Genomic DNA, 144,179 nt, shown 5'->3' with positions numbered 1-144,179 from the left:
AAGCTTATATCAGCAAACAAATGTTACATCATACTGCAGAAGTCAGCAAATTATTCCGACTCAGAGACTGAACTGTACGGTGAAGCAGCAGTAGTAAATTTCCTTTAAAAAATTCCTGGATCCAGACGGTGATCAGGATCACTCCCAAAATCAAATCAGTTCTTTCTTGAGCCATTCCTGACATTCCATAATGTTTTGAGTTATGTTGCTAACAAACAAACTAACTAACTAACTAACAAACCCTACCGATCACATAACCTCTTTGGCAGAGGTAACAATACAGAAAATGTTTGAAACTCAGACTGCTTTTGAATCGTAGTTCAACAGAATCATTCTTAAAAAACTGTCCTGGACAAAATGTATGGTACCCCTAGAATAGATGTAAAATAATATGACGATAGGACACATTAAACTAAGGTGTGTCCTTTAATTAGCATCACAGATGTCTTCAAACTTGTATTGAGTCAGTCTGCCTATCTAAAGGGTGAAAAGTCGTCACTGTGCTGTCTGGTATCATGGTGTGTACCACACAGAACACAGACCACAGAAAGCTAAGGAGACAGTTGTCCCAGGAGATTAGTAAGAAAACTATAGATGAACATGTTAAAGGTAAAGGCTATAAGACCATTTTCAAGCAGCTTGATGTTCCTTTGACTACAGTTGCACATATTATTCAGAAGTTTAAGATCTATGGGACTGTAGCCAACCTCCCTGGACGTGGCCGCGAGAGGAAAATTGATGACATTGAAGAGACAAATAATACAATTGGTAACCAAAGAGCCCTGAACAACTTCCAAAGAGATTAGAGGTGAACTCCAAAGTCAGGGTACATCAGTGTCAGAACGCACCATCCATCACTGGTTAAGTTATTTGAGTTGTTTTTTAAATGATTCTGTTGAACTACAATTCAAAAGCAATGTCTGATTTTCATTAGTTAATTTTCAGTACATTTTCTTTTCTTAATACTTTTGTCAGTTTCATTGACCATTTTGGTTTTTTCTTTCTTTAACAGAGGGTACCAACAATTTTGTCAAGTGTGTACTTGGCTTATACCAGTTCTGTTTAAAACAGTTCCCTTTCCATAAATAACAATATCAAGTATTGATAGTTTTTGATATGGGGCTTATACCCTCAATGTGTTCTCAATAAGTCTAACAGAGTCAATAGAAAAGATCAACCCCATCCCTAAATGTGCTATACATCTTACTTTAAATCCTTAATAAACTCTATCTATGATCACAGTTGTCAAATGCAGATTGTTTAAAGAGAAGAAAGAGACATTTTTGAAATGATACTCTTGAAAAATATTATTTGCCGATGTGGCTCCTGCCTTGGAGATTGTGATTACTCTGTAAAGTAGGAGTCTCCATTATGCTTACCTCACTCATCCCAGGTGTAAAATATGTCCCACATATTTTACAGTGAGACTCACACATAAATAATGCATGAATAAATGAATAAAAGCAGGAGAATTTCAAGACTTCTGATTTATGGAAAGGAAATTCTCTTGTACTGCTAAGAAGGAGAGACACCGAAGAAAAAAGAGGAGAGATGAGACAAAGAACAGGAGGACCAACCTTTACTGGGTGGTCAGGAAACAGGAGCTGACAGCTCTCTCACACAGACTCACACCAGAGGCATACACAGTCTCAGCTCGACAGACCAGCCTTCCCATCACCCGGGCGTGAGAGAACATACACGTTCAGGCCTCTGAATCTAACACAGCAAAGAGCTCAACCTCACTGCCTCGGGAAATAATAATGAATATGGAATGATAGTCTGTATTTTGTTGCTGCAAATGCAACCAGATGCAAAAGATGGAGGGAAAAATCAGGAGCAGATGTCTGAAAAACAAGAGGTCCGAGCCGCCTGTTTGCCCTGCAAACATATTGTAACCTTAGCCAGCATGTAGCATGATCACTTATAGTATGTATGTACACATCTACACTTTGTAATGAGGAGAGGTACGGAGGCAGCTGCTCTCTGGGAAAGTTCTGTTGTTAAGGAAGCAGCCAGGCTAGACACAACACCACCCAATTAACATGGAGACCTCAGACAAGGGGGAAACCGCACATGTCTGACACATTTCTATAGCCTACTGTACATGTGCTGCTGGGGGAGCAGTATATCTTCCTCTTCCATAGGCTGAGCTCAGACAGAGCAGAAAAGAGCGGGCAGCTGGTGGATGGTTTAGCAAAGAGAGTTAGGGGTCCTGTGCAGTCCTCATATTATTGATGTAATGCACACATTTCCTGAATATATTCAGCACAGATTAAAACATCAGTTTGCAAACAACAGTAGCAGTAACAGTAGTAGTAAAGAAGTAGACCCTCCTTTCTTACTGTGATCATTTCTCTGTCAAATTTTTAATTGATGCATGTTAACTAACTGTTACGTATCCACTAGAGGATCTTAATGATGTTTAACTATTTTGTCAGGGACTCTTTAATTATCTTCAGTTATTTTATAATCAAAGCTGCCTGTAATGTGAATGCTGTGTTAGTGTTTCTGTTGATGGGTGAGGTTTAGGATCATTTTGGCTACTTCATAAACCGTCTGGTACAATAATGCATTGTGTGATTTTTACACCATCAAACCTTTCTAAAGTTCTCCAATGGTCCAGTATTACAGCCAGTTGTTAAAAAACTACAAGAAGCAGGTTGGACATAGCACCAAGCATGCATTTCATTCAATATTTTTCTGAGTTGTATCTTCATTTATTTAATTTGCACGAGTAAACAGCTATCCATAATAATCAGGTTGTGTTTATTTACAATTATAAAAATTATTATATATTTTTTATTTACTATTTATATTTTTAGAAAGCCTATAGCCTTTATTATTCGTTTTTACTAACACGTTACCTGTAAATTAAATAAATCAACCCGCAAATGATATGCATATTCAGTAATAGTTCTGCCGTTTACTGTGCTTGCTTTGAGGCGCGATTTCTGATGTGTTGTCCTTTCAGAGCCACCGTAGCGTGACGTCACGGTCCAAGATGGCGCTCCCCGTGCGGACAAATTTCAAACATCTCTCCAGGTTCATTCAGAAGTTTAACTCTCCTAAAAGATTACTCTGCGCTGTAACAAGGGCGGAAAACAAGGTAGGTGTTTCGGACTAAAATATTTTGTTATGTTTGATATTTAGGCTCAGCTTTGAATAATACTTTAGTCGGTTTGACTCTGAATACTGACACAGACCGAGACGATGCCAGATATGTCTGAATTTACCTACTTCCTTCTCGGTTTAATCATTAAAGATAGGTTTTTTTCCTCGTTTGAACCTTATACAACATGACTATTAGTAAGTCAGATTCAAATTCTGGCTGTCAGTCCGTGTATGTTACAGAAATGCTGACGGGAAGTCGTCATGTTTGGGTCTGATTAAAAAAACCCCATTTCGAATAGTTTCAGACCTTCGAAGTATTTATCAGGTAGCAAAGGTGCAACAATGTCAGCTTTGAATCCTAGCTTGGTATCATTTACGTAAACGTCATGCTTAGTGTAGAGGTATTGGTGTTTACAGGGCGTAATAATGCTCACTTATTTTACAGCAGGCACTAAAATAAGATGAAACTGTTGATATCGTCTACACGCCTATAACAGTGTGAAATGACTCTTTAAAGACGTATTTGAGGTTAGTATTTTCATACAGTTTTTCAATAACAATAAATTTCATTTAAATATAAGGAACAGCCATCATAAAAACATCTGTATATTAAGTGTTTGGCCTAAATGAAAGGTTATATTTATATTTCTCATCACTAAACAGGTAGATGAAGAGTGAAAAACAGCATTAGGTACTGTTGTTTTCATTTCATAGCATGTCCTCCAAACTGCATTAACTGGTTTGATTGTCAGTACTGCATAACTTGGTTTCATTTCTACCTTAGTTTATAAATTTGGAAATGCACACAATATTAAATCCATAGCAGTGTTAGTTTCAGTGTTTAACAACGTATAAATGTACAAGTAGTGCTGAATAGTACTGGCAAAACATGACACTATGTTATATTTTCCTTCTGCTGTATTGATATGTTGATATGAAATGATACAGGAATTTATTCCATGTAAATACATCATGACTCAATATTAGATTTTCTATAAAATTGAATATGGGCATTTTAAGTCGGAATCTCAGAATCGTCACTGTATTATAGCTTTAGCTGTCTGCAGGTCTGTTCAGTCAGACTTTTATGATGCTTTTATTGTTAAAGCTCATTTTGCAATTCTAACAATACAATCGTGATTTATTGGGCAGCTTTCCTCTTGAAAACCAGACTTAACTGAACAGTTTTATTTTAACATACTTGGTAATCTTTCAAAGTGAAATTTATGATTTCCAGCAAAAATAGCTTGTTTTTTGTGGTAACTACATCTCAGAACAAATCAAACAATACAATACAATAAAAATAATAAAGAGCAAAACAGTGTTGGCCTCCTACATTCAGAGTTTACTGTAGTCATGTTTTATGTATTTCAGTTTGTTGAGGGATCATCAGATTCTACACATCACTGGTTGAAAGATTTTTTTGTTCTGTCAAACCATTACCTGTATTAATAAACTCCAGCACACTATGGCTGTCGTTTGCATTTATTGTAGAAAACTATGAAGTGTCAAGTTGTGGCACTGATGGCATCATCAGTTCTACTGCTTTATATTTATGGGAAGTTGCGGTGTGGTTGCTTTTGTTTAAGCAAAGTTTAGTAGATATTTTTTTACTTCTGTTTAGAATTGTTTAGGATTTACAAAGGTTATGTGTTTTGTGTTTACTATTTTGATAACACTCATGTTGGAACTGATATATTTAAATAATACTGAGTCTTTGATCGGTACTAAGATGTTAATTTTCACCTTTGGGTAAAATGTTTGTGGATAAAAGGTTTTGAGTTTTCTTGTTTCATAGGAGCCAGTCTGGTATGACAGATGTCACTCTGTTTGAAGAATAAGAGGGTTATAATCACAACAGACATACAAGAATATCAGCAGTGAGTAACTAACTACTCATTATATGTTAAAAATTCTGGTTAGGTTCATGGTGCAGTGGTTAGTGCTGTTGCCTCGTGAAAGGTTCCTGGTTCAAATCTCTATCAGACAGGGCCTTCTCTTTCTCCTTGCGCTTACATGGAAGAAAGGGACCCACCCCCCAGACCTACAGATGTGAGTGTGCATAGTTTTTCTTTACAGGTCAGCCTTGTGATTAACTGGGGAACAATCCAGGGTGGATTGGGTAAACCCTGGACAGATCCCCAAAAGCAGTATAGATAGATTGAAAAGATAGACAGTTGGCGAAGTGAGAAGGAGCAAGGGTTAAATGATTTTGAAAAAAACATCTCAAATGCATTAAAATAGTATCAAACTCAGTAAAACAGTATTTTGACAAACATTTCAGGATAAAAAAAATTTCACCTTCGGAGGCTATTTAGTGATTTAATTTAGATTTTGGTTAATTGCTCAGCTGAGACAAAGCTGGAGATCAGAACAGACTGCTCAAAAAAGGGCTGTTTAGTGCAGTGGTTCTCAACTGGTTGGGAATCAGGACCCACCGCCACCTCCTAAAAAACAATCACGCCACAAAAATGTGACAGTTTTGGAACCACTTAAATGTATTCAATGAAACAATTTGCAGTTTGGACCGAAAAAATAGAACAGAACATAAGTAAACATAGAGGACAAAACAAACGCTTAAAAGTGCATCATTACCAAAGAACTTGCATGCATACATCTTATTTATGCCATTTTTCACCAAATTTATCTAATACTGACATTTACTTGTCATCATAGGATAACATAAAAATACATGTGGGAATTGATTGTGTCTACATAGGGCTTTCATACATGGATTTTTGCCAGATTTTTTTTTCTGGCACACATTCGCAACCCACTGGAAAAGGCCTCACAGCCCACTTTTGGGAACCACTGGTTTAGAGCTGGTTGTAATATTTTGACCAAAACAGCACAGGCATTTAATGTACAGGGGACTGTCTTAAATGTGGAATAAGGCTACGATATCTAGCCTCCAACTCACAGGCAACCAAAATGCAGCACACAATCAAATATGCAGTCAGAAACAATATTTTTGGGGGTTGGCTTATTGCTTTCGCATTTTAACAGTCTCCTCAGAGTCATGCCTGTATAGAGCCTGGATGTGTGTGGAATTGTAGCAGGAAGTTTTGAGATTTAGAGCATCTGCGTTTAGTTTGACAGCAGAAAGTGTTTTCAAAGACTTCGAGCCTCAGAATCAAAGAGTGAAGATTTCAGTGTAGATGAAAGCAAACATGGTTATGCCCAATCCCAGGGGGATGGCACTCAGGGAAGTAGAGGAAATAAACTAAAGACAAAGCAAAGTAAAATGCTGTGTTCTGTTAAAAAAGTTAATTCACATCATTTGAATTTAATGTCATCAAACTGTATGATTAAATGTTATTAAATATACTATTTGACTTCTGCTTATGTTTTCTATTTATGATCACTGCATGTTTGCTTTCACCTGAGTCCCTTTCATTTATTAACCTTTATCCGTTTCAGTTTATTTTCCTGATCTGGCGTGTGACATCACATCCTCAGTAGCACTCCTTATATTTGCCTTTTCACTTCAGTGGAGTTAAGAACTGCTCTTTCTGTCCCACAGCTGAGGTTTTCTATCATTGCACGGCTGCTTTACAGGGACAAATGGGGTGTAAAGGCAAACAACGAGTCCCCTGGTAGGCATAAGAATAACCTCTGTGTTTCAGTACAACAAGCATGCTAATTATTGAGCTGTTCTTGCATTACTCTGCAGTTTAAAACCTCAACCATGTGCCCAAAGCTCTGTTCCTGCTTGATGTACGAGCTGTAATACAGTATGTATGTTTGCCGCCGTCCCGTCTGTATTTTGTTAAGGGGAAATCTCTGGAGAGGCTGGAGAGGTGTGCAACCAAAGGGGAGGAAGTAGGGACTCGAAAAGCATCACAGCAGTGCTTCATTACCAGCAATAACATCAGAAATGAAGTGTTGGTTTTCATTTGTTTTAATTTTCTCCAAATGTAGAGGGCCGAGTGCAAACAGCGGCATGCTCACAAAGCCCTGAGGTGTGATGTGCGTCAAACAAGACGCTTGTCAGACGTTTTTCTGCACTGGAAAATGTGTTTAAAAAGTCAGTGAACCTCAGCGGACTGACACAGAGATGAAGTGTGACCCACAGACGATGCTTTGAATTCTGACAGAAATGTTTGTGAGAAAGCTGTGGTCTGATTTCTAAAAAAGACATCACACTAAGAGATTCAGTACAGATTTTTGTTTCATAATGCAATGTATGTTTAAGTTGTTTCACCTTGTATTTGTATTGTTTGCAACCTTTTAACCTCATAAGGTGCATTATGTAGCATTTTTGCATTGAAATTTATAAATTATAAAAAGGCTTAAGCTGAGTGATGTACAGTGCATTCAGAAATGATTCAGACAGAAGCTTCTCTTCAGTGCAACACACATAAAAGCCCGCTTGGCTTTGATGTGGAGGATTTTTGCAAACTCCAAGCAGGTTTTCTATTTTTTCACAGAGTAGAGGCTTCTGTTTAACCACTCCTCCATAAAGCCCTTTAGTGGAGGGATGCAGTGATAGCCATCCTTCTGGAACTTTGTCCCATCTCCACACAGGATCTCTGGAGCTCAGTCAGAGTGACCATCAGGGTTCTTGGTCATCTCTCTTAGTAAGGCCTTTCTCCTCCAATTGCTGCATTTGACTGGGGAACATGCTCTTGGAAGAGTCCTTGGTGTGCCAAATTTTTGGCGTTATGGAGGCCATTTGCTCTTGGGAACCTTCAGTGCTGTTGACATTTTTTGTAGCCTTCCCCAGATGTGATCTTTGCAACAGTCCTGTCTCTGGGCTCTGCAGGCAGTTCCTACCACAGGTGGACTCCAGTCAAGGTGTAGAAACATTTGATCTACAATCCAGAGAATTGGGGGGAACCTAAACTAAATTTAAAGTGTTCTTGCAAACGGTCTGAAGACCGAATGCTGATTGTTGTTTGTCCAACAATCGGTGTCCGCATTTTATTTTCCAGATAATTAGATTGGATTGATGTCACATAAAAACCATCCTATCAACACTGAGGCCCGGGTGACACTGACACTGGGAGAACGTGGCATCATTTCCTGTTTCCTGCTGCTACTTTCTTGCTCTGTGCTTTTTCTCATGCTAACAGAGCTAGTGATAAATTATTTATTATCCTTAATCTTTTAACATGCAGTTTCACTTTTGCTGCATTAGGAACATTTTATTCTTCATAACAAATGCATGTCTGTTCCAAATATTGGTTACTGGCCACATGCACTACCTGAATCTGGTATCCATATCTGCCCTGAAAACAACCACAGTATCTGTCAACCCTTAAATGTGATATGGAGTTTTTTATTTTTAATACATTTGGAAAAAATTAGGAATTCTGTTTTCACTTGTCATACTGGGGTACTGAGTGTTTATTAATGAGAATTAAATTGATTTTTTTGACTGTAGCATCAGGCTACACAATAAAAAAAAAATAAGTGAAAGGGTCTTAATACTTTCTGACTGTGCTAAATTTTAAGTTAAGTACTCTCAAAGTTAGAGAAATTCTTAATTTTAAAAGTTGTAATGGGACATTTTGCTGCTTTGAAACATAAACTGCCACTGAAAGTTGCCCCTCCATTGCTGTACCTCATTCATGTGTTGTGCTGTCTACTCGAGGTGGACCTCGATTATTCTCTGTGGTAAATGGCATGTTCTGTTGCCAAAGACCCCCCTACACACTTTTATGAGACCTATATCTGATTAACATGATCAGTAAATTACTTAAAAACCTTTTGAATAGAATCAGATAATGATAAAATGTATCAGCTGCCAAAAATGCCTAATGTAGCTATCAAATTTGACATTAAAATCTATGTGTATTTAAGGCAATTTTTCTTTTTTGGGGCCTTTGGTAGAAGGTTAAATAAACATTTCAGTTCCAAAAATGAGAATTTTCTGTCTATTATTTGGATTTTCAGGCTTTAAGGTGTTTAGATATTTCTGGGTAAATGTTGATATCACAGGTTTTATAGTTTCTGGCTAGCTAAAACCTTCCACAGAGTCTGCCATCTCTCACATGCACTCTTCCTCCTCAAACTCTGTCACCTTCCATCTTTAATGTCAGCTGTTAGCTTACTTTGCTCTCTGAAGAGCTTTATGTAGGCTTTTATTGCATCATTATCAGCAAGTGTTTCCAGTTTTGGCTGGTTTTGTTTAAACACTGACACATTTTGCTGTAACTGAGTTTAACTAATGCCACCAGTGGTTACCATTTTACATCACAGGTGCATTACAGAGATCTGCAGATCATGTCTAACTATGTCAAATTGTTTAACTTTTTGTACAAAATGATGATAAACTCAATTGAAGGGTAAAGGCCACGGTCTGGTTCAGAGAACGAGATTTATTGGGATGCACAGTAATAAACTTTCTGCTAATATTTGATGTACCAATATTTATAAATTCATTTTGCCCAATACAGATTTATAAATGTAGTTTAAACCTAAAACTTGAGCCCAAAAATCACTCTTTAATGTGCAAGGAACGAGGATGCACATAGTTTAACCCTTGCCAAATTAGAAAATAACACCAGTTTGTAACTAAATACCCCAATATGTTAAAAAAAAAGTCTTTAGGATTAATTTGAATGATATGTTACAGTGATGCTGACTAGCCTCTATGCAGCACCTTGACCGCATAAGTAGCTCAGGACTTTTATTTTTGTTGGCTTATAACCAAATACATATTGATATTGTTTGACTTGTGCTCAGAAGTTTAAGCTCTGGAATCGCGACCACCCTCCTTTCCACCACCCGGCTGCCTCGCCCTGACCTCCAGCCTCATGTCGGCTGTAAACGCTGTGCTCCCCGTCCAACCCGCTCTCGCCTGTGGTCCTGTTATTGACTGATATCAGTCATGTCAGCCGTTGACTCTAGGAAAGAGGAAGTGACTTCTAATTTGCCTTTCTGTTCTTGTCTGCTCTAAATTCACTTACTCGGGTGTCAGTTAAAACCATTAGAGCGGCTGCTGCACCGCATGGGAGAGCCCAGCGAGAGCGAGGAAACACGGCCTCCCCTTTGAGGATGTTCATTAACTGGCCTATTTATTTTCAACTGTCAGAACAGCACACTAATTCTCAGCAGTCTCCTCTGTGTAATTAGGTTTAACGTAGTTGTTCTGCAGCCAGGGCCCTCACTCAGACTCTTTACACATTACCCATTTCTAAAAACCCATATGTCAACATCGTCCTTCTTTACAAATTCATATCTTACTTTGTCGAATTACAGTATTGACCTGTTGCTCTGTGTTCATAGTGCTCTCTGGGCATTTGCAGTACTTTTCCTGCCGTCTTGTCCATGTCCGATCAAGTGTTTTTTGCAGAGAGTCTGACATTCTTAATTAAAATGCATCAAGTATCTAATATTCTGCCATTGAGCTGCTCTTAGGTCAACAGAGACTTTCCTTTTGTAAGGGAAATAACAGAGAGAGACTGCTGGTGGACGTTTGCCCTCAGTGTTTCCATAATTACAGATTGATAAATTTATGAAGTGTGTGCCGGGTATTTTTTGCTGTGTTGTGACTTTTATGGGTTTTTCAGGTATCATTAGCCCTCCTGTCAGTCATTTGTTTCCTGTCAGTGAAGTTAAATTAAACATGTCTATTGTCAACACAGGAGAAGGAAGTGGTATGATGAAACTATTTGAACTAATTTAGACAGACCTGCTGAATGGAAACAAGTAGCTTTGACATGCGGTGTTTATTTAACAGTGAGAAAAGTAACAGAGGAGTCAGGCCTGGCTTTGCTTTTCCAGCTGCACATATACTAAGACAGGGCTGTATGGTAACTTTTTTTGCTCATAGCACTGGTGCTACAGAGGTCGACAAGACATAATGTAAGTGACACTATTTCAGTTTTAAGACCAATTTTAGTCTTTGTCACTGGTTTGAGTCATTTTGGAGAAATTTATTATACTTTATTATAACTTTTTCAGGAATATCTGTTTATTTAATAATAATAATAAGTTTATTTTTATAGCACCTTTAAAGAACAGCGAGGTCACAAAGTGCTTTACAAAAAGGTAAAAGAAACACAAGCAATTAATGCAAAGGTACAATAAGAGAATACACAGTACACAAAACAGATTAAGTAAAGGCCAGACCAAACAAGTAGGTCTTAAGTTGCTTTTTAAAAGAATCAACTGTTTCTGCTGATCTTAAATTCAATGGAAGTGAGTTCCAAAGAGTTGGAGCAATGACCTTGAATGCACAGTCACCTTTAGTTTTTAGTCTGGAGTGTGGAACAACCAGCAGACCCTGATCAGAGGACCGAAGAGTCCTGCTGGGATTGTAAGGTTTTACAATTTACAATCATTTGAGAGTCAGTAGCTACATGGGAAGATTATGAAATTGTTTCAACCAACAAACAAATCTTTGTAATTGCAGAACACCCAGAAGACAAAGAAAACACCGGATTGTCTGCAAAGATTTTTTCCATTTTAAGTTTCAATCAATGCAGGTTAATTTGGGAACTTGTAGTGTGAGTGGTCATTCTCTGCCTCCACAGTAAACTACACTTATGTTTCCTTTTAGGCTGAAAAATCAAACTGTCACCGTTCATCTTAATATGATCACATTTAGGCACAAAACTGCCGTTAGCTCGGACAGACTGATCTGCTGCAGACACAGCAGCCTGCTTGTCACTCAGTCTCTCTGGACGGAGCAGACCAGTCCCTCCACCACACATCCAACATATTTCAAAGAGTCTGATGTTAAATGAACAGTTTTAACAAAGTTCAGGAAATTATCAGGAATTTTGTGCAAGTTTGAATAAAGCTGAAAGTCAAAGTGTGCATTTCTGGGCTTTCTTCAAACCTCCAGCAGCAAACTAAAAACTCTTAATTGGGAATAAACAAGATTTGAAGATTTTGGAAACACTCAGGTTTACTGTTCACTGACATTTTTGAGACTAAACAACTAATAAATTATTGAATAAAATAATTTCTATTTTCTTAAAATATACCAATTATACAGCAGAGTTGATATAATATCGGTTGTGGGTGTTTGTCACTTCCCATAAAGTAGGAAAGCTGTTAAACATTTAGTTCCTAATGAGCCAGATTACAGCTTCCTGTGCCGTGTAGCTCCTCCTGGTTATCTGCCCCCAGGTCACACTGAAGACTGCTTCCTTCAGAAGCTGCAGCCTGTTAGTGCTGCAGGCTCTGACTGCCTCCCCCTGCCTGGTTATTTTTGGAGCACCGTCGGGCCCTGTCTGCGGGGAGTGCTGTTTTTGAAGGGCCTCCAGTCCCATTAATCAGCCCGGGGACCCCACGGCGCGAGCGGGCCCCGAGCCCTGGCCCGCCACACTGCAGCGTTCTGTTCCTGTACCCCCGCTCTCCGCACAGTGTGAAACTCAGAGGAACCTCATCAATCTCACCTGTCCCACACGTCAACCGCAGATTTAATCAAACGCTCCTTTTGGGCCTTCCCCTCTGTGCCCCCTCCGACACGCTCTCAGGGAGGAAAAAGGGAAAAGGCACAAGTCCTGACTTCAGCCCGGCTTTGATTCTTATTTATTTTTCTTTACCACATAGCCTTCTCCATCACTTTTTCCCCCCTTTTTGTCATTTTGTTGCCTGTTTGGATTTAAATGAATTCTTGGATGTTTTCTCTGCGGTCATAAGCACTTTGTTTCAAGCTGTGGTGTGTTCCCATGCGGCCTAAACACGCACACATGCTTTAAGCGATAAAAGGGGGGTTAATACAGAAAAGCCCATTTCCTTTTTGATACCTGACTGAAGTGCAGCTCTGTTGGTCGCCAGCGTTAACAGGTCCCAAAGCGAGAGAAAGACAGAGATGAAGAAAGATACAGAGAAGTTAGGGGGAAGGTGTGTCAAGGTGCATTTCAGCATGATGCTGGTGCTAATGGGGTGCGTGGGGCGTCAATACAGAAGGCGAACACTGGATCCTGTATGTCTGACACCCAGCGGGAGAGTCGTGAAAATCTAACATGTGCAGACCCATCTTAGTGCAGCCAAGGTCGGATCTGGACTTCTTCTCCAGCCGACAAAGAGCTGATGGTGATTCACAGCGGGGCAGGCGGCGATTCTCCAAGAGGCAGTTTGAGATGTGTTGAAATTGGCTCGGTGAGATGTTGGTGACTGTCGGCGCAGCTCATCAGACCTGTGGTGAGAGAGATGTCAGTGGGCCACTCCAGGACTCCCAGGCTCTGATATGATGAATTAGCCCCCAAAAAGCAGCCCAAAACCAATCAGAGAAGAGAAATCGACTGTTTTGTCAGTCCTAGTTCAACCAAAGCTGTGGCTGTGATTAATAACACAGAGTGTAGCGAGACTAAAGACTGGAACATAGTGGAGACTGGAACTACCACATTATTATAATAAAGGAACCTCTCATATAACGTGTTCTGTTTCATAATGTAACATCAGCTGGATGAAACTAAATTACTAAAAGCAGGCAACAATGAAAATCAATTAAAACTAAACTAAAGAGATTATTGGGCCAAACATAAAAGAGGATTGTTTATCTCAGTTGCCAAAGTGAAGTACTCCAGGAGTCATCAAACGATCGGATTGACTGTATCATTTTTTGTTCTACACCAGTTTCCTCTGCTTTAGGTAGAAACTTGAGCTCACAGCCACAGCCGTTCGGTTTCTGTAGAAGATAATTTGAGAATCACAACAGCTTGGTTTTTTTTAAAGCCAACTGTAAAGTTAGGGATGCACAATATTAGCTACAAGATATCAGCAAGGGATGCACAGACACATCAGTTCAACACAGATATTAGCCAATATCAACTCTTTTGACAAACATCCGCCACCTGGGTAGAAACTATAGATGGTCTATAAACTGCTAAGTCACATTTTGTTGCTTTGACACACAAGATGACATCTAGGCATGGTAAAACTATGGGAATCAATCATCCAAGCATACAGCAAAGTGAAAGTTTTATCTGTATGCATGGATTCAAGACAGAACCCCATCTTTGTGTGCATATTGTCTAGGTGCTGCTCATGTTTGTTGCAGATATTTCATCATGAATGTAATTTTCCTAAATCTTTTGCTCATTCAGATAGAAGATGCAACATTTGTCTTTTAGTCTGAGTAATTCAACAGATCCAGAAATACGACAGGCATGGGAAAAGAAGTTTTGTGATATGATGAAGTAGATTTTGTGGGACCCAAGGCTGACTTCTAATTAAGAACACAGTCTATTTATACTCAGGTGAAGTGGATCTGCTGCAGATGACCATTTTCTCTTTTGATTAATCCAGCAGCTTTTGGGAATGCAGCGTAGTGTTTTTCACGTTGCTCTTTAATAGTTTTCCTTCCACCGGTGTTGATCCTTAATGTGAGCTGTCATAATCATATGGACGGACACCTTGGTAGATTTACTGATGTTGATGTAGGCACAGACTATGACACGTGTGGACGCTCTTACGTCTGTGTTTGTACATGAACTTTATCCCTGTGGAGATTACCACACACATACACACACAGACAAATGAACACATATTCCCGGAAAGGTACCGCAAGTGTGAAAACATGGCCTTTTAGTGTATGTAACCTTCTAGCTGTTGGCCTTAATGTCACACACACATGGTGTGTAATGCGTTTAGCTTATGGCAGACGTGGATGAAGAAAGCTTTCGTCACCTTGGCGACGCTTTACTTTAACTGCCCCACGGCTGTCAATTTAAAATATGAGGAAAGAACGAGTGTTTCCAGCGTCTGCTGAGTGTCATCCAGACAGAGATTGAAAGGAGGGGACAGGGAGATGCAATAAAGGACAGCAGATGATCATGCCTACAAGCTCTATTCTTTACAGTGGGGTGGAGTATTGTCAGTTTTGAGCTCAGTGGTCAAAATTTTCACCTATGCTGTTAAATATTTCCATAATCTCAGACTGGGTTGGCACATGGTTTGGCACAGACACTTACGTATACCAGAGAAGGAATCTTTACATTTTTCGTCACTCTTCATATAACTGTATGTGCTATCAGGATGGAATTTACAACCCCAATTCAAAAAAGTTGGGGCGCTGTGTAAAATGTTTCATGTTTTTTGCAGATTTCATGAACAATATTGGCTCATTTTGAATTAGCAGCAACACATCCCAAAAAAGTAGGTACAGGGCAGTGTTACTATTGTGTAGCATCCCCTCTTTTAACAACAGCCTGTAAACACCTGGGAAGTGAAGAGATCATTGTCCCAGTCTTGTCTGAGGTAGGATTCCTTCCGCTCAACATTCCTGCATCTTCTTTGTTATTTTTTTTTGTTTTATAATGGACCAAATATTTTCTGTTAGTGAAAGGTCTGGAATGCAGGCAGGCCATTTCAGCATCAGGACTTTTCCATTGTGAAGCCATGCTGTTGTGATGGCTGCAGTATGTGGTTTAGCCTTCTCTTGCCAATGCCATAGAACCAGTTTCATCAGGATACAATGTTGATGTTTTGGACAATTCAATATTTTCTGATATCACAAAATCCGTCCTTTCAATGCAATTTGATATAGGAGCCCATGATCAATATCAGATGATTTTATGCACAGATTTCACACAGTTATTAAAAAAGTAATTTCAGAATTTTAATTCAACTTAAGGCTTGCATTTCACTACAGAAGGATTTTTTAAATGCAGATGTTTTTGACTACCTAAAATTTGATTGGGATAATAACTATGGTAAAAAAGCTCAACTGTCATTTGTCGATGACACAACCAACTGCCAGTGATTTCTGGAAGTGTTCCTGAGCCCATGCAGTGATCCAGTGGTCCAGGACAGAATCATGTCTGGTTTTAATGCAGTGCCATCTGAGGCCCAAAGATCCTGAGCATCAATTGTCGACCTTCATGCTTGGCCCTTGTGCACAGATTTCTGCAGATTCTCTTAATCTTTTGATGATATTATGGACTGTAGATAGTGAGTTATTCAAAATTCTTTGCAATTTAGGTTGAAGAACATTTTTTCTGAAATTGTTCCACAATTTTTAGACAGTTTTTCGCTGATTAGTGAACCTCCGCTCATCGTTATAGCCAGTCATGTTACTGACCTTTTGCAAATTAATCCAAATAATTGCACATTTCTCCTCCAGCTGTTTTTTTATTAGTAGCACTTACTTTTCCAGCCTTGTGTTGCCTTGTCCCTACTGTTTTGAGACGTGCTGCTGCCATGAAATTCAAAATGAGCTAATATTTTTTCATTAAATAGTAAAATGTCTCAGTTTCAATGATGTGAATAAATTATAGGTTTATGAGATTTGACTATCATTGCATTCTGTTATTTAAATTTTAGTGTCTAAACTTTTTTGCAGCGGGGGTTGTATTTCTTGTGTGCTTGCTGATCAGGAGTCAGTGCAGGTCTAAAAGTTGACCTTAAGACCTGTGCACTTCAAGATGGAGGCAGATTAAGTGAAACAGTTTCACCATAAATGTTTTAACATGAAGCATTTTTATTCTGAAAAAGGCTTTTATTCAGGTTATTTGTGTCCATGTAAGCAGAGGCTGCATCTGCAATAGAAGACACTCAATAACCTCGTAAGTGATGTTGCAGCAGGGTTCCATCTTCACCTGTAAGCGGCCAACACCTGCTGTGACATCACTAAGAAGGTCATGGATAAAAACAACATACTTGTAGCATTTTATCCCTCAGAGATTAGCATGTCAGCAGTTCTGTGCCTCAGAATAAACAACTCCCAGAATTAAAATACAGGTTTGTCTATAACCAGAGTATACTGGATGATAATATTTTATTACCCTTGGCTTTGCAGAGCCATATTCATTACAGACATTAATTGCTTTACAACATTTGCTGTCTCCTCTGTCATCATGCAGTAGTTGATTTAGTTCCTTGAGTAACCTTCCAGGAACCTACAGGCACATGTTTAAAGACACCTTCCCCTGACCAACAGTAACATGGAGGTGTGTGGTGAAGCAGCATAATGCGTGCTGGTGCAATTGCCCAGTGGCTAGTTAGCCGTAGCGTTGACTCTCATTTGACACTCGATTGGCTCAAATGACACCATTACCATGTCTGCATGGCTAATGGCCTCCCCTGGGGGCTGCAGCAGAGGGGGAACATGCGTTTGGCGTGTCAGCTCGAGGTGAGAACACACATGAGCCAGACTCGGGGCCCCGTCCGCACCCAAATCAATCCTGACACCTCTTAAGAGGCTCTCAGCATCAATGGCACTCCAGTGCAATTACCCCGTCGGTAATGACATAAGCACCCAGTTCCTTCCTGCTTCTCTCTTGCAGGGCAGCGACCGGCTCCCTCAGGCCAGTAGATGGAGACTTTGTGGACCACGCTGGTCTCAGAACAGTTGTTATTTGATCCCTCAGGGCCGAGGGATGGGGAAGAGCTCGGCCATTCTGGTGAGTGAGAGGCTGTTATCTGATCTTTAGGCGGTGCCGAGCCTGTCCCTCAGTCAGATTGGATGTGATGTTGCTCAGCTAGCTGTCATGATAACCGCTTTCTCAGCAGTGACTGTAGAGGATTTCCTCTGAAAGCTTCAGATTTTAATGATTAGTTATGATAACCTTGAGGAGTGCTGCCGGGGAACATATAATCGCCAGTCAGATCTGAGGTGATAACACGGAAATCCCTGGGGTTTTCCAGGGGAACGTTTTAAAACGGACTCCTCTGTCCAGCTGGTGTTGTTTACAACCCTTCAACACTTCTCCTGTTTAGCTAAAACAAACTTAACCTCATTCAAGTGCTGGGTCATTTTCTTTCAACATGATGAAATGAAAGGAACAGTATCAGCAAGACTCACTGTATATTTTCACATGTCAGAGAACCAAAAGTTAGTAGCTGATGATAAAACATCACGCACATTGTTGACTATCTGCACTTTTAAGTCTGCCTGATTTGTGTTTTAAGGCAGCATAGATGACCTGCAGACTTAAGCAAAAACAAAGTAAAATAGTTTTCAGGTTGTTTGAATCATTCAAAGGCTTAAAAATAGCACCTAAATCAAACTTGCAAATTGACTCCGTTCTTATTAAGGTATTCAGCAAGCCAAGAACTGCAACTGTTCCCCAATTCTTATCAATGGGGCCATTATTTCGGCTCTGATACACAACTCTTTGATAATTATTTTTTGGGTTACCCAGCTTAAAGTTTGACTTAGCTCAACTTTAGCTACAGTACAGTTCATTTACCAACAAAAAAACAACAAATTTAAACACATGGCTCACTATTGTCACAAAAAACACAAAAACGTGTCACAAAAACATATGGCATAGTGGGCAAGTGCAGCGCTGTAAAGTGAACTTAATACAGTAGATGCTCTTGTTGCTAACTGTTCAGCCCAAAACACCTGCACTGCAGTGTAAAGGGGAAGAACTAAATTTCTCCTTCTGTGTTCTCAAACAGAGCAGCTACTCAACGGCTGAGATGAAGAAAAAAAATCTGTTCTCTCAGAAAAGCACTTCACCTGCAGCAGCCGGTCGTGCTTGTACAAGAGCAGTGGCGCAAATTGCCCACTTCTGGCGTGGGTTTGTACATAGAAAATAACGGAAGATGATCTTTGGACATGTGGGACAGTGCTAGTGTGTTTTGGCTTTGGTGAAGCTAGTTGGTTAGGCTCTAATTTTTTTCTTCTGTGCTTTCAAACTGAACTGCTACTCGACAGTCGAGATGGACAGAAAAGATGTGCTCTCAGGAAACACATCACCTGCCTTAGCTGGCCGTGCTGGAGTGTAAATTGCTATGCCTGCTGCCAGTGTGGCTTTGAACATATAGGCAATCATTTGGACGCATGTTGGACAGTGTCGGTGTGTTTTTAGTTTTTGGTTTTAGTGAAGCCAGTTGGAGAGAGAAACTCACGCTGAAGCTGGTTAAAAAATAGAGCAAAGATATGTTTTCTGACAGTAATGGCTTTTAGTGGGGTTCTTCGATCTTCTTGTCACAAAGAAATGTTATGTTTGCTGCTATACCTACATCCAAGCTTATTGCTACACTGGTCGCTACACTGAGATGTTTACAGGCGCACAGTCCAACTAAACCTCACTCATAGTTACCACCTAGTTTCCTCAAATGAAGCTAATTAGTCTGTCTGTTCTTAAACGGGGGAAAATGATTTCAGATATAGCATTGCAAGATGGATTTGCCTGGTGACGGCCAGTCCATCCATTTTGCGTGGTTGATACACAAGTTGGGAGAATGGAATTGCCCAAAATCTCTTGGTATGCTGAAGTATTCAGAGTTCCTTTCACTGGAACTAAGGGGCCAAGCCCAGCTCCTGAAAAACAACCCCACACCATAATCCCCCCTCCACCAAACTTTACACTTGGCACAATGTTAGCTGAAGTGTCAGCTTCTTGCTTTACATCCATTGGCATGGTTGACTTGTAGAGCAGTAATGATTTAACAAGGTTTAGGGACTTCTTCACGAGTATCTTGTGCTCGCTTCAAATTTGTGTTCCCCAAAATAAAGTTGCCGATCCTTGTACTTGTCATCAAGTCCAAGTGTTGATTCAAAAGGTTGCTTTGTGGAAATGATGGTTTACAGCCAATGTACCTGCATGTTTTGAGCCTATAACATGCTGTCATCAGCAACAATCTGAAATAACACAAAACTCTCTGGAGTAAGTAGCAATTTTCTCCACACTAGCTCTTTTTTATTGTCCAAATCATTGTGAAAACTTGCACCTTTTTCACAGTTACATTATCACATATTTTCAGACAGTCTGCACCTGAAATCTTCCTGTCTTGCCGGTTCAGATGTACACCTCACAGACAAACACTATCCCTTTGGAACCACTGCCTTGGTGGTTGTATCCTTCAATATGTCGTTTAGATACAGTATTGTGCTCAAAAGGAAGAGATGAACATGAGGCCCAGTGACTATGACCTTTGACCAATGACCTCAAAAGTCTAGTCAGTTTATCCCTTAGTCAGTGTGAATATTTGTACTGAGTTTGTAGAAAATCACTGGAAGTGTTCTTTAGATATCTTCACAAGAATGGCCCACACAAAGACTGACAACTCAAAAACACAATACTGCCAGTATGTAGGCATCAACTCCTGTGCACATGGATTTGCATGTTAAAGGTATAACAATACCTCCTGACCTCAGGAAAGACATGATCCCTCTCCACCTTCTCACCTGTGAGTCTTAACACCCTGCCAAGCCACATTAATTCACATCTACCAAGAACTAAACACTGTTCTACATGGCCAGCAGTTCAATTGGCACCAAACACTTCATCTTTCTAACTGCCCAAAACAAACACCAGGTTTCAGTCCTCATTTTGTGTTTTTCTGCTCTGCTAAACTCCAATCTTCTGTGTAACGACTTTGGTAGAGAAGCCCGAGTTTTTGTATGCAGTTGTGGTTTCATGTCTCATGACAGGTGCCGCTCTGCTTGCCTTCTAATTGTATCATGTGGTGTTTGGTGCCACAAGCAGTGGTTGAAGCCGTTTTCTAGTAGGCCCATTTGAAAGCCAAGGTTCAGTGGAGTGGGTCGATGCCAGAAGAAATGAGGCGGTCTGGCCTGGCGAGGCTCTGCAGAAAGAGAAACACAATGTTTGTCCAAAGAGTCAAACACAACTAGTCATCATTCTCTTTCTTTCAGGGGGTGTTAGAGAGTGGCTGGGATTCAGTCCACAGTTCTAATGTTGGGGGTGTAATGGGCGGTTGTATATTTGATCTGCTTTGTGGTTCTGCCCTCCATTCCTCCTGTAGTTTTCTTCTCCGTTACGGTAACACAGGCCTGAGGTCGGTCGGTTGGATGTTAATGGTTATTGTTGGCTGTTGAGGTGATGCATTCTTTGTGCTGGATGTGTTTGGGAGAGAACAGAGGTGCTAGCCATGAAAGTTAGCATCACGGTAACACAAGCATGACGACTGCTGGCCTCCAACCTGCCAAGAGTTTAACACTGACACTTCAGTCCCTGCAGGCTTCTCTCCAGTTATGACTTTCTCACCTTTTCACCTCCACCCTCTGATAGAAAACAAGCTTCTCTTCTCTTCTCTTCTCTTCTCTTCTCTTCTCTTCTCTTCTCTTCTTGGCCCCTCATAAGGTATGTTTTACTTAACAGAAAACCAACTTTTTTTTTCATTCATAAATTAATCATAATGAGGGGGAAATGAACTATAAAAGGCATCATGTTTAATAAAAACATTTCCAAAGCATCTAAAAATGAAGACATTGCAATAGATTTACCCTAAACATTTCCCTCTTCTTCTCCAGGCTCCTCCAGGGGTTGGACGAGTGTTTTCAGGGATCCAGCCGACAGGTGTTCCTCACCTGGGTAACTACCTAGGTGCCTTGGAGAACTGGGTGGCCTTGCAGAACCAGTATCCCTCAGTTCTTTACAGCATCGTGGACCTGCATGCCATCACTCAGCCTCAGGACCCGACCCAACTCAGGAGCAGCATACTGGACATGACAGCCAACCTGCTGGCCTGTGGCATCGACCCGGAGAGAGTGATTCTCTTTCAGCAGTCTCAGGTGAGCAGGAGAGGAGGGCATGAGGGGTTGCCAAGAACAGCTGCTCAAGCTTTTAACATGATCTTGTCTGACTAACCAACTTGTGCCCTGCAACACATTTAACAGTAATTAGATTTTTTATGATGACTTCATTTATTTTGCTATATTATTGAGAAACAAGTCATGCTGATTCGAACATCTTAAAGATGAGGCTAGGTTATTATGATGGTTACTATGTTAGAATAGACAAATACAGGGACACTAATTTGTGCCGTGGCTGAACTGACAGATGTACAGTGCTTAACAAATTTATTGGACCACCACCCAAAGTAAGGTTTATGCCACAGCTGCCCTGAATTAACAGCACTGGTAATTACCAAACTCATTTTTTATGTTTCTGCAATGATTGATACACCAATATGTAGAAGTTCTTTAATCGAAATGATATTTTTAATGCTAAAATATAATTATTATTGTTACCCATGAATTTTCACAATTACTGATTTACAAAAATGAAAAAATAGTAAAACACATTATCATTTCTTGATCAATATGTCAAATTATAGTTATTTACTTGCATTCCTGAAGAGAAAAATGAGTTTTAGTGGTTGATAGTTATGCTTGATTAATTTCTGACTTCTCAGAGAAGCCCAGTGAGCCGGCTCAAACTTGGGTATAAAAAGGTGAATTCAGTTTGAAATCCCTCATTCCTGTTCAAAATGGTAAAACGTGGAGAGCTCACTGAAAATGAAAGAGTCCACATTAAAGCACTTCATGATGCTGGATGGTCTCTGAGACAAATATGACAGGTGGTCTAATAAATTTGCTAAGCACTGTATGTAAATGCTCAGTCACTGGAACTGATGTGATGATGTTGTAAGGAAAAGGAGCTGGACTGGATTACACCTGGAAAGAAGAAAAACAAGCTAAGGATGTTAGAAACAGTTATTTCTCTTGTCGGCTTCACACAATTAAAGTGCTTCTAACTGTCTAAAGTGGAAAAAAATGCTCAAACAACAGTCATCATAGGGTTATTGCATGGGTTTATGATGTGAGACTGGTATGCCAAGTAAAGCATGGCTAAAGTTAGCAGCTAGCTCCACCAGCCCTCGCTCCTCTTTGCAGAGTAATGCTCAATGGGCAACATCATTGACTTCATGAGACAAACCGTAGAAGGGAGGATGAAAGTCAAACGTGCTAGACTTTCTGTCAGGAAGCTGCGAATTGCCACATACATGTCCTTGATTGTCATTCACTGCAACACACTTCACAAGATAAATGATAGTTTTCAAGACCAGCTCAGGCTACAGTAGTGCTGTTGTATCTTCAGTCATTGTGATAGATTACTAAGTGTAATTAGTAGCTGATCCAAGTGAACTCTGATTCTTGGAAAGTATTGGTAGGTATTTTATTCTTTCCCTAATTTTTTTTTTTTTTTTACTGAAAGAGACCAAAAACAGTTTTTAATGGAGAAAATCTTTTATTTACATCAGAAATAATTCTGGAGTACAGATAACTGATTAAAAAGGAAAAAATTTTGCCAGCAGAGGCACTTTTCTATTGAGTAACAAGCTTGTGCGCTCTCATTTTGGACATGTCAGCACATTTTTTCAAACATTTGATGAAGTTGAAATAAAATCAGATCTAAACGTAACCGGAGCTGCAGAGGACAAGTTTGAAATCAAGAATGTGTTATAAATAAATACGTCTTTTCTTCAGAGACGGCTTCTAGACTCTTTCCAAGTTCTCATGGAGACAGTCGGCCATCTTTGACTGTTTATTTTTACTTCTGTCGACTCAGTAATGTTTACCTCCTGACTCGCCAAAACCGCTTATTTGATCGCTCCTGATTCTTATCTGACTGTACGCTCTGCAAATTCACAGGGGCTATAAAAACATTCACAACTGTAAAACCACTATTAAATCTTTGGCTTTTGCCACATGAAGGAGCCTAAGATGAGGAGGAACAGATCATAGATTTCTGAAGGGTTTCTTTAAAATCTTACTGTGAGGATAAGGAGAGAGTCAGAACAGCTGTTTGGTTATCCCGCAATAAAATTTCCTCTTCTTTCTCACAAGTTTGAAGTTGTAACTGGCGTGTGTGTAAGAGTAAAGCTCAGTCCATGTGTATTTCTCTGCCAAACCCCCTCCTCTTTGCTTGCAGTCACTCACAGTCCTATTTTTATTCTCGTTTAACTTCATGCCACATAACTTGGCAGCAAGGCAACTCTCCTGTTGAACACGCCTGCTCCACATGTAAAAATACGACGATTGCCCAAAGAAAATACTCAACTTCATTGAAAAAAGGAGCAGATCTGGTGACAAGGCTGAACTCTGTTGTACAAAAAGTCAGCAAATGAATCAGCAGATCCACAAATCCTCTTGGTTTTATCGAATTATCCTGGAAAAAGGGTGGATTTCCTCTGCAGGAGTTAAATCAATATCAGTGGATCATCCGTAACATTAGCATATCTCTGGCTGTGAAGCATTCTCCTCATGCTGCATGAATAGATTCCTTGTTCTTCCAAAGCTTTTAAATATCAGAATTTTATTGCACTTCAAACCACATCCATCCCTCTCCGCGCTGTCATCAACATCTGTCCCATCTCTCGTCCGCCTGCAGTGTGTAATGAACACCGACCCCCTACGTGTTCGCCAGAAATCCTGCTTTATGTCCCTGCTGTTTGCCGTCCACGTCACGCTCCCCAGAATGCTTTTCAAGCAATGAGAAAAAAAAAGAAAGGATGGCAATATAACCAGTGTCCATAAACTTTAATTTGCTGAGCAGGAGGATATTTCCTGCATCCTCACACACATTTCACTCCATGAAAGCGGATATGTCGAAGTTAATTTACTGCCGCCAGATGCACGAGCACTGCATGAAGATTCATTCATCCACCATTCCACAACATGTTGCTAATATTAATTTATTTTGACCCAGTTGGAAACCAATTTTAATTAATGCAATTCAATTCAATCCCTTTCAGCTGAGCTAGTGTTTGAAAAGTCAGCTGTAAAGATAAAATACAACGTAGACCCTAAAAGGTGGAACAAATGAAGTTCTACATTAAGTAGGAAGGGAAAACGTTCTACTTTTTGAAAAGAAGTTTCAGTAACACTTTATTTGAAGTTTTATTCATAAGACTGATATTATGCTGTCATAATTATGACATGACACCTGTCATTAACATGAATAGGGCTTCATGAATGTTGCCATTAAGTGTCATTTAGTGTCATTTGCTAAATTATGACACCTTTACTGCAAAGTTGACATTTTATAGAAGGCATAATCATGGTAACTTGACAATTGCGGTAAAGCTGTCATAATTTAGCGAGTGACACTTAATGGCAACATTCATGAGGCCCTATTCATGTTAATGACAGGTGTCATGTCATGACTATGACAGCATAATGTCAGTCTTATGAATAAAACTCTCTTTGAAGTTTCTCTTTGTTTCCAAAATGAGTGTTGGTAAAGAAGAAATTAGTCTACAGAGTAGTAAATGTGACCCTGTCCCAACTTTTTTGAAAAGTGTATTTGGTGTGAGTTCAAGACAGGCTTATAGTTTTCCACAAACAATGACAGTTCTTTGTTTCAACATTTGATATGTTGTCTTTGTGCCACTATCATCATTTAAGGATTTTTCAGATCATCACATTCTGTTCTTATTCTCATTCTGTACAATATCATAATTTTTTTAAAGGAATTGAGTCATACACTAGAGTTAAATTAACAGGGAATGTTGACATTTCAGTGCAGCACCAGTTAAATCAGGATGTTTTAATCTTTTGGGCCGTCTTCATTCTAGTGTTTAATTGCCTACTCTTCCAGCCATTACCCCCTTACCATGGCTAATTAAGAGTTTCTTGTCATATTATTCCATACTATCATTTAAAGAGATTTTTAAAATCTTAATGAGAAAGGGCCCTTGTCTTCCTAGTAAGAAGTGGCTAAAATAAGTTATTAGTAGATGTCCTTTTTTGTGTACAAAACGATCCTTTCTTCTAGGGATGCACCAGTGTTGATAACAGTGTTTTGTATTGGTGCTGATACCACACCCAAATACTTTTCTCATTCTCTTAAAATTTGCAGATACCAAACTCAATATAATTTTACAGCCTGATCTTAGCCTCTCAATATTTATTCAGTTTGGCAAATTGGAGCCATGTCTGCTGTTTTGATATTTGAACATAAATAAAGAAAATAAAAGTAAAGCGGCAGAATTCAAACTATGCACTGTTAAGTTATTAAGAGGAGAGAATAAACATCTGATTTAAATGAAATTAACTTTAAAATTATTTAAGAACCGTAAAGGTATAATTGAGTTTTCATATTTGTTTTTGCTATTTGCGGGTATGCTAATATAGGTATCTATACTTTGTTTGACTACAGTGAATACTTGATGAGCTGTATGCTTAGATAAAAAATAATAAATACACACCAATATTACTCATTTTTGATGTTACAGGCTGTTTGTCTTGTCTGTAAAGAGGTGGTTTCAGTTACATGGAATTTTGGGATTCAGCTTTCATAAGACGATCTTTTTACTTTTAAAGTGCTGCTTCACTAGCATACACTTGAGTAAAACCTGACATTTTATGGAAGAAATGACAGAGAGGGAGGCAGAGATCAAGAGAGGTTGCATCCAAGTTAATCTTTATCATAATTATAATCTAAGTCATTTACATGGAGTTAAAATGTATTGGAAATTTAGCATGGATGCAAAGAAAATTGAAGCACCTTTACTAGTTGCTGCACTGACCGAAGAAAAAGTCAACAGAGGTGTACCGGACCAGAAATGAGTTGACATGCAGGTTACAAACACAGTGGTGCAGAGATCTGACTGCAGCTCTCTGTGCAGACAACTCTTAGCATCTGTCATTTTCAGCGGCTTCATACTGAACTATGTTCAAACTTTCGTTAATGTCTTGAAAAATGAACCAATCAGTTCAAAGTTCACAAAAAATATGAGACTGCTCCTGCACGACAGTGCCTGCCACCCGCATGCATTTTTAAAATTTTTACCTATTCCCATAACTGTGAAATTATATAATTTTATTTTCTACCCATAGCTGAACACTTTCATAGGTCATCCGCCAAGTACCCAACCTGGTGCAGGACTCCAGTCTAAGGGGCATGATCATGGGGCGGGAAGTAGAATTGACACAACCCTGGTTGTGCTCTGGATGTCCTTGTGTAATACCAGAGGCATGGGAGTAAGAGGTGGATGTGGCAAGTAAGCATGACCTAGAGTACAGTCTACGCGTGAAGTAGGGTTGCCACAAGCCCCTGCTCGTGCTATGGATGTCCCAAGGGCCCAAAAACTACTGGTTGTCTCAGTAGATTTTCTGTTGGAAAATATACTGTGTTATTAAGACATATCAATATATTCACAAATTAGGTAGAAGGTAAGACAGTATTCTTTATATTAATGTGGTTTGTTTGAAGTAATAACCTTACACATTTCTTTGACTTCATGTTACCATGTTTTTGCGCATTAATGTAAAGGAGTTGATTCAGGACAACAACAAAAAAATAAAATAAATAAAAAAAAATCAACAGATTTCAAGCCTAAAGCTCAGGTAGAAGATTGTCTGTAGTAAGATGAAAGTAATTTCAGCAGCTGGTCCCAGACCCCAGGCTGAGAACCAAAATGTGAAAGGCAATACAGTTAATTTCAGTCCAATTTAAAATGAGTTGAAAACTTCTCACTGGAACTTAAAACAGATCTTCATCTGTATTTATTAGTCTTTTCTAAGATGTACAAAATCAAACAGAAATTAAAGCTATAAAAACAAGATACCTGCTTCATCTACAAATATGATAAACCTGAACAAGGAAATGCATTTTTAATCTTTATTTTAACATTATTTTGTCTATACTGACTGTAAGCAGGACGGGAAACAGGTGCACCAGTCTGTTTATGGAATTAGAGACACAGGCAGAAGCACAGACTTGAACTGCAGTGCTTGTCTCTACCACTTGGAGGCGTTGGGAAGTCACCCTGTTTCTCCAGCACAGCTGTCTAACAACTGCCTCTCCTCTCATCTGTGTTTGTTTAATGTGTCTGTTTAATTGATTTCTTCGATTCATCTCCTCTCTGTGGTCGAGCATTTATCTTTGTATCTGGACTCAATTAAGGACAGGTCTGCTCATTCACATATAGGAGACATGTGTTTTCATATATAGAGATATGCATGTATATATGTATGTTGTGTTGTGTAAAGCTTTTTATTGCCTTTTTATTGCTTTCTGTATGCTATCTCTAATTCAGCCCCACCCAGCCTCCCAACTAGCAAATACAGGGATACATGACCCGACTCGAGTGGCATAAAGAAAAAATACAGGATTACAAACCACAGCAGCAGCAACAATGATTGCTTTATGGTCAAGATGTTGTTTCTTCAACATAAGGGACAAACAATGTTAATGCAAAATAGGTCTCATGAAAGTAACTGCTATCAAAACCTCGCCTAGTGTAGAGACATTTGAAATGATCAGACTTTAAAGAGTCATACTCCAGTTGATGCATGTCAGTCTCTGGATTAATTACTTCAACAAAACATGCCTGTTAGAGGTAAACTGCTCCATAATAGCCGAGCATGGAGGGAAAACACCTACTTAGCTCATCAGCTATTTTTATTTGGGCCCTTGCAACTCTACTGTTGCAGTTTAGCTTTAAATACTAGAAGATGATAGCATGGGTTCAGATTATAATCTGAAAATTCAAAAGTGGTACAGATTAAGTAGAAGTGCATGACTTTATAGTCATTATTACAAATATTTCTTCTCTGGTTGTCTCTACACCTGTCCTCCTCTCTCTTGACCCTGTAGGTGTCAGAGCATGCTGAGCTCCACTGGATCCTTGGTTGCCTGACCAGCATGGCCCGCCTACAGCATCTGCCACAATGGAAGGTGAGACAAAAGCTTTATAAAGGATGAATTCAGCATTTTTTTCTACAAATTTTTTGTTTACTAAATTTTCCTTTTAATGACAGACCCTTTGAGTTTTACAAACTAAACTAGTATAAAAGCAACAAAATCTCACAGCATGGGATTACTGTTTAAAGAAACAAAATGTGAAACAAACCAATAATTTGTCACATTAAAATTCAATATTCAACCAATAAAAATGGATGAAGTCAAGTTGTACTGCTGCTATGAGTATTAGATTGATAGGGGAAACTTGATAGGGGAAATATACCAAGTTTTTTCTAGGGCTGGGAACTTAAGCGAAATTTACTTAAAATCGCCATATGTCTGCTGCTGCTTTAAGCTGGTTTAAGTCAGATCCCTCAGATTGATCTCAGTTTGTACATGCTAATGATAAGTCTTCTTCTTACATCAAAGTTAGCTGTAGAGTTCCTCAAGGTTCTGTGCTTGGACCGATTCTTTTCATTCTGGAAATGCTACCTGTAGGTATAACATTGTGAGGAACGATGCCATAGATTTCCTTCGCTATGCCGATGATACCCAACTGTATGTATCCATAAAGCCTGATGATAAAACTCAGTTATTTAATTTTGGAGTGAAATCGTGAGAGTCTTGCTAAAGTTGCAGCACGCTCCCGTGATCTCAGTCGTTAGGTGGTCATAAACACAATCCGAACAGTTTTAAGGCAGTCTTTCTTCAGTTTTTGTTTTACGACAATATTAAACATGATTTAAACGTCTTTAGTCTGGTTTTATGCAAATTGTGTTTTCAATGACACAACTGTCATCCACCATCAATGGGAGCCAGTGGGAGCTTGGCATGATTTAAATACAGTCAACTGTGTGTTTAATGTTAGCGAACAAATGTTAAATTATGAGTATACACCTAGCACACAAAACAAATATTTAACCCTTACTTAAAACAACAAAACCTACTTTTACATGCAGGTATTTCATTGTGTAATTATGGGCCATCATGTGACAAAAAGCCATAATTATCAAGCTAGGATTTGTGGTCAATGTTGCCCATCCCTGTATGTAGTAATATTCAGGCATTTATAGTGCACTACCAACCACAGTTACTGTTCCTGCAAGGTCACCTATCTTTTTTCCAGCAGTAATTATGGATCACTTCTGTTGTTTTTCAAATGTATATTATGTCTGATTGACTTTGCAGGGCCAGGTATTGCTTAAAATAGCTGATATGACATCAAATAGAGTCAAATCCTTTACTTTATATTACTGACAAGATAAGTGTGAACTGTTATCTCACAGATGCAAATAAGAGAGATGAAGAGATTTACAAGATAAAGTTATAAAAGATTACTGAGGTAGATGCTCAGAGTAGGGGGATCCTGGAGGGAAAAATGTTTATTTACATCATATGATTATATATTTGGCAGAAACAATCCAGAAATACTAGGTGCAAACATCAAAGGCCCAAAATACACCCCGTTGTTAGTTAAGACAAGACTAAGCTCTTTAAATTCTGCGAATTAAGGAACTTAAAGAATAGATATAAGTCAGGAGATGACTCCTTTTATTGATTTTTAGAATCATGCGCCTGTCAGCTTTTCTTTCATACCCTCACTGTCTCATAAACTCAAAGTCTGTGTTAAATTCTGTTAATAGTTGTAAATAACTTTCTTTTTTTCCACTCCCTCTGACTCCCCGGCATCTATCCAGCATCCCTGTTGTCTGTTTTATCATTTTGTTTCTCTTTTTCACCTGCCAGACTTCTCAAACATAAATAATTACGGTTATTTCCCCCTGGCCTCATGCAGTTTTAATACATGCAACAACAGAGTAGGGGAGCCAGAAAGGTTCCCCACTGCTTCATAGGAAACACCTTTTGTTTACCCAACACATGAGTTGATGTTAAACACGGTGGAAAATGTCACGTGAACTCACCCGTGCAACGTTTGGCTGAAAATCTACAGCTTGTATGAGTAAAAATGGCTCCGTCTGAGGGAGGGGAAGTCAACTCAGTCTCTCCTTTTTTGGGTAATTAGAGTGTTTTTGTTTGTTTGTCCCCTCATATGAACTCATGAGTTCTCTTTCCTCTGTTTTTTTCCTCCAGATGAAGAGCAAACAGAAGAGTGAAGGCAGCGTTGGTCTCTACACCTATCCAGTCCTCCAGGCTGCAGACATTCTGCTCTACAAGTGAGATCTCAGGGTCTTTTGTAGCGTTGTTATGTCTGATTTTTAGTCAGGGTTGCACATCCTTGAAATCTTGGAAAACTGCTGACAAATTTTCTGTTCGTTAAAACAATAAGTAAGGCAGACAAAGCAAAATGTCCTGGAAAAATCTTATCTTGTCTTGGAAAATTATTTAAATATTCTTCTTATTCTATATCAAAGTTCCTGATAAAACTGTGGTCTGAAAGGGCTAAATTATGGTAAGGCTTACATAGTTTATGGATAACAGTACTAAGAATAGGCTCAACATCCCCGAGTCAAATAAGACAGTAGCGCCATCAATCATCAAATGTAAAAGTATGACTCACTTCTGGATGATAACTGTAGTGTTTTACTGGATATTTAGATTAAAATTGCCTTTGTATGATCATTTTTTAAACTACTGAATAACGTCAAATTGGTTTACATATCTGGTTCAGTTGCTTTAGCTGACTCTCTAGTTGTCTTGTTTTTGCATCTAAAGACATAAAGTTTGAGATTCAGCTCTTGCTCAGAGTGCTGGTTTAAGATGTGTTTTGGACATTGTTGGGTGAGTTTGATGATGAATGAAGGCCAGTCCAGGTTTACAAGATGCCAGAATTACATTTAAAAATAACAAAAATAGACCAGTGTGCTGTCCAGTGAAAAAGCAAAACAAAAGGGGGCAGAATATTTAGGCCTATAGAAAAAGGAGAATAAAAAAGCCATCTCTCAAACAGAGCCAAAAATCTGCGAGTAAAAGTGTTCGTCTGACTTAAAAACAGGCAGTGTTAGGGACAGTCAAACATCTGGAGGAAAAGCGTTTCAGAGCTTTAGCATTGCTACTGAAAATGCTCTGTTGCTCCTGAGCTTCAGCTTGGATCTAAGGACAGTCTGAAGACACTAATTATATGTTTGAGACTCACAAAATATCAATAAGAAGGGGGGAAGAGTGACTGAAAGGGGGGCGAGAACCGCAGCTTTGTGAAGACAACAGAGGTACGGTCAATGTTTGTACGTCCTGAGGGAGAGAAAGTGAACTGAAGATAACTTGGTCGAAGCTGTATATAACAAACTTTATGTATTAAATCTACATGAAATACAGTCCTTATATTATCAATACATGTGGTTAACAGTGACTAATTAATTACAAAGCATATTATTTTAAAAACTGATTACAGCCATAATTTTAACATTTCAGCAACAAAACCAGCAATACAGGGAGAAAATATGAGTTCCTGACAAAAAGTACGTCACTAAACAAGAAGTAACCAAAAATGCTTCATAAAACTAAAGCATTGAGAAAAATAAGACAAAGAGTATCATAAAGTTACAATCAATATAGCATTTAACAAAAGGTAACAAAACTACTAACAAAGACTAACATTAAGAACAATAAGACTTAAAGAGATGCATTAGTAGTATGCAGTAATGTGTGGTTGCATTTTTTTCACAAATTTTAAAAAGATGACGCTAACAACCAGCAAAGCAGGACAACAGAGTTTTTCAGAGACATACAGCATCATCACATTTAATGGGGGCATCCCAGGACAAGTTACTACTGTGGTTGCAAGGAATGGACATTTGGTTCATCTTACTAAGAAGAAAGTCTTTAACAGAAGAGGTAAGAGAAGCAATGTTGACTTTAGTCAACTGTCGTGCACTTCTTTTATAGCCTATCATTAGCTTTTTTTATTTTCTCTGATTTTTCTTTAAAAATAGTGAAATAGAAGTTAATTTCATGGGGCGCAGGTGGCCTAATCGTTTGAGGTGCGCCCCATGTACGCAGACGTCCCGGGTTTGAATCCGGCCTGAGGCCCTTTACCGCATGTCTCTCCCCTGCTCTTGTCCCTGTTTCTGACTCTATCCACTGTCCTTCCTCTGTCAAAATAAAGGCACAAAAATGCCCAAATTAAATCTTAAAAAAATAAAAGATGTCCCTTCACAGCAAGCAGTACCACACAAATGATTTCATAAAGGAATGAAATACAAAATACATCATTAAGAGGAGCAATGGCAGTATAAATATCACACTGAGCTGTTCAAAAGGCTAATGGTAGTCAGGACAGAGTAATGTTTCAGTCTGTTTGTTCTACATGTCAGAGGGGCAAATCTGCAGCCAGATGGGAGCAGCAAAAGCTCCTTAAAAAGTGGGTGGTAAGGTCATCCAGGATCGACCGGGGCCCTTTTAAGAGTCACAAGTTTAAATAAGTCAGTCAGGCCACTCAGAGTAGTGCCTGCAATTTGCAGCACGCTTTGACTGAACCCTGCAACCTGCTTTTGTTTTTTAAATTATTGATCATGAAAAAGCAAATAAAAGAGAACGTAAGAACCACTTCCGTGACAAAAATTAAACTTTTCATAAAAATCCTGTCCACATCAAAATTATGTAGCTTACCAGTGGAACGCCGTTTTTAAATTCCCTGCCGACAGCAGCCACCTGAAGCTCAAAGCTCAGCTTGTCATTTAGAACAGTCCTTTACTTTTACTGCTTCACTTTCTACTCTTTATTTCAACAAATTTTCAGCAATAATAAAAAATGCACTGAAAAATACCCAAGGGCCTTTTGATGATGTATCCATTGTTATTGTAGTTAACAACAACCAATGAAATAACAAAAAAGAAAATCCTTGTATTCACTGAAACAAAAATAAGAACAAGGATTTACCCAAAAAACGTAAAATTACAATTAAAATAACACTGTTGTTTTCTGTGAGCGGGGATCATTTCCACCATCCACTGTTAAATTATCTCGTGTTTTTAGCGATTTCACCACTCGATATCAGTGTTGTTATTTCTACTGGCTCTAGGTTTAGGCTGTAGGCTTCGCAATACTCACATAGGCAAAATGCCTTGTCATATTTTTCATCCACACTGGATACTGTTTGATGATTAATGGCAGTTAGCAAAAGCTATTTTTAGCCATTAGCATCTGTAGCAAACACAGGGTTAAAAAATGCTTTTCAGTGATTGGTTAAAGTAAGAGAATACGTCATATCTGCGATGATATTTTGGTTAGTTTGGACGTAAATCTCTACTAGTGAAGATCTGAGATCAACCTTACATCTCTGTGGTGCGTAGGGTTTAGTGTGGACTTAACGCCATAACTTAAGGCAGAACTCACAGGGAGGAACATGTGTGGGCATGATGAGCGACTATCAAAGCAGCTTAATTTTCACTGAAAATGTCCAGGAACGTCCTTCAAAGTGATCTTTAGAAAAGAGCTGGAACCCTTGTTGAACTGGGTTATCATTTTGTAGAACTTGGGGGCATCTCAGACAGTGGCTTTTGGACTTCTGCAGGATTGGCATGAAGTTTGTGTGCACACACAAGTGAATAGCTTGTATTTACCCATCTACGGCATATCTCCAATAATTGTATGTACTTCAACATCTAGATCCAGATCCAAACTTTAGTTGTCCCAAAGGACAATTTAGTTTTTGCAGTCTACCCAGACCATATACTTACAAACAACGACAAAAGAGATGCCAGAGAGACAATAATACATAGTCGGTATATAGGTGATCCAGCATTAAAGAAAATATGTTGGGCCACCTAACCCTTTCCTTTAAGCCTGGGGAGAGTTAAACCGTCTGATTTGATTGATCAAGACCTCATACAATGATCATTCTAGGTCATGACTTGTTTTTAAATGTCAAATTTGAATAAATAAAATGAAAAGTGAGGCATAGCCAATATTAATATTTAAAATTGTATGATGTTTTCCTTTTTGAGTAATTTTTCGTCTTGCCCCTGAAAAAATATCCAGGAAATATCCAAAAAAACTAAATCAACACTAAAAATACTACAAAACTTCACTAAAACGAAGGATTTTTGCAAAATTACAAGTAAATTAAACTAACAAACCAACAGGGAAAACTTATCAAAACTAAAATTAAGAACAAAATGTCAGAACAAATTAAAGTAACAGATCCAAAATGATTTTCTTTGGGGTTGGAGCCAGTGCAGTGACTATACTGAACTGTACTGCAGCTCTCTGTGACAAATATATTTGATAGCTGCAGCCTGATGGCTGTTTATTTTTTCAAGGCCTTGTTTTTATTCTAACTGCATTGAGAAAAAGTAGAGAAAGAATAGTCTTCAAATGCCAACATTATTGTAAATGCAAAATACTTGGAGAAATAAAATTAAGTTCTTTACAGCTGAAGATGTAATTGCATTAGTTTATGATCATTAATAACAAGCTAAGAGTTCATGACTAGCCATAGACTGCACATCTTTTGAATCAGACTTCCACAAAGAGGAACATGGTGTACGGGCTTTTTGAGTTCTTTTCACAGCAGCTAAAATTTCACTGAAAATGTCTTGGAAAAGGATCTTTACAAAAGGCCCAGAGCCCTGTTAGTCTTTCTTAAGTTCAAACGGTGGTTTAATTTTTGTGCCTCTGTACTTGAAAGTGAAATATTGAGCTACATAAGTTCCCCGTCTTTATTTTAACCATAAAACAACCCAAACTTAATTTCCTGTGAAAAAGGTCAAAGCAGCAGAGAAAAGCTCATCTCTTTTCTCGCTGGCTTTTATTAAAGCTTAAATTAATGGATCTCTTCCTCCATACTGACAGTTCCATCGTTTCCAAACCTATGCTGAAGACTCGGCTCCAAGTGTCTCCAATTTGTGCTCACATCTTGTTGTGTATTTTATCTCCTGAGCTGTCACCGTGCACAGTTGTTGAGGAAGCGCTCACGCCGTGTTCCCCGTTCGTCTCTCAGGTCCACTCTCGTCCCCGTCGGAGAGGATCAAGTCCAACATTTAGAGCTGACCAAGGATCTTGCTCGAGTTTTCAACCACCGATACGGAGAACTTTTCCCTGAACCCGTCGCCCTGCTAAGTAAGAAAACACACACTGACACACACGTCTAAAGGCCACACTGCACACATGTACGCTCATGGGTTTAATAACTGTAGACATTTAACTCATAGGTACCAAAAATAAACCAGATCTCTGGAAGTAAATGATCAGTGCTTGAATTTTGAAGCCCGTGTTTTTGTTTCTGTGCACAGGAATTATTTAGTATTCTTTGCTAAGGGCATAAAAACTTCTTAAACAGCATAAAAGTCATTTAAATGAGCATTTACCCCCAGAATTTCAAACTGCTTTGCTAGAAATTATACTCCTTCATAATGTTGAATTTTATGCCTCTTTTTGGGATAAAACTTGTTATAGTTGAGCATTGTTTTTAACTTCTCTCTTTGATTCTCTAAAACTCTGTTTTGTTTTGTTTTTTTTACTTTTTACAACCCTATTCCTGAATAGTTGTTTAAAGTTTAAATTAAAACTCAGTTTAATAGTTTGCAAGACATTAAAACTTGTTTTAAATTGAAAAGACAACAGATTAATTTGTGAAACTGAGTAATTTGAATTTTTTTGAAAAAATTAAATGCCAGTTTCAAACATGATGTCACATGAGTGTAAACATGTATGCAAAACTTTATTGTCATTATATTAAAGTGCAATACAACATAAAACATATCTATGAGGGCGCGCCCTGAGTTAAACTATAAATACAGCTAACAAAAACAACATTTTCTGTGCATTGCCCCGCTTCATCCATTTGAACCATCGTAAAAGTCAGGAATGTGCATACTTTATTCAACCTTTACAGTAAATTGTCTTTTTTTACAGCATCTTTTTATTCTGGACAAGAAATTGTGGATGCTTTTAATTTTAATGTTAGGTGTATTTACTTTAACAAGCCCTCAGGGTTTTATTTTATCACGCTAGTTTGTTTTTATATGTTTTCGTCTATTTCTGTTTTATTTCAATCTTTTTTTTGTACAAATAAAGAGCTGAACTGAAGTGAACTGAACTTTGTAACAGAAGCTACAATCATAGTAAAGAGACCACATTTAATACTAAAAATAAAAACATCTGTCACATAAAACTAGTTTTATAATACAGGAAGTGTTTGTACAACAAACTCAAAATTTACACAAAAGCTATGTAGCATTTCTGTTATGAGTCATGAAATATCCAGTGTCAAACTGCCTTGTAATGTCCTAAATTATTAATTTAATTGAATTAGAGTCGCTCAATCGTGATTTTTCTCAAACTGTCTGTAGTTCTTCCCTTGTTGCATTTTGAATTTCCAAACTGATTTAATCATTATTTGAATGATTGGCTAACAAAAGGAAATGCAAAAGGAAATGCAATGATCTTCCGTCATATTTTAATCATATGTGAATATGCAAGGTCTAAATTGCACAAAAACATTGGTAACATTTCATAATGTGGATGGAACTAAGAGGAAGCGAGGGTTTGTCTCTCTCCTTCCAATGTATTTGTTCATTTTAAACAGCATGAAACCTTATCTTCATTATTTGAGCATTAAAACTCAGAAATGACATAATAAAGGGTGTTTAAGTATCAGTATTATTTGATTGTTTTGTAATGATAAAGGCTGTTGAACAATTATTTCTGTTTAAACTTATGTTAATTTTCCTACTGTTTGAATAGCCTGCTTTTATTTGAGAGAACAACCTCAGCTGCAGAGCCTTTACTGTTGCTAGGTCACAGATGTTAATGTATCTTTCTCCTATATTCATAGTTAGGTCTGTTTAATGTTGCTGCATGTGACGTATTGTTTTCCTTTATTCAAGAAAACTTCACCAAGAAAACAAAAAATCAGTGGAAAGGAATCCTGACATTAACATTGTCCCAACAGTGCGCAATGTGAGTGAGCATCTGCAAGAAAATCCGATTGTTTTACGTGTTTCTAGTTAGAAATGTCCTCTCAGTTTGTGAGTGATGCTGCACAAAGCAGCAGGATACGATGCTCCTTTTTTACCCAGATGCCCTGTTTCTGTCTCCTTTTTTTTGTCACTAATGTTGACATGTATGAGGAACAAGGGAAGTAAACAAAGCTGGGAGTGTCATACAGAAAATTTTTCTTGGTTTTATTTCACTTTCCTCTCTCTATGGAGCTTGTTAGAATGTTTTACAAAATGAAGGTAGAGTACATTAAAGAATGTCAGAAAGACGGTCAGATTAGTTCGTCCCATGTTGAAGACAAATCACATATCAGAAGCCCCGCCCCTTCCTTGTGATTGGTCATTATGATTGAGAGAGAAATGATGTTGCTGAACACAGCGTTTCTAAAGGTTGAATCATTTTATCTGAGAGCTGTGAGGGCAGTGACAAAAAACAGCTCTAACGCTGAGGGCGTTTTTACAGTCTTTGTTATTTTTCTATTGAAAATAGGCGCCGATAGAGCAAATAAACATAAAAAGTTGATCCAGGCCCTAAAGCTTTTATTCTTCTCCATTAGTTTGATAGCAGCTTAGAGAAAAGAGTGCAGGTGCAGTCACAATCTTTCAACCAGATGTACATTTAATTTTAGAAATCAGCTGTGTTTGATTTTTCTGTAAATGAGAGTCTGAATACTGAAGACTTGAACAAAAATTAGCATCTGCTGAGCTGAAATGTTGAAACTAGATTTTAGATTTTAAAGAATGTTGATTTTTTCACTGGAAATGAGGTCAAATATAGAGCACTATTTACACCGGATGATGTTTTTAAAATTGTTTTAAGTTACAGTATGATAAGGAAGGGATTCTCAATCAGAACAATAATAAAAGAGGCAATGTGACTGTCATGAAGTAGAAAAGTATCATAGGAGTTATGTATTTCTTTGTTCATCTGTAAAGTATCTGATGATTTATTCAAATTCTTTTAGTCACATTACTGTCTCATTTTTATTGAAGTGCTAAAATTTCAAGAAATCAGCTGTTGAGAAAAAAAATGTGTAATCCTTGTTGCTTTGAGTGGACACAACTCAGTGCCCACTGAAAATGTTTTGATATCCTATAGCTCAGACTGCACACAGTGGTGGTCTAGGAAGCCTACTTCCTTGACCACCATACTGGCTATGTAGACACAAAATGCACTGGCTTGCATGGAGGGTGGCCCCACTAACTGATGTCACAGTCAAACATATGAATTCATTTTTATAGCACATTTAAAAACAGCAGCAGCTAGCCAAAGATCTATACATTAAGAAGAAGAAAATACATAAATATAAACAACCACAAAAGTGAGAAAAATACACGCACAATCACAGATCATGCAGAATAATACATATGTGGGGTGATCAGCAGTCTTCTGCTAGTAGCCAGAAAGAATGGCTTTAGTTATTTCTGTCCAGCCCGGACTTATGGGTAATTTGGCTCTTTTTAGAGTTCCAGATCATTTGTCTCAGTTTAGTAAGTTTAATTAGAGCTTGTCTTTAAGTTACCTAACAACTCATTTGGTACACTTTTTTGCCTTTTGTTGTCTATCAAATAACAACAAAAATGTTTGGGGAGCCGGCTAATGTCATTCACCCAAAAAAAAAAAAAAAAAAAAAAAAAACAGCTTGCAGACTCCTCTCACCTGCAAATCACAGTCAGAATTTGATTTTTTGCAAAGTACATTTTCACATACAGGGAATTTGCCTCGATGTTTGGTGCAAAACAAATAATATTGAAGAAGAACAATATTATTAAGAGGCTAATAGAAATATTAAGGAGCTAGACTTAAAGAGATTTTTTTAGAAATAAAAATATGATAGCAAAATAAAAATAGAATACTATATAAACATCACAAAAGGGTGTACAGAAGGAGAAACTGTACAGATGTGCATCTATACTGGTGAAAAGGTTATAGTGCATTTTTTTTGTAAAGGACAAACTAAGACTCTCGTAACTTGTTGTCTTGTATAGTTTTACCTAGTACCAAACAAGGTTTATTCACCAAAGAGTGCCTTTATAACTATGTTTATGACAAACAAAGGAGAAAAGTTGTTAAAGAGGCTCTGCTAGCCTTGTGGCTTATTCACCCACTCTAGTCTTATCACCTGTAGCTTCACTGCGCACAGCATGTAGGGATACCAAGCCACAGTGAGAGAGCCATGGAAGTGATGCATGGGCTGTTAAAGAGATGAACAAGTGAGTTCCAATATCAGGTTGTGATGGGAGATGTTTTGCTAATGCATAGTATACGCACATATTAAAGTGCAGGCACTTTGTGTCTGATTGCACACAACAGATCATCCATGATAATGCATTGTCTAAAATGCCCCTTTGTTACACAGATACTGCACACAGAACTGCTTCCACACAGTGATAGAAAGTAGCATAAGTTGTTGTTGACAGTTCATGAAAGTCTTGTGCCTTTCTGTCCCATTTGAATTTTAAACGAAAAAGCTAGAGAACAGCATTGGCAGTGTTTGGCCACTCTGGGCTACCATATTTAGAATTACGACTCTGTTCCCCAGCATGTACCCACAGTTTTACACACACATGGCCAACATGTTCCTGGTTTCATCCTCGCTGATTATCTGCATCATAAAAGCAAAGATGGAGTCAGTCATGTGTGCAGTGCAGCTTTGATTAAAGAAATATCTTCTTCCTCTCATATCACAATAATAGAGTGATAATAGATCTGGTGGGATGTCCTCGCCATGACTTCAGGAATATGTGATTCTCTCTGTGTGGAGAAGGGGAGTCTTTGGCACGGACTGGTGGATCTTTATTTCAAACCTTTGGCAGACTACAGTCTCCAGTCACCACCGTCCCTTTAAAACGAAGGACCTTTATAAAGCTTGAATGAAATGGGACGTCTCATAGATGTGGACCAGTGCGTGTGGGCGGATGTGGAGGAGTAGAAGAAGAAATGAAAGAAAGGTCAGTCTGACAAGATGGAGGAAGGATGGGGTTGATAAAACAGACAGGAGAGGAAATCCAGGCTCCTACAGTCTGCTCATCACTTCACACTGTGATCCATCTGCTTCACACTCAGATGTTTGACACACAGCAGGCAGCAGTAATGAGACTGTAACTCGCCTTTTGTTCCTGCACAAAGACAGTCCATGTAATAACTTCTAAAACAGCAACACATATATCTGAAGTAATAGGATCAATGCAGCAATAATAATGAAGCTACTTTTATTGTTTGTTCTTTTATCTTTTTATTTTGATTATTTAAAATCATTTCGACATTAATGTATTTCCTAAGTAGGGATGCCAATCTGTGAGATTTCATTTAAGGTTTATTTATATTATCTCCTATAAAAATTTTACTTTTTATGTATGTAGATACAGAGGAATAATGATGATTAAACCAGTGTTTCTCAACTGGTCAAGTGTCAGGACTCACCAACAAACCACCACCCAAAGTTCTTAAAGATTTCAATCTATAACTAAATGTTCCTAATAAGAAATGAGTCCATTTGGACTTAAGATGGAATAAAAGATGTAATGGAACAAATAGATGGAGACATATCCTTCAAAATTAAAGCATTTCATAGATGTTTTTTGCAGTGTGTTTTTCCAAGCATCCACACATCCATGACCCACTGAAAATGTTATTTAGTGATTGTTTATTTCGATTATGTAAAAAAAAGAAAGACAATGGCTGACAGGTATAGAAAAATATCATACAAAACAAAATATCACTTGTTTGATGTACATACTAGAAAAGGCATGTGAAGGAGTAAAAACCAATTAAATCAAATGGCTTTGTGGCTATTTAAGTCCTAACCCACCTGTTGAGAATCAAGGAAATAAACAGAATTATAACTCTTAAAGCTTAAATAGAAATTCGACTTAGTGGCTTAATCAATTTATAGATATAAAATAACCCTAAAACATCTTTCTTTTCCCAAAGAAATGCCTTTTTAAACTCAGTGTATGAATATATATATTTATTTTATGACACAATAAACTATTTTATGCAAAATTAAACTAAAATACTAATGAGAAAACTGCAATTAAAAAAGATAAAATAAAGGTGTGCCCATAGTTGAGTGGTTAAGGTGCACGCCATGTACGCAGGCAACCCAGGTTCGAATCCGGCCCGTGGCACTATCTCCTGCATGTCTCTCCCCGCTCTCTTTCCTGTTTCTGACTCTATCCAATTTCCTATCAAATAAAGGCAAAAAGGCCAAAAACAAATCTTTAAAAAACAAAAAAAGATGAATATTTTTTGTTGTTTTTCCTGCAGATTTTAAAGTTTATCCTCTCTTTTAACATTTTCATTGATTAATTAACTTTTAAATACAATATGAGGGCCTCTTTCAAAAAAGATTTTCAGAGATAAATCTAAATATGAGAATAAAACATAAATATTAGGAGTTGTTATAATATTAAATGGTGTTTACTGTTGGGGGAAGTTTGTTGAAAAGCAAATGAAGACATATTTTCAGATAAATTATTAATGAATAAATATTTTCACATTACAAGCAGCTAATTAAAAAGGTGCAACATCAACACATCTGTTTTTTAAATTCCATTAATCTTGTGTCATTTTGTCCTCTTCAGCATATGAAGCTACTGAAGCAGGGTAGCAGCTGAATACTTCTCATTGTAGCTTGTTCCTTCTCTCACAGTGATGTGAAATGAGGACAATGACACTGCTGCTCCTTTTAACATGTCATTTCAGTAAAAAATAATCTCACAGATAGCTCACTGGACAAGTCAGAAGTCATCTTCACCTCGTCATATCAAGCTGAAGGCAATGTTTTAACTTTCCATCTACAAGAAGTTCTTAATCTTTCTTAATTAGAAAAAGCACAAATAAAGCAACTAAACATGACCTCCTGAAAAGCTTAAATGCTGTCAGATTACACTGTTAATAGGGTGAGTCATTTTGTACATGCACTCCTGCGTATTCCTCAGTATGTAATGGTGTTAACCAGAATATCGCTCTGAAGCCGTCTCCTAGCTCTAAATAATTGTCTCAAACCTCACTGGTGTAGCTGTGCAGCAATAGATGATCTAAAAGACAACATCATTAAAAACGGCCCAAGACTTCTTTTAAATCACGTAACACATTGGTAAGAACCCCTTCACATTGTCAGTATAGCCTGGAAATTTTGTTTTGAATGTAAAATGATGGAATTTGATTACAAGGTTAAAAATCAGTAAGGTTTAACTATTGAAATTCAGAAACTAATCATTAATTTAAAAAGAGTGATCACTCACAGTTTTGTTTGTACATAGATGCAGAACAACCATCCCCTTTCTGCACTAATGACATACACCTTTTTATTTTTGCTTTAAAAAGCTAAACTTCAGTTATGCATGTACATTTTATAGTTATCTTTATTTTTATTTTAGATTTGATGAATTTTCTTAAACAAAGGGGAACAGATTGAACATCACTTTTTGATGAGCCAGTGGAGGCGTGTGCTTTTTCAGATACAACTTTCCTTTCTCTCTAAATAACCATCTTCTATTGACGCTTACATCTGTATCAGTTTTAGAAATAAGACTGTCATTTTCATGTGTATCATCTTCTAGATGTGTCATTTGCATGTTTCTGTCTTCAAACTACTGGATTTCTCAGTCTAATTTCCTTCCGCAGGCTCAACAAAAAAAATCCGATCTCTCCGTGACCCTTCTGTTAAAATGTCAAAATCCGACCCTCAAGCAATGGCGACGATCACCATCACAGACTCTCCTGACAAGATCGCCCTCAAAATCCGCCGCAGCGTCACAGACTTTAACTCTGAGGTCACCTTCGATCCCGAGACACGGCCAGGCGTGTCCAACCTGGTGACAATTCATGCAGCGATGGCAATGATCAGCTTGGAAGAGGCGGTGTCACAGGCTAAAGGGCTGGACACAGGAGAATATAAGAAGATGGTGACAGAGGCTGTGGTCCAGAGGTTAACGCCCATCCGAGAGGAGATCGAGAGGCTGAAGAAGGACCCGGCTCACCTGGAGGGAGTGCTTGCTCAGGGGACATGCAGGGCCCGAGAACTAGCTGCTCCTGTCCTCAGAGAGGTTCGACAGAGGGTGGGACTCTGCTGATACTACTTCCTTTTATTCCAATGATTGAACACTCAGAAATGACAGAACAGTGTGCTGAAAGAAATATAACTAAAACCCCACAGACCATGAGATGACTGATGGACAGATGACAGATGAGATGACTCTCTGGTGTTCCTTACACTTATTTTAGAGACGTTACTGCTTATTCGTCTGCCTTTATCTGGTGCTGGGTTTATGTTTTTTCTTTCCATAGACTGTATTAAACATGGACGTTGTCTCAGTGACACCATCTACTGGTTTCTGGAAAGATGTTTGGAATCCAAATGATGGTGATCAGCTTGTGAGAAATACTGACTCCAAGTAACCAAGGCTTAGGGGCCAAAGGCCTTCTGCCAAACATCTACATTACATCCACCTTTGAGTCAGATCAGCTATACCACTAATTATGCAAATTTATGTATATCTCTTCGCCTCAAATCAATCAAAAAATATGATCTTTAAAATAATCACCTCTTGTATTGTTTGCCAATAAAGACATAAGACAAAGACATGTTTATTTTTGCATTCAACATTGTCATCATTTTTAAAAATTATATTTTTATTTCCAAAAATAAAGACCTATAATCTATGCAGAGTTCTGCATTTTCATATCAATAACTCAATAGATAGCAAAACCAAAAAAGGTTGATTAAGGAGTGCACCTTAAAAAAAATAGATTCATTTTACAACATGCGTAGAAACAAAGGTTAGCATTTTTAACACTTGAAAATGCAGCTTGGTATTTCCACAAATAACAGCTGTGTTTTTTATTTGAATCTTTTAGGGATTGTGTCTGTTTTTCCTTTACTGCTGACGGTCTCAGCCAGACAACATCAGAATAATAGCCTCTCCATAAAAACACTTGATTCTGATGCAAAAATGTGTCAAATATGTCTTAAACCAGGGATTTGGTTTGACTGGTCAAATGCAATTTGAATTTATGATTTTGTTTACTCTTGGTTTTTAAAATGATCTGCTCCCGTTTTATCACTGTCATGGCCGGCTCAAAGTCGATGACAAAAACAGGAGGAAATACAGAGCTACTTCCAAAAGTGTAGTGTAAAAGTTAATAATAATGATGAGTTTGTAAAGGCAAAACAACAGAACATAACAGAACAGTACTGAGGTGATATGAGGAGCAGGGCCTCTGTCTGGCTCTCTTGCTCCCTGCCTCCCAACAAACAGGAAGCCAAACCTGCTCTTATGGAGATGAAAATACCCAGGTGTTCTTATTCCATCACCTGACAATCACCACCCACCGGCACCTGAAAAAGCACAAAAACACATGAGAAGCAAACTGACAACCGGCGTCATCACATCACAAACACACAGAACTGAATACAAGCATTAACTCCTACCACTTGGAGAGATTTTTACCGTTAATTTTTACAAGTTTTCTGGCTCATGAGCATTGTTGAACATGTGTGTAGCCGGAGGAAAACTTTGGAGCGTAGAGAAGAGAGCTCAGGCTGTATACAGCTACCTGGTGTGCGGGATGTAGACTACAAACACGGAAACACTGGAGGAGGTTACCATGATGGTAATTCTGAGATTAGAACTGACGTAATACTAACCTCAGTTATCAATTGTCAATCAGATCAGCTCAGACTGATGACTGGTGGTCAGAACACACCTCCTCAACTTTGTTTTTACATTTTCCTCCAAAGCCATAACAACCCCAATGTGTCGATGGTTGTTGCTAAAGAAAGAGTAGCTATGAATGACCCCTAGTTCAGTTCTTAATTTGTCTAAGTATCTTCATCAGATATGTGTTTGATTAAAAACTAAAAAAGTACAAAACACAGATTTAAAGTCATGACTTTGCACAGACACTTTTTGAATTCCAACACTGATCTTATTTTCCTTTTATTTTCTTTTTTTTACAGGCTTAACCCTCTGGGTTCTACGCTATTTTTTCTTTTACATTTTTTTTCTCGCCTGGACTTTCTGTCTTAAAAAAATGTAAAACATCAACCCTGTGGTGCACAGTCAAGCTCTAAACATCCTTTTATTCAGGACAACCTGGGATTTAAGAATATCTGCTGCCGCAGTATTACTTGAATTAAAAAATAGTTATGGACACAAAACTGTTCTGCCATCTCTTGGGGGCCAAAAAGTGAATAATAAATAATTATTCTGTGACAAACAAACTTCAAAATAGTCACGTATTTGCAATTATGATCCTTGCACTGTTTTATTTTCTGATTATGAGCCATTATTCTGTTGCCTATTCTTGTTATCTCTGCTGCTGTGTCGACTGTAACACTTCCTCTGCCTTCTCGCCTCCTCTACCACACCTGTGTATACTGCATCAGCATCCAGGTTGCATCAATATATCAAGATGTAAACCAACACTGGGGACATGATACATATGCCTAGTCTATAGCAGGCATGTCTCTGGCCTTCAAGCAGTGCTTAACTTTGTCCTGCATTCCTAACATTTAGCTAAGTTGCACATGTACAGTAACCTTGCAAAGCAGATGGATACGCCGGTTTCCGTGTTTCTCACTGGCAAATCCATCACAGTTCAGCTCCCGTCTGAACCGTTCGGTTAGAAAGTGACAGGACCAATCAGCAATGAGGGGTAGTACTTTCTGGCACAGTGGAGTTGTGAAGTATGCAAGCAGCAACAAGAGACCGGTACAATTATGGTGGAAGACATTAGCGTGGATGCTGCTAAAGCGCCAGTTTCATCAGAACTTGACAAAATTTCTCTATTAAAGGAAGAACAAAGAACAGCAGTGAGTTGTTTTCTTTTCAAAAACAACAAAAGTCATGTCTTGCTGCTCTGATTGGCCCGTGAAGACGTGACAGACAGAATGTTCATCCAATCACACTCACACTTTTTTTCAAAGGCTCTGCCCTTTCCCAAACACTGTGTATAAGTGGTTTTCCAGATGGATGCGTGAAACACATCCATCTGGTGTGCCAGGTTACATGTGCAGGTGAATCTTGGAAAATTGGAATTTAGGGAACAAGTTAGTTTTTTCCCCAGGTAATTTAATCTATACAGTGAAACAGTGCAGCTATCTACCAGGAGATTTTAGAGCCCTTCATGCTTCCATCTGCTGAGAAGCTTTAATTGGAGATACTGATTTCCTTTTCCAGTAGGACTTGACACCTGCCCACAGTGAAGCCAGAACTACCAGAAACTGGTTTGCTGGCCATGGTGTTACTGTTTGATTAATCAGCCAACAGACCAATCTAACACAAACCCCATACCCTGAACCCCATAGTGAATCTCTGGAGAGATGTCAAGAGGAAGATGAGAAACCAGACCCCACAATACAGATGAGCTGAAGAGTGCTATCAGAGCAACCTGAGCTTCATAACACCCCAGCAGTGCTGCAGACTGATTGGCTCTGTGCCACATTGCATTGATGCAGTAATTCATGCAAAATGAGCTCCGAGTACAAGCCTAAGCTTATTTCACTTTGTGATGAATCAAGAATTTATAGCAAAACAAATATACAAAACACAACAGTTGTACAACTCAACTGTCAGTCGAATGAGAAACACATTAGATACAGGTGTAACTAGTAATAGGTTTGTACTCTCCAGTTGTTTTTGAGCCTTTAAACACATTTTAAAACCAAGTGTTAACAGGCTCACAGTCACAAAAGTAAGATGGGCCGTTCTCTAGTCATGTTTCTATCCACACCAACCTGAAATCTGGACCAACAAAGACAAATACAAAACATCTAAAAACACATTTGAACAAATAAGACTCAGAGCAGATTGTTTCCATGTTTGACAGCTGCTTTAAACATTTTTAAATATGTGATTATCATTCAATCACTTCAACAAGACTGTGAAAATACAAAACAAAGTGTTTTTCGGTGCCAAAAAAATGAAAAGAATTAGAGAAGTGTGAGAATAAGAAGTATAAATGTAAGAAAATGCACCCAGACTCCTACAGATGTGCAAAATTTGTTTCCAGATGATTTCTGAATAAATAAAAGTCAGAGGGAGTTACAGTCAAAGTGTAAAACTGCTCTCTATTGATCAGCCTGAGGAGACTTTCTGATGTGTTATTTTCTGGAGTGAAGAAAACATGACCTCAGAGGGTTTGTGTTGCAACAACTTGAGACGAATGAAAAGATCATTGAATGAAGTAACTCCAAAGGCATCTACAATCTTATAACAAAAATCTAAAAAAAAAAAATTACTCATGTTTGCAAGGTGGTCTGTGCTATTCATTTTTTAAACAGTTCAATGAATCCTTTTCTACCATTATAAAATTAGTCTGTCATGGACAAATTAACACAATGTGGTGGGAATAAGACTTTTAATGTATATATTTTTTTTTCACCTCAGACAGAGTAAATGTCTGATCTGTTGATCTTCAGCTGAAAGGAAAATGCCATATTTCCACCTCTTCAAGAAGGGGCATCACACTGTAGATTTTACAGGTGGACTTGAACTTAAGCACTGATATGAAGGTGGTATAAGGTGTGGATGTGCTAGGGAAAATCACTGAAATCTCAGTTATCAGTTATCAGCACAACTAATGATCCAACTCCAAGTGAGTCGTGGGACTCAAAATTTGTGTCTGAATCAGATAAAATTTGCACAGTGTCCGGCATAAGGCTATTTTCTAAGGAAAATGTAGATCCAACAAAAATGTGTCAGCTTACTATTCATCACTGAGGGGTTGTCATCTCACAATAGGAAGGTCGTTGGTTCGATCCCCAGCTCATGCGGTCACATGTCGAAGTGTCCTTAAGACACTAATTTGTCGGTGGCATGTAAAGGGGTATGGGGTAAGGGGTGTGGATACTCTCTCATGACAGAAAAGGCTCTTGGGTATGACTTAACATACAAGACATGCGAAACCAGACAATAAATAATACAATACATAAATCTAGTACTGCAATGAATTAGAAAGGACAGAATTATAAAAATTCTTTCCATACTGTATTTTGCATATTGACCATGCATGTGCAGTGGTAGATGGCATGATAGCAGCCAAATAAACAGAGGTGTTTAGAGTAGTTGAACAGAGACTTTTACTCAGTGGAAAAATGTCATTTTACCCCTAATAGATGTTTTCCAGGCAAATGATTTCATGCTGCCTTGGTCAGAGCAGCTGATTTTAAAGGAGCACTTCCTGTTCAGACATGTTGACTTTATTGGATTAACACGGATTGATTGATTGTTCTTTATTTGCCAGCCATGCACACAAAGTGCCCAACCCTTGTGGATTTATAAGACACTGGAGACGCCACCATAATGCTCCAACAATTCGATTTATCACGAACCATTACGAAGTTACATGTTTCTTTTACAGCTCAGTAGTAAACAGTCTATTCGGTCTTTTCTCCCAGGCTTTGCAGATAAAATCTGCTACAGAAAAAGTTTCCTTTTCTGAAACACAACTCAGTTTTTAAAAAAAAATATCTTCCATTCTGAAAAATAGGATATTAATGAAGAATATTTTCCTAAAAAGGGATGCACATCCATGATGACAATAGAGTCTATGTGCAACATACATATGTTGTCTCGAACGGAGTAAAACAAAAGACAAGACTGCTGCTTTCTCCTGTGTGCGACATGGAAACTTGTGTAATTTAGAACACCATTTTATATGAGTACAGCCAGTTAGAACAGACTTAAGAATGCTGTACATAAAACACCAGATGAGCAGCAAATGGCTGGTTTTCACAACTGAAAGCAAACACTGATGTCCCTGAATGTACAACAGTAAATAAAGCAGTGGAGACATGGAATTCCTTACCACTGTTATAGAATAAATATAACAAACCATATTTAAAATTCTCCATGTTGTGATCAGCAGGGTCCATTTATTTATTAGCATCTATTTCTTTTCGCATTTATCTGTCATAACACTCAGCAGCAACATACATGTTAACAAACCTGACAGAGTTGGAGCTTATGATAAAACATTTGGGGCTTGAGCCCTGTTAGCCACCCCCTGGCTCCACCAATGGAAAAAAGAACAGAACAACAGTAAGGTGCACAGCGGCCTAAAAACCATAATCATGTTTTATGTTAATGTTATGGGGAAAAAACTAACATTTTGATAATTCTGAAAATAATCTTGGTCAAGCAGAAATCTCTGGTTAATTCAACATTGAACTCATTTTATGTATATACTTGTACAAAAATCGATAAAATATACCATTTAAAATCCTTTTCTTTGCAAGACATCTAACAACCACCCTCTCAGTGTCTTGGGGTCCCGACTCCTACTGTGAGAATCACTGCTTTGGGGTATAGCTAATGTACAGACTGTAAATACACAAAGAAACACTCTGGATTTCTGCATTTTCAGATCACTTAACAACCCAAGTTCACAAGTAGGCTGCCACTGTGCAATGCATTCTGGGCATTGATGCCAAATGGTTGCATTGTCCTTCCTCCTATTGAGTGTCATCATTTAAACATTTTTGATGATAAGAAAAAAGTGCACTTTAACCCCTGATAAGTTAACTCTTGGCCAGTTGTTGCTATGTTTGGTCTGTCTGTATTTTTTTATGCAAAAATGCCTGTAGAATCTCAAGCCTTTTAAGCACAATCAAGTTGTAGATATCTGTTCTGTCAGGACTACCCGGACTGTCAGAATATGCATGCTGCAAGGATGTCGGATAAAAGTATCAAAAGTTATATAACCAAATAAAACAACAAACAGAAATTGTATCTCATAGAACTAAATACAAATCCCTCCCAGATCAACAATGAGCAAGCCTTTTCACACCTGCATTTAATTCCTTAAGGCCTCGTCTGTTCCACCTGGGACAAATGTTCATGGCGTGAACATGTGCAAAATTTTTAGGGTTCTTGAGAATTTCTTGGTAACAGTAAGATTTGACCTTGGTTCAGTTTTCTCTGGTTGTGGGGATGATTGTGTCCTATTTTAGGAGTGCAAATGTTCTCCTTCTGTTATTTGGGCCAAAGAGGACAATTTTTTCTTTCCTTTCCGAAAGAGTTAATAACTATCTTGTCTATTGTTGATCTTTGGCTGGCCCTGATTGGTCGCTATGGCCAAAAATAAATAAATAAATAAAAAGGGGGGAAGAAATTGGAGCACCATGATTGGCCGACAGGTAACAGGAAATTGTTGACTTTTACTTCTGATGATAATTTGATAGTTAAATTACTATAAATTTATCAAAGTGGATTTGTAGTATCAGAACTCTGAATAAACACTGCGCTTTGCGCTTTGATTAAAAATGTTCTGGAAAGGATGTAAATGCCGGGAGAAGTATGTAGAGCAGCAGAAAAGTAAGCTTTTGATTACAGTTTACTCCATATAGATGGAGGGTTAGTAGAACTCAAAATAAAAGAGGATCTGATTACCTATTTTTTTAAGTAATACTCACTGGAAAAATAGTTTCTGTTAATTAGCACACACTTAGCCATGTTGAGTTGAGCCAACTCAGTTTTACTAGGACACCCATGTTAGATTAACTTAACTTTTTTGACCTTTAGCTGTGGAAACATTTCTACACTGAAATATTCTGCTTAAATCTGATTAAAGGACTTTTCTCAAAGCTTAGTTGCTCTCATCTACTGGAATTTTCACTTTTCTGTCATTAATTTTAATTCATGCCATCCAATGTGGAATAACTTGAGTGACTACAAGTAACAATAAGTGAGAGGTGCTCCTTTATCATGTTCTGACCACCATCCATGCCATATAGAAGCTGGGGATGGGACTTGGTAACTTCACTCATGGTGCAAAAGGTTCCAATTTTCAAAGGCACTCTGGTAAAACTGCAGATTTAGGAACGATTGTCAAACAATTTTAGTAAAATGACAAAAAATGCTTTAAAACACTGAGTCATTTCAAATAACAATTCATTCTATTAACTCAGAAAAAATAGCTGAAATAGCTTTTTTGATTTTAAAGTTTACACACCACAGTTTTATTAACAAGCTTTTACTGTTCAGTCTTTCAGTGTAACTGTAATGTAGATAGAGGTAAGAACAATCTGGAATATGGGTGAAGAACAATACAGCCATTTAACATCACTACCCAGAGTTAACTACAGCAATAGCAGCCTACATATACTCTGCTCCTCCATTTTTCCTCTTCTTCCTTGTGTTTTTCTTTATTATTAACCATTTCCCTCCTCCTCTCTCCCCATATATGTACTCCCTGACAGTTCATTCCTCCCCTAATGTTCCTGCTCTCCCTGCTCTGACTCTGCTCTCTACATCACACTCTCTAATTGAAAACCCACCTCTCAGCTCCTCTAATGTTCCTGCAGGGATCACACTCTGAGTATATAGAGCTGGACCACGTGGTGTTTTTTTCCAGCCCGATGTTTACCTGGGAACAGACTGTGTCCTCGCTCCGTTTATTTCCCTTAGCTCCTTTTTTTCTGTTGGCACGAGCAGCTGACGGTGTATAAATATAAATACATAGACTAGAGAGCGAGAGAGAGGCTGTAAATCACAGAGCTGCTCTCTCTGCAGCTTTAAGACAGAGACTCTCTCCTGCAGTGATACCGAGGCTGACTTTTACTGTTTTAATGTGAAGGAGACACCGTCACTGAAGCGTTTTATGCGCGTGAGTAAAACGTTTAATAAGGCAGAGTTAATGCTGGCAAATGGAAACGGCTAAAGTCCGATCAGAAAAAAGAAATAAATATGAAAATGAGACCTTTATTATGAGAGACGCTGATGTATACGGGTGTTTTAGGACACACTAAACTAAAACCTCCTAGCCTGCACGTATAAAGACATTTGAGCCACAAATCACACTTAAGTTTGATGATAAATATTTGATTAAACATTCAGTGCGTAATTACGCATGGAAACCACATAAACAACGTTTAACAACGCTTCTTTTTTAGCATTGATAACGTATTAGTAATATCATTTAACATTTCTGAGACATTATTAATTACTTAAGTCATTACAAATCGAGCTATAAATGCGTCATTGATGCATTAACGCAATCGTACCCTCAGAGAGCCTGTGCCCCTCACTGTGCGTTTACCTTACCTAACCCTGACCATACCCCTTTACTTAAGCCACACTAATGCATCAGTTATAGCTGTGCTTCTAAATGATGTATAAACCAGCTAATTATGTTTTAAATAGTGAGTTGAATATTTATTTACTAATGCTTCACTGATGCTTGATTATTCTCAGTCATTATGAAGTGTTTCCTCTTGATTTCCTCTCCAAACTTATAGGTATCAGAGAAAGATCATTTTGGTTTCCCTCGTGTCCAATGCCATCGAGATCACAAGCGCGTTAATAAAACTAAAATAAAATAACAAACAAATATAATGAATTAATAGACGGTAAAAATCAACCAAAACAGTTAGAATTTGAAAAGAAGCAGTTAGAAATCTAAGTCTTAGACCCTGCATGAGAGGAAAGACCTTAAATCTCCAGAGTTTGTTTGAGGCTGTTTCATGATCTTGAGGGCATCGAAGAAAAATGCAGTTCAGTCGAGTTCAGTAAAACCTCCAGGGACTTTAAAAAGTAGCCAATCAGAAGAAACGAGCCATATGGGGGCCAGAACTCCACTCCAAAGAGTTTGACATTCAAGGTGGTGGTTTTCCATGAAGGGCTATGAAATATAGGAACACCTAGTCGGAGATATACAAAAGATAAACGTGTATTAACAAAGAAAGAAAAATTAATGTAAAGATGAAAAATAAGACATGAGAGGTTTTAGAGCTCACTCCAAACATAGCTCAGTTGCATTTTTTTTTACAGTGCTAAGATGTGTGTTGTATTTCATGTACAAAATGTCCTTAACCCTCTGTTGCATGAATTTTTATTCTTTTGAGAATAAAATATTTCACCCTACTTATTGGTAGACTGGGGGTCCTTATTGAGAGATCAACCAAAAAAATTGCCCCTCCATTACCCATACTCCAGATTTGGTTCGTAGCCTCAGGGCCCCAACCGGCAATTAGGGTACCAAAACGCCATGATTTACAATATATCTACACATAATAAAACAGATAAGCAGTTTATTAAAAATTACATTATATTTTAACAAGCAGCACATAAAAAACAACTTTATATTCATATATTCTATGATCAAGCATTTATTCCATTTCATTTACTATTCTTTTAGTGAAGTTCAATTTGAACTTTACTGTAAACTTTCTTGCTTTTTGCTTTTTTCAACTGCATCATACACATGTGCAGCACTTTTCCCCGAAAAAGACTGACTCAGATCTCTCAGTGATGGACAGATTGGTTCCCCACATGATACCCTGTTTTAAACCCTGCTCTACCCTTATATTACATCTTTTATAAGTAGGAGGAAACAACTGTACTTTTCTATGCCTTTGTACGCCTGGATGCATGTTTGCCTGCGGGAGTTAGTCTGCACATGTCAGTAGAAGTGATTCTGTGTGTCTGAATAATGTGTTAGTTGATCATGTTTCAGTCCCACTGTTTATTTACAACAGTGTTTGGTGTAGAACCAAGGAAAGCTGTTGCTTTGGATGCAGTACAGTTGCAGTGGTGGATGTAAACAGACCATCTCCTATAAAAGACAGTCAAACTTACAGAATCACAATATGACTGCTCCAGCCTTCCAAAAAAAAGGACCCACAAAACACTAACATCTACATATACACCATACCTACCTCATTCACATCAAAGACCATGTCTGACTGGGTAATCTCCAATTCAAAATACTTATTATTAAATGACTAATCACTGATGACAATGTTCTGAAAATTGTAACTCTGTGCCTCTTTGTCCTGGTCCCTGGGACCCTTTTTGCTTGACTTATTTGATCAACCGGTTTTACAACTAGCTGATCATTTAAATCAGGGGCACTAATGATGACAAGCATCTAAGCATGCATAGTGGCGTGTCCCCAGGACCAGAGTTGAGAACCACTCAGCAAAATTGCCCCTATAGTAATGGCCTAACCGCATAATGTTGCCCTGAGGCAACGAAACAAAACACTCATTTTTGGCAACTAAATAAAAAAAAATTGAAATTAAAATTTAAAAAATTATATATATATATATATATATATATATATATATATATATATATATATATATATATATATAAATCAACTTTTACGGAAAAGTTGATTAAAATAGATGAATGATTAAATAAATAAATACATTGATAAATAAATAAATATATAAAGAATTCTGCCAGAAAATAAAGCTTCAATCTTAAAAAAGACAGGAAAATTAAGACAGTGAGGAGCAAAGGAAATACGTTAAAATGGAAGTATAAACCATTTACCACTTAATTTATGCCACTTATATCATTTTATATAGATATTGTATAACATAAGTTAATTGAAATGTGTAGAATTTTCTGTTTTATTTGAATAAATCATAGTTTTAGTTTGAAGTTATCCATACTTTAGACTCTAATGACTGTTTAAGCCTTTGCTCATGAGGTTTGATAATCTTGTGTATTTCATAAACGTAAATAGATCGTTCCCTTTCATCTAATTTAATAAAAGTGATTCATTATCATCCTTAGAGCTGAATATCGTTGACGTTAATAGTGTAAATTACACCAAAACCAAGAAAAACACATTTGTGGTGAGAATGTCTTATATCCTAATTGAATTTATTCAAGAATTAATAAATGTATCTAATAAAATATAATTAATTTAATTCAAAAATACTCAGATTAATACTGTACCATAACTAAATGCAATTACATTTTTAAATGTCATATTTATATCATAAGGCATATTTAGTTTTTGTAATTGACTTTGAAAAGCCAACGACCACAAAAACGATTTAAATCGGCGTTCTATTAAACCAAACCTTTACCAAAATGTTCGGTAAAATGTAACAACGTACCTTTATAACGTTTAGGCTACATATTGTGTCAGCGTTGAGGACGGCTGCAATGTGTAAGAAAATAATCAAATAATCAAACGGCAGTAAACGAAGCAACTTCTGAGTAGTTCTGCCTTTGCTTTTACGCACAAGGATCATTACGCACGCGATCGTTTCTCTCGCTTTTACGTTGAGTTTTTCTTATATCATTTTCTTAAATGTACGTATATGATACTAGTTTTTGTTGATAATATATGAATACACAAATATAAATGTATGAATGTTTAAAGTTGGTGTCTTTTTGCCGTTGAGTCAAACGTTGAGCTTGGCATTCATTAATAAAATACAGTTGGGTCAACTGTATGCTGACTATTTAGTGTTTTTATGCCATGCTACAGCTACTGGGGAGAGGATAAGTTTCAGTGTTCAGTCTTCACATCCTGGGCTCGTGCAGCCTCTCCTCCCTATATTTAGAGGCTTGGAAGGTGCTGAAACAGGCCGAGAGAGCGCTGCTGTCACTTTGGATGTTTGACTGCTTTCCTCGAGCTTTATCCCCAGGGTCAGACGGGGTCAAACGCTCTCTTTTCCTAATTGAATATTAACGGCACGTCTGACCGTTCCCGCCCACCCTCACACGTGTCAGTCTGGTGGGAAAGAAGTGAGAAAACAGAGTTTCCTAAGGAGGGATTTAGTTTTATGGGTGCGTGTTTTGCGTAAAGAATCCCACAGTTGGGTTAAAAACAGAAACCAATCAAGAGGAGATGGCGTGTTTTAAAAATGTAAATGTCAAAATGACTACCAGATGAAGTCAGAAAGGGTTCGAGAGAAAATATTCAAGTCCAACCAGCCTTGTAAAAAAAAAAAAAGTTCCATAAAACCTCAGGAGATCTTCTTCATTTTGGGAGAAATTTTCGATAGAATGGTTCAGATGTGGCCCTTATGCTCCAGGTCTGGATTTGTGAGAGGAGGGATCTAAACAGCAAACAGTTGGTTTTAGCTTTTACAGTTCGTGTTTAACGAGTTTCCTCCCACAGGGATTTAAATCCACTCTCACGATGTTTACTCCGCCATAACTTTACGCGTCAGGGTCAAGTCTGTTGAATTTTAAATTAAAATAGGATATATTTGCGTCTTATAGTTGTGTGAATCTTGATTTTAATCATCCAAAACTGTGCCTGGTCCTCGAAGGGACTGGCCTTATCAATATTTAGTTCCCAGCTCGGTTCAGAGTCTCTGCGCGCACATTTCTTCACCAAAGCGACAGAAACACCATGATCTCTGTCTGCTGTAGAGTCAAGGTGACTTCAGGTAACGTGATGTTTCTAAAATACTGGCGCATGTTAACGTACCGCTTTGACTGCGTTAAAGACTGGTTTGTATGACCTCAATATGTTGGATTTTTTGTTAGTGTAATTTTGTCAAATTATCTCTTATTTCCAGTGTAAATTTTGCATTTATATGTTTGAATTGTTGATATAAATTCCACCGTTGGTGAATATTTAATGTCGACCATAATCAGACATTATTCTCTCTTTAACGTTTTCTTTAAAATGACAGAAACCTCAGTGGTAACGTTCTGTAAAGCCTTCTTTTCATGCTCCTCAGGTTGACTTCAGGCCTGCTCTCTCCTGACGCATCAAACCGCCTCAGTCTTCAGCTCCGTGGTTCTGGAAGGATCGTTTCGTTGACTGGAGATGTGTGACCCTGTTGACAGAACTTTCTCTGGTCTGTGGGTCTCCACCTGATCGATCAGGACTGAAGAGGAAATCACGACAAGTAAAGACTTTAAATACTTTTTTTGATTTTAAAAATATTGTTAAGATTTTTTAATTTTGTATTTTTTTGATAAATTGTCTGAAAGAGTATGGCGAACTTTATTTTTAAATTAAGAAAATAAATAAGTACATCATAATCATAATCTCGATCAATTAAGGTCCACAATTTGTGCACTATTATTTTAAATCGCAGTCAATCACATAATTCATTTTCCTTTTCGATGCACTTTGGATAATCCACGTCAGCGTCTCCCTGCAGACACTAAAATAAGTCCACCTCTGCTCCTTAAGGTGTTAGTTCACTTTTAAAAACTCACAGACACTACAGTGGACAAGACAAAAATCACCTACACCTTGTGTTATCAAACATTTACCTTTTTACTGCTCTCTCGCTTTTTGTCCAATCCATACCAAGTTCTTTTTCCCGTTTAAGTCCATGCAAAAATGTGCAGTCCACCTATAAAAGCAGAGCTGTATCCAGACAGGAAGCTTTAGTTTAAGACAACATTAAAAAAAAACAGTTTTAATACAAAATAGTGAAATTTCAAAATTCATGAAACGATGTGATTAATTGCAGGAATTCTGAGATTATTCACATTAAAAATCTAAGTAAAAGGAGTTTTACCTGTCAGTGTTTTAAAAAAAATCTAGTTCTAGCCATTTTTATCTTTTCAGGGTCGCTGAGATGAATTAAGGGGGGGGGTTTGAGTGTCTCAGGTGCACCACCAGGTCAATAGGGGGACTGCTGAAGTCGTTCTGATATTATTCTAATATTAAGTGAACTTAACTTATTTTTTTTAATCTACCTCACTTCTAACCGTATTGTGCTGTTTTGGAACAATGGTAGGTAGACCTTTATTAAATGTTCTATAAGATATGCAACTGTTAAAGCAGTACATTTACATTCACTACATTATTTTGAAATTAAACAACTAATATTACGCTTCATTATAACTAAAAGGCTGCTACTTAAAATAAACTTTGATGACTTATTTACAGTTCTCACCGAGTGTCTTCAAAGTCATTTCAGTGTTTCCTACATATTTCCTATAGGCTGTATTAGTTCATGTCCAGTACACTCCAAAAGTCACCATTCTTTAGTGAAATAATACTCGCTATATTTTTAAAAACTCTCATCATAATAGAACATTGAAAATACCAGTCACCAAGAATAATAAACTCAAGAGCACATTGTATTTTTCAGAGTTTAGTGCACAAAAAAAGTAAATGAATACAACTGTGATCCTAATTTAGCTCAAATCGGTAATAAGTTATTAAATTCAAGTTCATTTACCACCTGTTTACCTGAGTGGAATCAACTTCATGCAGTTGTTCGCCATGGAAGTTATTTATTACGACTAGTCTTTTATTTTTAGATTGTAATAAAAATCTAACTCAGTTATTGTGTGAGGTAGAGTGAAATATATTGTATGTGTTTTAATACATTTCTAAAAGCACGTGTAGCATATGCTTATGGCATAAATACTTAGGTATAATTTTAATAGTGCGTAAAAGTACAGAAGAATCATTTAGAAAATACTTCAGGAGCAATAATGTCCAAGAAAACACATTTTTAGATTCAAAGAACACTTTTAATATAGTGAAGACCAAGCAGAGGTCAGACTGTATGAATGAGCAGCAGTTAGAATTAACAGTGAGGTTTGTGAAACACTGCAGGATTATCTGATACACACATATCCACATAGCGTCAACCCATACCAATATGCAGACACATGCTGATCAGATCCATCCACAAACAACATCATTATTCTGATTATAGCTCTAGTCCATCATCATTTTCTTTTGTATATAAAAGTCCAAACAATGTTTAAGATTCTACCCATTTCAAATCTAATCTAAATTATTTTTGTCCATCACAGCGTTACAAGCCATTAAATTTCTTCTATCCCGTGAAGTGCATCCGGTTCATTTGCCTTAAATTTTTTTCAGCCAACAGAAAAACGACCCGAGAGGTCGTTGATGGAAGTTAAACGTTAAAATCTTTACATCCACTTTTAAATAATACCAATCTATAGAAATTTCTATATTTCTATATTTCTATATTATATATCTATATTTATATATTTTCTATATTTCTTGTTTACAGTAAACAAAAGGCCTATCTGCAGTGTATTTTTTCAGTCACTGACCTGCAGATCCGCTGAATTACGCGCGCACTAAAGCCGTAACGCACCGTTCTCTGGCTAATCTCGCCGTTCCTCTGTGTGCCCACCTCTCCTCTCTGCTCTGCTCTGCTGTGACACAATGACGCTGTAAATGTGACTTTTCCTTCAATCCAACCTAATGACGCAGTCAGGGGCTCACACACGCAGAGAACAGACAGGCAGTATTAAAGTGACTGCCATGAGGTGAGGGAGGCCGCACGTGAGGCCCTGGTTTCCATCCCTGGTCGTCAAATTCAGACTCTGGATCTACAGACATTCACTGGAGGTGAAGTCAAGCTGCTGGATGTCAAAGAGGAGATGCAGCAGGACGGGTGAGATCAATTTTCAAAAATTTAAATCAAAATAAGGTTATATTAGGATTTTATTACATTTTTGGAGGGGAAATTCATGCGTAAAGGTGATTTGGATTAATTTTTTAAAAACCCAGTATATGTATTTTTTTTCTCAAACATGAATCAATATGTGATCAGTTCATCAGATTGCTTCACTTCTGATGAAGGCTCTTCTTCTAGGACGCGTCTCTCTCCTCTTCCATTGGATAAAACACTTTGTTTCGCTCTCTTTCCTCTCTTCTCATTGGCTGTTCAAGTTTGACAGCACTCAATAGCCCCTCCCCTTTGCGCCTGGCAAAAAAAAACTCCTCCAGAAGTGAGTATCAATCAGCGAGAAGTTGGGGGACAGAAAGAGAAAAAGAAAGACGCGGAGTGGACACACGGAGAAACGCGCAAAGCGGCAGAGCGCATCCAAACGATCAGGATGGCACGGTCAGCCCTCCGCTGTCTGACGCGGCGTTTCTAGTCACAGTTGGGATTACTTTGGACACTTGGTGAGTTTGCTTCTCGCTGTAAACCCTGACGTGTGATTTCTGTTTCGATCACTGCGTTGGACGCACGGAGAGGGTTTTTTGCCCCCCCCCCCCTAGGGTGGATTTGAGAGAAATGAGTGAGAGGAGGCGATCTGCCGCAGCTCTGAGCTCGAGAGCCCACGCGTTTTCCGTGGAAGCCCTGATCGGCTCCAACAAGAAGAGGAAGCTCCGGGGCTGGGAGGAGAAGGAGCTGGAGTTGTCCATGGAGAGCCTCGGCGCGGACGGAGAGGACCCGGCGCACTGTCTGGATATGGACCCGGGTCAGTGCGCAGACATGCACCACGCACACCGATCGTTTAAATGTCCCGAGCTCCGGTAGATCACAGAGCGATGAAAACGTGGCTCCAGGTTCAATGAGAACCCAGGACAGAGCATGTAGCAGTAAGATCCACGGCCTCGGTGTGGACGTAGCGTGTTTTTCTCTTTAAATCTCAGAAAGAAAGAGAGAGAGAGAGAGAGAGGGAGGTCCAGTTCTGCTGTAGTGCTCTTACTCAAGGAGAAAAAGGTTTATTGTTGTAGATTTAGACTGTAATCCTGCAGGCCTGTGGAGAATGTCAGTCATGTTCTCTTCTGTCAAGAATAGGATTTTAAAAGCATGCATCAAGTAAATCCTTAACTTTGTTTACAAACCAAAGAGTCAGAAAGTTTAGAAGGAGCTCCAGAAAGCTAATGAGGGGTGGCACTCTTAAAATCCACCTTAAGGAAAATAAAACATGAACACATACCCACTTTATTTAGCACACAGTCTTGTACCTAATTTGATATGGCACAGCATTGTCACATGGGCCAAATTACTAGTGTCATGTGCGTACTTTTTTTTCCACATTACGATAAAAAGTGAGATCTGCTGCATTTTTATGTTTCCCAAACATTTTTTAAACCAACTCTGAGCACTTTACTGAGACTATTCTTTGGTGAAGCGCAACATTTCATTCTAAATGCATTAGGGAAGGGCTTTGATACAGCACACAGGTCAAATTGGTGAAATCCAACGTGAGACATTGGAAAGAAAAAAAGTTGTATCTGTCGAGACGCAGCTTGTTTTTAGTTGGACTCCAGGCCTGCACGAGGCTTCTGATAATTTCACGACTTAATTAACCAAATCCAACAAGCCGCATTTCATTTCGCCCTCCTAACATGTCGAGTAACATTTTACGCAGCTGGTAAATGGCTCCTGACATGTGCGTAAAATTGTTTAACCTTGTTTTGACAGCGTCTGCTCAGCGCTTCGTGCAAAAATGTCACATTTCCAGGCCTGAGTGCGCGCAGATTTGAAGGTTTAAAGGAAAAATGTAATCATTGGAGCAAAAATGTGCCACTTAGAAAAATCAAACAAAGATATCACCTTCTCCTACTCGTCTTAGAATTAAAATAAAGACTAGGCATGAAATTGTTCTCTGCAGTAGGGAAAATGCATGGGTGTAAATCTTGGAGAGTAAAAATGTGCTGGCAAACATTAATAACACAAAGACAGTGAGGGGTTGTACAATTTTTGTTGGCACAAAAGGTGTAAAAATCTAGAAAAATCAGTGTTAATTTTAGAGCACGTGCTTCAGAAGTGGAATTATCGCATGAACTGTTGCTTTTATTTATCCATGTGTATTTTTAATCACTAACACCACTCGTCAGCTTGCTGTTGTAGCTTTGTTTCTTGTTTATTTCAACTGTGATCTCAAGCTCAGCGCTTTCACCTTTAAATGAAACCGTGAAGTCTCGCGCGTTTCTTGTTGATGTGATCACGCAGTGATGAATATGCTGTATCACTGAGAATATAATTTCAATAACAGACGTGGAGAGTAAAAACCTGCGCGTCCTGCATGAGCCAGAAAGTGTTTGGTTTGAGATTTTAAGGTCAGGAGTCGCCGTGATTGATTTTCTGTGGGTTTGTAGGGCCTTTTCACGCCAAGTCCGTTTATTTATATGTACAGCACATTTAAAACAACCTCAGCTGACAAATACAGAAAAAAGAAAGAATAAAAATAGACTTTAGTAGTTTAAAAAACGATATGAGGATTAGAAAATGTCAAGCTCGAGTTGTATCACTTATAATTTATATAATCCTGGTTCAGTTAAATATATTTTATAGTTTCGATAGTGAAATTCAGCTTTTTTAAACCTTTGCAGGGAGGTAGAGACAAACAGAAGTGATTTTGACCCCTGCGCGCCGCTCAGACTGAGGCCGGGTGCAGCCTGACCTCCAGGGCGCTGCATCTTTACGCACGGCCCCTCTTTGCTCTGAAAGCGCTTATGGTTGAAAATACAAGTTTAGGGAGGGTTGCTAAGCATAATTACATCATATGAATTCTTATACTGTTTTGATTTCTGGTATTGTAGTGCTGTGTTGTTGAATAAAGGAGATGAGATGAATCCTTGATTGGCGCTGCTGATGGCGACCAGCATGTTTGTTTTTGTCTGTTTTAAAGCGCAAAGTGAAACTTGAATCTTGTCCTAGTAGAAATCAAACTGTGAGGGAGTTCACCTAGAATTTTTGATAATTAAAACAATGATTTCCTCAGTATTAGGGGTCTAGGAATTATGTTTGTTGCCGTGACATCAAACAAATATCAGTTTCATTTGATTTTTTAGAACAATAACATTAAATAAAATAAAACTAATACAATGATGATTCCTTGTCCGATCTTTTGGCATTAGGCCTGGCATCTATTTTTCCCCCGCCAACATCAAGAAAATAAAATCGACATGAAGATCTTTCCCAGTATCTCATTTGAAAATACACTGAAATATCTTAAAATGCCCTTGTTTTTCCCAGTAACACCAGTCCAGACGTCATTAAACACCCTGCTGTCGTTTCCTGATCACCTCTGCTTCCTCTGCGCAGAAAAGTCTCTCTGTTCATCTCCCCCCGAGGGTTTTGTCCCGGACACTTTTAGGATTTGTTGCTGAGTGAATCGTCCTGCTCCCGGACCCTCGCCCCCTCCGGTGCCGCTCATTAGCGGCCGGGTTCCTGCCAGGTCCAGCGGGTCCTGCTCGGGTCCTAAAGCCTCCGCTTTGGCGCTGACCGGGAACAGCGAGTCTCTGTGGTCAGATTATGTGGTCTTCAGGAATCCTTAACGGAGTGATTTTATTTTTTACTCAGCTGCAGGCGAGACTGGAAGCCGGCTGGTCGTATAACACGTTTATTAGGCTGAGAGACGCGGGCATGAGTGAAGGAGGCACAGGATCTGAACCAGGCTCATATTTAACGGCCTGCCTGTAAGAGCGGAACGGTTAAGCTAGTTAGACCTCACAAAAGTTCTACAGCCACATCCAGAAGATTAACCCCTTTAATACAATAATTAACAAGATGAACTACACCCAGTATAACCTAATATTTAAACCCACTGAGCCAGAACCAAGTGATTTACAAGGGAACATTTTTACGCACAGGTATTACGCACAGAATCAAATTCAAAACGAACACCTGAAATCCTCCTAGATACCTGTAAATCAAATTTTCTTTAAATATTACTTCATAGCCCTTATTACTAATACCTAAAACACGGGCTTTTTTCGTGTCAGTGCTTCCCTGCAGATGAATCTCTTGGTGTGTTTACGCAGGCTGATACCAGAGAAATGACCCTGATTGAAGCTTTTACTGCTTGAGTCTTCATTAGAGGGAAAACAGGTTCTCTCTCAGCGTGGATCTTGTTGTTTGGTGATTTCATGGTTGACAGGTTGCTTCTCTCCACTGCAGAAATCTGTAACAGCTTCACATGCGCACCAGCTTCGTATAAACTAATCAATTAAATGGTGGCACACTGACGTATTTACTGGAGCACAACCTTGCTCTATCACATGTAAACCTCCAGGATTTTAGACACATAAAGCTTAAAATTTCCCCTCAATCTACAGAGTGAAAAATTAGCATGGGTCAGCTTTGGTTCAGATCTGATGCTGCAGGACTTTTAAAATGTTGCAGATCAGAAACATTGCATGTAATTAGTGACATTTTTTTTGCAATTTTGTGTATTTTTTTTCGAGTTTCAGTAATTTTCCTTCTAACATTTTTATATTTGTAGAAGAATTGGCATCACAATACACCTCTGTAGGTTTCACTGAGGCCTGGCTGAGCATGTTTGGAAATATAAAAGTCAGACAGACTTAAGTTCTTCTCGTTCTTCTTCTCTGTTTGGTGCGTTATAAATATGGAAATAGATATTTTAGAGCTATGTGAAAATTAAAAATGCACATCAGAGAGCCGAAAAATTAGAATGTGATCTGATTGACAGTACCCGAAATATTATGAATACAAATTTAATATGAATATAACAATAACATAGACACAGAGAAGGCTACACTTTTGATTAAAAAGCAAAAAAAAAAAAAGGACTTAATTGAAATGATTTAACCACCCAGTAATATTTGCAATATATAAATTGTACACAAGGTCAGTTCTTCATCATTTGAGACCCCAGGTAAAGAGCAATAACAGCCCCTTCTCCATTTCACCCAAAGCAATCAGAACTTTTGGGAAAAAATATCTAAAGCATTTCTCTGCTTGAGCTAATTGCAATTATTTAAGGTCACAATTAATGCACTATTTTTTAAAATCATGATTAGTCACATGCTTTATTGTCCTTTTCAACACACTTTGGTTAAGGTGCGTCACCTTCTCCTTTTCAGCCACGGTGATGTAAAACAAATCCACCTCTACTTCTTAATGTCTCATTTCACTTAAAAAAACTCACCAGTGGACAAGTCAAGAGTTTGTTGAACCTCTTTAATGATCTGTTATTTAATTTTCAACCCATAATGACTTCCTTTTTCTGTGTTTTTGTGTATATTCTGTGATATTTAAAAAAAATGTCTGTATCCCCACAGGAAGTAAATAACCCTTAATTTAAGAAAGTAGAAATATAAAAAAAAAAAAAAGACACAAAACATTTTAAAATGCAAAATACTGGAATTGTAAAATTCAATGAGTGGAGGGCTGGACTGGCAATCTGGCATACCCTGTATTTACCAGATGGGCCGATATGTTTTATCTTGAAATCCACAGCACCATCAAATGTTAATTCAAGCAGAGTAGCTTTTTTTGAAGTATTGAAATCAAATTTAGAGGGTTGGTTTTTGCTCCGTGGGTAGAGCAGGCACCTGTGCACAGTAGTAGTCCTAAAGGCACTGGTCATGGGATTGATTCCTGGTCTTGATGCTGTTTGGAGCATGTCTTCCCCTCAGTATTTCCCCATATTTCCTGTCATTCTTCAGCTATTCTGTCCAAATAAAGACAAAAAAAGTTCCATAGCTCTATGTAAAGAAATGGTGTCTACAGTTATATCATGTACGACCCGTTGTGAGGGGCGGGTTTGAGCCAAATATGCCAGGGACACATTTTCTTCTCGGTCCAGCCCTGAAAGGGATTAATAGTGATAAAAATTTAGATCTTTTGACAGCCTTAGTAAAAGTCGAATGTAAAGTCTCATCAGTTAAATGTGTCAAAGTGAGGTCTAACTTATAGTAATAAACATGTATGCAGGTGTAAAATCAGTTCTTCTGTGCCATTTTACCACAGTAATCCACTATTTAAAGCTCTTATGTGTCTATTAACATCTACCCTGCTATAATTTGCCTGATATGAAGACTAGTGAGGCTTTTCTGGGAGCTTTGAACAACAGGAGGGGGGCCAGGGGTCCTTCACTTATAATTGTTCAGACTGAATCTTTTTATGCACCCTGAGCTCCGTATTTACATTCTCACTAACCATCTTAATTGTTGAAGTAATATTGAGACATATCTCACATTTGCTGCCCACCTTTGCCTCAGGGAGCCTACCTGCCTGATGTTGAAACCACCTGTAAAATATTAGTGTTATGAAAGCTAACTGCAGCTCATCTCTAGCTGTTTTCCACAGTGTGTTTTAGTGCATGTGAGTTGTGACACGGTGTGTGTTGTGATGTTGAGTGCTGCCTTGATTGAATTTAAACCAATTAGTGGCCTGTTATGGATGTTAGCTTTGTTTTAATGATCCCTGCGAAGGGCTGATTGGGAGCTTCAACCGCAAGATACAGACCCTGACTTGGTGTGTGTTTACAAAGTACACTGAGAGAGAGAGAGAGACAGACCACAGCAGATGGTTCAGAGTTCTACTCAGTAGATGAGTATTTGTTTACCAGTAGTAGTCCCTTTACTTTTTTTTTCAGCCCTAAAACAAAAAGCTGAAACTCTGAAAATGTCTCAGACCTGATGCTGTGCAACAGTTTATTAAAGATTATTCCTAGTTTCCCTTTTCCATGCTTATAGTTCTTAGTGTTTAAAGTTGACGGATAAGGGAGTTCCGGTCTAGAAACAATTTTCCAAAAGCAGATGCATTATGCAGAGATGCCTGAAGCAGCTACCGGTGTGTTTGCCTGCATACGGCTCTTAAATTCAACTTTGTTTTAATGTGTGTATGGATGCTTAGTGATGGGGAAGAGTTCAAACAACGTAGAGGCAGAGCTGTTATGCTCCTCATTGTTCTGCATTTCCCTCCTCTGCATCTCAGAGGCGTTCCTGCAGAAATGTTCTCTTGACTCTTGTAGTCGAGACCCTCGCTCTCTGGAGTGCCTCAGCTTCCAGGTCTAGATGCTTGAAGCCAGGAGTACTTATAGGAATTTGGAGGCCTGAGGCCCTAATCCACTTAGTTACAAACATTTGAAGTGAGGCAAGAGAATATTTGAAGCCTCTCTTTTCAGGTAACACAGACAGAGAGCTAAAGGACACGTGAAATACAAATACCCAACAGTAAATGCTCAACATTATTAAGAAGAGCATCATAACTCAATTTCATCACATTGAAATATTTCAATATTTCTCCAGGTAGATGTAACTTTTAAAATACAGAAAATAATAATGTCCACACTGGTGTTATGTATGCTCTTCTACCACAAATTTTACATTTTTATTCCATGGGCCATCAAATTAATATTTTAGTATGTCTATATGGATCTGCATCACTATAATTAGCTTGATATAAAGACAGTTTGGGGATTTTTGAAGTTCTTGGACCATGCCGTTGGGGCCAGGGGTCCTCTCATGGGGCGTTTTTTGGACAATCAGCTTTCTTAGTCCCTTTTGGGCATTTATCTCCGTTAATGTACTGCACTTTTAATCACTGAAAATAATGAACACATTTGCCTCATTCTTTAATACACACTTAAAATAGCTCTATCTTTTGGCCCCTTGAAGCCCAAGGCCCGGGCTTCTCCCGTCATTTGCCTAATAATAAAAATGGCTGTGCTTGTAGCAGATATGTGGCTGCATAGTGAGACTTTTCAGTGTGTTTTTATGGATGTTGTCACAGTAAAGAGAAAATTTCAGTTAGGATCACAGAACATTATTGTTTTTCTTAGTATTTTACAAAAAAAAAAAAAAAACATCCAAAACCTTCCAGACTAATGACAACATTTTAGATTTATCAGTGAGTGATTGTCAATCAAGGTTCAAAAATGACTGATGAGTTAAAAATATAGGAAAGTGTGAGGAAAAAATAAAAGTTGCTGTAGCTCAGCAGGAGGAAAATATAATTGAGTAAATCCTGAAATCACCAAAGTTAAACACTGATATGGGCTCTGTGCTTCAGTAAAAACATGGTCCAGCCTGCTTTTAAGCAATGACAGCCAAACATAAACACTCGCCATTTCTGATTGCAGAAATGGCGAGTGTTAGGTCGTCCAGGGTGTGTTCAAGTCCGGCCTGTGGCTCTTTCACTGCACATCATTCCTCGCTCTCTCATTCCTGTTTCCAGCTCTATCCACTGTCCTATCTCTCTAATAAAAGCAAACAGGCCCAAAGTAAATCCTGAAATATGCAGCCTGTTTGAAAAAAAGCAAGCCCTTGCTTTTAGCTTGAAGTTAACACGGGTCCGGCCCATTAACCTAAACTGTAAGCCCAGTACCTCTGGGCTGTGTTAAGCCAGGCTAAGACCTTCAATAAAGTAGAGATGCCAAAGAAGAAGGCATGAAAAGGAGGGAGCTGCTTACATATTTTACCACAAATCAATTAAAGCAATTAAAATGCATTAGAAAAAGCTTTAAGGAAATAAAAGACACAAAAGGATAAAGACAACACAACCCTCAATCTGAGTTAAAAGCCAAAGAATAAAAATCTGTTTTAAGATGCAGTTTAAAGGTTTGTACGGTGGGAGACATTTTAATTTCAAGAAGTTGTTGGTTTCACAATTATGAGCCACTTCAGAAAAGGCTCAGACATTGTAGGTTTTTAATCCGGTTTTTGGAACAATAAAGTGAAGCAGATCAGAGATCACGAGGAGAAGTAGATATTCAAGAGGTTCAAAGTGGACTGAGGTGCTGATCCATGTCAAGAATTATAAACCATCAATACAATTTTAGAGAAAATTCTAAAATGAACAAGAGCAGCTGGAGGAGGCCAGAACAGGGATGATATGATGATGTTTTCATCTGCAAAAGTCAAGCAGCATCATGCAGATTAATTTAATACTACCCTTCATGGGAGCATGCCAAATATGAGATACAAAGAAAGATTAGCAATATAAAGAGATCATAATATAGTGCAGTGATTCTTAACTGGTCCAGACTTGGGACCCACCACCACCGCCTTAATGGGAGCAGTGGTCTAAATTTCTGAAGAGTTCCAAATCCAAATTATGTTAAATGAAAAATGTTGCCATTTTTGCTTTAAGTGAAATAAAAAATCTAACTAAGCAGGAGACGGGACAAACAAAAAATTGAGTCATTACAGAAACCCAGGAAGGACATGCATGCATGCATTTAACTCCAATTCCTGTGATAACATGTAAAAAAATGTGATAAATTAACTTACTACCATGGGAAAACTGTTTGTTTTATCCTCAGATAGCAGGATAAATGATCCAAGAGGTTGAGAAAACAACCAAAATGTACTTGCCATCATGGCAAAACAGAGTAAAATAAAATATAGGAATGTATATCTGCTTAGGACGTCCATGAATCATGGACTCTTGTCTAATTTGTTTTTCAGACACACATTTTTGATTCACTGAAAGCGGCTCTGCGGCCCACGTTTGAGTCTCAGTGATCTCTGTTCCTGATCTCTCCTTGTTCCTGATCCAATTATGTTGCCCTCTTTTAAAGATTAAATACCAGCAGATCATGCTATAAGCAGCGTTTTCTATCCTCTTCATAGTGTAAGTGTTTTTAGACGGAGCGAGGGTTCATCTGTGTCTGTTTCTCTGTGGGTGTAAAGAGTCACAGAGCAGCAGATTAATAATGTGTGACAGTCTCATTGGCTGCAGTGACACTGAAAGGATCTCCCAAGAAGTTGATGGAAAGTCTGTCTGTGTCTCTCTGCGGTCATTACAGCCCCTCTACCCTCCACCCTTCTCCTCCTCTCTTCCTATCTCCATCCCTTCTCTCCTCTCAGCGCTCATGTTTCCAGCCGCTTTGGCTCGGCTCGGCTGTGGCGGTTTGGCCCGGGACGCTGTCCAGTCTCTCAGCAGCTCTGAATTTGCATAACCATATTTGTGTGCCCGTCAGCCTGCCAAGTCCACCTCCTCAATAAATAATACATTATTAGATTCCTTTTTAGGGTGGTGGTAGGGATGAGGGATATGCAGCAATAAAGCTATTTCTGAGAAGAGTGAAAGCAAAGACAGAATGTGGGGATCTGAGGAGAGTTTAATCTGGGGGAGAGATGTTTTTGAGGTGCGGAGCATTAAAGATTTAACATCCAAGCTGGAAAGATTTTATGAACTGTGATATTTAAGCTCACAAGGTTTCTATTCAAAGGACAAGAAATGGGTGGAGTACTAGTAAGAAATCTTCTGAAGGTGAATTTTGGGGTTAAAAAAGTCAGCATTGGTTAGAAAAAGCATGCTGAGAAAATAGCGAGTGTATTTGTAGTGCACCATTCTCACATAAAGCAATCAAAGAAGGACTAGCAGATCCAGCTCAAAGGTCATTTGAATATCTATTTCTCTATCCCAGCTGAATGGCAATGCACAATATATATATATGTTTACTTCTGTACAGAAATTTAAAAAAATGGTTGACTTGAAAAACTATGGTTTGGTTCTTGTTAAAATCAAACAAATTAAGTTTGACATCATGGCAAGAAAAATAGAAGTCCTAGGTACCTAATATTAGGCAGTTACTTGTTTTTAATTCGCCAAAATTGCAATAGCACTCTGCCACAGTGTCTAAATTGCACAGAAAACATTGACAGCATTTCCATGTACAGAAATATTCAACATTTTTGTACTCTTAAACACCATGGGTTTCAAAAATGTTAAAATCTTAATTATTGCTATCAAATGTACAGAATCATATGGACTGAACTCATTTTAAATCAAAGGGAGAAAGCACTTTCTAAATTGCATGAATATGTTTGCGACATGTGAAAGTGGTTAGGACTGGCAAAGAGAGATGGATTCCCTTCCTTTTACACAATATAATTTACACAATATTCAGGAGTTTCTTTACAAGTTTTGATAATAAAAAACAACAAATGAACAAATATTAGGTGTCCAGGACTTTTTTCCATTTCACTGCCTAGATCAGTGGTTCTCAACATGGGGGTACAAGACCCCATGAGGGTTGCAAGACACTGACAGGGGGTCGCCAGATGCTTTTCAAAAACAAAGAACTTCTTAAAATGATTTTAAATGGTTTATTTTATACAGATATATGCTTAAAATTAGTCAAATGTAAAATAAAACATAGTCATTTGGGGATATGCTGAAATTAAAGCAATGCTTAAAAATCCTCAAAATGTAAATGTGTACAGACGTATCCTTGAATGTGCATGACTGTGTTCAGTAATATTTTAGTCACCTTCAGGTGTGGTGGGGGTCCCCAGACTCTGGCACCTTTATTTTGGGGGTTGCAGGTTGAAAAGTTTAAGAACACCTGGTCTAGATTAAGGCATCTCTATCACTTGATTCTGGCTATGCTAATAAAATAACATTTCTAAAATAAAGTAAAATAAATTTAGACTGGAATGTACTGTTTATTTTCAATCATGGCCTTACTCCATATCTTGAACTGTATCGTCCAGCCCTAATTCATGGTTTCTAAACATAATACTTAAGAGACATACATCAGTAAACAAATACTAACATTAGAATATAAAAAACAAAAACAAAAAAACAAAAACAAAAAAACAAAATGGACTATCACAAGACATAAAGAAATGTAAAATTAAGCAATAAATACAACTTTGAATACAACTCAAAACTGTGTATCTTCTCTTTTTGCCTTACAGTATTATTGTGTTCCTAAGTCCCTGACTTCTCAGTCTTACAGATTCACTTGATGGTCTCACCTAATGGACTTAGATCCTGTTTCACAATCTATCCATGAATTTCTTGGAAGGATTTATGCTCACAGATCGCTCTGTCTGTGATGGATGCAGTTCCAGAAAACCCCCACAGGGATAATGTGGTAGAAATAAAGCCACTCAGTCTTAACACCTCAACATAACTGGTGATTTACAAATTTAAAGACTTAAAAAAAAAACAATTAATATGTCTTTTATGTGTCCCCTGAGTAATGTTGCTAAGGTCAAATGGATCTGTTCTGTTTTGAATCAAGGATTTTGGGGGTTTCATTGTAAAAAAACTTGGGGTGCAAAGTGCCTTGTGGTTAGTTGTGTGGCATGTATGTATCCACTGCCCCATCTCTTTCAAAAGAGACATAAAAAGCTAAAAAAATAATCTCTGACATGCCCAAGGACAGGGAAACAAACAATTTGCAGTAGAATATTCTTGGCAGAAGTAACAGCGGTGCTTGTCTTTATGGTGTGATTATCTGTTGTCCCTTTTATTCTGTCCATTTGGTTGTTTTAATGAAGGTCAGATATTAATATGATTATGTGATGTGCAGGATTGTGAGGTCACCCTGATTGGTGTCTGCGTGTCTCAGTCGGAGGGAAATCTTCCCTGTAGGTCTGGATGAGGTTCAGGAAGCAGGAAGAAGTTTTATCTGCTCTGACGTTGTGACGGTGTTGATGGTCAGTCTGTAAAACTCGGCCCAGAAGGAGAACTGGAGGGGAAACTTTATTTTCTGAACGTTTCCCCACAGAATTCTTCATTGTGTGGCCCAATTTAAAGTTTAATATTTTCTACAGCTCAGTTCAAAAGCGTTACGCAGCATTTATTCTGTTTTTGACATCAGCCCAGGACTCCATGAGTAGCTGAGTCCACCAGCCAAGCTGGGCCGCTTCTCCCTGGGGCTGCAGGTGATTTGGAGTCAGCGGAGAGAACCGCTGCACTCCTCACCGCGCCAAGTTTCCTGCCTAAAAAGCCAAACGTGTATTAATTCTGCTGTTTCAGAGCTACTCTCTCATCTTAGTCTCATTCTTTCCTTAGACTCGGAGGCGAGTCCCGGTTCGGACGGAGAGGGTCTGGCCGAGAGGACGTCGTGCTCCTTCGGCTCACCTGAGGAACTGGCCCCCGGCCCCTGTGAGCCATCGCCTCCGGCCTCCATGGAGGAGATCCAGGTGGAGCTGCAGTGTGCAGATCTGTGGAAGCGTTTCCATGACATTGGAACTGAGATGATCATCACGAAGGCGGGCAGGTAGGCCGGAAAAAACACATACACACAATTACTCAGAAGGTTTTACCATTAGGAAAAGGTAGGCAATTGCCAGGGCCTCCAAAGACCCCTGAGATATAGTAGTAATTGGTGTGGATAAAAATAAGGTATCCATCTGAAAGACTTTCAGTGATTAGGATGCGTATTTTGAATGTAAATAATGGTCTAACAGTGAATAAATTTTGCTTCAAAATAGATTTTAATTATCCAAAAAGTCTCTTGGGAGGAGCTCTGACCCCAACAGCAAGGACCAAGCCTCTCAGAAAGACTCAAAACATCCTTGATTGTCCTCTCAGGTGGATCCCTGTAGACATACATAACAATGATAGATGCATTACTGAGTGGTAAAATGGCTCCAAATAATCCAAAAATCAAATTAGTTGCAAAACAGCAGCTTCACCTATTGCACCAAAAATGAACACATTTTATTTTCTAGATGTTACACCAGAGGTAAGGACATGAAAAATTTTTATAGGCTATGAGGTGAAGTTGAGTCATGATGCTATTTTAAGAGCTGATTACTTTAGTTGGCTATTTTTGTTTCAGATTCTCTGGCTCATTACCTCAAAAAATACGCTTCAAAATTTTGTGTACACTCACTTAAATTGTTTTCAGACAAATGTGGGGGGGGGGGCTCTTACTGGTCTTTGCCTGGGGCCTTAAGATTCATAAAACCGCCCCTGCACACTCGCACAGTCCAAAAGATCTACGTGCGGTTTTCAAAAGGGCTCATGGCACAAACAAACTGCAAGACAGCTGTGCGTTAAAGGCTGTTTTTGAACTTTTATGCACACAAGTATTTCTAAAATACGCCACATGGAATAGTTAAAACTTCCATAGCGTTTCAATCAACTTATAAACTTAACAGGGTAAGAATATGACACTTTAGAGCCCAGTCATCGCACGCCAGGTGATAAATTTACTGCTTTGCGGACGCAAAGTTAGACGCACTGGCTAATCATCGCAAACGCGTCATTTTAATGGAAACACACAGGTAAGTTAAAGCTCTGCGCACACAAATACAGCCAGACAGCCCAGAATACTTACATACAGCTTTATTAGAGAGCTAATGACTCAGACAGTGAGACAACCGTGCGTAAAAGGCCGTTTAGAGATCAAGATGAACTTTTATTGTCCTACAAAGGGGTCAGTTTCAACTCAGACAACATACACAATAAAAAATAATACACATTAACATTCAACATGAAATACTGAGTATCAATAAATTATTTAAAAAATCTGAAAAAAGATAAATAACATTAGAGTAATTAAGACATCCTACTCCAACGCCTACCCTGCCTTGTGAATTTTTACGCACATAACAGTTTCAAAAATTGCCATGAGAAAAACGTATAATTCCTACCATAGCTTAATTGAAATACAATCATAAATAGATTCTCACAGGGCCAGAATGTGACAATCTAGAGCCCAGGTCTCGTAAAACAACGAGCATATTTGCGGAGTGCGCTGTACTGACCCAAAAACGCGTCATTTCAATGAAAACACTCAGTTCAGTTGGAGCTCCACTCATACACTGATCTGTGTTTGAAGGTGTTAATGTGTTGCACATGCAGGCCGCTGTCTCTGTCGCGTTCAGGCCTTCGTGACGCGGCAGGTTCTTCCTGATGTCTGAGGTTAAAGAGAGCTGGATCTAATTAATCTCTCTCAAACATGGTCCGGGTTTCGGTCTCTGGAGCCAACAGTCCAAACTCAGTGAGGGGAGAGGCTGACCTGGATCCTGAAGGAGAGACCTTTCCACGCGCTCTGCTGCGCTCCCCATAAGAACATCCCCCTCCTCTGCTCACATCAGCCGACAGGACTGAGAGTCAGCTCTGCTTCGACTTTACCATGAAAACACCCCAGTAGAAGAGTTCAAGGGTCGTGACGAGTGTTTCAATCTCTTGTCTCATTCAAACTGAACATTCTTTACCAGTGATCTCAGATAAGTCTTTTAAGTTTCCAACTAAGAAATACAAATCGACAAAACGTTAAAAAAAAAAAGAAGAAAGGTTTGGCTTATATTGACTCATTCCAAGCTCAGTTGCTAAGTAATTTTTATGTATTTGTTTATTTGTTGATTTTCTATTTTCATGTTCCTTTTATGGGAAGTATGGCGTTTTTATTGATTTTTTTGGAATGGCAAAATGGCTGGAAAATAAAAACTGATACCAAAAAGTCAGTCTTATTATTGAATAATAATTATTATTTCCATATTATTTTGAATTTTAGGCCAGTGAGCAACAAAAATATATAAATATGAAATTATCATAACAAATGTTAATCACATAATTTGCTTTATATCCAGACAGATGGATTATGTAAATAGCATAAGTATGTAGGCTGAATTGATGTTTTGGCACTATTTCATTGCTGACATGAGTAACAAGTGTATCATAAGGACACACACGTCTCATGGGGGCCTGTGGAGTTCAGCAAAAGCATGGTCTATGGTCCACAGTTTATTTTGACATATTCACCGTTCTCAGCAGTGCAACATTTCACATTTTACTTCCTGTTGCTTCAGTAAAATTTCATCTCCTTCAGCATGTAGACATATTTTCTTCAAAAGGAATGAGAAAGGGGGGCGGGGCAGTACGACACTGTGAAGTAAAGGAGTTCTCATTTGGCCATTCATCCTCCTCTGTCTGCATGACTCTTCCTTGCATCTCTCTTTCATTGCAAGGAGACCCAAAAATAAATCTAGAGAGAGACCCACTGAGACAACTTTCTAAGGAACTTTTGAACCAAAAACTAAACTGTTAAGATACTTTCAGTGTCCAAAGGTGGTGGATGTTAACCAGGAGGCTAGCACCAGCACTACTGAGTCAATATGAATGTGTTTATGTTAATAAATCACATCTGAGGAGGGCCAGTTAACTGGGGTGTTCAGGGGCCCAACCATTGCTACTGTCACAAAAATAAACAATAAACTTCTGATGCAATGTCAGAAATATCTGCCATAGATCTTTGTTTATGTGCATTCAACCATTTTTCTATTAAACTTTAGACACCAGGCTTTGATTATGAATATTTTAATGATGATTTTAATTCTTCCTTTGTCTCTGCTCCACCTTCAGACTGCTCTAACTTCCTTCTTCTCCTTATAGACTCCACTCTGCTGCTTTTTATGAATTGGCTCTAAATTGGTAATCATCTCATAAATGGCACAGCGATCATTTTTGCGCTGAAGCAGAGTGCAGAGGCGGACATGACCATGGCCGTGACCGCGACTGCGAGTGCGTACTTCACAGTCGGCTCGTAATAAAACCATAAATCCAGAAGAGAAGGGAAGCAGGAGAACAGCCCTCTGTTCTCATTAGAGAGCCCCTGATTTATGGGCTTTAAATGAAAAGTGAAAAAAAATGCTGCATTTGAAGAGAAAAATGAGGAATTAAGAAGAAACGTCTCTCTCTTTTTAATATAGTATCTCTCCATTTTTATAGAGTTTAATTTTCATGGTTCAAGTCTTGAGCTTTGAGCTGCGGTTTCAAAATGGGTGGAGCTGGGTGCTATAAATATGACAAGGATCAAAGAATAATAATAGTTTGAATATTAAACGTAGGCCTGAATTGACACAAAAAGAAAACTGCATAAAATGTTCAGGAGTGCAAAGGCCAAATAAGTAGCTATAGATGTCATCGCCAAGTAAAAACTCTGACTCTGATAGGTTAAAATCTGCATCTACTCTCATTTAAATGAGGTTAATTCTGATACATTTTTAATTTAAAGAGACAGCCAGTGAGGAGTGAAGGTGTAAGTGAAAGTAAAACTAAAGGAGGATAATGTCCCTGATGCTCCTAAATACAGCCACTGCTGCAGAATCCAATCAGACAAATGTTCAGAATATCTTTGCATCATGTTTGTAAATTTCCAAAGAAAGTTTTCTTTATTTATGGGCTTTTTGAAATATGTGTGGGTTTTCAGTGATGTTTACTCAGCGCTGCACAAACGGTATGTTGTTTCCATCCTGTGGGAGGCCATTTGAGTAAAAGACAACTTGTCATTTTAGTAAATTGTAAAAAAGCAGGGATGGTGGATAAATACGCAGCTAAAGGCAGAGCTTTTCTCTTCTCGCTACAATAGATACTGTCTTATGTTAACCTTCTAAAGCAGATGGATGGACCAGATTTCACGTCTGTCATCAGGCAGATCCATTTTGCAAAACTTCAGTCTGAAAAACTTGTGCCTAGTGAGAATGACCCGACTATCAGCATAATTTTAGGAAAGAGTGGAGATTTAGTTGTACTGCATGCTGGCAACTGGCTTGGATGTAGTTATAGTGGCAGTTTGATCAGGAATGGGTAGCAGTTCTTTATAAAACCAAGAGTAAAAAAATGCAGTTAAAGCTTTTCTTGGATGAAAAGATGTTTATTCTCTTCTGCTAACTGGCTCCAACATGAGTTTGATTCACCAACTGGCTCCACTGAAAGTGTAGAAAGATAATGGCTGCCTGTTGCACTTGCATACTACTAAATCATAAACTGTGTTGCTCTGATTGGCCAATAATGAATGAGATGGACAGAAAGTTCCTCAATTTTTCTTATAGATTTTCTGCCCTTGTTGCCCAGAGGGTTGTTAAACATATCCCATGCAATGGATATGTGAAATAGTCTATCTGGTGTGTTTGGTTAGTGACATGCAAGGCAAGGCAGGTTTATTTTATAAGCATCATTAATGCACGGATCAATTCAAAGTGTTTTACAATCTCAAGAGCATTTAAACAGCAGAAAGACATAAAAATGAAACACTAGAATATCAGCTAAAAAGACATCAAGAAAACGACACTAAACACTGATAGAAAATAAAAACAACTCTTAAATTTAAAAGTCCCCAAATTGTGCCTCTTCCCTGTGTGCCTCATAGTGTTGTAGTGCAGGTTTCTCAAATTTTTCAGCCCATGACCCGCAAAATAGTGCTGACCGAGACTGGGCATGATCGAACACAGTCATGAACATTCAAGAATAGTCATGTGTCTCACCATAAATTTCACCAAAGGACCATATTTTTATTTTAAATGTAAACATATTTCTGCATATATTTCTACAAAAATGGGTAAAATATACAATTTAAAAACATTTAAAACACTATTTTTTGGAAGGCATCTTGCGACCCACTTCTTTGTGTCTCACGACCTTCCAGGGGGCCCTGACCCTCACTTTGGGAACCACTGTTATGGAGCTCTGAAGTCCCTGACTACAGACCTCTGGCTCAGAGGCAATTTATGAATCAAAACTTAAGGGGTGCTGCAAACATTGTTTATTTACTTTTTTTTTTTTTTAATCAAATGAACAACAATAAAACTGATCACAAATTATATGACAGCATTTTGCACGTCATCTTCATCATATAGTTTTATCATTATCTGGATTTCATAATATCATGAAAAAATATAAGGACATTATTCTCCAAAGAGTCAAGATGAGCAGAACAGGTACTTTTGGTTGTTTTGCACACAGTTTGATATTGATACTGGTCTACTATTTTATTAAAAAGTTTTGAATGCAGGACTTCACTCATAACACTGTGATGCTTTATTATGAAGGCCACTATCAGCCTACTGTTAAGTATATTTAATGAGTCCTATCATTTGCATTCTTAATGTTTGTGTTTTTTGCCATTTATCAAATAAAGAGTAATTTCCTTTGCATTCTGACATTGTCTCTCCTGTTATAATGCAGTGGCAACATTTTCAGCCCACCCCGGTCAGAGTGGTAAACCACTTGAATAGGAGAGGGCTAACTAATCTTCAGTTTTCTGCTCATAATATTTCATAAATACATGCTTAAATGAGATGAATCCGTTCTTTAAAAACATCTTTAAAAAGGCAACTTATTGTGTGTCTGAAAGTGTCTAAAATCACCTATGGCTAAACTTCCAACAGACACAGATCCACCCCCTTGTCTGACCTAATCCATCCCAAAATATCTTTTTGGGATGTCTATTTAGACTCACAGATTCCTCAGTCTGTGTTGAGTCACGGCTCATAGGCCGGCTCAGACTTCCATATCCCCCTCTACAGGGGCACCCTACCACAGCCCAACTTCAACCAATCATGATGATGCTGAGTTCTTACTGGGTGGCTGAAACTTGCCACCTCAATTATGAACTTTATCCCAGTGGTCATCTAAAAAAAGTCCTCACCTCAGGCTTTTTGTGGTGTTAAAGAAAAGAAGTAAATGGACTGAGCCCTTGGCATAAAGCAGCATGTTTTCCTGCTCTTACAGGAGGATGTTTCCTGCCATGAGGGTGAAGATTGCCGGTCTGGACCCTCACCAGCAGTATTACATCGCCATGGACATTGTGCCTGTGGACAACAAGAGATACAGGTACCCTCCTCATTCACAGATAGATTGATGGGAGTGAAATCCTCTGCTGACTTAGCATAAAAACCTGACATTAAACCTTTTGTTTTTGCACAATTATATGCATATTTCTTCCTTTCCAAATATGGGTTTCCTTGGAACTGCAGTAAAACCAGAATAATTTCATTCTTTTGGGTTTCAGTGGGGAGATAAATGTCCCATGATGGTTTTAATGCTGTTTCACATGCTTTTCAGACATGACAGGAATGAAATTGCGGGGAAATCGCTGAGTAATTGTGTTGCTTTTAAAAGCGATGTAAGAATGTCAGATGCTGCACCAGAGAGCCATTTCAGCATCTTTATCGTTCTGCAGAAAATCATTAGCATGCATGCACAGCTGAACATAATATGCACAAGCACAGTCGAATCTGCTACATCTGGACGCAGAATTTATTTTCCTGGATGGATCTCAAAAATCGAGCCGAGCGTAAACATATTGACCTAGTTGGATTGGTTTTTATCTCGGCGTCATTTCTCATCTCACAGTCCTTGTAACAGGACTTGGACTGGGCAGAAATTCTCCAACTCTTTTATCATTTTTCTCATAACTGCTGCGAGACATGCTGCTGTCTGTGTTTGAAAGGGAAGTTCCTCCCATCATTTGCATGCATGAAGAGAAATGAAAGTGATTAAAGTGTGTGTGCTAGAGGCCTGTATGTGATGGATCTCTCTGGATATGCAATAAGACCGCCATCCTGGCCCTGAAGTAAGAGCCAGAGAGAGGAGATTGAAATGTATTCATCATCCCAGTGAGGCGGCCTGCAAATAGGATAACTCTCAACATTCAGGTCTGATGATGGAAATATAAAAAACAAGGCAGAGTTGGAAAGAAAATCTGAGATGCTCCTGTAGGGGAAGTTTTATAGAGTTACTTTAACGGCCCAACAGAAACTTTAAATGTGCTATGAGAGGAATAAGGAAGTAAGATGAAGAAGATTAGAGAAATGTGTGAAGTTTACCTGCATGTTTTATAGAGGATGATGTGAAAACAGGCTGTTACTGTGTGAGTAACGTGGTAAATAACCCAGAGCAGGGGTGGGAAGCTGGCGGCTCAGGGGTCACATGCAACCCTCCACCTTATTCAATACAGCCCATAAGTCCATTTCAAATACCAATGAATTATAAACATGAAAATGTGACAAAATCTGACATGAAAATACAAACATTTTTCTTAAATCTCTGATTTCTGGTATGTGTGGAGTACTTTAAAAGAAATTAGTAGATTGTCATTGTTTCTGTTAAACTTTTTTACATGATTAACTAAATGCACTTGCAAAAATAAATATGCAAATGAAATAAATGAGAATAACAAGGAACTATCGTGTTCACTGTATGTAAAAAGCAGCTTGAAACTGTTTAAATTCTCTGTTATCCCATTCAATTTTTTTTTTTTTTTTTTTTTTTGCACTTACAGTGCTGTGAAAAAGTATTTGGCCCCTTTCTGATTCCTGATTTTTATTTTTATTTTTTTGCATATTTATCACACTTAAATTTTTTGGCTCATCAAACCAATTTTAATATCTCACAAAGATGACCCGAGTAAATACAATATGCAATTTCCAAATTATTTTTTTATTTATTAAGGGGGAAAAAAAATCCCAACCTATCTCACCCTATGTGAAAGGATTAACCATAAATCTTGGAAAACTGATGTCAATTTCACCGGCCATACCCAGACCTGATTACCGCCAGATGTGTTGAATCAAGAAATCACTTCAACAGAAGCTGTCGGACAAAGTGAAGAAGGCCACAAGAACTCAAAAAGAATCGCATCATACCATGATGCAAAGAAATTCAAGAACAAAGGAACCCCCCCCCCTCCCAGGGGGGTCCCAGACCCTAGATTAGGAACCTATGAGTTACAGCAGTTTCACCGCTTCTCTCTCTGATTATGTGAAATTCATCAATGACACCAAAACAATACATTGTATAGAGTGCAGTCTTTAATGAACTGGATCAAAAGCAAGCCACAGAGGCTGGCATGTTGAGCATCAGGCCTGGCTCTACTCAACCTAGAAATGCCTGGTGTGGCTGCAACATTGGAGGTTCATGTTCGGAGGTGAGCTTAAGGAAGCTGTTTGACATATCTGAGGTGAGGTAAGAACTCAGTGACAAGTTAAAAAATGTAGGCGTGGTCATTCTTAAATTAATAAAGACATTTCAGTGCAAAAGTTTTATGTCAATTTGACTGACATTTGTTTAGGTAGATTTAAAATAGCCAAATCATTCTGAATGTTGGATACATCTATATTATGGTTGGAATGTGTGCAAAACGTTATCTTTTTTTGCAGAGTTGCATGTGGTCGGTTTTCATTTATTTTATAAGTATATGTCATGCATCAAGTTTTCCTAATATTGGATTAAAGTAAGCATCCATAAAAACATATTCATCTCACAAATAATACATGAAATAATTGTTTGAATAACTGCATATAAAAAGTTTTGTTGTAGTGAGTTTGTATTTTAAGTATTATGTAAGCTGTTTTAAAGGTCTAAATAGCATAAGCAAGCAGCTTGCAGATGCACTTTAAAGTTCAGGATCTCATGACACTAACCATGTTTGAGTTTTCGTGCGTTTCTTTTAAAGAGTGAGGATTTGATTAAAATCTGCACAAGTGAAAGATTTATCCCCTCTCCACGGCCCTAAAAAACCTCATCTTAGTGAAAAATGGAGAAAATCTCTCTCTTCGCATCCACTTAACTCAGATTTGATTCTGACAAAAATCCAGTTTGTCAGAAAGAAATTAAAGATCTGCACGAAAACAAACAATAAATAAGGACTGACTTCTATTCAACTCGAGCATCCTCTATCCTTCATGTCATATCAGACTTAATGAATGTAAAATTTTCCACCCCAGCACAGCAGACGTTGAGTGTTACCGCCTCTTCCTGCTCTCCCTCCAGTTAACCGGCACATCATAGTGGGTTTTTAGAGGCCAGAAGATCTTGTAAAATTAAATAGGATTTTCTTCCTGGCTGGGGAGTTTACCACAGAGCTTTGCAGGCTGATCTGGGATCTGTCACTGCTGTGTGTCACAGTCCTGGGGAGTTTGGGGTCTGGAAACTCGGTCTTTATTGGAGTCGACTTGCTTTACTCAGGCGGCCTGCCTCTGTTTAGGAACGTCTCAGTGGTACCACGATCATTAAACCTCCATATTTCACTTTTCTTTAATGTGGACAGTCGCTCTGTCTCTCTGAATATGAATCTGGCGTTTGTCTTTAAACCAGGACTTTATCCATGAGTGCTTCTGTACCACCCTTTCAGGTTACCACACGCATTTAAAAAGAGTCAAACCCACACGTTTCCAGGCATTTATACAAGCCTTTATAATGTGTTACTTGTTTGTACAACTTACCCTAATCCACTGAGCTTTAACTGGTCTTATTTTGAACTAACAACAGGAGAGTGACTTCATAGTGAAGGATTTTACTATTTAATTCATCTTTACAGATATTCAGTCTTAAAAATGCCCCCCCCCCCAAAAAAAAGCATTTAAAAAAAGCTAAAATTACTGATATTTGACTATTTATGTTTTTATATTTGTGAGGACAGTTAGTGTGTAATATATATATATAATACATTAGGAATATATATTAGTGACAGTAAGTCTTTTATTTAAGGGTCTGAGCCAAAGGTGTTCATGATCTGAGGCTCCAGAGGTCCAGACACAAGCTCCCCTTGAAAAATGTTGGCGGTCACATGCTCTATTTTCAAGGCATTTTAATTTGAATGTAGAATTCAAATGTCAACAAATAAATACAGGATTTTGGGTAAAGATAATACAGTTAGCCTAAACAAACAACAACTTAAATTATTAAGATCAATACCTTTTGCTTCTGTTTTTTTAAAAAAGGGAAGAAAGTGTCTGATGTCTAAGTTTCACAACATAGGGCAGGAATTCAACATTAGAGTTTATAATTTGCACCTTTTTTTGTGAAAAAGAACATAAAAAGCAAAGGTGTGGTTCAAGAGGTAGACCTATTTATGAAAATGCAGAAATTATTCACTTTTAGTGCATTGTTGAATTGTACCTTTTATACTGCAGTGTGTATAAGGTTTTATAGATTATAAAAATGGTTTGATTTGTCAGTTTTGCTGCAAGAATGGGATATAAATGTTGTGATAAGCAGAGTCCATTTGCTTATTATTGTCCAATTCTTTTTTATGTACCTTCCCATCCATTTTCTATATCCCTTGTCCCATTCAGGGTCATGGGGGACAGGAGTCTATCCCAGCTTTCAGCAGGTTAGAGGTGGGGTACACCCTGGACCATCACTAGACAACTGCAGGGCTGGCGTAAAGGGACAAACAACCAGGCACTCTCACATTCCCATCTATGGGCAATTTAGAGTCACCAGTCCAGCTAACGTGCGTTTCTTTGGTGGAGGGAGAGTACACAGACAATCAAAGCCTGCACAGGGAGAACATGTAGACTCCACACGGAAGGGCCATGACCGAGATTTGGCCTATTTATTGTCATTATTATAACGAGGTGCACAATTGGCATTCCTGTTGTTTTCATGGTGATTTAAGATGCTGTCAGACAGTTTACAAAGGAATAAATGCCCTTAAGCTGTGGATTCTACTCGTGCCTGCTTATATGATGCATGGCAAATGACACATGATCAAGTCGAAAGTTGCCGCAACTTTTAAATGAGTCATGTGACTCAAAATTCATATCTGAATCAGAGGACATTTGATCATGATTAGAATCTTAAAGGAAACATACATGCAAACAGACAAGCACCAGTCAAACCCAATGGCAGTCACCATATTGACTCAGTCAGTATACAGTAACCCTGTATACAGCCTGGATTTGGAAAGTGTATAAACTGGTGCTGTCAATTATTTAAAAAAATTAATCAAGTCAATCACATCACTATACTGTGATTAATCATAAATTCTGCTGTGAATGATCAGGTGTGCTGTTACCCCGAGGTAGCTGAAGTTGCTGACTGATGTCCAGTGGTCTCTCGTCAGTGTAATAAATGTAGCTTGGGCCAGCTGCTCCACTTTAGTTGCCTTTTTAGCTGTCATACAGCTCACAGATTCTTGTGACAGTAGTTCTTGTAGGTGTTCTGTGGTACGGGTCATCCGAGGCGACCCGGATGATGTGTTGAAGCCCCTCGTCGTCAACGATGTCGATTGTCTGCTGTCTCTGGCGACCCATTAGCGATTGCATTAGTTTGCTTAGATGTTGTCATTTAGGGGACGAATCTGGGCCTGCTGGACTGCACCAGTGTAGCTTGGCGTTATGGCTTGATCCCATGTTGTTGTTAGCATCTTTGCTAACATTAGAAAAGATGCGTCTTGCCTGGAGGTGGTACTTCAGACTCGTTGTGCTTTGGAGTAAAGACAATTCATCACAGCATGTAAACACAACTTTTGTTTCATCCAGACTTCCATTAGGCAGGTTTTTAAATCAAAATTTGCCATGAAGCAGACCTGGGTCTGTCTCCTGACTCATCACTGCTGTCTTCGTTTGACCCGCCTTTAACCTTTCACTCCAGGGACGTAAACATCTGCGCAGGAGGACTACGGGAGGAAGTTGTGGTCAAACTTAGTCATATGGTTAAATTGCGTTATTATTTTTTTAATGCTTTAAGCTTTCCAGATTAATCACAAGCTTTAACACCTATATATTAACAGGCCTAGTATAAACATGACTGTTTAAATAAGCATACTTGTTGTGGCAGTTTGGATTCTCAGCTGCGATAGGACCCCCCCTCCCCCATCCGTCCAGTCAGAGTGTCACATAAAGTCCAGTCTTTATTGATCGAGCCGGAGCCAGATGGCAGATTTATAGGAGATGAAAGCGGGCAGACTAATCAGATTTCCAGTCCTGTTTGGAGCTAAAGTTTCCTCCTTCTTTAACACTTTCCCCGCTACACAGAGCGTAACCCTAAACAGCGCTCCAAACAGGAAATTACACAAACGCCTGGCACCCCCACTGAGAATAGATGTGTGAAGGTCAAAGGAGCAGGAGTTGAGGTGTTTGCTTGGCGCTAGTTATAATAAAAATCAGGAACAGGTAGTCAGAGCTGGTCTTTGTAGTTGCTGGATAAAGAAAAAAGGCCAGGAGGATTACAGCCGTCCTTCTGCAGCTTGTGTCTCTGAGAAGTATGGCATTATATTACGTATATAACCTTTGTTGTTGAGTCAGTTAAGGGTCCTCCTGCAGCTCATGTCTCTGAGAAGTAATGCACTATATACCGTTTACAACCTTTGTTATTAAGAGCCACTTTAAGAGTCTGAGGCAGAGCAAGGAGACAAAATTATGAGACAGACAGCTTGGAGGCGTGGTTTGTGGAGGAGGCTGAGTTAAATGATTCAGTTTTCAAACTGAGAAGCACAAGTTCATGTCCAGACTGTCAGACAAAGCCGACACTCAGTCACAATTTTTATTAAATAAGTTAATTGAAGTTTTTTCCAAGATCTTAAGAAAAAACTGTTTTGTTTTTTGAGATCATGATACATATGAGTCAAAATCTCAAGAAAAATAACCAAAAATCCCATAACACTACAGGAAAATTAAATAAAATGCAGTGTATAGATATATATCTATTTGGGACTTCTGTGTATTTTAACCCACACCATGTTGTTTTTATATTTCTTAAGTGTGCAGTGTATGCAAGGATCCACTTCAACCTAGACAAGAGAAATAACCTTAGAACAGCACAAAGAGTACCTCAAAATAGACAACCTGATGACCTTGGATTACACTGTTTTGGACATCCACGACATTCTGCACAAAAACTGTGCTCACTTTTGAAATGAAGGTTTACAAATTTGGTTAACCCAAATCAGATTTTACTAAAACCTCTCAAGGAAAACAGCCAAAGCATCTGTGTTTGGTTCTTCTAAGTCTTACTTTACAGAATAGATTTTCTAAAACCAAAGAAAAAACATAAAGATTCTTTTGGAGCAGTTGCACCTACCATGTCCATCTGCCAAACTCTCACTGAAGACTTAAAAGCTCGTCGGAAAGATAAGATGCTCTTGTCTCCCCCCTTCCCAGACTAAGAAATAATCCTGTCCAGCCTTTATTTGCCTTGAGGAGTTAGTCTTTTTGGATTCCCCGCAAAAAATGAAGCTCAGTGTTAGTTCATGCAGGACACAGTCATACGCCCAGCTATGATCAGCTGACACCCAGCTGATCCCAATTATCGCCTCCCAGCTCCCACAGCCAATCACAGCTCTTTCTCTCAACACAGCAGTCCATTAAAATGACATTCTTCAGCTTGCATTATTGCTGATGCACCATGCTGCTGCTGATGGCAAAGCTTAATCTCCTCCACCCCAGCCTCCTCCTTTGTAGCATAAAGCTTGTTGCAGCCTCATATTGAGATTCGTGCTACTATAGATTAATTGCTTTTGAACTTATTTCATTGTATTCAGTACGCCTTGTCATTAATGTATCCATCCATATGGGGGTTTCTAGCTATGTGCTGCCTGGAAAGTCGAAACATGCTGCTAGACTGACCCAGGGAGCATCTTTTGAGCAGAGCCTTCTCCTCCAAGTAAAACTATATATCCATTTTGCAGTCCTTTACACTGAAAAGAGGGAGCAGTGCAGTGAAAAAGAGGACATTGAACTCCTGGCCATGCACACCAGTGCTGTTATGCATGGACCAGAAAAGAGAGGCAGAAATCTCATAATATCTTTTGCTCTAATGTCTCAGTTTACCAGAGGATGGTGTCAGACACACTGCAGACTTGAGCAGCCTGAATGTTTTTCATGATGTGGAAATTATTCCAATTTAGGTGCTGTTTATTTGTGTTGTTGATGTGCAACGGCCTTAAATCTTGGCTAACTGTCAGTATCTGTATTACTGAGCCTCTTGCATGCTGGCATTCGTCACTGTTATCAACGCTTCTGCCAGTTCGAGTTACTCTCTGCCAGCCTCTTACTTGTCACAAACTTTTGCATTCTCTTGCCTGTCCGAGCATTTATATTGAAAAACTTTTGCCAGCTTAGGCTTTCTCTTGCCTGCTCTCTAGCTAATCCATGCTTGTCCCACTGCCATTCCATGACTTTCCAAACTCGTGCTAGTCAACATTTCCTATGATCCATGCTTTTGCTGGTTCAAGACAGACCCCTTACCTATACAGGATCCTCTTTACATTCATCTTTTCTATCCTAGAGTTACTCTGAAATGTCCCTAGCTTAAATTTTCTCTCTTTTTTTTCTTCCTAGCGCCCTCTAAGTATGGTGAGCTTAAACAAGAAACAGGAAAAGTCAGCATACAGGGATTTCTGCCAGAGGGCTGTGCCGCTAAACATGAGCAGTTGTGCAGAAATTTGTACCCCCTTAACCCTGGTTATGAAGTGTATGAACAGGTGTTTGAGGCACAGGATGGGGATAAAACAGGATTTTTTTTCCCCCTGTAACAATTTGGTTTGCATTCAAATGATTTTTTGGGTGATATTTAAGGTATATATAGTTGCATAGTACTGCTCTTAATCAAATGGGGTGTAATCTAAAGTCTTGTTTTTTGGTTTTAATGTGCAACATTTCAGCAAAGACAAATGGTTTCAGCAGAAATGTGACCTTACAAACAAACTGAAGTGTTAGCATTCACGAAGAGCTGCCTTTACCTTCAACATGGCTGCCGGATTTATGTTTTCGTTAGCGTTACTCTCTGCTGTTTAATTATGAGATTGTAATTGTGTGAGCCATGCCTTTTTGTGGCACAGAGGGACTGAGAGTATTTTTGCTTTTATTTGAAGGTAATTACACACACTATATAGTGTGTTTGTGAGAGTGTGAAATGGGGCGGAGCAGCCCTGGGAGGCAATAACAAAAGGACCAAATGAGAGTTTTGTCCATGTTTCAGGAGTGAGTGATGGCTTTGGCAGAGACGCTGCAGATAAAACACTTTCAAGTTAGTGTGGAGGCCAGAACTAAAGGCAAACAGCTGTGCTTCTCACTCGCTCTCCTACATTTGTTCTCATCCTTGCTCTACCTCCCATTCTCTGTTTCACTATCCTCTCTTTTAACTGTCGTCTTTCTCTGACTTATTCTCTCTTTTTTATCTCTCTTGTTAACTTATTTTTCTCTGTCCACGCCTCTCTTTCTTCTCTGGAGTTTTTATTCCCTCCTCTCTCCTCCCATCTCTTCTTCTCCCTTTGTATTTTTAGTTTTTTATTTTTATAACACTGTATACATTTTTCATCTGGTGGTTTGTGGACCTGTTTTTCAAAAAGAGGCTAAAAGTCAGTTTCTCTCTTTCTTCTTTCTCCCTGCTGTTTAATGGGTGGGACGCCCCGGCGTACCCAAACTCACACAAAACATCATCAAATATTATGGCTGGCCTTAATTGAAGCTATGCAGTTGAGTGAGTGTGACTGCATATGGAATAATTTATGTTGCTCTTGTTCAAAATTTCAAGCACAATGAAAAAACAACAGATGAGTTGAAAAAGCCCATGTTGTGGCAACGTGGCCTAGTGTTTGGAGTTTGTTTTGCAGCGCAGAGGCGCTCAAGCTTTTTCTGAAATCCAAACAGCTTTTATAATGACCCAGTCAACCCTGAAGTAACCTCAAATGAGATTTCAAAACAGAGGAGGGAGGAGGGAACATTATCCCTGGAGATTAGAGTGCGCTAAACTGCTGAGGAATAAAAACATGGTCCACAGAAGAAATCAAGGGTTACAAAATTAAATAATTGTTGTAGGATTGCATTGTGCTTTTTCAAATCTGTATTTAAATTTTTTACATGTAAAATGTAAGAGTACCAGGTTCTTCTGGATAAGAGAGATGAGCCTTATCTTCATAAAAATACTCTAAAAGAAGCTCCAAGTTTTTAATTAATAAGAATTCTGTGCAGACAAATGCATGGAAGCACAGTCTGTAGGCTGGGCTCTAGGTTTTGTTTTCAGTCCTTGATTGTCTATCAACTACAGCATTTCTCTCGTATTTAAAGTTTTGGTGGTAAAAACTGTTAGCACAGAAGAAAGGAGGAAATTTGAAGAGTTGTTGAAATCCTAACCATTGTTTTATGCTAATAGAATAAAGAAATACCTAAGGGTCTGGATGACTAAACCCATAAAACAAAAGAAAACTTAATCAAATATTAGCTATGAAAAAAGTTCTGTCATTTATTAGTGTGTCTGATTTTTATTTGAAGCATGACAACGCTTCATCTTTTATCTACCCTCTGAATTTGTTGTGGATCTTTCCTTCCCTAATACAGTTGTTAATGTCATTGTCAGTGTGTAAACTGTAGAACTGTACACGATAAAATCTGTACAAAGAAACTTATTTTTGGCTCTTAGACTTTTTTAATATTAACAGATAGTCTTAACTGTGATTACAGTTTTCCTTTTAAGGCTCATCACCAGAGTACCTAAAAATAAAAAGATAGCTGAAATATTTCTCTTAGATCTTTGTACTGAATTTGGTGTCCCTGTCTTATTTTGCAGGTATGTGTATCACAGCTCGAAGTGGATGGTTGCAGGAAATGCGGACTCCCCGGTGCCTCCGCGGGCATACATCCATCCGGACTCTCTGGCCTCAGGAGACACCTGGATGAGGCAGGTGGTCAGTTTTGACAAACTCAAACTGACCAACAATGAGCTGGACGACCAGGGACATGTAAGAGACATTTATTCTAATAATGCTTCTGCTGAATTACACTAAATGCTGCAGACAAAGTTTGTTACAGTATCACTGACAAGATAGAATTGACTTGTGTTGTCCTAGAGGGAAATTTTCTGTGGACTACACAGTCATCCAACACAGAACAAAAATAGAACTGGCAGTTAAATGCTTCCACAAAATATCAAAGTGATGGACAGCGAAAATATGGTGGTTGGTCAAGTTGAAGGGCTGTTGTGTTTCCTGCGGTAATGTGATTCTTTGAAGGGTTATGGGCAATAAAGCCCAATACTCTGTTGTATCATATCGTATCATATCGTATCGTATCGTAACTTTTTATATCATGTTGCACCACTCGTAAGGTATTGCACCATGCTGTATGGGTTGGTGCAATGGTCTCATATGGTTTAACCAGGTATTATATTGTATCATATTATATAGTGTTGTGTCATATTGCACCATACTGTATGGTATGGTATAGTCCGATACTGTATTGTATTTGTGTTGTATTGTGTCTGGTTATATTGTATCTGATGTGTTGTGCACTCAGATACACAACAAATGTGTGCATATGTTGTGTGCATTGCATTGTATCATGCCATATTGTGCAACATTGTGCCTTACAGTACTGTATCTTATTGTATCTTGTCTTGTTGTGTCTTATGGTGTGGTGTGGTGTCTTGTCTTGTCTTGTTGTGTCTTGTCTTGCTGTGTGGTGTCTAGTCTTGCTGTGTGGTATGGTGTCTTGTCTTGTCGTGTTGTGTCGTGTCATGTTGTGTCGTGTCTCGTCCTTTCGTGTCGAGCTGTACTGTATCTTATGGTATTGTATTGCACCATGCTGTATGGTATGATATCATTTTTCTTTTTCATGTTATATTATATCATATTGCATCGTATCGTATGGTATTGCCATGTCTTATTTTGCTGTGCAGCGTTGTGTTTTGTTTTGCACGATATCTGTTGTCTTGCACCTTATTGTATCGTATTGTGTCGTGTTGTGCAATGTCATATCAAATCATTTTGTATTGCCCTGCACAGTATGGCATGGTATAATAAGATATTTTGTCCTCTTTTGCTGTGCTGTGTGGTATTGTGTCACATTGTATCATATCTGTTGCATCATACAGTATCGTATTGTAACATATGGTATGGTGATGTGTCATATTGTATTATCTCGTATTGTGCCGTATCCGTTTTATCATAAGCATTTATTCTGAAGACTAGAGCTCATGTTTTATATGACCTAAAAGGTAATTAATATGTTTTAGCTAAAGTGATGATTGTTGAGTTGTGGCACATCATTATGACAGTTTTTCCACCCAGTTATTAATCAAGAGAAAAACGATACTCAAGCAGAGATGATCTAACAGTTTGGGTTAAAACGAAGGAGCTGGGATTCATTAGCTGTCCTTCGTGCTCTGTTTTCATGTCCTTCATGTAGTTCACTTTTGGAGCGGTGATTCGTATTTTGGATTGAAATATTTCTGATGCGTTTCCTAGAGGGGAAATTTGACACAGCTCTTCATGGACTTGATGCTCTCACGGAGCCATGAGACTTGTTCTGAATTGATTTTCTGCAGAACTCGATGGTCCGCTTTGCCAAACGCTGCCCTCCCACACTCTGAGCGTTTCATTTTGAAGATGGTTCATCCTGGCTGAGGATTTTTAGGTTTGAGGATTACTTTGGAGATATTGGAGGCCTGGGATTTGAACCTGTGTCCTTATTTTAATGTATTATATTCATTTCCTTCATGGCTCTGTGAAACATTTTGTAATGAAACGATTTCATTAAAGGCACTTAATGATTGGATTTGATTTGTAGTCCGCTCCAGCAGCCACACCACAGGGCTAAAACTTCAGTCTGACCACAGTCAGCCTGATTTACTACCCCGCTCACTAACAGAGGTGGTGAGCTAAAGTAAGTCTCTTATTGGCTCTTGGCTGCTCTAAATGTCTAATGTGGCTTTCATAGGTGAAATATTTAACTGTAATGCAACAAGTTAGACCACAATTTGTCTGATTTACTGCCGTCCCTTATTTTTAATCAGCAAGTGGGCAGCATGCTAAAGTGAGTCCTATATTTGCACTCTTAATGGGTTTCATGGGAAAAGGGACAATTTAAGGTGGAGGGGAAACCATGGTAGCTTCTTATTATTAGCTTCACTTGACTCTTATGTGTAATCCTACAACATAAGTAATCATACAAGGATTCATTTTGTCTGCAAAACTCAAAATAATGGCGAATTGTGTAGCCGTATAAGAAACTAAATGTATCATTTCACACGTGCGCTCCTTGCTTGAAGGTGTTAGCAGAGACCAAATGAGTTCCCTTGGATTTTAATCCGTTAGATTAAGAGAAAACAGCATCAAATGATGCCACTATTTTGCAATGCATATTTTGCATAAAGCATGTAACCGGAAGCCAAAGCCTGCATTGCAAAATAGTGACAAAAACATAGAGGCTTTCCGGCTAAAAAATGAAATGCTTCAATAGATTTCAATAGTGCTTAAGTTTCAGCCAACATTGTTTTGTTGTTCATTTTTACCAGAAACTCGGTAAAATCTACAGAGAAACTGTACCCACCTGTTATGCTGTATAGCCTAGCTTCCTGGCCAGTACAACCATCAAGTTCTTCTTAAAGGAGCGATGCTCACTGAAATCATTGGAGGCTCATGCCACTACAACTGCTATGTAGGGTGATATCAGGTAAAATTAGTCATTTAACGTTTGAGCCTCCTAGCTCTCTAAATTTTAATAGCCAATGACTGCAAATAATTTCAAATCGTTGCCACCACCATACTTGATACAAAACAATTGATTTGATTGGTCTATGGTTGCTATGGTGAGCAGGGCAATGCCTCACTTCCAGACTGCTGAGGAGAACTGTGAGGTGAGTAGCCTGGCAGACAAATCTTACTTGAAAATTATCAGGTTGATAAATCACTAAAAAACAGATGTACAGTGCTCAACAAATTTACTAGACCACCTGCCATATTTGTCTCAGAGACCATCCAGCATCATGAAGTGCTTTAATGTGGACTCTGTCATTTTCAGTGAGCGCTCCACGTTTTACCATTTTGAACAGGAATGAGGAATTTCAAACTGAATTTACCTTTTTATACCCAAATTTGAGCTGGCTCACTGGGCTTCTCTGAGAGGTCAGAAATAAATCAAGCATAACATTCAACCACTAAAACTCATTTTTCTGTTCAGGAATGCAAGTAAATAACTATAATTTGACATATTAATCAAGAAATAAGAATGTGCTTTACTATTTTTTTTGTTTTTTTTGTAAATCAGTAAATTTGAAAATTCACAGATAACAATTATTATTATATTTTAGCATTAAAAATATAATTTGGGTTAAAGAGCTTCTACATATTGGTGTATTAACCATTGCAGAAACATAAAAAATTATTTTGGTAATTACCAATTCTGTTAATTTAGGGCAGCTGTGGCATAAACCTTACTTTGGGTGGTGGTCTAATAAATTTGTTAAGCACTGTACATCTATAGAAAATATGTATAGTGTATTTTGTGATAACCTTCAGATAAAATGCCAAATTTTTGCTTAGCTAACTAATTTTTTTATGAAAAAACATTTTTTGTTGGTGGCTCAATTTACCTTAATGTACTGAGGTAAACTGAGCCATGCATTTTAGCTAAAATGAGCCACCTTCAGAGTTGAGTTTTAGCAAATATTTTGATGGTTCCTCTTATTAAAGAGCATTAATATATGAATATATGAATATGTTACAGCATATATTGCATGCCTCTTCACATATCCCTTCTTTTTATCCCTCCTGAATTTCCCTTTGGGGATTAATAAAGTACATTCTATTCTATTCTGTTCTATTCTATTCTATTCTATTCTATTTTATTCTATTAACATTACCGTACCAAAATTGCTAGTTCTCGTTATTAACTCTTAACATTTCAAAGTCATTATTCATGAATTATTTTGAAGTTCTTTTAATGTAATGTTATATTATGTAATATGTGTGTTAAAATTGAAGTTAATCAGATTGTTTTATCAGAAATGACTCTGTTTTGCTTTGCAGTTTCAGTGGCTAATTTTAGCTGATAAGTGGCACATTTTACCTGAACACTGATCATCTCAAAGAATGTGGGACAGCTGATGTTTCAAATGCTGTAAGACCTAAACGATCATATTTTATTACATCAACTCAACACAAAAATGTTAAAAACAGTCCTTATTAACTAAAAAAATACAATCCAGTGCAATACATTGCTTTTTCATAGTTTACTAAGCAATTAACCAAAAGGTGGCTCAATTTAGCTGCTGTCACCCTACCTCATATGACCCAACTAAAACTGAAATATTCATTTAAGCTGTGTGCAAGAGCATCTTGCCAAAATGTGCCAAATTACAGATGTGCAAAAAAGCACTTAGAATACCTAAAAACTACAGATAACTTTGAATGAGCTCCATTCTTAACGATACAAACTTTACTTATATGTCACATCAATTAGTCTTTGTGAAAATCCAAGTCTGTGAACTCTGTGTGCTTTTCCTAGCTGATGGAGAGTTGGTTCAAACTTCAGATGATAAAATGATCACATGATATGAATGTGGAATCAGCTGGAGATAGCTCAGTTCCTCCTGTGATGACTGTCAAAGTGTTTTAGAGGAGACTGATTTGATCGCTGTGGTTTGGGAAACCGATGAAAGAGTCTGAGAGGCTGTTACAAATCAATTTCTGCTCCAAGTTCACCGTTACTGCAGAGCTGCCAGGTGCTGTGATGGTTTTTAAAGCAGCGTAGATGTGATTCTGATAGTGTAACAATCATGGCAGCGAACAGTTATGGCAGGTGAATGCTCTGTCACAGCTCTTTAGATGATCACATCAGCTCAGTGGTGACAGTGTAATAACACATGGGTGTTAGCGGGCCAGCCAGAGGGAGGCTGACTTTTTCCTCTCCTGCTGTTAGTTTTTTGGATTCTGTCTCTGGAGGAGCTTTAAAGGCCCAAAGGAAAATTAATTTTGAAGCTTCCTGTGTGGGAAACCTCCCCACGTCTCCTCATCCTCCTGCTTTGTGGTGTCATAAAATATCTGCTATATCAGAGACAGCATACATGGCATAAATCATCAGATGTCAGGGCCACAAAAGAAGCAAGGAGTAGAAAAAACATTTGTCAACTCCGACAGCACAATATCAGCCTGTAAACAAACAGAGCCTGTGCTGGCCTGTAATCTCCTCATCAGATTTGATGGTTTTCTTTTTCACCCACGTTTATGCAGAATAATACTCCCTTACTCCTCTTAAGTCATACTGTTTTAAGATGTCCAAAACTTCACCAGAAAGAGAATTAGACTCCCTCTTGTAAAGTTTCTTAAATTCTTTGAACATGATGGAAAATATCAAAACTGAAACATACAACTGCTTTATAAATTTTCACATACAGTGCATTCAGAAAGTTTTTAAACCCCCTTCACTTTGAACAATTTTGTTAATTGAAGCCTGATGCTACAGTTTTTTCTCATTACATTCTACACTCAGAACCCCATAATGACAAAGTGAAAACAGAATATTAGAAAATTTGCCGAATCTATAATAAAAAAAAAGAAATTTCATGTTGAGCATTCAGACCCTTTACTCACGTAGTTAAAGCACCTTTGGCAGCAATTACAGCCTTGGGTTTTTGAACATGATGCAATGAGCTCTTCACATCTGTACTGGAGGATTTCTTCATTGCAAATCCTCCTTAGCTCAGTTAGGTGGGCCGCCATTTTCAGGGCTCTCCAGGGATGTTCGATAAGGTCCAAGTGAGGGCTCTGGCCAGGACACATTCACAGAGTTGTTGAGTCATTGTCATGTTGGAAGCTGAACCTTCAGCCCAGTCTGAGGTCCTGAGTGCTTCGGAACATGTTTTCATTGAGGATATCTCTGTAATTTGCTACATTCAGCTTTACCTCAACCCTGACCAGTCTCCCAGTCCCTGCTGAAGAAAACCCCCACAGCATGATGCTGCCACCATCATGCTTTATTGTTGGTATGGTATTGTGCAGGTGATGAGTGGTGCCTGGTTACCTCCAGATATAATGTTTAGAATTGTGGCAAAACAGTTCAATAACGGCATCATCAGACCAGAGAATCCTGTTTCTCAAAGTCTGAGAGTCCTTCAGGAGCTCGTTTACAAACTCCGCATGGGCTTTCTTGTGTTTTGCACTGATGAGAGGCCTCAGTCTGGCCGCTCTGCTAAAAAGCCCAAATCAGTGGAGGGCTGCATTGATGGTTGTCCTTCTGGAACTTTGTCCCATCTCCACACAGGATCTCTGGAGCTCAGTCACCATCGGCCCTTGCTCAGTTTTACAGCAACAGTGTCTGAAAACTTTACCCTCGAGAAGATGGTCAGTTTGTCCTCTGCCAGTCCCTTCCTGACTTCTTTTGACTGGCCAGTGAGGGAAACGTTACATTGATGAGTGTGATGCAGTTTAAGAGGATGAATTGTTTCTAATAAATAAAAAATAACAGAGCTGTGAGCATTGTAGGAAAAGGTGCCTATCAAGCTGTTCTTTCTCTCATGGTGCTGGGCACTGAAGATTTTGGACTGAAAATGAGCACTATCAACACAAACTACAGCTGCTGTAGGCGCTGGTTTCAATGGTCCAGTGACTCTGAAATACGACTGTCACTTTAAGAAATCTCTTCATTTTGATTAGCTGAAGTGGTGTGTTTGGATGAGTAATGAAATCCAATAACAACATGGTAGTAACACATCGAGTACCTGTCAAAATACAACACAGTTGTCAATGATTCCCCACCCCACCACAGTGTGACCGCCTGCTGCTCCAAATGAAAGCCACAGAAATAGGAAGTGGAATTTTTGTGATGTAAGTGTGCTCACTTTATTTCAGCAGAGTTTCAGTGTTTTAATCTTTTTGCTATCCTGACTAATGTCTGTGCACTTCCAGTGTTTTCCTACTAAGAACAGTCACAGTGACTGACTCATTAACTTTATTGTTTGTCTCTGATGAAATGCCACTTTATGAGTTTTAATTGAACCTCTTTCTAAAACATGTAACCTAGTTTTTTTGTTTTGTTTTGTTTTGTTTTTTCATAACCTATGTTCTACTAGCATCTTTTAAAAATATTTCTCTGTATCATTTAAATTTCTGAGACAGATTTTTATTCTCTAGCCCACTTTTGACACACTTTTTTTCTCTTAAAAGTATCAATTCAGGCATTACTGAAGCACTGGCAAGTATCGATTTAACACTTGTATCATCGATACCCAACCCTATTGGTGTATTTCAATAAGCAGTGATCAGTAACATCTATACATAATTTGTTGCCACATATAAAGTTTTTAAATTATTTTCTTTACTTTTTTTTTCTATTCTTTCCATCCCTCTGTTCATCTGCAGGCTCCCTGGTGACCCCCCCGGAGATGGGGATCCCCACTTAGAAAAACAGTTGGCCTGAAGCATCAATAAGAAATCAGATAACTATGGCTTTTCTAAAAATGAAATAGAGTAAAAATAAAAGTGAATTAAAATAAATTAATGAATAAATAAATAATCACCAACAACAATATAATAATAATAAAATAATACTCATAACAATAGTAATAATAGGTAACAAAAACAAAATAGAAACAATCAAAATGAAAAACACTTATAACAGTAATAATGACAAAAACAACAATAACATTAATACTTCTAATATAAATAATAATAATAATAATAATAATAATAATAATATTTGTAATAATAATAATAATAATAATAATAATTTTAATAATAAATTATTATTACAATTATAATAATAACAATAACAAAAATAACAACAGCAACAACAACAACAACAACACATAAAGCAATATGGCCTTAAAATAAAATCTCAGATTTCTTAATACCAAACTTATTTTCTGAGTTTATTCAGTTTATTTTTTGCTTTGTAAAAGCAGACATATAAATGACTCAAACACATCTTATCTTGTATTTTATTAAACTTTATTATTATTATTATTTTTTACTTCACTTCTATTCTATGAAGTGGACAAAAGGACTGGATCTACTTTGCATGAGCCTGATGTTTTTTGTTTTTTTTTTCTACTTTTTGAGTAAATATAGCTCTCAAGAAAACAGCCAAACTGAACTTGATATCATGGAATGAGATGTCAAAACCCCCCCTAGAAATTACTTTTCACATCGAGGCATAATTACTTTAAGGCTTGGCTGCATGTCCTTTTAGGGCTTCCGTAGTAAAGCCATCTGGCTTCAGACTGCTCTGATATTTAAATTGTGAAGTCAAAAAGCAGATGAAGGATGTTTATGATTTGCTCAAGGCCACTTCTTCTTCTCCTTCCAGAGGAAATGGGCAGTAAAACTCAATCAAGCTTTTTGATGTGCACAGAAAATATGTAACAGAGCGTTGGGTGTTTTTGTCTTTGGGACGCCTCGGTTGAAGTCCTCAGCCTCGAGAGCTCAGCTCCACCTCACATTGTCGCTTTCTCTCCCTGGTCTCTGGGAAAAACCTAATAAAACCCTGGAGCACGATGCAGCAGCCAACAGATTTTTAGTTTGGCGTGTTTGATTCTTTGTTTTTAATGATCTGATGCTGTGGACCAAACCGGTGCTGTTTATAAAATCATTCAAAACAGAGGATTTCTGCACAGTCAGCTTCAAATGTTTTTATTCAGTCTTTTACTTTGGCCTCGAACAGAACAGGCTTAAAAACATTTATTATTGTGAGGACTTTTTGTTCTGCTCCTTTAAAGCCAAGACTGTCCCTAATGGGGGAATCCTCTTTGTTTGAAGCTGTATCATTCCCCAGGTGAAAAACCTGACCCTGATTCAAACATTTTTTGTAGTTTCAGCATTTCTGAATGCTCCTTTATTATCCTTAAAACATTTCAACAGTGTTTGAAGATGAATGAAAGCCTGAAAGTTTGTGTAGAGTTCTCTTGATCAACAGTTGATGTGATATGACTTTATAGAGATCCGCTGCGTGTCTGTTATCATACATTCAGGATGTGTTTGTGTCTCTGGGGTGGAAGTGTCTGGATAATTTTCAGAGGAGATGAAAAGAGCGTCATTACAGAGAACAAAAATGAAAACATTATTGATTCATCCTAATGATATCTGAGTGTGAACAGCGGTCACTGCTGTCCTCTGGCTGCTCTCTCCGTTGATTATTCTGAGATCAGTGTGTCGATGTGTGAGCTGCTTTTGCGACGACTGGGGACGACAAGCATGAGGCCCCTGGAGCCTGAGGCAGCTGTGTGTGTTTGGAAATCTCTCCTGCTAAAACATGACTGCTACGAAATCTCTATCCTCATTACCAGTCTTTTCTAATCGCTGTTCACTTTTCTCTCATTGAATCATGTTTTTGGATGTTTTGTTTGTGCATAATCAGGAAAATTTAAATCTCATCCCCTGCAAAGTAAAATAAATAAAACAGAAAACACTTAAAGAGACAAACAGCTCTGAAAAACATTCATAATTCTTTAATAGCCCTTTCTAAAATGTTTTCCCAACATCTTCAAGAGAAAGCACACAACTTTAAAAAAGGATTTCCTTCTCATGTCTCTTTTTCAAGAATAAATAATCTGATATGCAAGAAGATTTCTCCTCCTTTTTCAGTAAAAGATTCAACAGAAAATGCAAATCTGATTTGGTTTTGCTTAAATTTCGACAAAAAAGCTTCCTATTAGTTTTTATAATGATCTGATGTAGATAAAAAAAAATCTTATAAATAAGAAAGGATAGCAGCAGGATATAATCTCTTGTGTTTTTGTAAAGATTTATTGTCTTTATTAGGACAGGAGCATGAAAAGAGTTTGAAACTGGGAAAGAGATCGAGGGGAGTGACTTGTGAGAAAGGAGCCACAGGATGGCTTTGAACCTAGACCATCTGCTCCGAGGACGTCAGTCTCTACATGAGTCTCTAGACATAACCACCAGGCTGCAGGATCCTCATAAGGACCCTCATAAATTTAATAAATAAATAAATAATAAATGTAATTTCTTCCCTGGTGTTAAACAGGATGCTGAGACACAGCTAAAAGCTAAGCATCTCTTTGCAAAGCAAAACTTTTGGTGTTGGTTCTCTGACCAACAGAGAAAAACAGCACCAGAAAAAGACTGTCAATGACAGCTGGAGCTTTCTCTGGCAATAATAATCCGATAGGAGAGTTCTCCTGTTTGTTTGAAATACATAAAGAGATACATCTTTGTGATAAAAATAGATTCTTTAACTCTTTAAAGCCCCTGGTATCCTAAATCCACAAAAAACATTTGAACTATTATGCCTATGGTCAGATGTACAAACTATAAACCATCTTAGAAAGTAAAGACCAAACTCCAGATGAAATATTTAAAGTGAATCTAAAAGATATTGGTTGTATAACTAAGCATTCCTATCACCATCTGTCAGTCAGAATGTGAGCTGACATGCTCTAACAGACCTTACAAATGTTTTTGCTGTTTTTGAACCAGATTTCTCATAATAATTAAGTTTTCTCTCAGATTTTAGTGGCTGCCTGTGACACATCTATTTCTTACATCACATTTGAATTTTTTATATCTACCGAAGGCTTTCATTTCCATTTCAAGAAGCCGAGTCACTAAATCACCAAAACAACCCACGAAATTCTATAACATTGCTCCCTGTGTGTAATGCACAAACCAATAGACAAATAAGACACCCAAATCCTGTCAGTTTTTGTTTCTTAAGCAAAAATACTCTGAGACATTTCTCTGACTGCAGAGACAGGAGATTTGATAAACAAAAATAATAGTTAATAAAGGTCTTAATTCTCTCGATCTATAAAGAGTCCTGGTTAAAATGACTTTAAGAGAAAAAAATCCCTCTGATATGACATTTTATTGAATGACTTCCTTTTATAGAGGCTGACTTTACTTATTAGATTACTCAGGCATAAAAAATGTTTCCCAGTCTAAAATCATGATGAGACTTGTGGCTAAAGCATATCTCTGTATGAAAAACATTTCCAACAAACAGCACTAGGAAGGAAAAAAAAATGAAAAATGTAATTGACTGTTGTTTCTTTTTCATAGAAAATCACAACATTTCTAGAAATAGAAATAAAGAAATAAAATCTACAATGACAGTAAACAAAAAAAAAAAAGAAAGAAAACAAAACAAAAGAAAAAAAAACAATAGCAAACCTGTATTTCCATTTTATTTTTTTTTCACAGTCTCTGGTCCTGCATGTTTGTTTTCTAAAGGAGAAAGGAGATGCTTCATCACCCTATAAAATATGACACCCACTGCAGCCCCTTATATATTTGGCTAGAAATATATCATGTGATATTATATTTACAAAAAGAACACCAAAAAAGTATATGAGGCAGTGTACTGACAAAAATCAGGTTCACATCCTGAGACTTTTCTTACATACAAGTAGTGGGGGGATCTACTACCATAGAGGGTTATGACAAAAAGTACATGAAGAAGCCCATATCACTCTTTAAATTCACTGTTTCACCAAAACACAGGCACAGAAACACTCCTCAGAATGTGGCAGAAGTTGTTCCCTGGTGTGAAACTGATGGAGTCCTGCAGCTGGAAACATTTATTTTTTTAGAAAGCAAAGCTGTCGGGCAAAATCTGACTACCAGAGTCAAAAGGCACCAAATAAACTACACCAATTGCCTGAAAATGTTCCGGTACAAAAGAATTTACCTCCTGTCATCCCAGCAAAACATATCCCAAATGTCCATAACATCTTTCTGCTGAAAGGACGAAGCTGGGATAGGCTCAGACAAGACCTTAGAGGCAACTCTAACTCTTCTCTTGAATACTGTCACAGATGTAAATAAGAGCCGAAGCAGGAGAACAAGTGACAGAATTTGAACAAATTTCATCCCTTTATTAAAAATGAGGCAGAGAATTTAACATGTGGTTTGTTTGTTTCTTTGGATGAATACGCCTTTTTGGGTAACCCATTAAAACTAGAGCACCACCCACTCAGTTTAATGGGCAAGTAATCTTTGAGAAAAACAATGCTTGGCCAAACTATCTGGTTGCATCAGGACTCTATAGTAGAGTCTTTCTGAGTAAGATAAAATTTTCTTTTTCCACCACAATTTTACTTGGAGAACAATTAGGTTTAAAAAAATTATCAAAATGATGTCATTTTTTTCTGTTTAAGGTCAAATTGCAACATGTTTGCCCTTATTATGTTTATTGGCATTTTAATTTGTATTTAAAATGTTTGAAAATAGTATTACTCAGTTATTTCTCTCAGTGTTTGCTATATATACTATATTATACTATGTATATAATGCTTATATACAGATTCATATATATATACTGTTTCTCAGCGCTGTAGTCCTGATTTGAAATGACCTCCTCTGTTGTACTCAGCCGTGCTTTTCTCACTCAGATTAATCAAATGCAGACCGAGACCCCGAGGCGATGCTGGGGTCGACACTGTCTGATGCCTCGGCTCTGCTCTGAAATAATCCTCAGCCAAACTCCAGCATTATCACGGTGTGAACTCTGTTCCCGCTTTGTGTCACATCGCCCTGATACAGGATCTGTGGAGAAAATGTTATTTTGTGAAATGAGTCGTCACTACTTGAAGTCTTGTCTTGATTTTTAAGCTATAGGAGGAAAACTCACTTATTTACATTCAGATCTGTGTGTACATTTGAAGAGTCGTTCACTGGATTACACCCTATCCTCTAATCTTGTCATCTAGATGCTGAGTCCTCACTGAAACCTGATCCTCTGAGGTTTTTCTGCTTCATCATTTGGCACAGTTTTTTTTTTTAAACCTTCTCTTTTCATGGTTTTTCTGGTCAATTCTGTTCATGACAAGCAGAAACAGATTCATACAAATTGCAAATGCTTGATTTTGCCTGCAGTAAAAACAAACTCAAAGGGATTTAAAACAGTGATGACAGCACAAATGTTCCCCATTTGGAAGATGTCCGTCATGATATTGATTATTTTCTAAAAGCCTCTAGAAAGCATAAAACCCCACACACAATTGCAGATGCACATGGACAGACTCAGTTTTCAGGGTTTTTCATCTTGATTTTCTTTGCTTTTCCATCCACAGATCATCCTCCACTCCATGCACAAGTACCAGCCTCGTGTTCACGTCATCAGGAAGGACTTCAGCAGTGAACTTTCTCCTAACAAGTCGATCCCCAGCGGGGAGGGAGTCAAGACTTTTAGCTTCCCTGAGACTGTCTTCACGACTGTCACAGCCTACCAGAACCAGCAGGTATGGTCTTCACTCATCTCTCTGCAAAACTACTGCTATGATCACTCACCCTTTAAATCTGCACTCTGTAGGAGAGATTCTGTCCTCAAAAATCTCTCAAAATTATTGCTTCTTCTTACACATTATTGAAGCCTGCACTGTTTCTTATATAAAAAAAACTGGGTTAAAATTCTTAAACACATCTCTGTGCAAAAATAATCAAAATCTGACAGACTTTACAAGCATTTTATAGACTGGAGTCATACAAACTTAAAACCACTGCAGCTGTCTAACCATATTCCTCTCTGGTTTTTGCTTCTTAAAATCTTCATTTTTTTTCAACTCCCCATAGTGGAGCAATTTCTAAAACATTCCCTTTAACCAGTGGTTGCCAACCTTTTTTTTCTTTGAAGCCCACTTATTAGCATCTAAGAAAAGATATGTCTAGATGAAAAATAAAGCCATGCATTGTTGGCAAAAATTAAGATTAATTTTGAAGGCTTTGATTGATAAAAACACATCAGAAAACATTGTTGCATATCAGTCTTACGTTGTTTGTTTGTGTCTCTGATGTCCTTTTTATATTTTCTGTATGTTTTTATATATTCTATGATTTTTTTAATATGTTCTCATCAATAGTTTTTACTTTAAATTTGTTAAATCTATGTAGATCACTTTGAAATCACTTCATAAGTTATATTAATTGTTATTATATTACCTTTAAAAACATGTTTGAATCACATCCTATTTTGTCCTTTGAGGCTTGCCATAGTTAAGCAAGTGTAATGGGGCAGCAGCTGGTTACTATTCACTGTAATGTCTTCCTGTAGCTGAAGTGATGTAAAACAGACAGCTCAGTAGACGAGTCACAGGTCAGTCTCATCTTGTGATATTAGATATTTACCTTTTTACAGTTCACTTATTTCCTTTTCAGTCCATAAAAAGCTCCTTTCTGTTAAGTTCATGTCTTGTTTTTGATGTACCTGATATCCCTTGCATTTTCTCCTAGAATAAGAACAGCTGTTATCGAACAGGAAGTCGATTACCCTTACTTTGAGACGGTAAAAATTCAAAATTACACAGATTTAAATGCAAATCATGGGTTTTCAAAATGCAACAGAGAAAATAGATTTTAGTCAAAACTTTTTACCAAAATTTTAAGATTAATCAAGACTGAAAATCTGAATAGTTTGACTGCCTGTATATTTTCATTTACTAGTCTGGCCTATTTACTGTTCTTTTTTTTCTATGGTAAAGCTAATGCCAAAACCTAATCAAAGAGAAGTTCCTTATTGTCTTTCAAAATAAAGCAAACAGGAAGTAAAGAACCCTTAGCTTAAGAGTGTCAGATTGCAAAGCAGAAACATGATGAAAGAAAAAAAATGTTGAGAAAATCTCATAAAGACAGTAACTCACTGGAAAATACAGAAAAATGTTAAAGATGTCAGTGGATGTCAGTGGGACATTTTGTACATGCACTCCTACATGAGTGCATAACAGTGTTGAACAGCGTATTCAACAGAGTTTTCCCTCTTAACTGTCTCCTTGGTTTAAGACATGGTTTCAGACCGCAATGATCGGGCACGGCAGCACTTATTTAAAAGATCAACCTTAAAAGCAAAGAATTAAAAAACACATCTCTTTGAATTAATCTGATTCCCTAATCAAGACTCTGGTAAGACCTTCACATTGCCAATGTGGACTTGAAATTTTGTTTTGAAATGGAAAAATACCAAAACAAATCACTGATTAAAAAGCATCAACCATGATTTAATATTAATTGTTAGACCACCCTAAAATAGATTTTAAATCTACAATGATGTTCTTTCCATGTTCTCCTTTGCTGCAGATCACCAGACTAAAGATCGACCGTAACCCATTCGCCAAAGGATTCAGGGACTCTGGCAGAAACAGGTACATTATTACAAAATCTGCTGAGAAGCTGCACAGCTCAGCCAGTTTCTGTGTTTTTTATTCTGCCCCACAAAGAATAGGATTTTTTTCTGAGTGCTCTTTAATATGGAAATAATCCTCTGAAGATTTGCACTTAGCTCCAGATGCTGCTCCTTATAAAAACAGCTGCTTTGTCTGATGCCAAGAGGAAAAGCCTTCAGATCTGCAGCACAGACACGGAGAATCAGTGGTGGTTGTAGAGGAGGGAGTCAGTGGAGCACCATGCACAACTTTTTTATTCCTCTATCGTCTTTTTCATCCCACTAAAAGTGTCTCTAAATGCACATGAGGCATTTTGATACTTAGAAAAATAAGCAAGACTGCCAACAGGCGATCCAGTCCCAATCAACACCCATAAAAAAGTAAAGGACAGCCAATATTTTAGAGACCACCAAAAATGTACAAGTCATGCTTTTAGGGGAGCTCATGCCTTATCAGGGAGAGCCAGGTTACATAATTTAACCTATATATCAAGCCAAGCATGTAAGGCTATAAACAGGGTGGGCAACCATCATGAGGTTATGGAGGCCCTCTGACTGGCCCATTTCAATTTCTAGTTTCTGATGTGAGTAGCTGCTGTGTGGTTGGTCCTCAGGCAGAGCCAGTCTGGTCCTGTACAGGCATCAGCAAAGACTGGAGCTGCATCCCAAGTCTGTTAAGTTGTATCCTGGAATCTCTAGTGTGAGTCTTTTCCTTCATTCTTAGTGCCCCCATACAGAGATGCATGGAGAAATTTGAGTACAAAGGAGCGAGGAAAGATGTTGGTTTACAACCTGTTGGTTTGAAGATAAAGTGTGTCGCGGAGCTGTTTTCAGCCAAGCCATGCCTTGGAAAAACTGTGTCAAATAGTCCATGATGAATGGAAGGCCTAGGCTCAAAAACATCCATACATTTATATGACTTTGTTCTTCTATCATTGCAGCTATATTTTGGTTGTTTTCAGCGTCAGTTTGTGATGATCGTCAAGTGATCGTCATTCAGCTGTCAGACGGCTTAAGCAGCTGGTTGTATAAATAACTGTAATGATTTTTATCAGTTTGTGTGAGATAACAAACACCTGGATGGGAAGAACGACCTTCAGTCAATTTAGGAAGACCATTTCTACTGCCATAAAGCTTTTTTTATATGATCATGTGATTGTGAACTTTATTTAAAGCCTAAACATGAATCAATTTATAGAGAGTCAGTGGAAACGAGTTATTAGTTTGTCAGTTTAGGAAAATATTGAGATCATAAAATAACGATCAAACCCAACCCTTCCCATTAATGATTAGACTCCTATAAACTTTATTAACCCCAGGATGTATGTCAAACATGTTTCTCAACAACAGACTTGTGCTCTGGCAGACTTTAATTTTCTTCATCATCTAATAAACACAAAAATAAGTGACCATAACAGAAAACATTTGTTTATAATTCTTTTATTTTCCACCATCAAACATGTTTATGTTTGATGGTGGATCAGAATACAAATTAAATCCTAAACTCAGTTGAGTGATACAATAGATTAAATTGATTTGATACCATTTATGTGAAATAATTCAAATTTTTTAATAAAATCCCATCTCATCATGCCAACTTTTTCCAAATAGGTGATTTTTATAGTCTGTTTAGTGTTCATTGGTTCATTTAGCACCTGTTTAAGGTCCGTTTCTTCTGTTATTTAACTCCACTGAATATGTGAAGTTTCACTGAAGTTTGCTGCATTACATCATCCAATCAGTGAGTGACACAGGAGTGAGCTTTCAGGGGAAAGATTTCCAGAGAGCCTGCTCTGTGTGTCCTCGCTCATCAGCCCTCTGTCCAAACACTTCAAGAGCTTTGGGATGGCTCTCAGGGAGATTAATTGAGATTCAGTTTCAATTACAATTTTGGCTGCATACAACCATGAAAACAAGATAATCAAATGATTACTGTGCCGCGGGCTGTAACACTCCTTTAGTCTGTAGGTTTTGACATTTGTGGTAAATGTTTATTTGTTTTTATTGTAAATCATAATTTTACATGTTTTTCCCTCATTCATATTCATCTGTTGCCTCTTTTTCTAAGTGTCAAAGAGAGTTTAAAGTAAATAAATGCATGCAAAGCAGATGCTGTCAAATCAATTAGTAATTGTGATGAGTAATAAAGGTGTCAGTATTAATCAGAATAATCATGATTATGATTTCTACAATTGTCGAGCCAATCTAAATCTGACTAGCTCCTGCAGGTTCATCATGAGATTGTGAAAGTTAAACTAGTGAAAACAGAGTAACCAAATTTAATGGGTGGTGCTTAAAATATAAGAATTATAGTTACAATTATTGCAGTTTCCAAAAAGCTGGGGTGCTGCATAAAATCAATCAATCAGTCTTTGATGGTATAGCTCCAATTCAGTATCTCAAGACACTTTACAAAGAGGACAGGTCTAGACTGTACTCTCTGTTGTGGTCTTTTTATGATAGATGAAAGTTAATCATTAATATTATAATAAAGACTCTACCCTATTAAAATAAAGACCAGCCTTAATTACCATAAGCATGGCACTGGCAGTATTTAGCCCTGTTACAGTGGTGACAGAAACCGTCCCTAACTATAGGGCAGGACTGTTGAGCACGTCAGGCTCATGTTGACATTTCTCTGCTGAAGTGGCGTTAGAGTTGGAAAAGGCTAAAAGGAGGGGTAAGGGTGGAGAAAAGCAAAAAGAGGAGAGGGACAAGAGAAACAACAAAACAACTAATGAAAGACAGATTTGTGCCACTTGTGGCCATGAACTTATCTCCCATTTTGTAGGAAATTGCTAAAATGTGAATAATCCACAGTAACATTGTACTCAAATGTAAAATTGGAAAAGACTACAATGATTTGCAAATCTCATAAATCCATATTTCATTCACAATAGGATATAGACAACATTTCAGAGATTGAAACTGAGACATTTTACACATCTCATAAAAGTAGGGTCGGGCAACAAAAGACTTGAAAAGTAAGTGACAGTGATGCAAAACAGCTGCAGGGGCATTTAGCAACTATTTATGTTGGTTGGCTCTTTAGGGTTGAGGAAATTTTTTTGTTTATGATGAACATTTTTTTGAAACTTTTCACAGTTTTTAGATGCAGTGTTTCCCAGATTGTTAAACCTCTGCCCATCTTTACTTCTGAGAGACCCTGCCTCTCTTAAAATGCCTTCTAGTCATGTTACTGACCTGTTATCAATTAACCTGGTTAGCTGCCCTGTCACTACTTTTTAAAGATGTGTTGCATCAAATTCAAACTGATCTAATATTTTTCATGAAATGGTAAAATGTCTCCATTTTAACATCTGAGATGTTCTTTTTGTCCTGTTTTTTATAAAATATGGGGTTGTGAAATTTGACAATCATTGCATTGTTTTAATTTCCTTTTTTACATAGTGCTCCAACTTTTTGAAAAAGTAGATAAAGCACAGACAGGTTTAGATGTAATGTTTAGGTCCGGGTAGGCAACTATATTATGCATAGATTATATATATTAAGATCAAGTCTTATATTAATGCTCCAAATTTAAACACACAAAAATTAGGAGCCTCCTTTTTAGTGGAGCGGTGCTGAAATTGCACGAGTTTGCATAAGATTGATTTCATTAATACTATTTTCTATGTGAATAAACAAACATTTGGTGTCCCAACATAATATCAGGACTTCTCTGTCACAGGGTCCCAGGCTGAAATGCTCTCCCAGTATGTTTCTGGTTGTAAACAATCTCTTTTATTGCAACAGTTCACACAATGAAGCAGGAAAGCCATGCAGCATCCAAAACAATCTTAAAGAGTCATCAGGACTTTAACCTGAAAGATCACAAAGACAGAAAGTGACCCCCGTACAGACACCAGATGGATGCAGAGGGGTGTTGCACCATTTTTCACAGCACCCACACCAAACTGTCCATGGAGGTATTTTCATCTCGGACTGCTGCTGCATCATCTTTACTCCTCCTGCCGTCCTTCATCTCTCTCTCTCTCTCTTTCTCTCTCTCTCTCTCTCTCTCTCCCTTGCTCTGTAACTGTCTGAATTATCATATATAACATTTGTGGCTGGAGGAGGAAGAAGAGGAGGGGCTGTACTGAGCTCCACACATGAAAGCAGCCCCCTCATCTGGTCTGCATTATTGGCACACAGATATTTGAGACATCTTTTTTCGTTTTTCAAACAATAGGCTGTTTGATTTACGAACTGGCGTTAGAATTTCATTGCAGAAAAGCTACAGATGAAAAGATAACGCAGAGTGAGATATTTGTCTATAGAGAGAGAGAAAATGAGTTTATCCCCACGTCCTGCTCAGGATTCGTCGTCTTTAGGCCTCGCTGACGCAGAAACTGCAGTAAATTCAGAGAGATCTCGTCTTCCATCACCTTAAAAACCCTCCCCTCGATAACGGATTAGATTTAACGCTGTATGTCTGGAGCTGTTCCTTCTCTTTGATCAGACCAGATTATTGTTAGAGAACTGCACTGACAACCCTTAACCCTTCTGTTTTGCATAATTACACTGATTTATGACTTTAATTCACCTCATAAGTCTCTCTGGATCACTGTATCTGCTGAACAAAGGATGTACATCTATAACTTTTAATTCAGTGTACTACTACTGTACAATGGTTTTGAAGGAAGCCCTGAGAGGAAATTCATTCATGCCTCTTATTTTACGCCATTTTTTCATGAATTCATTTCATTAATCATCAATTTCATGATCGTTTATAAATTTCCTGTTTTCTGTGATATTTTGAGTTATTTCAGTTTTTGTTTGGAGAACTTATTGGAAAACCAGATTTGTTATCCTGAGATAACAAGACAAATAAGTTGAGGGCTCTCAAAAATGACTGATATTTACTCATTATCCCAGAAAATCTTGATAAATTGGTTGTATGGATGAGTGACCATTTAGGGCCCCTGTAGATTTTGCAACACAGCTTAAGATTTTTGTTTCTTATTACAAAAGCAGCTATAGGAACTATGGAGGTCAAGCACTGAAGAGCTAAATAAGAACCAGCTGTACTGATTTAATTTTTGTATTTCTAATATCTGATTTGAACCTTAGTTTCTATGTAACTTTACTGTTGGCACCATGTAAAGGACATCAGGAGGAGTCTATGCAGTGTTCAGCAACTTTTATCATCCCATTCATCCTTTTTCTACACCACATAGCCTGGGCCAATCGCAGGGCCAACATATAGAGACACACCGAGCACACACACAAACAGCCAATTTCGAGTTACCAGTTAACCTAGTGATCATGTTTTTGGTGGTGGAAGAAAGCCAGAGTACACGGAGAGAACCCACGCATGCACAGGGAGAACATACAAACTTCACATAGATTGCCCTGACTGGGAAGGAAGTTGGGAAACAACCAAGTGCATAATACATGAGCTTTCATTTTTTTCATGCCACTTTTTTTTTTACCAGTGGTCAAAGGGTGCCTTCGCCCACTGGAGTGTAATGTTGAAATGATGAGGATGAAGTCACGAGATAAAGGATCATCAGTCCATATGTGGTGTTTTATTTTGAAATAGACTGGATGTTTTACTCATTCTTATGTGTTTCTTCTTGTTTGTGTGGATCTGCTGGAAGTATGCTTAGTTTATGTATACTTGCATATCTTGAGCAGAGTGTTGGTTCTAGGTGGTTCTGTGCTGGGGATGGGGGTTCATATGAGGGACGACAGACTATTTTTTTTCTCCATGTTTTCATTTTTGACCATTCTTGTAAACAATCTCTGATGTTGCTGGCATCAGGCCAAAACTTGTATCACTGTTTTTCATGATTTTTCTTTTTCTGTTTTATAAATCAATGCTATCGGTCCCCCTTGACATCTGTCAGTGGGTTATAATAAATTATAAAGCAGTAACGTGTCGAAAAGATGCTGACTTTCACCATTCAGTGTTAAATCAACTGAAAAATACAGCATTTTTCATTGCCTGGAAAGTATCGATTTTGCAGATACGAGGTTTTGGCCTGATGCCAGCAATATGTAAAACATAAGAAAGTAACCTGTGCAGTTATGCCAGCTACTTCAAGATGGGAGTGCCAATAGACCATCAGATTCCTCTATATGTTTCTGATTGTATCTTCATAATGCTATGTGGTTGGAAGGCACTAAATGTTCAAAGTTCATAAACATTTGTAGTATTTACAAAGTGCAAATAGGGATATGAATTGTAAATGATCAATAGCTATAAACTCATATAGAAACTGTATTAAACTGCATTGTTTGTTCTTTTCAGCCTGACCAAATAGTAAAGACATCTTGTAACCTACACTGATTCTAAGCTACTGCATTTATCCACTCTAATGCCCACTAGTAAATCAAGTCTTATCAGTGGTGGACTCAGGATGTTTGAGGGGCAGGGGCAAAAACAATAAAAAAGGCACCTGCCCTGCTGTATGCGAAGGGCACCAGCACACACAAAGTTGTAATACAAGTATAATTATGTTAAACAGAGGAACTAATGGCACTGTTGCACTTCTTTAAAATGCCAAAGATGCATTTACTTGCCATGAAAGAGGGCACTTTGAGCCTCTGACCAAAATAACAAAGCATAAATTTGGAAAATTTCTTTACAAACAATGCACACACTGCTTGACCTTTAATCTTACTTTAGTAGATTGGTTACTGTTTTTCAGAATTGCCCTTTATGCAGTCAATCCAGCTGAAGTGCACAAAAAAAGGAGCAGCTGCAGCTAAAAGTTGGAAACAAGAAGTTGTAAACATTAAAACCAGGTGTGACATCTTTTGTTTATGTTTCTCGGCCATGCATGTCTTTTAAACATTACTCAGTTTATATTATTATCGGATATGGGTGACATTAACAGCCATCAGAAACACTAACACACCGTTTTTTGGATTGTAGCAGCAAAGCTGTGGAAAATTACCGTCTAATTCCACATTGAGGGGAAAATTAAAAATGAATAAAAAGGGCAAACGTGCTCTGCTAATTCTCAAATTAAGTGCCAGCTTGTTTTCCTTTTGCTGACTTTAACGGCATCTTAAAATAGAACTATCCCAGGCTCTAAGTTATAGTGCAGCCGTCAGCTCCGTCTGCTGAATACGCTTTATGGCCTGGCGGAGGAATACAGCTCATTGTTGGGTTTTGGTCCTGTAGCAGTGTGGATGTATGAATGAAAGCAGTGATGGCGAAGGCCCGGCCGATTAGCGCCGTGCACTAACGAGCTGCCATGGCCGGGGGAATCAGTGGCCCTAAAATAACATGGTGAGCGTTGATGGGCGCTGGTTTCACCGGGACGGAGGCCGAGTAGGGAAGTAAATCAAGCAGGAAGGAAAACCGTGTACAGATTCAAGATGAAACGTCACCCAGATTTATGTGCACAGTAAAAACCTGCTCCTTTTTAATGGCTCCAGTTTCCTCTAAGCAGGACTCCAGTTTCCTTCTCTCTCTGCCTCTCTCTTATTCAGTCTTAGGTAGTTGCTCTCATTCCCAAAGACACTTACAAGATAAACACACATCACCTGAAGTTTTCTTTTCCCATAAACTTTTTCATTAGTTTTACTTTTATCCACTCAGATCTTCTCTCTCACCTGTATCCCTCTCTCCCTTTCCTATCTTTTACTAGACACAATCATTCACAATCATATGCTTTAATTCTGTCAAGGTTGCATTCACACCTGAGCTGATTGGTCCATTTGAGATTAACTCTGCTGAACTTTGTTGAATAGTTCATTTGGTCCATTGGAAAAGGAGGGTCTTGGTTTCCTTCCAGGTTTGTTTTGCTGTCAGTGAGAATGCGATTAGAACAAAAGAAGAGAAGAAAACCAAAAAACTATGCATAATGGGTTGAGTTTGGCAAGATACTTAGAAAAACATGGCTGAACATGGGGTCATGAATTATCAGGTCAAAACAGATACAAACAGGCACAGTTCAAACTTGAAAATTAGCAATCAAATATCAAAATCATTCAGTAACAAATTGGCCATTCCTACATTCATAAATGTGTGATTGTGTTTTTCTCAGGACTGGTCTGGAGGCAATCATGGAGACTTATGCCTTCTGGAGACCTCCGGTGAGGACGCTCACATTTGAAGACTTCACCAACATGCAGAAACAGCAAGGTAGGTGAAAACAAGAAACAGGAGAATAAATAGGGCAGACTGCTCTGAATGCAGAACAAATCAATGGAGACAGAAATAAGAAATAAGTGACTGTGTAAATATTTATATCAGTATTTAGTACAGTCATCGTTTGCTGTAATCACAGGTCTGAGCCCCTGAAACTTTACACCATTCTTCTTTGCAAAACTGCTTAAGCTCTGTCAGGTTGCATGGGGATCAGTCATGAACAGCCTTTTTTAAGTCTAGTCCAAATTCTCCATTGGACTGAGGTCTGGTCTTTGACTCCACTCAAGAACATACACCTTGTTGTCTTTAAACCATTATTAACTACTATTTTTAATAGTTTGGTAATTGCTTCATTGTCTTACTGGAAAATAAATCTTCTCCCAACCCATAGTTCTCTATCAGACTGAATAAGATTGTTCTTCAGTATTTTCCTATACTTTGCCACATTCACTTTACCCTCTACCTTTACAAAGCTGCAGGGTCGGCTGCTGAGAAGCATCCCCACAGCATGATGCTGTCACCACTGTGCTTTACAGTGGGGATGGTGTGTTTGTGGTGATGTGCACTTATTTGGCATGTTGGCATTAAAATTGAGTTGTTTTTTTTTTACAAAAAGCCAAATTATGTTGACGATGATTGATTTATAAAATCAATAAAAGGGTAAAACATTAAGGGGGTAAATACTTTTTCGTAGGCACTGTTTATACAGACAGATACAGAGACAGCGTAGCAGGAATGGTTTATTGTTTTGACATTTTCATTGACTGAAGTTGGGACAGAGGATGTTCAAAACGATATATGTTAGAGTTTTATAGAATTTTTGTTGAGACACAGGACACAGAGCCTGAAAATGAGACAGTCCCAGGTAAAGCAGGGTGTACGGCTCTGCACATGCACCTTTTTTTTTTTTTCAAAGTTCAGAAATAGGCCAAAGTAATTATCTACAGTATATCTAACAGTCTTGAAAAGTGGAAGTGTTCTCTGTTGGTAATTAGCCTGACCTTGGTGTGTGCTCTGTCCCAGCCTGAACTCTCCCTCTTCATATATCAGCATGCACTACTTCAGCTCTGCTTGTCCTTCATTTGAGCTTGGCCATTCCTCGCTCCTCTGGCACGTTGACCGGCGTCTGCTGAACTTTTCACATCACAGCAGCCCTTCAAAATAAAATCATTAAACAAATGTTGTGGCTTTTGGACGGCTCAGTGACACGAGTCAGGGCCACCTCCCTTTGTCCCAGGACAGGGTCTTTTTCATGGCTCATTTGAGGGCCACTGTGCCTTAAAGAAGCCCTTTTTCCTTGCTGACTCTATCTCGGTTACCTCAGAAGGTCAGCATGACGTGACGCTCTGACTGTCCGAGCAGGCGCACATGTGTTTGTTATCATTAAACTCCGAGATGAGGATTTAATAAAAGTCCTTGTGTCACTGTTGAACCCTGAATAACCCTGAAAGGACACTTCTGTCCATGTGTGGGACTCTCTATGTGAGAGCGCATTCAGCCTTAAAGCAGCAGGCGCCCTTTTCCCTCCTAGTAATCAACTTCCCCCAGGAGCCTTCCTAACTGAGGGAAAACATGACATCACTAAACTCTCATCTTCTCCTCCTCTTTTTTATTTTCTTCTCATATATTTCCACCTTGCTTTCTTCCCCTCCCTCACCCCCTTCTCTTTATCCCCCTCCTCCCCCTCAGTCTTCCTCTGCAGTCACATTATCGAAGGCATATGGTGCAAAAAATCAGAACCCTAGCCAAGCAAGTCCTGGATTATTTAGTTATGCCTTCTAACCGCTCTCAGTTCAAGCTGAATTTCTCCAACAGCAGGATGAACTCCAGCCAAATTCTCATTAATGGAGAAATATGCGATTGATATCCCACAGCTATCATTTCATTCTGACTTTAAAAGGACACAGTTTGTGACAACAAAGCGCATTTCTTTTTCTCTGATATATAGATTCCCTCTCTTTCACCCCATGCCTAAATTAGAAGAGTGTATATAAAACTCAGAGTCCATGGCTTTTATTGAGGGTGTGTGGTGGCTCTGTTGACCAGACACAGTCAAAACTGAATCCGTATTTATTTCCACGTACCAGCAACACATTTAACTATACAGAGCATGACACTGAATCCAGCATAGGAAAAGGACATGCAATTATTTCTTAAATGCCATGTGGATTTGCAAAGTGATCCAAAAGTTAATTACTGGTTGGCTAACAGTTAGCTTCTTATTTGTTTTCTGGTTAACTCGTCGTTATCTTGCTACTACACCATTTCTTGTGTCATTAACCGTACATTTTTACTGTTAGCGTTTTAGTATCATTCGAACAGGAGTTCAGAAATCCAGACTTCATGTGACATTTGTGGGTCTTTTTTGTCTTTTCTGCTAATAAATGTCTCTCTCAATTCATCAAACTTTTTTTCAATCAAACTCTACCCATGAAGCTGAAACACATGTGAAGTGTTTTTTTTTATTGAATTCTCTGTCTTTGTGTCTTTGCAGGTGGAAGCACAGGAACGTCTCCCACCACCTCCAGCACAGGGACTCCCTCTCCTTCTGGTGCGGCTCACCTCCTGTCTCCCTCCTGCTCTCCTCCCACCTTCCACCTCGCCCCTAACACCTTTAATGTGGGCTGCAGGGAGAGCCAGCTCTGTAACCTGGGCCTTTCTGAGTACCCGGCCTGTGCACGCAGCAACATGGCCGCTCTGCAGGGCTACGGCGGCCTGGCCGATAGCTCATATGGACGCCTCCAGGCTGCAGGGGGCGCTGTGGCCTCTGCACAGCCTTCTGAATCCTTCCTGCCGCAGAGGACTTCCTCTTTGATCGCTGCTGGCATGCAGGGCAGCGCTCACGCCTCGCTGACTGGCGGTGGGAGTGGCAGCAGCAGCAGTGGGAAGATGGATGCGTACAGCGGTCAGCTGGGCTCCTTCCCAGCATCACAGCTTCAGTATGTGATGCAGGCAGGAGGTAGCTCCACCTCTGCCTCCTCCTCCTCATCCGGATCCTCCCCGTCCTCCGCCCACATGTTCAGCGGGAGCCACCACCACGTGCAGCAGGGCTCCTACAATGCTTTCTCCCTGCACAACCCCTATAACCTGTATGGATACAACTTCCCCACTTCCCCTCGCCTTGCCGCCAGCCCTGAGAAGCCTCAGGGAGGTCTGCTCTGCTCCTCGACTCCTGCTGGGGCCTTCGCTGAGCGTCAGTACCTGTCCAATGGAGGCATGGACACTATGCACATGATCAGCAACTCCTCCGGCGGCCAGCAGGGCAGCAGCTCCTGTGATGGACGTCAGTACGGCTCGTCTTCTCAGATGTCCATGCACATGGTGTAGAAATGGGTGTCAGACCTCACAGTCCTCCAAGTCTTTCAGCTGAAAAGCAAATCTATGAAGCAGGTTTAGTGTTTTTACCAGAAGTGTTCATGAACTGAGGTGTAAAAGCAACATTTCAGAAAAGGAAATCATCTCATGTTTTAGTTTTTAAAGACACTCCTCCACTTACAAAACCTTATACAGGGAGTCAGAACTGTTATTTAAATATCTTTGTATGAATAAAGAGAGAAATGTGATGGAAACTTCATTCTCTTAAAGTCTCTGACAGCAGAGAAGCAACAAACTCAGACTGTAAGTCAGGAGAGAAGGGATTATCTGCTCTGAATATGGTGCAATAGAAGCAACACTTGTTTCAAGAGACTCATTTTGTTCTTTTTTTGGACTCAAACTGGTCGAGACGTGATGAAACCAAAGAATCTTCACTGTGATCCTGAAGTCTTGTCTTCGCACTTGTGCCTCATTTTTTTTTTTTTTTTAACTGTAAGCAGTTCATGGTTTCCTTTTACAATCTGGTGTTGTTGCTGCAAAACAAGGGACAACTGGACATGATCACAGCTCCACAAACATACAGGAGAGGAAGTTTCAGGATGCTGTGCTTTCACTTAATGTACCAAACAGGGTTAAATACATGTGGACACAAGAGGTTTGGGTTAACTGAGGATGTCTGACCTCATAACTCATCCCGTCTCCTCACAGACTGGACTAATGTCACTATTTTGGAGTGGATTATGTTTTTAGGCATATATATAAAGATGGCGAATGCAATCAATAACATAAGCTTAAAGTTGTTGTGTGAAAAGTTATAAAGAAGCAATAGCAAAGCAGAGTAATTAAAGTATGTTTTGGTGTGTTGTAGAGATGTGTATTTAAGTGCTGAGCAGTATAAACAATTTTACAGCCAATCTGTTATGAAAATGTGTGGAAAAAAGGGAAATAGCAAATTTTTGAGGCATTTTGAAAAAATGTAAATACAGGTGCCAAGCACGTAAAAAGCTCAATAAACGTTTTAATTCATGTACATGGTTTTGGTTGTTTTGTCTGACAGATGCTTTCAAAATGAAGAGGATTATTCCGCATGAAACAAAGTTTGAACCAAATTTGAACCACTTTATTAGGCACATCTTGCTACTACTGGGTTGGACCCCCTTTTACCTTTGAAACTGCCTTAATTCTTAATTGCATAGTTTCAACACGGTATTGGAAACAGTCCTTTGAGATTTTGGTCCATAATGAAACAATAGCATCACACAGTTGCAGACCTGCCAACCTTGGCAAAATATTTTGAGTACCACTTGTGTCATGTGGTTATATATATATATATATATATATATATATATATATATATATATATATATATATATATATATATATGCTACAGAGGTTGACAATCTTGTAGCACAGAACAAAAACTGGTAGCACAACATAAAAATGTTTGTTACATCTCTAAAACCAACCAGTAACCGAAATATATATGCTCAGTAAGTGAAAGTACTTGAAAAACAAAACCAAAACAAGGACTGAAGTGTTAGGTCTATGCATTTATATATTGGTTTTGATATTGGCTAAATTTGATTTGTAAATATGGCCATATTGTATAAACCCCAATATTCTTTACTCTATTAAGAAATAGAGTAAAGAACAAGTTTTATGTTCTTATGTGGGCCTTTTTTAATGGATTTCTTGCAGACCAATTCAAAAGGAACAAGGGCCACAGATGGACCACGAGCCATAGTTTGGACACCCCTTATACAGACAGTGCACATTTCCCACAGAACTCACATGTCTGCAGCTTTTTGCATACTTTAGAGAGGTCAGTTGTACCAGCGTATTCACATGTCAAATTGCGTACCTGCTACGCAAAATGCGTATAGGTTGGCAGGTCTGCAGTTGCTGCAGATTTGTTGGCTGCACATCCATGATGCCAATCTCTCGATCCATCACATCCCAGAGGTGCAAAGGAGATCTGGTGACTGTGGAGGACACTGGAGTACAATGAACTCATTGTCATGTTTAAGAAACCAGTTTGAGATGATTTAAGTTTTGCAACATGGTGCATTATCCTGCTGGAAGTAGCCATCAGAAGATGGGTGCATTGTGGTCATATAGGGATGAACATGGTCAGCAATACAACTCTGTGAACCCCAGATATGGTTGTGCATGAAAATCCTGGTAGATAAGCAGTTTCTGAACTACTCAAGCCAGTCTGGCACCAACAACCATGCAACATTCAAAGTCACTCAAATCCCCTTTCTTCCCCTCTCAGATACTCATTTGAACTTCAGCAAGTCTGAGTTTGGGTTGTTGATAGGCAAATGACACAAAAGATGGTGAATTATAGCTGTGCCTTTTTAGTTATTTACAGAGTTTTAGTGCCCACACTTTGCAGAACTTTAACAAAGCATCACACAGCCCACCTGCTGTGTGATGCTGGCTATGCGGAGACAGACCCATGTTCAAACATGTTTACACAACTACAGCTGACAAAACAGCAATTCAACTGTGATTTCTCAGTAAATGATTGGAACAGCAACGTATGACACATCTCCTGTGTTATCTTGTTTGATATGAGCACCGAGAAGTGTTTTAGAGAGAGCTTACTTTGATCAGGGATCATAGAGCAGGTGTAGACATTTCCTTGTGGGCGTGTTTCAACAAAGTCCAGTTGTTTTCTGCCTGTGTCACTTTCTCTTATGAGCTTGTAGCAAATGGAACACTCTCAACTTGGGCGTGATGTCATTCCCAGCTCCAACATCCAACTTCCGAGGTTAATGGAACGCAGCAGGAGAAGATGATTTTATAGAAAATCTGTTTAAGTTTATGATTTTTTTCATGGCACCAGTACACCTGAGAAGTCTTCTGTGAGATCTCAAGGACAGTTTGAGTAACGGTGTAGTGTGCAAATTGACAGACACACAGACAGACAGACACACTGCCTATTATAGTAGTGAGATGTGTCTCTAATAGCTGATCTTTAATAGATACAGTTGTGTGACATGCAAACTTTAGATCAATAATATAATATATGAAAACGATTGAAATGAATGCAATAGTGTTAACAAATGATATTGTTCATAACCAGCTACACTTCCATAAACATCCAGTTTGTTTACAGGTGCAACAGTACCAGAGTACAGTGCAGTTCATGGCCTATTTGGGAATGATGCCCTGGTAAAGACTCATACAGAGTGCAGCCGAATGAGTAAAAAAACACACAGCCAGAACTTGAGCAGTTGTTTCTGAATTTCCTTCAGCTCTGCCTCTGGTTTTTAACTCATATTTGGCATGTAATTCAGCTATGAGAATGTTTTAATTCCAAAATAGTGCAGTACTTCTTGCAGTTAGATTGGCCACGGTTTGAACATGTTCTCACCATAAACAAACATCAGCAGAGTCCAAATATGAGCAGATCAAGACCTTCCTTTTCAGAACGGAACAGTTACTATCATCTATACTTTAGTTTCTTTATAGCCAGTGAAATTAAATCCCTTGGTGTGATTCAGAGGCACCATCCAGATTAACCCAGACAGATCTGTGTTCAGAACTTCCTAATGACTCTTTTAACCCATGGGAGCAATGTGCACCATGATCTATTTGCATCATGGTTTTACTGAATCTGACAGCACAAGCCCCTACCTAGTGGGTCCTATACAGCACAAAACACAGTACAGAGCGTTCAGATCACGAGTTTCTGAGTTCACATGGGAGAACAACATACAAACAGCATTTCACTTTACTTGTCTGAGATTGATTTGCTGTTTATTTGCTTCTTATCTTGTTGTAATGTTGAGATAGTGATGGGATATGCAATCAGCACAAGGTACATAGGGCTCTACTCTGAAACCGTCTTGGTACTTCCCATGCCTGACTTCCTTTTGTGTCAAACTTGGGTTGCGTCATGAGCAAAGTGGACTTGAATGGTGCTTCTAGTACCCTCTCGAGATGGGCCACAATGCATGTCCCGTAAACACATGCATGGACTAGCGGGGGGATGATTCTATGTGCATGCATGGAAAGAAAACAGCGCTGATGGACCCTGTGGAAATTGCAGCAGGGTGATATTTTGCACTTAATCAGCACTTATAGAAAATCTATGTCCAGTCATTTTTGGTTGGACCTAATTGTTGATTTCTCCCCAAAAGCTCAAATAAAACAGGAGCTTGCCATAAGAACTCCTATACTGCAAATTCACCAACAATGGAGTCAATGTTTACTGAAAATAATCAACAAAATAATGAATGACACATTTGAGTCAGCTATTTCCTTATTTTCCATTTTAAATGTCTGTTTGAATATTAAAAACACTTTTGAAAATGGTGTGAAATTGATGAGTCACCAACCAGATTTCAGTTAGTCCAAGCCTTCAGGCTAAAACAACAATAAATGACCAGATTATTAATCACACCAGAGAGTGTCCCTACTTATAAAACACATCTGCTCTCCACCACATCACAGGCCGGAGCTTCAAACACTGACGTAATGCATCGATCATAAACCAAACTGGAGGGAAAAGACCCAAAAAGACAAATTTTCTCCCTGCTGGTTCTGTTTATTGCGATGAAGGAGAGTTAAGCTCCATCTCAGCTGCTCTGCTCAATGCTCATAAATATGGCACCTGTTTAGAGCTCAGAAATCCTCCTGTAATCATTTCAACCAAGAAAAGAAGGAAAAACCGCAGCTTTGGGTTCATTACTACTCCAGATTTGTGGTTCCCCTCTTGTTCCACAGGCCCAGGCTCCGGGGATTTAGCCGGGGGCCAATCAGCGTCCATTACACGCATGTCTCTCTGAACGGCTCTCCCCAATCACTTCCTATCATGTGTACGGCTCCGGCCATGAAATATCATATCTGAACCATCATCAGAAAATGAAGGCCTCAGTATTGGAAACACCTGTTTTTCCAAGCATGACTTCAAATAATGAGAGCAGTGATGTACCGGAGAGAAGCGCATGATTTCATAATTTGGCACCACTCCATCTATCTGGACATTATTTCCAATAATTATTCACGTTATTTGTCTGATACGCTCTCCTCTCTTGTTCCAGCAGTGCTCAAAATCATCCTACATCCCCCCTTCTTTCTTACTGCAAACTTACCTCAGGGTTCACTGAATTAGGAGATGCAAAGAAGAGCAGAATGACATAATGTACAACAGGTCTGTTTTGATATCATAGACGATCCATCAGGAATTTAAGGAGAAGAGAACGGGGGAGATTAAGCAACAGAAATTCTGCTTTTTATAGTAATTAACGGATTCTGTATTCACATACATTCACTTAGGCTAGAGGCAGTGTGCAGGTGAAAGAAGTGTGACAGTTAGCTGTTAGCTACGTTGACAAAGTAGCTACGTAGCTAAAGCTAAAGCTCACAAAGCTCATGGATATCTATTTTAATGATGCTGCGAAGCTAATGTTAGCTACGTTAACCACATACCAATTTTTTTGTTTAGTGCAGTTGAGTCCATTATGTAGTCCGTTATATACAGCCTACTATATAGTGAAAAGGGAGTAGAGAATGAGTGTGTGGTTTCAGAATCAGCCTTTGTAATTCTACAGCACATGCTCTGGTCTGTCTTCAGTGCATGCCAAAAGTGCCACTCTGCTCTGCTCTGCTCAAGATACCCACAAGTCAATTTTAGAGAGGGGTCTGTCTGCAGACAGTAGCTCTCAGATGCCCCCTCTCAAAGACCTTTAAGGTTCATTTATGCTCTACATTTGAAATGCATATGGATACTGATGGCTCTGTCTGTCTGTACTCTGTGTTCATTTCATCCATTTTTTTTTCCATTCTCTAAGCTTTTGGATACAGACCAACCCCAGTTGTGGGGACAGTGTTGACAAGTGCAGCCAACAGTTCAACCCAGAGTAGCAAAACACAATAATGAAGAGTCATTTGAAAAAGGCGAATCTTAATTGAGTTTTCTGAGAAAATCTTGCTTAATATAGAGTAAGTTAGAAAATGCAAAAATATCAATGATGTTAGCTCACCTGGGCACAGAGAAAGACAACTACAAAAGCACAGCTGAGCAGAGGATGGACCATTCTTTCTCCAGTCTATGGGACAGACAGAGCAGGTTCAAAGTAGACCTCTATGGGATTCGTTTTTCAACGTCCACTCAATCACAAAAAAGCACATCAGCATGAGGGCAATGACAGTTGTAAAGTTTAAAACACACAGACCCATTTCCATTTGTGCGTAAGAGAAATGAGCCTTTTTACTTTGAGGCTCTGTCTCTGTCAAAATGGAAATACATGCTAAAACTTTCAAAATAAAATTAGATTAAACTTTTGTCAGGCTACAGTACAGGTTAAGGTAAGGGTAAGGATACCAAAAGTAAAAAGCTAAAATCTTGACCTGCAAAACCTGATCACAAACAGTTGGCTTAGGAAAAAAAAACTTGTGCGCCATCAAACATTCTAATGTAGCAAATGTAGCATATGTAGCTCCTTTATTCATGTAAGCTACATAGATAATATAGCTACAAAGCTAACCTAACATAGCTAAAGCTAAAGCTCAAAAATCATATAAATACCTAAACTAACAAAACTTCTTAGATTGCTATGTAGATCATGTAGCCATGTAGATGATAAAGCTACATAGCGACTTAAATAATGTTGCTATGTTATCCATGTGGACAACATAACTACATAATTTAAATAGCTACTTATTTATGTAGCTAAGTTAACAATGCAGCTATGTAGATAACATAACTTCTTTGATAACATAGCTATGTAGATAAGGCAGCCATGTAGATAATGAAGCTCCTTAGCCACTTAGCTAATGTAGTTATGTTATCCGTGTGGATAACATAACTACGTTATTTACATAGCTACATTATCTACAGTTGCAAGAAAAAGTATGTGAACCCTTTGGGATTTCATGGATTTCTGCATAAATTGGTCATAAAATGTGTTCTGATCTTCTTCTAAGTCACAACAATAGACAAACACAGTCTGCTTAAACTAATAGCACACAAAAATAATGTTTCCGTGTTTTCTTTTTTATTGAACAAACCATGTAAACATTCACAGTACAGGGTGGAAAAAGTATGTGAACCTTTGGATTTAACAACTGGTTGACCCTCCTTTGGCAGCAATAACCTCAACCAAACATTTCCTGTAGTTGCAGATCAGACCTGCTAAACGGTCAGGAGGAATTTTGGACCATTCCTCTTTGCAAAACTGTTTCAGTTCAGCTCAGCAATATTCTTGGGATGTCTGGTGTGAATTGCTCTCTTGAGGTCATGCCACAGCATCTCAATCGGGTTGAGGTCAGGACTGTGACTGGGCCACTTCAGAAGGCGCATTTTCTTCTGTTGAAGCCATTCTGTTGTTGATTTACTTCTATGCTTTCATTGTACTGTTGCATCACCCATCCTCTGTTGAGCTTCAGTTGGCAGACAGATGGTCTTAAGTTTTCCTGCAAAATGTCTTGATAGACTTGGGAATTCATTTGTCCATAAATGACAGCAATCCGTCCAGGCCCTGAGGCAGCAAAGCAGCCCCAAACCATGATGGCCCTCCACCATATTTCACTGTTGGGATGAGGTTTTGATGTTGGTGTGCTGTGCCTTTTTTTCTCCACACATAGCGTTGTGTGTTCCTTCCAAACAACTCGATTTTGGTCTCATCTGTTCACAGAATATTTTGCCAGTAGTGATGTGGAACATCCAGGTGCTCTTTTGCAAACTTCAAACATGCAGAAATGGTTTTCTGGACAGCAGTAGCTTCCTCCGTGGTGTCCTCCCATGAACTCCATTCTTGTTCAATGTTTTACTCATTGTAGAGTTGTCAACACAAAAGTTAGCATGTGCCAGAGAAGTTTTTAGCTGATACTCTAGGATTCTTCTGCACCTCATTGAATATTCTGTGCTGTGTTCTTGCAGTCATCTTTACAGGACGACCACGCCTAGGAAGAGTAGCAACAGTGCTGAACCTTCTCCATTTGTAGACAGTCTGTCTTACCGTGGACGCATGAACATCAAGGCTTTTAGAGATACTTTGGTAACCCTTTCCAGCTTCATGCAAATCAACAATTCTTGATCGTAGGTCTTCTGAGAGCTCTTTTGTGTGAGGCAAGGTTCACATCAGGCAATGCCTCTTGAGAACAGCAAACTCAAACTGGTGTGTGTTTTTTAAAGGGCAGGGCAGCTTTAACCAACACATCCAATCTCATCACATTGATTGGACTCCAGGTTGGCTGACTCCTGGCTCCAGTTAGCTCTTGGAAAAGTCATTAACCTAGAGGTCCACATACTTTTTCCACCCTGCACTGTGAATGTTTACATGTTTTGTTCAATAAAAACATGAAAACATATTTTTTTGTGCAGTATTAGTTTAAGCAGACTGTGTTTGTTTATTTTTGTGACTTAGATGACGATCAGAACACATTTTGTGACCAATTTATGCAGAAATCCAAGAAATCCCAAAGGGTTCACATACTTTTTCTTGCAACTATATGTAGCTAAAATATCTAAGTAGCTATGTAGCTTCATTATTTTCATAACTGCATCATCTACATAGCTACATTAGGTTTGACTATGTTTTTTTAAAGCTCACACTGCTACATTGCAAACTTAGCTACATTAACCATCTATGCTAACATAGCTTTGTCAGCTTTGACTAAAGCTAACCAGGCCAAACAAGCTGCTGTTCTGCTGCATATCTACTTCTAAAAGGGCTCTTTACATAATTTACGCCATGTTAGACCTGTGACATTTTACTCTGTTACATTTATGGGGTGTTGCTTAGTCTGTGATGTTTGCAATGTGGCTATTTCATAAATTTAACTGAGACTTTGTCTATGACTAAAGTTGAAATAAAAAACATCTCAAAATGTTGTACCAGCAAATTTGGGAACTTCCTTTCTGACCAAGACAATGCAAGGACTCTCAACTCTAAATCTCCTCACTGTCAAGCCACAATCTTTTATGCATGTTTACAGTATATATTTTCATATGGGACCTAATTGGTATTATTATTTTAGCTTTTGGGGCCAGCCTCAAGAGGACACTTAAGGAACTGCAGTTTCTACACTTGCATTGGCTCTTTTTCAACACCTGAGGCCGCAGCTGGTTTCAAATCCTTTTACAGAATGGCTTCCAGAAACTTAAATGACCATCTTTTTTGTCAGAACAGGAAACTAATTTCTGATACTTTTAAGATGTCTGTTACTAAATCTCAATTTACACAGTCTGAAAACTTTTGTGCATCTCAGAAACATATTCCAAACTTACGGTGGCCGGTGAGGGCAAACGGTCTGCAAAAGCCAGATGCACTCTAAATGAAACAAAACGGCTTTGATAAGAGAAACGCTTCAACTTTAGAGATGCAATCAACAGTCCAAACAAACTTCAAAAGGGAAAACACAATGCAACTGACAAAACACTCCAAGAATCAAACAAATTCATGAATGACAGATGCGCTTTTAATACAGAAACAGTTCCACACTCAAAACAATCCTAATCCAAAACCCGCTTCAAACCAGAAACGTCAAAAAGCATCCGGCCTCCAGGGGGCGCTCTAGCAGGAAGAGCGAGAGAGAGACAGACAGATGGAAGAGATAACGAGCCGAGGACAGACTTATAATTGTGTTTTGAAAGTCATTACACGGTTATAATACTAGTTACCAGTTATGTAGTTACATCAGGGTGCTCTTGATAGCGTCTCTAAAGTTGAAGTGTTTCTCTTATTGAAGCTGTTTAGTTTCATTTAGAGTATGTCTGGCTTTTTCAGACCATTTGCCCTTACTGGCCACCGTACAAACTATCATGCATGTTTGCTGTGCATGGCTGTGAGGATTTTATCTTCATGCTGTTTTCTCTGATGGTTTTTGTTTTGCATAATGTCCAACTGTGCCCAGCTTGCTGGTAAACATGAAACTGGAACAGCCAGATCCAAAAAGAGTTTTTATTGACAGAGATGAGAAAAACCAGATGCGTGATCCTTCACTTTGAGCCCATTTTGAGTGGCAGCTCATTCACTACAGGGTTTCCCATAATCCTCGTGTTGCAGCTATTGATCTTCTCATACAAACACATTTCAGACATTTTAATAGGCAGTCACTCTCTGCGGAGCTCTATGGGATGCAAATAACACCCAGAGGGATCAGTGATGTGAAAAAATGAGGAGAAACTTTGATTTCATGGACATACAATTCTGGTTTTGATAAGTCACATTTTTAGATGATAAATTCCTGGTAAACTGTTGCCCTCTTGTGTTTATTCCTCTCTTATTCTTGGGATTCCCTTGCTGAACTCATCTTCACAGTAAATTATGGCTGACAGCAGATGGAGACCCACTTTTTCAGAGGTGTTACAGTGCGCCTGACATGTGTATTGAAGCACTAAATCACTGCAGCTTCACAAAAGGCTTTCACATACCTTCAGCCGCCGTACGCCAGTGTTTTTTCCTCCTCCAAGGAACATCTTGAAACTATTTTAGGATTGATAAAGTCATGATACAGATGTCAAGCTTAAGAAAGGGAAAACATTGAGACTCTGCTGATGTGGCCAGTGTTTTTACAGTCACAGAGGAGCAGAGCACTGCAGGCAGGTTGTGTAATATCTGAAACACGATGACTCAGAGAGGAGGAAAAGAACATGTTCTGGTCCAGACATAATGATCCTGGATGATCAGTCTTATCATGAACAGTAATTATTATTCCCTGTAATTACATTGATGTGATTATTGAGAAGAGCTGAGGAAAAATGGGAACAAAAGTGTGGTTTTTTGTATATTAAACTGTTTTCATGATAAGCAGGAGTCCTTTCATCTTACTGTCTCCTGATTCTTAATGCCATAAGTTCAGGCTCCCTTTAAGGAGTTAAATGTCCTGTCATTTAAAAAAGTCTGACTTTTAGTATTCAACCATTTTTTTTACAACAAATGCTAAAAGTTGACATTAATTTATTGGTGAAATCAAACCAAATGTAATGCCAGCTATTGCATTAAAGGTGTTTTTGATATAAAATATTGAACTGTGGAAGTTCACAAAGCAATGCAATACATGCAATGTACATTTAATTCATACCAGACAGCGTCTTATACATTTGCATGTCATGCAACATAAAAATTATGTCATATAATTTGTCAAAAGTATTAAAAATGTTGACACCTTCATCAGAAATGTATCTCTTTACCACCAAAATTTAGTGAAATGTGCAACACTGCATTGCATATAAGAGTAAATGTTGTGCATTATTTGCATATTATGTTGTTGTGTTATTATGTTATTTTGAAATAAAGAAAAAAATAAAAATACAAAATGTATCTAAATACTTTTCAGTCCCGGCTAACCATTTAATTAGTCTCAATGAAAACTAGTTAACTGTGTATTTAGCAGAAGACAATAAATTCACATAAACCTGAATACGGCTGTAAAACACTTTTAAATACTACTTATGACTAGATCATGACCATCACTCATACCAAAATTCAGACTTAAAATTTAACAGATGTAACTTTTAATCTTTTTTTACACTACAGCTTTTAGGAAGCTAACCATTTTCTGCAGGGCGTTGCCTAAAACCTCTTCATTCTACCCGTTTAGAGACACATCTGCTCATTTACACACAAACATACACATGTAGGTGATACTAAACACACACATTTTCTCACACTTTCCTGATGACATGTGGGTCAACAGGAAACAGTCTAAATGATTTTCTTCTTCCTCCTCAGGAGGGAAAAGAGATGTTGAAGATACGGTCAACCCATGCAGGCAGGTGGTTCTGATAAAACCCACTGCCCTGAATTTCCCATGATGCCGTGCCTGCAGAGTACAAAGACGCCCCACAGGGTCACCCCTGTGTCTAAATGAGAGAGGTCCGGTGCAGTGTGGCGGTCTTCAGGCAGGTCCTTAGAGATCCAATGGATAGTGTGACTGACCGGGCAGCTGACCTGGATACTGAAACCCCCGTGGAGGGTTGATCTGAGAGTGTGAGAACTGGAGAGGTGGAGAGTTGGGGGGGCAGGGTGATGTAGTAAAGGTGAGATAAGTGGAACATAAGGTTTAAAACATAGCTGGTTAATGCCTATAGAAATTGATCATCCTTTAAAGGACTGTGTTGAGTTTGATATGAAGCTGGTCTTTTCTGTGTAAAGGCATGCAGTCAATGTATTGGTTAAACTCCATGCAACATTGATGCCTCACAAACTTTCTGCCCTACTCAGTCTTAGATCAGCAATTAACAACTTTTGACCTGCAGTCATGAAATCAAATTGCAGTAATTGGTTATTTAAAATGATGCTTATATGAAATTGACGGACTAATTAAAATTATAATCTAACATACTATGGAAAGAAGCATGAGCTGCAAACCACAGACAGCCTTCCCTTAGCCTCCTGCCAATGTTCTTGGTCTCCAATTATCTTATACCTTCAGTGGCCAGTTGTCCTTCAACAGCCTGAATGACAAACATTATGAAAAAGTGGCAAATTCAGAACTGTTGCCTGGTCAAAAACACAAGAGACCAAAGCAAGTTTAGTGAAAGAACTTGTCAGCTATAATCTGACAATGTAAAAACCTTTAGAAGGAACGGAAAACTATTTTGGATCTTCCAACTTAGTCAGCTGATTAAAGTAAAGGACTTACATCCATGCATCGGTGAAGTGACCATAACAGGGACAACGTTTTAACTATATGCATGTAATGTAATGTAGCTCAGGAGAAGTTTGATATGGATTTTCTAGGTTGGATGCCCTTTGGTTGGTTAGTTGATCAGTTGGCCAATGAGGTTTGAGGTTAACAATAGCAGGTATGGGGAGCACAGCGATTGGCCATCAAATAGAGAGAGGGTTCTGGGGGCTGAAATAAGATGTTAATTTCTGATTATCTCACAGCAGCTACACTCAGAAGAGCTACAAAGGGCACTGACATCTGGATCTATGGTGCAGAAAATAGCAGGATTCTGTTTTAAGCTGGCACCATGAGTGTCACTGCCCCTTGCTCTGTCACGGCCTCTAGCCCCGCTGTCTATTTTGATTAGTTGGCTGGCAAATATGTTTCCATTAAGTCTCTTGTTGGGTCTGGAAGTTTTTGTTGTTGGACCGACCCAGAAGCAGACAGATGAAGTGAACAGTTTTAGGGTGGTTTATTTTTGAGACTGGGGAGCATAAGGGTTGATGGCTGGCTGCTTAGGGTAGAGCTGGAGAGACGGATGAATTCTGGTGCTGGTGGCTTTCTGTAGGCTGAGTTGTTTTACTCGAGGAGCTGTCTTGATGGCAGAAGGGAATCTGATCACAGAAGAAAAGGCTAATAGAATCACTAGAAGAAATGCAAAAGCAGAAAAAAAAACTCTGAACCTAAATTGTGCAGAGCGTCTGACAAACAATACCAGTGGACGTAATAATCTGGTGATTAGTGGAGCTGAAACCAGGCTGCTTGGGATGCAGGTGTGTGATCCAGCCAGGTGCTTGATTGCTGATTATCTGAGAGTGTTGCACACAAACACTCACAAGGAGAGACAGGGGGAGGGGACATAAGGGAAATAGAAACAGGAGGCTGCCAGAGTCGTGACATCTCTTTAGCTTCTTACATCAATGTTGGCATCTAATACAAATGGTAGAGAGCAGAGAGGAGAGACAGTGATGTCTCCTTGTCCCTAAAATGTTTACTTTACATCCTGACCTGTGGATTATTCTCATTTCAGCTGTCCTAATGAAAAAGACCAAAACAATTATCTGAAACTATTTGATCTGTTATTCTAAATAGTTATTGTGCAAGGTTAACATAAATCGTATGAATATCAGTGGGTGCATGCTGGTTGGCTCTGGGTCAGTAGTTACTTTAGTACCATATAAGGAGGTTTAAACAGTTATGCTGCAAAAAGCATTTTTATGTGAATTTTAGGTTACTGTTGTAAATAGTACAAAATCTAATGTTTTTTATTAAATGCTGACAAAGAGAAGAGTGATGCTTTGTATTAACAAACCTTTGTGTATTTTGAGCCTAACTGTGTTGCCTCAATGTTGACAGAAGACAGAGATTAACACATTTTAGTCATAGAAATAGATATCATCAATACACAACTATCTCCACTTTGTTAAACAAGCTTACGAGCTCTGTTGAGTGAGAAGAGTGACAGAAAATCATGGTAATCTTCCTGTCCAGCACTCCTGATACTTGTCATCTTCCTTTTTTTCTTGATCCTCACCCATGCCAATGCAAGTGACAGATAGGAAACATGAGCTGGGCAACAAGGTTGTTGTGCCCCTCTGCATCGTTCTCAAGGATACTACAATAAGAATCAATGCACCAGCACCAGCCACTAACTCTACATGCAGTTTACTTTAAAGCCATGGACCTTTAGTGACAGCCTCAGCATAATGACCCAGGTTTGCCCTGTCTGAAAGAGTACAGATTAAACCATCTGTTCCTTACATGAAGGTTCTTCCTTTAAAACAAAAATGCCTATAAGTGAGTGCTTACATCAGCACAGCTATCTAAAGCTTCCTAAAAGGGCATCCAGAGTTTTCAATTTGCCACACTCATTATTTTCACAGGAAGTTTGTTTAACAGTCAAACCAGTTTGATTTGAAAATGCAGACCTAATACCCGGCACTGAATATTCTGGAAAAGTCCACATGCCTTCTATAAATCACCTTTATAATGCTTGTCACATAAAATGTTACTACGACTGTGGGCCTGAGAGCTTGTCCGCTGTGTTAAAGCTGGCCTGGTTTCAGGACAGACCCTCAGTCCCCCTCCCCTCCACCATCAATCTATCTATGGGGGCCATACATGCCCTCTGGTGCGTGTCTGAATGCAGTTTGAGAGTGGCAGCTGCGCTCTCTCATGGAGCTCACCTGCACCGGCTGGGCGGATGCCAGGGACAGATTCGGGGAAATTTCACGGTGACATTTCAGGGAGCGAAGACTGTGACTTATTACTCTGATAAAACAACATTCTATTGTTGTAAGGATAACAGTATTGAACAACGGCGGGATAATCCGCAGTAACAGGCCTGCTGAAAGCTGAATCACACCCGTGCTCATTGTTCTGCATTGCAACGTGCACTGAAAGGGGAAAACGGGAAGCTGGGGTCTTCTCTCTTTCCCCCGGTGGAATTTGAAATGGCTGCACATGTTCATGGAGCTCCTGAAACCTGTGTGTCAAAAACTCTGACCAACTGCATGAACTCTGCCAAAACCCTCTTTAAAGTCCCTGAATGCACAGCTGGAGGACAGGGGGATAGGGGGGTGGGCTGTGGATGTGTGCAGCATGAGAGTGGATTTAGCATTTAACAAAAAACTAAAACAGAACATAAAGAACATCGGTTGGCTCTTCTCATTTAGCATGCTGAGCTTGTGAGCATTTTATGGTTGTGATATTGGGTAAACATCTTTAATAAATTTGCACCTATTCTCTTCATATCATTCTGTCTGATCATACTAAAGACTAAACTCATATGAGTTAAGTGTAGTGGTTCAAGGTTGGCAGGCACAAGTCGATGTCTATGATGAAGAGCCTGGTTAAGAGTCTTTTCTTTAAAAAGCTGCCCTGAAAACATCCTTTTTTGTTTAATGGTTTTGAGTCCTGCCACACAATACTGAAAGTTCAAGACAGTCTGGCTGCAGACCACAGATCTCAGACGCCCCATTTGCAGATCACTTTGATGAAATGCCACATTTTTCAGAACAAAATGCTAAAACTTTCAAAATAGAATCAAATTAAACTCCTGATTAGGGTTGAAGGTTAGGATACCTCAAGTAGAGAGCCTAAAACCTGACCTGCAAAACCTGATTACAAAACGTTTCACAAAGCTATGTTATAGCTATGTTATAAGCTATTTTAGCTATGTAAGCTTTGTAGATAATGTAGCTACATAGTTAAATGAAGCTAACAGAGCTACATTACATATGTGGCTAATGTAGCTTAATGTAAAGCTAACAAAGCTACATTAGCTACATAGATGACATAGCTATCCCCTCCCTGAGCTGCCACCTTAATGTGGGGGGGGGGGGTTGCATGTCTTAATGATCCTAGGAGCTATGGTGTTGGGGGCTTCATGCCCCTGGTAGGGTCTCCCAAGGCAAACAGGTCCTAGGTGAGGGACCAAACAAAGTGCGGCTCACAAACCTCATGTGGCAGAAAGGCAGGACAGAATACTATCTCCCTCGCCCAGACGTGGGTCACTGGGGCCCCCTCCTGGAGCCAGGCCTGGGAGAAGGGCTTGACGGCGAGCATCTGGTGGCTGGGCCTGCACCTATGGGGCCCGGCCAGGCACAGCCCGAAGAGGTAACATGGGCCCCCCCTCCCATGGATTCACCACCCGTAGGAGGGGCCATAGAGGTCAGGTGCGTTGTGAGCTGGGTGGTGGCTGAAGGCGGGGACCCTGGCAGTCTGATCCTTGGCTGCAGAGGCTGGCTCTGGGGACGTGGAACGTCACCTCTCTGGTGGGGAAGGAGCCTGAGCTTGTGTGTGAGGTTGAGCGGTACCAGCTAGATATGGTTGGTCTCACCTCGACGCACAGCTTGGGCTCTGGAACCAGTCCTCTTGAGAGGGGTTGGACTCTTCTCCACTCTAGAGTTGCCCTTGGTGAGAGGAGTCAAGCAGGTTAGAGGGTAGCGTCCTTCTGCCTTCAGGTGTGGAGATGGGTCCTGACTGTTGTTTGTGCGTATGCACCAAACAGCAGCACAGAATACCCACCCTTTTTGGAGTCACTGGAGGGGGTGCTGGAGAGCGCTCCTTCTGGGGACTCCCTCGTTCTGCTGGGAGACCTCAATGCTCGCATGGGCAATGACAGTGAGACCTGGAAGGGGGTGATTGGGAGGATCTGAACCCGAGTGGTGTTCTGTTGCTGGACTTCTGTGCTCGTCATGGAATGTCTGATCTGAACCTGAGTGGTGTTCTGTTGCTGGACTTCTGTGCACATCTTGGAATGTCTGTAACAAACACCATGTTCAGGCATAAGGGGGTCCACATGTGCACTTTGCACCAGGACACCCTAGGGTGCAGTTCGATGATTGATTTTGTAGTCATATCATCTGGGAGTATGGGGTACCGGACCCCCTGATAAGGGCAGTTCGGTCCCTGTACAACCGGTGTCAGAGCTTGGTCCGCATTGCCGGAAGTAAGTTGGACTCGTTTGGCAGTTGGACTCCGCCAGGGCTTCCCTTTATCACTGGTTCTGTTCATAACTTTCATGGACAGAATTTCTAGGCAGCCAGGGTGTTGAGGGCGTCCGGTTTGGTGGCCTCAGGATTGGGTCTCTGCTTTTTGCGGATGATGTGGTTCTGTTGGCTTCATCAGACTGGGACCTCCAGCTCTCACTGGAACGGTTTGCAACCGAGTGTGAAGCGGCTGGGATGAGAATCAGCACCTCCAAATCTGAGGCCATGGTCCTCAGTCAGAAAAGGGTGGAATGCCCTCTCCAGGTTGGGAATGAAACCCTGCCCCAAGTGGAGGAGTTCAAGTATCTCGGGGTCTTGTTCACGAGTGAGGGGAGAATGGAGCGGGAGATCGACAGGCGGATCGGTGCGGCGTCTGCAGTGATGCAGTCTCTGCATCGGTTTGTCATGGTGAAGAAAGAGCTGAGTCGAAAGGCGAAGCTCTCGATTTACCAGTTGATCTATGTTCCTACCCTCACCTATGGTCACGAGCGGTGGGTTGTAACTGAAAGAATGAGATCTTGGATACAGACAGCTAAAATGAGTTTCCTCCGCAGGGTGTCTGGACTCTCCCTTAGAGATAGGGTGAGAAGCTCGGCCATCCGGGAGAGACTCAGAGTAGAGCTGCTGCTCTTCCGCCTTGAGAGCAGCCAGATGAGGTGGCTTGGGCATCTGGTCCGGATGCCTCCTGGACGCCTCCCTGGTGAGGTGTTCTGGGCAAGTCCCACTGGGAGGAGGCCCCGGGGAAGACCTAGGACACGCTGGAGAGACTATGTCACTGAGAGGGAAGTCTGGGCTTCCCTGCTTAGGCTGCTGCCCCCCCCGACCCGATCTTGCAGGTAACAAGCTTAAGCTAACAAAGCCATTGCTTGCATAACTATTTCTAAAACATCTAAACCGAATTTAATCCTAGATAAGCCATCAGAACTTTATCCTGTTTTATCTATAAAATGATCATTTCATTAATTCAACTGCCAGACTTTGATAAGGAATAAACATTAATTTAAAAAAAGTTAGTAATTTAAGCTTACCTTCTGTTTTAAGGGGAGTTTGTCACAGTGTGTCCTAACAGCATGCAAATGTCAACATCGTGTTGGCATGGCATGCATACTGTCCACACTGCATCTCTTAGAAAATAAATGTTCTACCCTGTGATTTTCAGTTTCACTTAAAAAAAATGACAGGTGCATTTGTTATGAATATAGAGAAACAGAAGTGTGGTGCTTTGCATTTATGAGTATTTGATGACTTTTGGCTCCATACTTTTGCCTTGCTGTCGACACAAGTCAGAGTGTACCATTTAAACACTGACGTTGATATTATTTTATACAATACAATGATTAAAAGCTAACAAGCTCTGTTAAGTGATGAAAGTGAAAAAATATCATACAAGTCTTGCTGTACATCAATCCTAATTCCTTGTCATCTCCCTCTTTTCTTGTTCCTTATTTTCTCAAAGTGAGCAGAACTTAACATCCATGTCTGTCTTTGAAATGTTATGCTCTTAATTGCCAACAGGAAGGCGAAACTATGCAGCTCGCCACTGTCAAACAATTGTTAATACAAGCAACAGGCTTGTTTTTCTCTACATTCAAAATGAAAGTCCTAGATGTCACACTGGTTAAGGGTAGAACTGAAATTGTAACTGTTAGGTTCAAATGATAAACAATGAAAGCTAAATGAATAAAAGCAATTATCTAAGAAACAATGATTGAATAATAATGGCTGTTAATTCCTACCATAAACGTGCAGTACGTCTTCACTCATCATTTCTCTAAAAATATCTTCTTTTGTCATCTATATTGCTATTTGAAGTAGAAAATAGATTATGATCAATAAACAGGCATGTGACTTTTAAGACAATGTTTTCATTCAAAAAGTAAAGTGGAAAATCAACCACTAAAGCACATGCAGCTTAGAGAGATGAGATTGTTTGATTTTTTAGATGTTCAGTATGTGGATCCTCAGACAGACTGATCGATCTGCAGCTCTTCCTTCATGAGTTAAAGAGCCCTTTAAAGAAACTGTAAAAGTTTCATCAGGCTAAACTCCTTCAGCAGAAGCACTTGTTGTCCCAGTAATAATGACAGCAGGTGTTGAAAGAGCAAAGACTGCAAAATGTGGTGGCTGGAAAACATACAAACATCTGTACCACCCAGTTTTCATTTCTGTGTAAAATATAATTTATGAATGTCCTCTTCTTCTGCGGCTTGCTCACATCAGTGTGTGAAACAATCTTCATGTGAGAGTTCAAGTTCAGATGTCTCACAACATATACAGTTTGTGAGACATCTGAGCCTAATCCCTCACACCTGCTCCATAAAGGAATGCCAAGTTAAATTTACAGCCCAAGTAAAGAGCTAGTGGAAAGAGGATTTTAATTGAGGATGGCTCTGTGATGTTTGGACGGCCCCACATGATCGTATGTGGGTTTTCTTTTTGATTACTTTCCTTTTTATTTCACATAAAAATAACTTATCAGAGCCTGATGGATCAGAAGAATGAATAATAATGTCTGAATACTGCAAATGTACCATGGCTTAAGTTTTTTTATACTCTTTTCTTTATTCCTTACTTTAAAGAAAAAGTTTTGACTGTTGCAAAAACAATGGGCAGGCCCTGATTTATTCATCACACATAAATCGAAATGGCTTTATTTGTATTATACTTAGTTTAGTTTGCATTTACTTATTTAAAAAATCAGTTTGCAAGATAATTAAAGATAATTGGCCACTAGGAAACCACATATATCCGATGGTGCAGTTGTTCATTTTGCCAATATTTAAGGCCGACATATGACGTATACTGCTGGTATGTATGGCTGATACACTGGCTGCTAATATCAGCATAAATTTTCATATCTTCCAATGCCAATATCATTTTGATGATATTGTGCATCCCCACAGGGTATGTTTAAAAACATGGAAAGAAATATTTGCAGAGGCAATAATAAGGATATCTGTTTTATCAGTGCTAAACTGCAGAAAAATTATCACTCATTCACTCTTTAATGGCATTCAAACAGTTGTGCAAAGTAATAAGTTTGTCAGTGTCATTAGGGTTAAAACATGTGCACAGCTTTAAGTTGTCAGCATAGAAGTTGTATGACACTTTTTGGAATTTATTGATAAAAGAAAGCATACAAAGTGAGAATATAAAAGGTCCCAAGAATAAATGTTCAATAAGATAAGAGTCTCATCAGCTTTGAACATCAAGACTCATCCAAAATCTTTCACAGTGAAGAAAGTGTAAAAGTGTTTTTCTATTGGCAGTCTTTGTCAATGAAAGGGAATGAATCATTTCAATTTGCATTTCTTCCTGCACATGCTCTAGCACCCAAACAGAAGCTAAACAGAGTGGTTTCTAAGTGACTCCTCAGTGATGGTATGAGTGATTTAACAGTTTTGTGCTTACAGGTGTGTGCTTGTGAGTCTTTAAATGAGGCAAATCCAACCGAAGCAAGGGCTGGAGCGCCATGTTGTATAGGGATCAGTGAGTGTGATACTGAGTGTGAGTGTTTGAACTTCAAATGTCGGGCCAGAGCTGCTCTGCCCTGCGTCGCACCTAATCCACTACAAGCCAATTACACCAACATTACTGTGATCAGCCCGCTGAAAATGACAATACAGGCATTGGTGGAGGGAGTCAGAGAGCAGGATGAGCGCTCTGCTCTGTGTCCAACAGCTCTGTTCTCTCTCTGCTGTTATCTCAATTACAGGCAGCAGTGGTGATTGATATAATCAGTGTTCTGTCTACAAAGAGGTGATGACAGCTGGATTACTGCTCTGGCAAAGTGAGATTAGGAAAGTGTTTTGTGAGCCTGCATGAAGGTCAAAGAGAAGATGATTAGACACACTTTAGCACTTTAATTGATTGACTGAAAGTCTTTGGTTGTTCTGACCAGCTGTCAGGAGATAAAATGAAGCTCTGAACAAGAGATAAAGAGAGAAATTTAAGTTTGAAAAGTCTTTTAAGGTAATGATTCATGAGACAAGCTGCACTTCACACGCCTCGGTCAGGTTTCTCTGGTGAATGAGTGGATTCCACAATCCATTCGATGGCGACAGCCCCCAGCTGATTTCCAGGATCCAGATCTTTATATCCAGTAAAACAGACACATGATCTATCTGCTTGTGGTAGGATTGTGCCATTCGCCTGGTTTGGTGCGAACTTAAACACATCGACACTAAGAGCACCCAGACCAGACTATAACTACCTGGCTTTGAGCAGAGCAGGTTTCTGTCTGACTAAATCCAAAGCTTTGACTCTGACTTACTTTGCAAGAACATACAATTCATTTCATTTCTAAGGTCCCATTTTTTTGTTATAAACCCAAATAAAAAAGAAAGACCCCGCAAAGTGAAATCAAAAGGCGTGAGTGCTTTTCTCCATTCAGATTGTAGCATTTTTAAATTTCAGAAAATCGTTTTTCTCCTGAGTGGGCGTGGCTTCAGCTCATTCAACAGACATGCCCACACCATCCTAGAGCAGACTTTACGGCGTAATTTTTTATGATTTTGAAGCTTAATATTATAAACCTAGACAACATACCTAAATACAGATTCATTCTCACTTAACAGGGTCTTTAAGGAGTTTTGCTTGTTTACAAGTTTCAGTAGGCTAAACTACACAGAGTGACGTGTCATCCTCCAGGAATGGGTTACATTTGGCATCACTCTCTTCCTACTTCCATATGTATTGTGCAGCTAAGAAAATTAAATGGGTAGGCACTGTGCAGACATGATGGTTGTTGAAGAGATGGAGATATTTAGAATTGCCTCTAAAACTGTTCTTGTTGAAGTGTTTTCCTCTCATGGATATTGTGTCTGAGGTCACGAGTCATGGCTGAGACCAGCTTTTTGAGCAGACTGGTGCATAGTGCCGAAGTGCAGTGCTCTTGTTCCTGCACTGATCAGATGAACTGGACATCTGGCTGCTTAGATCCGTGGCACATGTCTACACCAAAATTGAAGCTGACCCTGCACATTTGTGACTCAGCATGTCTGCTTCCAAAATGGCACAGGAGTGACAGCAAGGCACAACTTTTTGCATCTTCAACTCTAAATGTTGGCAAGTATGGTGATAATATTCATGCATCATTTAACATCACCATAGAGAAGTTTCTGTTTAATGTCATGGATTTCTTCATCTAAGATCCGGCTGCAGCCCCCCTGCAGAGGTTCTTCCTAAACCTCCTGATGGTGGGTAATAAAACCTTCCGCCATCTTTATTAAGAGATACACAAACTGCTTTATGTTCCCTCAGTGTGTGGAGTACAGTAGACAGACAAAAACAGAGAGGCTGTGTATCATCCAGCATCTGGTTAGCACTCACACAGTCTCTCTCTCTCTCTCTGCAGCATCACATACAGTACAACACACTGTTTTAATTACACAGGAAGCAGGCCTGTGACATTCCTCTTCTTATTTATGATGTGTTGGAGTCAAATAGGTCTGAAAAGCAACCGAGAAGGGGAAACCCAGGGCAGCAGTTAGTCAGGAATTTAAACCACTTGTGTCGGGAAAGCACTCAGTTACAGTAAAGGCTATCAAAACAAAAACAAATGCACTGATGGTGATTATAGGCAAAGGGAGCCAGGCTTTTAATTATGATTGATACTATTTTAAAAAGGCCTTTGGGATACAAGATGTCTTGATAAAGAAAATTACTGACTCAATACAAGAACAGTCTTTTCCTTGTCTAATATTAGTCTATCAGAAGTGTATCTTAGAGTGTTTTCTTATGACCACAGGTGTACATAATGCATTTCTTGTAATTCTTAGTTTAAACTCTCTTTCTAGTTTCTTAAAGTTAGTTTCAGGTTTTCTCCATGAGTAACTTTTAAGATGCTGTTGCAAATGACCGAGGCCACCATCGGTCTTAGAGTTCTGAAGTCTGGCATCCACACTTTCAGGATAAGACTGTTTTCACACATAAAGTTTATTTCATGGATCAGTTTATTGCATTGCTGCATAATTACCTAAAGTTTTATCTGTGTCAAAAAGGAGATCTTTTTTTTTACAAGCTGACCAAAATGTGTGAGGAAAATGCTCTAATTGTTTGGAAATTTATGGAGGGAAAAATCCTGCAAGTATAACATTGACTCTTGCCTTGGTGTGGCTGCTCCTAAACAACCGTGAGGTCATTTTGTGCAGTTGTGTAAAGGAAAGTCTTGGTATTCATATGGTAACAACAGTGGTAATATGACAGGCAAAAGGTAGCTTGTATTTCATGCATGCTAAGTGGGCTGTGATATCATCATTTGTCATCACCATCACATGATTTGAAAAGGCACCCACCTCTCTATAGAAGGCCTCACAGCTGACAATGCACAAAAGAGCAAAAACCAAGCCATGAGGTCAAAGGAATTGCCTTCAGAGCTCAGTGACAGGATTGTTGCAAGGCACAGATCTGGAGAAGGATATAAAAAAGTTAATTCAGGATTGAGCTCATCATATGTTTTATCATTTTATTGCAGAATAGATACAAAATTTTACTTGGCGGAGAAGGCTCTGCCCAAAAGATGCTTCCTGGGTAAGTCAAGCAGCATGCTTTGACTTTCCAGAAAGTGCATGGCTAGAACCCCCCACGTGGATGTATATATTTATGACAATATGTACTGAATTCAACAAAATTAGTTCATAAACAACTGACATAGCAGCATAAAACTCAATTTGAAGGTGCAACAAGCTTTATGCTATAAAGGAGGAGGCTGGGGTGGAGGAGGTTAAGCTTTCCCAATAGCAGCAGCAGTGTGGTGCATCAGTATTAATGCAAGCAGGTAATAGTGAGAGGTACATCATATTTAAATACACCGCTGTGTTGAGCGAAAGAGCATTTCTGCTGCACTGAGGGATCCCAAAAGCACAGTGGCCTCCATAATTCTCAAATGGAAGAAGTTTGGCACAACCAGGACTCCTCCAAGAGCTGGTCACCTGGCAAAGCTGAGCGATCAGAGGAGAAGGGCCTTAGTAAGGGAGGTAACCAAGAACCGGATGGTCACTCTGACCGAGCTGCAGAGATCCTGTGTGGAGATGGGACAAAATTCCAGAAGGATAAATATCACTGCATCCCTCCATAGATCTGGGCTCATGACATGGTGGCTAGATGTTAAACACTCAAATTAATACTTAAATTGACTTAAATTTATTCAAAATATACCCATGATCCCTGATGTAATTGATATGGATATAATTATGAATATTTGTATTTGTTTTCCTATTGAGAAATACCATTGAATTTGAATGTCCAACAGTCAAGAACAAATATTTTAGTCTCATTAAGAACTCAATGAGAACAAGACTTGCTTTCATCTGAGTTTTTAATATCAAAGATGTGTTTTCAGCTAGACTCACTCTTGTTTTCCTTTTAGAAAAATTTAGTAGACAGACATTTTCGGTCATTGCTTTAGTTGCCAACATTAAAACTGGATCATACCACCATTAAAAAAATGAAAATTTAGAAGTTTTGCAGTAGAGCTTACAGTGGAACTGCTCAATAAGATTGCATAGATGGTCATGTTGTTATGGCTGTTTGGTGTGCATGATGATGCAGACTGCATGCAGACATAGTGCAACAGTGCACTGAAATTCTGTTTATTATGTGCAGGAACTGAACTGAAAAATTGGCCTCACAGAACAGTAAAAGGTGCATATCAATTCATACTGATGAAAACAGCCACATCAGTCAAAGTCAGAGTCTGAACTGGGAGTTAATTCTTGATTATTTGTCTTTACTAAGTGAACTACAAATATATCTTTGATATTTTACTCTCTTGTTTACCAAGCAACTGAAGCCTGTTTTGGATTGAAGGTTGAAAAAAATCTGGAAAATCTGATTCATGTCTCATTTTTATTTGTTTTGGTATCAGCAGGACTCTGCAAAGACTCCACATGTGCCAACCTATCTGTCATGTCCCCGAGCTCTAGAGCAGTAAAGGGTCTCGTCTCTCTGTAGGTTAAAGTTAATGCAACGGTTTTGGAACAGTGAGCCATGCTCCTCAGATGCCTGGATGTCTCAGTGTAATTTTATATTTCTTTTTTTTTTTTTTATCTCTAGTGAGTGAGCTGCCAGCTTTAGTTGTGTAGGTTACAGAGCTGGCACGCTGGGAGCTATCTAGTTACCACAGCTCGTATGTGAGTGTGCAGGCGGGGCATTTGTTGAGTGGAAAATGGCCTCTAAAGCTCCTCTACTCACCTTTCGCAGTGACAACATTTAGCACGGTGCACCGACCCCCGACTCCCCTCTCTCACCCGTCAGCACCCTGTGATTCTTACCTCCCCTCCGCCTTATTCCGATTTCCCTTTTTGAGGCTTCACAACCTGTTTTTGGAGTGATAGAAGGATAAAGCGGTTATGCAGGAGTAAATGCCCTCCAACAGATGGTCACACACGGCTGGGGGGAGCAGGCGGAGGAGGTGCTGGTGGTGGTCTGCAGTTGGGGGTCTGGTCCAGCACCCACTGTGGCCGAATGTGACAAAATGCAAAGTGGAATTCGCCGGCCCCCTCCGGTCCAGAATTGGCGCAGGGAGAGAGCATGTGAGAGGCACGATGGCATGTCCTTCGCAGGCCGTGCGAGCTTGTGTGACAGCTGCGATGTTTATAGGCCGGCTTCGATGACAGTCAGCGGGGGACGGCTCGGCTCTTTTCAGACAGGAATTAGGTTTGTCATCAGATTCTAAAATCCTTCTGATTTATGACGTTTCCACTCCTGTTTTCCCTCATACCCCTTTGACCCCCACCGACAAACGCCCAGCAGGGAGACGATGACTTTCAGCAAAATTGTTTGTTTGTTTACCTCTTACTTTCACCACAAAGGATGGATTTCCTGCCCACGCCAATGACCACCATGCTGTGACACCGGCAGAACATGGCGCTGCTGTGTTTAGAAAGCAAGGAAAAATGCACATCACTATTTGATTTATTGCACTTTGAAAACCAGTTTGACAAATTTCATTTTTGTGATGTTAACTTGGTATAAGTCCATTCTTTCAGGCCCTCGTATCAATTAGTATTAATACAAGGGCTCTTTGAATATTTGTTTACTAAAAATGTGGGTAATAATTTTATTTCAATAGTACACAACATGAACAAGTTTGATACCATGTATGGAATTCAATTATTTTGCATTCCAGAAAACATTCTCCCCACTGTCACAATGTGTAAATGAAATCACTAAACTGAGACGGATTTTTGTATCACGTACTGACGTCCAATGGTCCCCGTTTAAGGTGACAGCATTGAGGAGTTTACTTTCAATGTTTCTTTGTGTACAAAACCAAAGTAAAGGTTAATGATTAAGCTAAGAAATGTTCTCAAGGAAGTGTTACTTTGCTATGCTAAACTAGGCTTAATTCATAATTTGTTCTGTCTTGGGCAAAGGTACTTTTACTGTTTGAGTAAAAACTGTTTTTAATAATAAATCTCAGCATTAGTTTATGCAGGACACAGTAGTTATACACCTGACCATGATCAGCAGGATCTCTGCAGCTTGGTCAGAGTGACCATCCGGTTCTTGGTTACTTCTCTTACTAAGGTCCTTCTCCCCCGATCGCTCAGCTTGGCCAGATGACCAGCTCTTGGAGGAGTTCTGGTTGTGCCAAACTTCTTCCATTTGAGAATTATGGAGGCCACTGTGCTCTTGGGATCCCTCAGAGCAGCAGAAATGAAGATCAGCGTTAGTTCATGCAGAACCCGGTAGTCGTACACCCAGCTGTGATCAGCTCATGGCCAGCTGATCCAAATTATAGCCTCCCAGCTCCCACAACCAATCACAACTCTTTCGCTCAACACAGCGGTGTATTCAAATATGACATACTTCTCACAATTACCTGCTTGCATTAAATAATGGGGATGCACCACACTGCTGCTGCTGCTTAACCTCCTCCACCTCAGCCTCCTCCTTTACAGCATAGAGCTTGTTGCACCTTCATATTAAGATTCATGCTGCTATGTATTAATTGCTTTTGAACTAATTTTATTGAATTCAGTACATATTGTCATACATGTATACATCCACATGGGGAGTTCTAGCCATGCACTTTCTGGAAAGTCAAAGCATGCTGCTTGACTAACCCAGGAAGCATCTTTTGGGCAGAGCCTTCTCTGCCAAGTAAAACTGTATATCCATTCTGCAATAAAATGGTAAAATGTATGACAAGCATGTTCCTGAATGAATTACTGCACTTCTGCTCTGAAAGAGACGGCATCTCAGATTAACCGTCTGCAGCCACACTGTCATGAATTTACGTCAGATTGAAGAAAAAAATTCAAAGGCAGAACTAGTGTTGCCGAGACAGGATTTATTTCAGTTGAAAGGAGCCTGAGTTCCCACTGAACACAGCTTGTGTCATTAGAACTAAGCTATAAAATTTCTGTATTTGTTATTATAACATAGAGAGCATCACTTAAATATTGTCAAAAACATCCACAAACATTGAGGCATCTGTACACTCTACCATGTCCTTTGTCGTGGCAAAATGTAAATCTGACAACAAATCACACAATTTTACAGGATTAGAGAAGATGTCGTTACAATATCATTACAGACTAAAAGATTCAATAACATTTGTCATAACAGTAAGTAAAGAAATGTTACAGCATTGCAGCATCATTCAGTTGTGAATAAATGAACAGTGAAAATGGAAATGCTTGATGTAAGGTGCAGACTGTGTGTTTTTTTTTCTTTTTGTTTTTTAATTCCTTTTGGATTTTGCAGCCTTTGTTCAGGCAGAAACAGAAACTGGGTAGAAAGAGAGAGAATGAGCAATGACGCTTAAAGGGAGCCACTGAGTGCCTGCTACAAAGACAAAAGCATCTGAAGGACACACAAATATGATAACTACTTGGTGAATAAAGACCATTTGGGTGTTTTTTTTAAGGGGCTATATGTAAGTTTTCTGCTTTCACACTTCCCATTTTTGAGTATATATTGGTGTGCACTTTATCCCAATGTGAAGAACGAGGCTCTTTATCTCTTCCTTGTTTACCTATATAAGCTTTTTGAGTCATTTATCTGTAAAGAACTTGGGCCAAATTT

At 38.8% G+C, this 144,179-nt stretch overlaps 2 protein-coding genes across 4 annotated transcripts; both read left to right on the top strand.

The window, feature by feature from the left end:
• Positions 1-2,996: 2,996 nt before the first annotated feature.
• wars2 (tryptophanyl tRNA synthetase 2, mitochondrial) lies at positions 2,997-43,840 on the top strand. Of its 2 annotated transcripts, none has more exons than XM_041807344.1 (6): positions 2,997-3,106; positions 21,242-21,502; positions 28,317-28,397; positions 30,495-30,577; positions 35,302-35,420; positions 42,933-43,840. In XM_041807344.1, exons 1-6 carry the CDS (start codon positions 3,002-3,004, stop codon positions 43,379-43,381), a joined length of 1,098 nt encoding a protein of 365 aa, XP_041663278.1. In that variant the 5' UTR covers positions 2,997-3,001; the 3' UTR covers positions 43,382-43,840. The 2 variants fall into 2 exon arrangements, with proteins under 2 accessions (XP_041663278.1, XP_041663279.1); XM_041807345.1 differs by lacking the exon at positions 2,997-3,106 and adding an exon at positions 17,305-17,417.
• Positions 43,841-59,795: 15,955 nt separating this feature from the next.
• tbx15 (T-box transcription factor 15) lies at positions 59,796-117,025 on the top strand. Of its 2 annotated transcripts, none has more exons than XM_041806547.1 (8): positions 59,796-60,229; positions 72,271-72,478; positions 78,721-78,822; positions 89,284-89,455; positions 102,520-102,687; positions 104,516-104,580; positions 112,604-112,701; positions 115,202-117,025. In XM_041806547.1, the coding sequence occupies exons 1-8, from the start codon at positions 60,043-60,045 to the stop codon at positions 116,032-116,034; spliced, it is 1,833 nt and encodes a 610-aa protein (XP_041662481.1). In that variant the 5' UTR covers positions 59,796-60,042; the 3' UTR covers positions 116,035-117,025. The 2 variants fall into 2 exon arrangements, with proteins under 2 accessions (XP_041662481.1, XP_041662482.1); XM_041806548.1 differs by having other exon boundaries at positions 59,797-59,930.
• Positions 117,026-144,179: the final 27,154 nt, after the last annotated feature.

Source organism: Cheilinus undulatus, linkage group 15, assembly GCF_018320785.1.
Source record: "Cheilinus undulatus linkage group 15, ASM1832078v1, whole genome shotgun sequence".
NCBI classification, from domain to species: domain Eukaryota; kingdom Metazoa; phylum Chordata; class Actinopteri; order Labriformes; family Labridae; genus Cheilinus; species Cheilinus undulatus.
Note: the sequence above shows the minus strand (reverse complement) of the source record. Positions and strands in the feature narration are given on the sequence as shown.

Excerpts from the sequence above, each read along its gene's own strand:
- wars2 (XM_041807344.1), top strand. The coding sequence starts at position 3,002 with ATGGCGCTCCCCGTGCGGACAAATTTCAAACATCTCTCCAGGTTCATT. Across the intron at positions 28,398-30,494 it reads AGCATCTGCCACAATGGAAG|ATGAAGAGCAAACAGAAGAG; the intron begins GTGAGACAAAAG and ends TTTTTCCTCCAG. Across the intron at positions 30,578-35,301 it reads GCAGACATTCTGCTCTACAA|GTCCACTCTCGTCCCCGTCG; the intron begins GTGAGATCTCAG and ends TTCGTCTCTCAG.
- tbx15 (XM_041806547.1), top strand. The coding sequence starts at position 60,043 with ATGAGTGAGAGGAGGCGATCTGCCGCAGCTCTGAGCTCGAGAGCCCAC. Across the intron at positions 60,230-72,270 it reads CTGTCTGGATATGGACCCGG|ACTCGGAGGCGAGTCCCGGT; the intron begins GTCAGTGCGCAG and ends TTCTTTCCTTAG. Across the intron at positions 102,688-104,515 it reads CAGCCTACCAGAACCAGCAG|ATCACCAGACTAAAGATCGA; the intron begins GTATGGTCTTCA and ends CCTTTGCTGCAG.